The following is a 135,943-nucleotide window of genomic DNA, read 5'->3' on the forward strand; positions in this document are numbered from 1 at the left end:
AGGTTAAGCAGCCAACTCTTGATTTCAGCTCAGGCCATGATCTCACAGTTGATGAATTCAAGCCCCACGTTGGGCTCTGCACTGACTGTGGAGCCTGCTTGGGATTCTCTGTCTCCCTTTCTCTTTGCTCCTCCTCTGCTCATGTTCTCTCCCTCTCTCTCCCTCTCTCTCCTCTCTCTCTGTCAAAAATAAATAAAACCTTAAAAAAAAACCTGTAGGATGTACAGACAAATGTTTACACATCAGTAAGCAAAGGAATAGGGAGAGTATAGGTGTGTTCATCAAATCCACATCAAATCCTGATCCTGAGTTTGGAGAGACTAGTTTTTAGGTAATTAACAAGCGAGCAATCAGGGATCTCTCAGTCACTCTCCACAATGGGCTTGTGCAATGGGGAATATAGAAATTTCACATGATGTAGTCTCTATTCTTAGAGATTTACTGGGGGAGAAAAGAACAGTGAGTGATAAATGATGGCACAAAGAGGCTAATATGTTTCTCAGAGTAAAAACTTGCCATTTGGGTTTAAAGGAGGAGGAAATCAATGGACTAGAGCTGAATTTGCAGAGACAGGGAAGGTGTGGAAGTTCGAGAAAAGAGGCTGTCCCAGGGAGAACTGTGAGTGGAACAGGTTTAAAGTGGGGATCAGCTCAGTGAGTGAGAATGAAGAGCAGAGGGGCAGGTGAGCAAGACTCAGGTGTGGGTTAAGACAGATGACAGAGAGCTTTGAAGGGGCAGGAAGAATTGAGATGTGAAGAACTGAAAACAGGGAGCCATTGAAGGTTTTTGAGGAGGGGAGTGGTGTTATTGAAACAAGGCTTAGGGCAGATGGGGCTGACAACAGTGTGCAGAGTGGGCAAGAAGAAGAGAGATCAGGGGGTTTGGACTACAGACTAAAATAGAGCAAAACCACCATTAACGAACTAATGAGAATGATAATCCTAAGAGATGGCCGGAGCACAAAATAACTTTTGAAGGATTTGGTTTTAAAGTTAAAATGTCAGATCCATAGTGTGTTGTTTCAGAAATCAGTCCCTTGGATTCACACCTTCAACATCCCCATCTGAACACAGAATTGTAAATGCTAAGTGTGTGTTCAAGATGATTATTTTGACCTCCATCTTCCTAAGTTCTGTGTCTCTCTCTCAACTGGTTCAGAACTTATAAGGGAAATAACAGGTTGTATATGTTAACCCAATTCTCCCCAGACCTCATCAGGAAGCATCATGCCCTTGACCATTTTGAGGGCCTGGGTCTGAAGCATCACTGGAAGCCCAATGTGGTCCCCAGTCTTGGGGGCCTTTGTCATGATGATGCCTCAAAGGCAGACAGGAGGGATGTCACATTGAAAGACTCTACAGACCTTCCATTTCATAGCTTCAAGCTATTAGCGGCAGTTACCTCAGTGCCTCAGCAGTAGATAGTACTATTATAATGTACTATAATGGCTATGCTGGGTACTAGGATCATGAAGGAAGGAAAGGAATTTGGTTAAGTGAAAATAACCAGCACCCATCACATTCTGCTCGAGAAAAACGGGTTGTGAAATAGGGTTTCCAGATAAAAATATAGGATACTCATTTAAATTGGAATTTCAGATAAACAATATATAAATGTTTGGAATGTCTCTCAAATATTTCATGTGACATACTTATACTAAAAAATATTCATCGAAATTAGAATTTAACTGGGTTTCCTGTATTTTATCTGGAAATCCTGGTTTGTGGTCAAAAGTCCTGGTTCTCAGAGCCAAACTTAGCACACACTGAGATGTATGGACTTGAACAACCAGGTAACTTCTTTAAGCCTGTTTTTGCAAAGACCATGTAGAAATAAAATCATCTTGTAGGTTTAAAGTTCTGTAAATGTACTTATTGTTGTCATGTTTTTGTTATTTGGCCCTTCTACTTTGCAAGCTTGGTAAGAAAGTCCATGCATTATTCAATTTTGACTCCTCAAAGCACCCCAGAAGGGCCTTGACCTATTGAAGGAAGTGTCACATATTTATCAAGACCGTAACAAAGTATTCTCACCTGAAGTCTATCACCTGGTGGAGTCTCACCCTAGATGCTCTAAAGACTCAGTCAGTCTATCTGGCAAAGCGAGATGGGGTGCTGTATGTTCCCAGGTAGCAAGACATTGGAAGTCATGATTACATGAACCCAGGGAAAAGCTGGGGGTAAGACTAGAAACAGTTGGAGACGGAGCTGCAGGTTTCAGACAGGGAGATCATGCAGAGGTGTCTTTTACACCAGCACTTCTCACACTTACCTGGTCATCAGACTCACCTGGGGATCGTGTTAAAATGCAGACTATGAGGGGCGCCTGGGTGGCTCGGTCGGTTAAGCAACTGACTTCGGCTCAGGTCATGATCTCGCGGTCCGTGAGTTCGAGCCCCGCGTCGGGCTCTGTGCTCACAGCTCAGAGCCTGGAGCCTGTTTCAGATTCTGTGTCTCCCTCTCTCTGACCATCCCCCGTTCATGATCTGTCTCTCTCTGTCTCAAAAATAAATAAACGTTAAAAAAATTAAAAAAAAATGCAGACTATGATTGCAAAGCCAATCACCACTCCTTCGGAAATGGAGGGTCTAACACAAAGAGACTGTGGCAACCAGTATGGGCTATTCATGGCAGTTTCTCTCGTTAAATGGATGACGACATTATTCACAGGAGAGCCAAAGCCAGTGATTCTCAGGAATGACTGCACGTTGGGAGTTATCTTGAAGCTTTGAAAATCCACCTGTGCTCAGGCTCATCCCCAATTTACTCAATCTCTGGGAGTGGGATCTGGGCACCCTTTTTTTTTTGCATTTGTTTTTATTTTTAAAACTCTCCCTTTTCTAAGCTGTTTATGGCAATGTTATCCCTTCTGAGGCATTGATTTGGACATAAGGTATGATTCCATTCTGGCCCATGAGACACAAAGAGCTGGGTGGTTTGGGGTAGTATTTTGGTGTTGACAACACAGGGGAGGAAAGACTGTTCTTCAGCTCAACATTGTCCCATCTGCTTTTGAGGCCATCTTGTAAACCCAAAAGGTAAGTCTCAATACAGTGGATGCAAAAGCCCAAAGATCCTGTGTCCTTGAGATTAACCTTTAGGACCACTCTTTTGTGAGACAATAAATGTCCTTGTGTTGGGTTTTCTGTTACTTGATAGCCAAAAACGGTTATCTGTCAAGCACTGGACTGGACACTTTGTACACATCATATAATTTAATCTTCACACTAGTCCTTCAAGATAAGTACTATTATCTCCATTTCACAGCAAGGAAATGGAGACCCAGAGAGGACTGAGCTGTAAGCATATCTCAGAATTTAATTGGAATCATGGTCATGGAGAAGGCTTGGTGTTTTAGCAAGGATGCACCTTGGATATGTAGAGGAGCTGTTGGGTACGTGGAGCATTTTCCCTGCACCCCAAACTCTTCTCTCATCAGCCCGAGGAACCAGCACAAGCTGACCTGAAATCCTTTACCTGTGGCTTTGAACCCTGGGTGCACATTGACTCCCCTGGGATGTTTTTAAAAATCTCAGTTCCCAGGCTAGAATTTTTTTTCACTAATTCTATAAGTGCATCAATGACAATGATTTGTTTTAAAGAACCCGCTTTTTGTCTCATTAATTTTCTCTGTTTTTCTGTTTTCAATTCCATGATACCTATTCTTATCTTTATAATTTTCTTTCTGCTTGATTTGGGCTTATTTTTCTCTTCTTTTGCTATTTTTCTGTTTTCTTGAAGTAGAAACTTAAATTATTGATTTGAGGCCTTTTCTCTCTTCTAATCTGAATGTTCAGTGCTATAAATTTTCCTTTTAGCTTTGCTTAATTGCATCTCAGAAATTTTGATATGTTTTCATTGTCATTCAGTTCTATTTACTTTTTTTAAATCTCTTTTGAGACTTCCTCTTTGACCCATGATAATTCTTCTTTTTTTTTTTTTTTTTTAAGTAGGCTCCATGCCCAACATGGGGCCTCAGCTCACAACCCTGAGATTGAGAGTTGCATGCTCCACTATCCAAGCCCCACACATTGATGATTAAGAAGTGTTGAGGCTGGACCTGTTTTGAAAGCATGAACAGAACTATGGTTTTATTAGTTTGATTGTTAACTTAGCTCCATGTTCTGTTTAGCTCCCTACTTAATTATGCTCTTTGCACCTCTTAACATCATGCTTGACCAATCATTACCCCTATTCCTTACTTACCCAGTGATTGTAGAAACCTAATGGGGACAGGATGGCAAAATTTGTCTTGACATATCTGATTGTACCAGGTCCTAAATAGTGTCCCATTTTTCAAAAGAATGCTTACCTCCAGACTGTTTCAAGCCTCCCCATCCCTGGTTTCAAGAAACCCCTTACCTTCCTCTTATGTGGATAAGCTATCTGTAGGCTCAACAGAGCAAGGCTGCTTTTGAGAATGATTCTCTGCCTTCTCATTGGACTGCTCTTCTGACAATAAACTTTCTTTGCTTCAAAACCAATATTTCAGACATTGGCTTACTATGCATCAGGTGCACAGACAAGTTTGAATTTTGTAACCACGTGCTGCTAATTTTTCAAATGTTTGAAGATTTTTAAGTGTCGTTTTATTATTTATTTTTAGTTTGATTCCACTATGGACAGAATATACTCTATATGGTTTCACACTTTTAAAATTTGTTAAGATTTGTTTTATGATTCAGGATATGGTCAATATTGGTGAATATTCTATGGGGACTTTAAAAAGGTGTTTCAGGTTCTGCTACTAAGGAGCTCACTCTTGACTGATTGCTCCACCTGGGTCCTCCTTATGGAGTAGGAGCTGTGCGTACTGATAGTGGGAAGTGGGTGCTGGAAGGTGGTCCCATGCCAGGCTGCTGCCACTCCCAAGTTTGTCCCCAGTATGGATCTTCTGCAACACAGACCCAAAGAGGATGAGATCTGAAATTTCCTGGTTGCCAGAATAGGTCTTCATCCCTGGGGAAGAAGGGAACTGCCATTCATCTGCTGAGCCCACCACAGCATCTCTTCTGCGACACAGAGCTGTATTAGAGAGGCAGGTTCTATTCTTCAGTGGCTTCCTAATGAAGGATCTTCTCTATGTAGTAGAAGTTGTGAGGAAACGAATGCCACCTAACTGCTCCCACTTACTTGTTATAGGTCTTCTACAGCATAGAGATATGGAAAATGGAATCTGCTCATGTTCGCTGTCTGACAAAACCAGCAGGAATACCTGTTCCACCCCCAGAGATCTGGGAGAGACGTGAACTGCCACTTGGTTGCCAAGTTCACTGAAACAGTTCTTCCAGAAGGCAGAGCTGTGGGAAGATGGCTACAATCCCTGGCTTGAATATCATGGATTTCTACTCTTCTTGTTACGTGTCCACACATTTTGCAGGATTAAGGTTTCTCAATTTGTTGTAAACCCCTCAATCAATCTCCAGAGATTTTGAACAATTGACTTTATTAATTTTGACCAGTTTAATAAGGGTCTTTGTTGGGGAATGGTTGCCCTGAACACCTCAAACCACCATTCTGGGGGTCCTCCCTGGGGTCCTTCGTCATGCAGCAGTAACTAGCTAATACAATGGCCACAAAGGAGGCATACCAAATTAAGACAAGCCATCAGTTAGATGGAGAGCAGGGAAGGCATTTCAAGCAGGAAGAACAGAAAGTGCAAACGTGTAGAAGGTGGCAGTACTAAGAGTTACAGAAGTGGCTCTCAAATGTGGTCCCTGCACCAGCACCATCAGTATCTCCTGGGAACTTGTTAACGATGTGAATTCCTGGAGCCTACTGAAGCAGAATCTCCACAGTCTGGTGTTCAGCAAGACCTACAGGTGTTTCTGCAGCACATTAAAGTCTGAGGACCACTAGAGTATAGGAATTATTTTTCATTAGCCAGGATAGCTTGGCTCCTCATGTGTCCAAACTCTAAGTGGTTTTCCTTTTTTTTCTCTTTTTTTAAGAAGTGAGAGATAAGGAACTAATAAGCACTTTCTCTTAGTGAATGCTTTGGGCCTCATTAGAGATAAAGGTTCTCTGATACCAGTCACAAGAAGTTGGTCATGCTACAGCAAGCAGAGGCTGGCTCCACTTTTGCCAGGAAGAAGTCACTTCTGAGTTTTATTTTACTCCAATTGTTTTAATGAGGCATCCTGCAGTTGCCCTGCATATGGCCCCATTGAACTTGGCGGGGCCTCTGATCCCATGTGTGGTGGGTGGTCACGTTACCGTAGCAGAGGAAATGCAGACATATGACATTAGCATGATTTAAAAGAGAGTGTTTAAATGGGCAAAATCCAGTTATTTGAAAGAGTTAAAACTTATCCAGGCCTGAAAGAATGAAAGTAAGCTCAGATTGAAAGGGAGTAAAAGCAGCCCTGCTGTTCCCCAGGCTGGCAGAACAGACCCAGGTAAAGCCAAGAGCAAAGTCACAGAAAATCACATTTCTTCCAAAGTCTGGCTTGTGGTTATAAAATGCCAGAACAACCCCTGCTTTGAATGGCCACTGCTTTCTTACCAGTGATTCCCCTAGATCTGCTTTACTACACCCATCTTTTACTAGGAATATCCACAGGCAGAATCATCCCTGCTCCCAATGGTATGCAACCCCCGATTCATTGTAGTTTCTCCTCATTCTGCCTCAGAAACTTCAACCAGCCCAGAAATGACCCCCACTTCATTTTTTTCCTATTTATTTATTAAAATTTTTTTTTAATATTTATTTTTGAGAGAGACAGAGACAGAATGCGAGCAGGGGATGGGCAGAGAGAGAGACACAGAATCTGAAACAGGCTGTGGGCTCTGAGTTGTCAGCACAGAGCCTGGTGGGGGCTCAAACTCACAAACCACGAGATCACGCCCTGAGCCAAAGTCAGATGCTCAATGGATTGAGCCACCCAGGTGCCCCTGTTTATTTTTTTCTTTGAAGTTAACTCATTTTCAGAGAGAGGGAGAGAGAAAGAAAGAGAATGGGGGAGGGGCAGACAGAGAGAGATACAGAAAGCAGGCTCCAGGCTCTGAGCTGTCAGCACAGAGCCAGAAGGGGGGGGGCTCAAGCCTGCAAACCGCGGGATCGTGACCTGAGCTGAAGTCAGACGCTTAACTGACTGAGCCACCCAGGTGCTTTGATCCCCACTTCCTTTAGACTCTCCTCAGATCATTCTGCTGGAGCCTTGACTTTACAAACTTCCTCCCTCCTACTGAGCAGCACTTCACAGCTGCTTTGATGTCACTAAGCTCACATCAATAAATCTGATTTTGTTGGACTACAGTCTCGTCCCTGGAGGTCCTTGTCTGATGAAGCTTTAATAGGAGGAAAATGGTCCCTCGGCCCTGTATTTGGGTGAAGGGGTAGTAGTGATTTTTGTTTGTTTGTTTTTATTTGACTTCATTACCAGTTTTACATCCCAGAAAGGAAGCCAGAGGACTGAAATTTTCAATGATGACTTATCACATTTCAGATCAGACCCTATTTCTGCCTCCCCATATCATTAGGTATTTTCTTATAATAGCCCTACACAAAGATCTGAAATTATCAGTCATGAATCAAGTATGGCAATCTTTCATTTAATCAAATCACTAAAGTTATTAATACGAGCATTCTCCACCTAAGGAACTTGCACTGATAATTACAACAAACCAAAGCTAAGAGCTTTGTGACTTGATTAATGCAGTGTCTCTGAATTATAAATCTAGTATATTACTTCTGTATCTCAAATATGGGCTAGGCACTTATCTTTGACATGTTCATTCTTCCATTCATGCAAACATTTTTTGAGAACCTTCTGTAAGCTGAATACTGTCCTAGGTCTCAGATCTTAAAAGGAATTAAACAGAGCCTCTGCTCTTAGGAAGCTTGCTAAGCTAAGGTTGGGGAGAGAACCAGAGGGCAGCTGAAGTGAAAAGATGAGAAGTTCTGTGGATGAGGTCAAGAAATCCAAGTCCTGATGTCCACAGGGGCTGTGAGGCCAATCCAGATGACACAGGACATGAGATACAGATGGAGATCATGAACAAATTACTATATCCCTCAAGGGAAGAGAAAAGTACAGTCAGGATGTCTGTAGATGACAGAACTGAAGCGGGGATAGAATGGCTTAGCTGGAAGAAATGAGCTGCCCAGAAGTGCAGAGCTTTAGGGAAGGGTAGAGTACAATTGGTCTGGAATTCTTAAGGTGGTGGGAGGACCCCTCCCCTGAAGGCATTCTGGAATACCTGGTACTGGACACTGAGCATCTTCTCCCACCCCACCCCCTTCCCAGAAAGAGAAAGGAAATGGAGGTACAGATTTCAGGAAGAGATTGTGGATAAAGAAGGCTTTTCATCCTGGTGCAAAGGTTCAGAGAGCCCAGATAGAGGAGTGGCCCTGGAGGACAGGGAGGCAATGGGAGGATGGCTGGGAGATAATTCTGGGGCAGAGTGATGCTTATCTCTTCTTTTGTGGGGGCTGTAGCAGCCAGCAGCATATGCTGTGACCATGGGTGTGGGGAGTAAATGGGTCCATTGGGTTGGGCTGCTTTGAGGAATCCTGAGGCACTGGGCTGAGCAGTCATGAGCAGCTATCAGGGACTGGCCTGGGTGGGTGCTCAAGCCCCCCATCTAAGGTCCTAAGGTTGATGCAAGCAGATGCCAGAGGTGGCTCTGAATCCCTGGGAGGGATCCCAACTGCATTAGATTGCAGTCCCTCCATTTGCATTGTCACAAGCCTTTCCCCTGTTTGGCAGCAAGCCATAGGGCCTGGAAGAAATTCAATTCAGTTATTAATTGAGCACCTACTATGTGCTGAGCATGTGTTAGAAACTGTATGTATAGCATATACCTAGACAGCTGGGGTCCATGCCCTCAGGCCCTCGTGCCCTTTTGGTGTTTTAATATCTGGGCAGGAAGACATATTAAATCAGAAATTATGAGTAAGGAGTGGTTCAGGGGTGAAGCACAGCTCCCTAGAGGAGAATGTCAAGGAAAATCTTCCATGTGTGGGCCAACAGAGTCCCTGTGGAGAACCTTCTCACTAAGTTAGACCAGAGAAGCACTATGCTCCTTGCACCCCTGCCACAGTAGAAGAGAGTGGAACAGTCCATTCCTAAACAAGTCACTCATGATCCAGAAGGATTTCATACAGTGTTTTTACTTCAGGTTCCAGTCACGCCTTCTCATCCTTTGAGAGAATATTCACAGGAATGTTCAGGAACAGAGTCTCCTTACTATTCAATTTACCTTCTCTCACCCAGTAACTCTTCAAAAGACACAGCCTTCACTTCACTTCTGGGGCAGCTCCTCCTAGCCAGCCCTTCTTGCAGCCACTGGGTCACCAACCCCTCCCTCGCTCTTTCCTCTTCTGGGTGGTCTGGTCCACAGAATCCTACCTCCTCTCAGCCTTCAATTTCAGTAGACAGCCATTAAGTTCATCAAAGTCCACTCAGATGAGGAGGACAAGGGGGCACATTGGGTCCCACTGGTAGAGCATCTACTAGCCCCTGACAGGCTCTTGCACTGTTGATATCCTCTTCCCCCTCACATTTCATAGCATTAGTACTTTGCTAAAAGAATCCCTTCCCTGAAAACTTCCGGACTCATTCTATGAAGCCAGCATTACTTTGATTCCCAAACCAGACAGACACCCCATAAAAAAGGAGAACTACAGGCCAATATCCCTGACGAACATGGATGAAAAAATTCTCAACCAGATACTAGCAAATCGAATTCAACAGCATATAAAAAGAATTATTCACCATGATCAAGTGGAATTCATTCCTGAGCTGCAGGGCTGGTTCAGTATTCGCAAATCAATCAATGTGATACATCACATTAATAAAAGAAAGGATAAGAACCATACGATCCTGTCAATAGATACAGAAAAAGCATTTGACAAAATACAACATCCTTTCTTAATAAAAACCCTCAAGAAAGTCGGGATAGAAGGAAACATACTTAAACATCATAAAAGCCATATATGAAAAGCCCACAGCTAATATCATCCTCAATGAGGAAAAACTGAGAGATTTCCCCCTGAGATCAGGAACATGACAGGGATGTCCACTCTCACCACTTTTTTTTTTTTAATTTTTAATGTTTATTTTTGAGAGAGAGAGAGAGAGCAGCACCAGAGCATGAGCGGGGGAGGGGCAGAGAGAGAGAGGGAGACACAGGATCTGAAGCAGGCTCCAGGCTCTGAGCTGTCAGGACACAGCCCGATGTAGGGCTCAAACCCACAAACCGTGAGAACACGACCTGAGCCAAAGTCGAATGCTTAACCAACTGAGCCACCTAGGTGCCCCTCACCACTGTGGTTTAACACACTGGAAGTCCTAGCATCAGCAATCAGACAACAAAATGAAATAAAAGGCATCAAAATAGGCAAAGAAGAAGTCAAACTTTAACTTCTCGCAGACAACATGATACTCTACATAGAAAATCCAAGAGATTCCACCAAAAGATTCCTAGAACTGATACATGAATCCAGCAAAGTCACAGGGTACAAAATCAATGTACAGAAATCAGTTGCATTTTTATACACCAATAATGAAGCAACAGAAAGAGGAATAAAGAAACGGATCCCATTTACAATTACAACAAGAACCATAAAATACCTAGGAATAAACCCAACCAAAGATATAAAAAGATCTGTATGCTGAAAACTATAGAAAGCTTATGAAGGAAATTGAAAAAGACACAAAGAAATGGAAAAACATTCCTTGCTCACGGATTGGAAGAATAAATATTGTTAAAATGTCAATACTACCCAAAGCAATCTACACATTCAATGCAATCCCAATCAAAATTGCACTGGCATTCTTCCTAAGCTAGAACAAACAATCCTAAAATTTTTATGGAACCACAAAAGACCCCGAATAGCCAAAGCAATCTTGGAAAAGAAAACCAAAGTGGGAGGCATCACAATCCCAGACTTTAGCCTCTACTACAAAGCTGTAATCATCAAGATAGTCTGGTATTGGCACAAAAACAGACACATAGACCAATGGAATAGAATAGAGAACCCAGAATTGGACCCACACATGTAGGGCCAACTAATCTTTGACAAAGCAGGAAAGAGTATCCAATGGAAAAAAGACAGTCTCTTTAACAAATGGTGCTGGGAGAACTGGACAGCAACACGCAGAAGAATGAAACTAGATCATTTTCTTACACCATTCACAAAAATAAACTCAAAATGGATGAAAGACCTAAATGTGAGACAGGAAACCACCAAAACCCTAGACGAGAAAGCAGGAAAAAACCTCTCTGACCTCAGCTGCAGCAATTTCTTACTTGACACATCTCCAAAGGCAAGAGAATTAAAAGCCAAAATGAACTATTGGGACCTCATCAAGATAAAAAGCTTCTGCACTGCAAAGGAAACAATCAACAAAACTAAAAGGTAACGGACAGAATGGGAAAAGATATTTGCAAATGACATATTGGATAAAGGGCTAGTATCCAAAATCTATAAAGAATTTTCCAAATCCCACACCCGAAAAACAAATAATTCAGTGAAGAAATGGCAGAAGACATGAATAGACACTTTTCCAAAGAAGACATCCAGATGGCCAACAGACACATGAAAAGATGCTTAATGTTACTCATCATCAGGGAAATACAAATCAAAGCCATGCTGAGATACCATCCCACCCCAGTCAGAGTGGCTAAAATGAACAAATCAGGAAACTACAGATGATGGTAAGGATGTGGAGAAATGGGAACCCTCTTGCACTGCTGGTAGGAATGCAAACTGGTGCAGCTGCTCTGGAAAACAGTGTGGAGGTTCCTCAAAAAATTAAAAATAGATCTACCCTATGACCCAGCAATAGCACTGCTAAGAATTTACCCAAGGGATACAGGAGTGCTGATGGATGGGGGCACATGTACCCCAATGTTTATAGCAGCACTTTCAACAATAGCCAAATTATGGAAAGAGCCTAAATGTCCATCAACTGATGAATGGATAAAGAAGAGGTGGTTTATATATACAATGGAATACTACTTGGCAGTGGGAAAGAATGAAATATGGCCTTCTGTACCAACACAGATGGAAGTGGAGAGTGTTATGCTAAGTGAAATAAGTCAGTCAGAGGAGGACAGATATCATATGTTTTCACTCATATGTGGATCTTGAGAAACTTAACATAAGCCCATAGGGGAAGGGAAGGGGGGAAAATAGTTACCAACAGAGAGGGAGGGAAGCAAACCACAAGAGACTCTTAAATACAGAGAACAAACTGAGGGTGGATGGGGGGTGAGGGAGAGGGGAAAATGGGTGATGGGCATTGAGGAGGGCAGTCATTGGAATGAGCACTGAGTGTTGTATGTAAGTCAATCTGACAATAAATTATATTAATAATAATAAAAAAAAGAATCCCTTCCCCTTCCTTGACATTGAATCCTGTGTTGCCCACTAGGCACCCTTCTCTTCTTCTAAATCTAAGGCAGCAGGGTTTAGTGGTACATGGCCACCCCAGGTACAGACTACATCCCCTGAGTGTGGCCTTGTTGCTGATTTCTCTCCAAGGGAGGGAAGCAATGTTTGCCATTTCCAAGCCCAGGCCTTAACACACAGTGTGTGCACCTCATCAAGCTGGAGCATAGACTGGTGGAAACTCAGCATTGACAGCGCAGGGTATAGTGGGGCAGCGATTTTCAGGGTCCTGTATCTCTGAACGGCTCAAGGAACAGAGCTGCTCCATTGATCTGGGTCATCCACATTAGAACTGTAAGCTAGAGAGAAAAACTTACTTGTTCTTCAAATCACAATATTGTTGGGTCTCTCACTCTAAGTAAAACAAGTCTCATTACCCAGAGGTCTCTTTGTTTTCTAGTTCAGTGGGAGTAGATCCTATCCCCTGATAAAAAGGTACATTTTACAGTGCTGTCCATCACTCAAGTGCCAATCAAGCATAAAATAACTCTCCCACAAATGTTCCTCATGCTTCTTCCACTGTTTGAGGTCAGGATGAGTTTTCCCTGGGAAATGGTGACAAGTGGTAACTCTTCCCTTGGCCACCTCTCTTTCTGAGTGTGCAGCCACATAGTCTACTGCCCACTGCCCGGTGCTCCAGTGTCCCTATAGCTGCTATGCGGTGAAAGCCTCTTGTCCTGGGCTCTGCTTTATTACAGCAATTTCCTAAGTTCCATTTCACCAATGTCTGGAAGACAAAGACTGAGAGTATAAATAATGTAAGTCCTATTATCTTCTCCTTCAGGGTTTCTATTGATCGTGACTTAATCTCTTGAGGCAAATTGATGGGTTTTAATATTAAACTGAAATGCTAGGAGTCAGCAAAGAGATCAGACAATCGAACAAAAAATAAAATTGCCCAGAGGTGGAACTTTTCCAACCCTCTGAAGGGGTTTGTTTGGGCCAGGCACATCTATTTCTTTCAGAGATTGAGATATATAGGAAAAATATCTTTATAAATACTAAGAAAGCCAAAGTGTCTAAACATGTTGAATTGGAAAAGAATTTGAGAGCCCAAGCAGAGGTGGGGGAGGTCCCTACTCAACCTCCCCTAATTTACCCAGAACCCTCTCTTGACCCCTAAATAAGAAGTGGTCCTGGCATTACTCAGCTGCAGCAAATTCTTGCTTCACTCTGTTCTTGTACTAGGTACATCATCTCTACCTAGCCAAGTCCAGGACTGAGGTGGCAGGCATTATAGCTTCGTAACTTCCTGTAGAACTCAACCCTCCACCCTCATCCCATCCCACTCCTGCACACAGCCAAGGGCTAATTCTGTGTCCCTGAGAGACAGCTGGCAATGGTGAATTATCAGCTATAGATATTAGAGCCAGTTACACCTGGGTTTGAATTCTGACTCTGCCATTTACTGAAAGATCTTGGACAAGAATTTAATACCTATGAGTGTCAGTTTTCTCATGACCTAGAGATAATACTTTTACTACAGTAGAAACTAACCAGCTGTTCACCAAATCTGCCTCTCCTTCTTCTAGGCTCTCACAAATAGTGAGAGGCAGAGGTGGAATTTGAACCCCTGGCAGTCTGGCTGCCAAGTCATGCACACTGTCCATATATCTCAACTATGGGTGGTCATAGCACCTCAACATGGGCCATAGCTTCATCTCCAAGTTACTTGAATCTAGCCTCACCCCAGTTTCAACAAGTGTTATCTAGCCCAGCAGGAAGGTTGTGCATGTGTGTGGGGGCTGGGGTGGGAAAGCAGGAGGAAACCACCCTGCAACGCACCCTGCCCTCTGGTCAGACTAGGCTACTTGTAGTCAGTCTTTTGAACATGCCCTGAATCTTCCCACTTTCCCGCCTTTGTTATTCTGTCAGGGATGCTCTTTTCCATTGCCATCTATAGAAATCTTACAGATACTTCAAGAATCAATTCAAGGGGTGCCTGGGTAGTTCAGTCTGTTAAGCATCTGACTTCAGCTCAGGTCATGATTTCATGGTTCACGGGTTCAAGCTCTGCATCGGGCTCTGTGCCAACAGCTCAGAACCTGGAGCCTGCTTCAGATTCTGTGTCTCCCTCTCTCTCTGCCCCTCCCCTGCTCACATGCTGTCTCTCAAAAATAAATAAACATTTAAAAAAAAGAATCAATTCAAGAACCACCTCTCTCTTTGATCTTCCTGGACACAATCTCTGTGCTTCCACATAAATTCATTTGTAAATTATTATTTTTTTACACAATTAACACCCACTGTAAAAATTACCAATATAGTTGAAGCCCTGCTGTGGCTCCCTGGTTTGTGTCAATTTTCCTACCTCAGGAATCACTGCTCTCCTAAATTTGGTATTTGTTCTCACAATAGTATTCAACTTATATCTTTCCATAAAAATCATCTTGCTTGTTTCACTCAACATCATGATTTTAAGACTCTTCTAACATCATGCAAATGTTCATTTATATGAATATTATATTTATTTCTTCTCTTCTCATGGACATCTTGGTTCTTTCCAACTCTTTTGCTCTAAGAAACTATGTGAACACTCTTGTATCTGTGTTCTCATGGATTTGCAAGAATTTCCTCTGGTAAATTGGTATCATGAAGGATAACTCGGCAGTTAAGACTTATAAGGCCATAATATGATTAAGATGTAAACCCAGAAAGGTAAAATAAACCTTTGGGGCTAGTATATTTCTTATAGGAATATCTGAAGGTCTCAGGAAGGCAGCTGTGAGACTGAAAAACTGGGCAGCAATCTTTGTCACCCTCTAGGACCAGGGGGCAAGAACTGGAGTGTAGGGTGTGCAATGGAGGAACCCATGAAAAACTCTCAACTATTTCATTAAGGCCCCCAAAGAACTATACTGTAAGAATAAGGGTAAGTAATAAAAAACCAAGACAAATAGCAATCGTGAAACATACATAAAGGGAAGCTAGATTATTTACTTATCAGAAAGACTCTAAAAATATCTATTCTTAATAGGTTAAAGGAGAAAAATGACAAGATTGAGAATCTCACCAGAGAGCTAGAAAATATGAAATTAGCAAATAGAAATTCTGGCACTGAAATATATAATAACCCTAATTAAGAACTCAACAGGTGGCTTTTTAAAAGTTTTTTAAGGTTTTTTTTTTTTTGAGATAGAATGCATGGGAGGGGCAGGGGGGGGGAACCCCAAGCAGGCTCCACACAGTCATAGTGTGGAGCCCAATGTGGGGCTCAAACTCACTAACCATGAGATCTTGACCTGAGCTAAAATCAAGAGTCAGAAGCTTAGCTGACTGAGCCACCCTGGCACCCCTCAGCAGGTGGCTTTAATAACATAAGAGACACAGCTGAAAAGAGATTTAGTGAACTGGAAGACAGACTAAAAGATAATATCCATAATGAATATCAGAGAGACAAAACAATATGGGAGATATATAGACTGCAGTCAAAAGAACTAATATGGGGCCCCTGGGTGGCCATCAGTTAAGTATTTGACTCTCGATTTCGGGTCAGGTCATGATCTCATGGTTTGTGAGCTTGAGCCCTGCATTGGGCTCCATGTGCACTCTTTCTCTCTTTCAAAATACATAAACAATTAAAAAAAGAACTAATATAAATGCGATTGGAGAAAAAAGAGTGAGAAAGTATGTGTCACTATTATTTAAAGAGTAAGAGATCTTCTGCATCACCTACTCCTTCAAATGATCTTGGGAGGCCTGGAAGTCACATCCTGTTTACAGAGGAGGTGCCTAAGAAGGTAAGGGGCCCAAGACTCATGGAATTGTTAGACATTAACTTAGTGCTATAACCTCAAGGCCCTGGTCAGCCATAGAGAAGCAGCTCTCATAAGGGCAAGTTGCTCTGGTACCATTTGTGTCATGAAAATCATCTTTGATTTCATCTTTGAAGTGTAATTAGAGCCAATGCTTACTGAACGCTATGTACCACTATGCTAAGCCCCTTACTAAAACAGGTGGTCTCCCCAGTCATCACAAAAATTATGTGAAGGTACTATCATTACCAACTACACTTTACCATGGAGGAGAATGAGGCATAGAGAAGTGACCAGCCCATAGTCCTCCAGCTCAAAGGGGGAAGGGTCAGAATATGAAGCCAGACAGTCCTCTCAATTCTCAGTAATAACAAGATAGCTGAGGCACGTGAAGACAATACCAAAACCAACACATTTAAAAAATATATATCCTGTTATTTTAAAAATACATCTTATCCCTCCCCCAAGACTTCCCAACAAGAAATGAAAATGTTATGCCTATGCTACTTTATTTTTTACACAACTGAATATTCTGGAGAATACAGAGCAAGAGAATTATCTTTAAGTATTGTTCACAGAAAGAAATTTGACATTTGTTCAAAATAATTGCTCGATTTCCTTATCTGATCCAGTTTCTCTTTGCCACTGAATTCTGCAAAAGAAGAGAAAAATGTACCACTTGCAACAAATCATTATCAGAATCAAGACGAGACCGGTGGGTATGTTATTATATAACATATTTTAAAATTATGCCTCATTGGACAAGTCATAAATGCCCCAAAACGGTACTTATTTATCTTTGCTGTATCTAATTAGGCCATTCGGTCTGTGTGAGTGCTATAGCCTCTGTGAACATCTTCCCCCACCTTCACCTGGAGAGCTCTGATTCCCAGCATCTGGACAGCTTTCTCAGGCACCTAGGCCTGCCCAGGCTTTAGCTGCTGCCAGCAGGTCAGGATCAGGCTCTAGGAAGGAAACTGTGACACCTCCGAAGGACAGCCACCTGATGCCCCTGGGACCACACAAGAGACAGAGGAGGCCCAGAGTTGCCCTCATATGTGGACTTCACTTCCACAGGCTTGGAGGCCAACGAATCTCCCCAGATTTAAACTGGGTCTCAGAACACTGCTGAATGGACAGAGTAGCCTTGCCTGGCTGTACTCAGAGATGTGCCCACTATAAGGTACCCCCCCTCCCCTGCCAAGCCTTCCAGGGTGGCTTTTCCCTCATCAGAAGAGTCAGGTGAGAAGTCCTGGGGATCAGCTGGGCCGTGTGGGGTTCTCTCTCCCTCACAGCTACTGCTGGAGCCAACACACCTGCAAAGAGCTGGCAGGCAGCAAAGCCTGCATTGTGTGCTTGGGACAGCCTATCAGGCTGCAGTGGAGGTCTCTGCAGTGTGGAGAGCAGGGAAGGGAGGGGGTGGGGGGCCCTCAGAGCCTCCATGTGGCCCGCCTCTTCTTGAACTACCACCGCTCTGGTTGCCTCTCACTCCCCTTCAGTCAGACACAACATTTGCTAGGAGGAGAAGACTGCAATGGGGCTGACCTTGGACTATCCTACTGGGTGTTGGCTTCAGTATTTCTTCCTTTCCTTGGCTGGAAAAAAAAAAAAAAAAATGGAGCAGCTTACAGATACTGAGACAAAACTGCCTAGAACCTGTTTCTGGGCTTCAGATCCTTCCTCAACTGGGCCTTATGGCCTTGTTCTCCTAACTGGGATGTCAGCAGCCCCCTTGGGAGCTCACCTGGTAATCCCTAGCCCAGGGCTGGTAGTAGGTCACCTGTGGCAGTGCTCCAGGACCTTTGCTGATCCTACAGCCCACTGTCCCCGCCCCACCATTCCACCACCCCCAGCCTCTATTTATGTGGTGGGATGGTCTTCAAACCATTTATCACAGGACTTCTCACCCTAAAGACATCATAGAGACCCACTGTTTCTCAAAGCACTTTCTGGAGAATAACCACTAATAGGTCATGCAGGCAGCATGGAGGTGGAAGAACTTCCTTGATCAAACAAGTTGGGAACTACAGGTTGTTTCCTGAAGGACACGCCTGTGTACACCGTAAACCTTTGAGAGTGTTGGGTGCCATGTTTTCCAATCTTGTCTGATCTTTGCAGAGTTACCTCTTGGTGAACCTCTTAGTGACCCACAGAAGGCAGTTTGAGGGCCATGGGTCTAGTCTGATTCATAGTCTGATTTTTTTGATGCAAACAATTGAGGATCTAAGGGATGAAGCATAGCTAGCCAGTGGAGGATCACAAACACAGTTTCTGACTCTGTGACCTTTGCAAGAGGCTCAGAGATCCCAGGGCAGGAGGAGAGGATGGAGATTATACTACTTCCAGTGCATTTGGGGGCCACGTATCCTGACCTTCGTGCTCAGGGTCACAGACTCCAATTCTGGTTGCCCCCATGTCTGTCCATCAGCAGTACTCTCGCCTCCCACCCACGGTCCCAGAGCCCTGGTTTCTCAGCCTGGGTCCTTCTGGACTCTTTCCTCTATAAACATAAAGCATCTAGGAGGAGACTTTGAGAGTTACCCCTAAGTAAAGGATGAGATAGTCCCCATAATTATTCACCAGCTTGCTGGGCTATGCTTATTCTGCAGGAACTCATAATTGGGTGACAGGGGGGAACTGGGGTTAAAAACAGAGAAAAAGAAATGTGTTATACCCTGAAAAGGAAAAATGGTCGTCCCAAGGTGGCAGTGTGATCCTGCAACATAAAAACACAAACCATTATGTAACCACTTTGTGCCAAAGGTCTTCTGAAGATGTCTATGACAGCAGTTTTCAAAGTGTGGTCCCCAGACCAGAAGCATCAACAACACCTGAGAATTCTTTAGAAATGTCTATTCTCAGGTCCCTACTGAATTTTAACAAAGTCCCAAGGTATCTACGATTCATGGTCAACCTCGAGAAGCGCTGGTTTGTGCCGTCTGCAATACCTCTCCCCCAGTTTATACAACTGGTATGTGAGCCCCTGAGCCACATAAAGCAAATCCTCAGGAACAGATGGCTCTAGGTGACTCATCTGCAAGAATGGAGATGAAATATAAACAGCCAGAAGCATTGCCCCATGATTCCTATCTGCCTCAGGACAAGCTCAGGAAAACCTGAAATTAAATGCTCAGCCTCAGAGATGATTTTCAGGGGCATACTGTGAGACCAGTTCTTTCAGAAGAGATCTGAAGGGGCTATAAGACTGCCTAGCTCCAAGCACTTCCTGTCCTTCCCTTGTAGGTCTTTGGGAGTTTTGTTCTCCACGGGGGCTTACCTTCCTTCTTGGTGAAATCTCCTGCATCAGTCCTCGAATCCTGTGAAGGAGGGAGGCACAGGTTACTTTAACAGGAACCACATCTCCCAGGCTTGCCGTTGTTCTGCTGTGACCCTGAACCTCCCTGGCTCCATCCTCACTAATCTTTAGGTAGCCAGAAATCAGGTGCAAAAAAGCAGTTCAGGGGAAGGGCTAACCATGGGTAGCCAATTGTAACTTCCTGTTCAGGAAGGCAAGCATGTTTTCTTGAGGTAACATTTGTGTCCAGGACACAATGTTAAGTTGGCTTGCTCTTCCCAATAGCCTCAACTTGAAACTGACCCTCGGTTTGGGCAAATTTTCAAGGTTAAGCCATGGCAGCTTGGTCAGCTGTCTCTACTTGTGGGTCTGGCATAACAAGGATCAGGCTCAGTCTGGAAGGTTGCAGTCAGCAGTGGATCAGACAAGACAAACTGTTGCCTGTGCATAAGATGACCAACCAATTTTCCAGGACCTGAGCAGCTTCCTGGGGATCTTGGGATTTTCAAAGCTAATACCAGGAAGGTCCTGGGCAAACTGGGATGAGTTTCAGCATTCAAAAGAAATGTTCTCGGGGAACCTGGCTGGCTCAGTCTGGCCAGTATGCGACCCTTGATGTTGGATCTCTGAGTTTGAGCCCCACCTTGGGGGTAGAGATTGCTTAAAAAAAAATATTTTTAAAAAAGAAATTTTCTTCCTTTCTTTTCTTTTTTTTGCAGGGTGGGCTACCACGCAACAAAATCTTGATTAGCATTTTGAACAATTATAGCTATTACTGAAACTGGTAATTTCTAAATTATAAAAAACGATTTTTAAAGAAACAAAATTCTGAGATACGGATAAAAGGGCAGGTGGGGGCAACAACGGAAAGCAAGGGGATCACCAAGGCAAACTGTTCCCGTCAAGAGAAGAGGAAAGGTCAGGGAAAGTAAAAACAACATGGAAACTAAAAGGAAACATAGGGATGGCAAGAGCAGAAGAGAACTTTGTACTAGCCCCCCACCGACCCACCCCCAGGGGGCTCTGCAGCCACTGGGTCGGGTTCCAGGGTTGGAGACTGAGGCACAAGGTGGGCCAGCTCTCCTTCCCAAGGTGGAGGCTTAGATCCAAAGACAGCATGCAAGCGCGTGCCTCCCCACCCCCACTCCCCCAGCGACCACATGCATCTGCCATGGTTAAGTGAACTTTGGGTGGCCTAAAAGAGAAAAACACCTACGCGCTGCTGCTGAAATCTTTTCATCCTTCGGTTGGCGAGCTGCGCGGCCAGGCGCATTAACGGGCGCACAGGCGGAAACTGCAACAGAGGGCTCAGGGAGGGTAGGACACGGCCCTCTCCATTGCCCGCCTTACAGATAGTTTAATTTCCAGAATAAAGTCCATGTCAGAGCCTAAGCTTAAATTTTATGTTTTCAATAAAGAATTGCTTGCCTTTATAGCAGTCCACAATTCCAACACATCACTTACAAATATTCCCTGAGGGTAAATCAGACTTGTATCTGCCTTAACGCCAAGCGTTCTGCCCTAGTATGGCGTGCAGTGTCCCAAAGAAGCAACCCAGTGCCAATGTCTTTTCGCTCCAGGTGTGCGCTCCTAGTCTACGGAAGGAGGAGGAAGGGCAGCGTCCATAACCCTCTCCCTAATGCCTTTGATTTTCCTGCACTTCTTGTCTATGACCTTTCGGCACACACTCAGACATACATACCCGTGTCTTATATCTAGTTGTTGGGAATCCTCCCTGAACACTTTGGCTCGGAGTCAAGGTTCATTTGTCTCACAGAGTTTTCTTCTTCCGGTGTCCTTTCTCCCTTTGCAGTGCTCATGGCCCTTACTGAGAATATCCCCATCCTCACCTGATCCTCATTCCTAACCTATACTACAGCTGAGTCTTCACCTCTTGGGGAAACAACACTTTGCTGTTTTGTTTGTTGTTGTTGTTTTTTTTTTTTTTAATTTTTTTTTCAACGTTTTTATTTATTTTTGGGACAGAGAGAGACAGAGCATGAACGGGGGAGGGGCAGAGAGAGAGGGAGACACAGAATCGGAAACAGGCTCCAGGCTCCGAGCCATCAGCCCAGAGCCTGACGCGGGGCTCGAACTCATGGACCGCGAGATCGTGACCTGGCTGAAGTCGGACGCTCAACCGACTGCGCCACCCAGGCGCCCCTGTTTGTTGTTGTTTTTTAAGGGTGTTCTTGAAGACTTGGAAAGCCTTGACTATATAAATAAGTGACTTTCTAATGGTAGAATTTCAGTTACTATGACAGAGCACCTGAATTAAGAATTTTATTCTATGACCTTCCTAATATTCCTCAAATCATACCCTGCAGAAATTCACTTACACAGCCTGCTTTTCAGGGTAACTCAAGTTTATAATAACAAAGTTAGAGGTAGTGCATGTTATTCCCATAGCACATACACATGGTGATGGTTATAGAAAGTGCAGCTCCATGGATCACTACTGGGGATATGGCACTTTACACTTCTCAAAGCATTTTTTTTTAATTAAAAAAATAAGGCAGTATGATAAATGCAAATAGAGGTTAAGTATTTATGGGGCCTTTTAAAAACATTTATTGTAAGTGCATAATAAAAAGTTATTCCTCACTTATTTTTCCTTTTTGGTAACATATTCTCTAACTTTTCTGATGTGTCAGCCTCACATCACTTCCAGCCCAGACAGGGAGAGAGATAATATGCCGGAAGCCCCAGGAAAAAGCTCTTTGAGAGCTATTATACAGACAGTGTCTGTAAGCCCCCTGCTTTTCTACTTATCTGCACATATTAGGTAGGGATAAAAGGCAAGCAGAGGAGAGTGACTTTTATAGAAAGAGGAGTATGGTAAAATACTGACCCCACTTTTAACTGGATGTGTTGGCTCCTGAGTTCTGGAGTAGTGAAATTAAAAAAAAACTGAATAAGACAGGTTTTAGTCTTATTTTAGTAAGTTGATTTTAGTACGAGTTGATTTTAGTACAAGTGTCACTTGCTATCAATGTGAAAGTTACATGCCTGTGTTGCCAGGCTGGGCAGTACTCACCCTTTTGTATATGTCTTGATTATCCTAGAAAGAGAATTGTGAGGGTAAGTTACATGGCATTTTACAGGGGCAGGCAATTGACAAGGTTTTCAGTATAAGTTACACCAGGGACCTTATTGAATTTATCTGAATATTACAAAATAAACTGGCAATCTAAAAGGAAATCAATTAGACAAACTCAGTAAGACTAGAGTTGATGCAGGGCCTACAAAAAAGCAAGTTGTCAGCAATACATCATTATTTTAAAACTAAATCTTATTTCACCTTTCTTTGGGAGAAAAACATGGTCTGTAGTACACACAAGCAATCCCCTAATCATGTGCCAGATAACCATCGAAGAGTTGAAATAAAATTAATGATTGCAATTTTTAATTTGTTGCTGGGTGTACCCTGGAATTCAGCTTTTTTAGGGTTGGTTCAAATCAACCAAACTCTTCCTCACCCCCACCTCCCCAAATGCTTTCTACATGAACTTCCAGTCTCTTGGAGGAAAGCCCAACTTTTCATTTCTAAGTCCTTGTTAGAGCACCACCTTGCCCTTGTTGGCGTGGATGACAGACAGGGATGGTTGCACAGGCAGCACACGCTACTCCAGGATACTGCTGTGAAGAAGACATCTTACAAAACAATAAATCAGGTTTCCATGCCCGCATTTTGTAAAATTGATTGAGGATTACTGTCAATGATATTGCAAATATGCTGCTCTGGATAATATTGATCATTCACATCTCAATCACACTGAAATCTTCTTGAATCAACTCAAACTTCAATCCAGACAGAAATGAAAGTTGTTACTAATACTTCTAACTTGTTGCTGTTGATAAAATTACATCTTTCTGCAAACTGTGGAGAGTTTCTACATGGGAAGCAGCTGATACTTATGTATTCTACACACACACACACACACACACACACACACACACACCCATCATGTATGTGTGAGTGTATGTGTGTTTTCTGGACACTTATTGGGCAAACAATCGTTTTTTGTGCCATATTCATCAGCTTTATACTGTTATGTTTCAGGCCAAAAAATAACAAGGAACATGAAGATGCTTTTCCAGGTGCTAGAACTCCACTCTCAACATTTCATATGCACCTTCCTTGTTTTAATTTTGTCTTTTTACATAAAAAAAATTTCAAAATGTACTTACCTAATTTATGATTTTTTCCTTAACTAGAACTTGTTTTTTTTTTTAATTTTTTTTAACGTTTATTTATTTTTGAGACAGAGAGAGACAGAGCATGAACAGGGGAGGGGCAGAGAGAGAGGGAGACACAGAATCGGAAGCAGGCTCCAGGCTCTGAGCCATCAGCCCAGAGCCTGATGCGGGGCTTGAACTCACAGACCGTGAGATCGTGACCTGAGCTGAAGTCGGACGCTTAACCGACTGAGCCACCCAGGTGCCCCTAGAACTTAAGTTTCATGAGAGCAGGTAGTTTTGTTTATTTTGGCCACTACTGCACCTTTAGCACCTAACATATGGCATGCTTCCAATGAATGTATTCTTCTGAATGGATGAACGGTAGAGCTGTGTTCATAAGAATCTATTGCCACCCTCCCATCTAATCTTCTGATCCCACCAGAAACACGAAACAGGAAGACTTTCCACAGGTGTCATTATTTGCAGAACATAACTCTGCTTTCTGAATTGCTTAAAGATAGAAGTCCCCTAGAGACACACACCTGGCTTTTTTGGAGAGCAGGACTGGAAGTGGACTTAGAGCCCAGGTAGCTCATCCAGACATGGGATAGTTGAGGGAACCAGAGCCCTAGGAAAGGAAGTGACATGCCACAGGTCATATTTTAATGCAGGAGCAAGACCAGGAAGAGCCACAATCTCTCTATCCATAGATTTAAAAATATTGATAGTTCTGTTCACTGAACAAGCCCTTGCTCTTCTACAACTGGTGATGACGAACAGGATCAGCTTTGGGAAGATGGAGAAAGTGGAAGGAAATTCATTCCATGTGGCACCTTGCACTTGGGGAAACCTATAACCCAATTTAATACTGTAACTAGCACATGTGACTGCCACACTTCCACTTTTTCTGCTTATGTAGGGGACATCCTTGCAGCCTTCATTTGAGGGGTAGGGAAGCCCATTTGGTGTGAAGTGAACAGGCAGTGGCAAGGAGATGGAAAACTGAGTTTTCACCCTAAATTTTTGCTCTGGATATCAAGGCTATAAGATTAGTTTTGAAGATAAGAGAGGACAGTTGTCTTCAAACATATGCATAGGGATAAACTGAAAATAAGAAGAAATAGGCATGATATACTTATGAAGTGTAAGCGAGAAAGTGATGTTTGAATCTTGAAGGATGGCCATTAGTGGCATCAGAGATAATGGTAACAGCTGGCACTGAAGTGCTGTCATTTACTGTGTTACTGCTGTAAACACTTCACAAATATTAAAGCCCTCAATCTTCACAATAACATGAGGTTTATTCCCATATTACAGATGGGAAAACTGAGACACAGATTAACAAACTTGCCAAAGTTAAGTAGATCTGGGTGTTAAACCCAGGTACTTTGGTTTTAGAGTCTGAGCTGCGAACACAGCCTGCAAAGGCATTTTGGCTAAGGAAAAGCCTGTGCAAACAAACATATAAAGGCCTGGTGCACTTGGGGAATAGTGAGCAGCTCAATGTGGCCAGGATATGGTATGCTGTGGCTTGGGGGAAGTGAGGAAGAAAAGATGTGCCTCAAGGTGAAAATATTCAGTGTATGCTAAGAGTCATGCACTCCACCCTAATACCACCCTCTTGTACTTTCCACTGAATCAAAAGTGGTTCTGTTGTGGTTCCTATCGCTGTTAGGTTCTTTACATGAGATCTATTTACTTTGTATCCACTGAAACATTACTGTTGTGGTTCCTATCACTGTTAGGTCATTTACATGAGATGATTGTTTTGAAGAACTATTATATCACAGTATATCAATTTGTAACATATACCATGATATGTCACAATATACATAATATAATTATATATGTATGTATTATAATAATTATAAGAATATACATGAACTACCAATATTTTATGGTATTTTATATATGACAGATTCACTTGTTATTTCCTAAAACTACATTCTTACACATGTATTTAGACATACACACAGATTTCTCCTGTAGGTACCAAAAAACTGTGCTTCTTACAGATATCAATTATGATATAAACATGTGAATTGTTATAACTTAAAGAATAATTATATGCATATAACTGTTTTACCTTAGTTTGCCAAGAAAGAGTTGCCCCATATGCCAGCCACTAAAGAAAAATATGAAAAATGAATCAAAGATAAGTCTAAATTTGAATCAAAGATAAGTCTAAATTCCTTAGTCAATAGAAATCTATTACAGCACATATAAAACTCTAAAACTGTCCCATTTATGAACCTTGCATTACCTTCTCGCACAGTGGCAGTGAATTTCAACACAACTCTCAGGATGCCTTAAATGAGGCTATGAAAATGGCAATATGAGTTCCTGCTGCAGCCAAGAATCTGATCTTAAAATAGTTTTAAGTGAACATTATCCACATGATATTTTCAAGGCCAAGATGAAATAAAAATCGCACATTACTGAATAGCAGCATACCTCAAGCTGCATGATATCCAAGTCATCTGGAGGATCAGCTAGAGGTCGAGGAAATCCTATTATGAGAAATCACAAAAATATTAATTAGAGAAAAAAGTTCATAGCATTAACTTTTAAATCTTTACGTTGAAAAACATACAGAGATTCTAGAAATACAATATTTTAAAAAGGATTTACAAAGAAAACACATTTCTACCTACAACAGTAAATGTGAGATTTGTACTAAAATTAATTAAACACAATTCCTTTTTTAATTTACCAGGAGTTACCAACATAAGAGTTAGTAACTCAAGAGGGAAAAACTTAATTTGTATTTTTATGGAATTTATGGAGATAGCATATTAGGAGATGGTGTCAAGAAAGTGTGTGCATCAGAGTCAGTCTAGGGACTTTTAAGAAGTACAGATACTTGTTCTTCTGCTTCACCAGACTTTTCAGGGGTAGGTCTGGGCAAGGGTGTTACCAGCACACAGCTGCACCCTATGCCAGTCAGCCTTTACCTGGCCTAAATGAAGTCTCCATCTCATTTGTACACGATGCAATACTTGGGGGAATAGCTAATACAGAAATTGGAGGAATCGGTTGGAGAGGTGAAATTAATGGGATAAATGTAAAACCCTGAACTTAGATTTTTTTAAAATGTGGGACAGGGAATATTTGGTTCAAGAGTATATACATAATAACTCAGGCTAATGGTTACAAGTTACACGTGATCAGATTTCAGTTTAGTGTAAAGAAATTTTTGATGGTTGGAGCCATTCAAAAATGCAAAGTAATTTGAACCAATCCTATAAGGATTTATTAACAGGTTCTGTGTTAACAGTACAAATGATAAAGACCATAGGAACCTTATCCTCGGGAAACAAAAAAATTTAAATAGGAAAAAGGGGGAGGTGGATATAAATATATAGATAGATAAGTAAAAGGTAATAACAAATTCCCCAAAGTGTAATATAAACAAGATTCTATTGGACCCAAGAAGAGGCAGTTACTGGCTCTCTTAGGCTGGTAGTGAGTTGGGTGTCACTGAAAGTAATCAAACAGGGAAATCATAGATCCCTGCTTGCCATGAAAGGTTAAATTAGATGACCTCCAAGGTTCCTTGCAATGTCTAGGTTTTGTGATTATACTGTAAGACACAGCAAAACAAACATACTGTTTGAAATATATTTTCTGTTTGAATATATTTTCAAAACTTTTCTACACCCCTAAATCAAAATTCTAATGGAAAAGTCTGAAATTTTGAAATAGTCCACATTTCCAATTGGAGCTGCCACCACATGCCTCCCTGTATCATTTGGTGAATTACCTTGAAATTGGTAATGCATTCCGACTACTGATCCCATATCCCACCCTTGGTTCCCTGTAAAGGTACTGGTTTCTCAGAAGCTGGTGAAGCAATAGCCTTGTCCAGTCAGATCCTCGGACAGCGCCCAAGCCCACTAAGACTTGGGGCCTCCGCAGCTCTGTCTGGGATCCTGCCTCCAGGGAGCCCACAGAAAGGCCATGAAAATATTCCTTTTTCCTGTTTGCATTCCTTTCCCGCCCCTCTCCAACTGTCCCTCAATCCCCAGTCCTCATGTCTGTAAACTCAATTTTACTGTATTCTCTCTTCAGAATTCCAGGAACACAGATGGCTAAGACATCGGGGTCTCCAACTCATATCCCTCACAGTTTTAGCAGCTCATCTTTGGGACAGCCCTAAGTCAGGAGCTGTTTAACGACAGTTCCACAAGGGAGTCATGTCCTTCGGTAAAAGGCTGCAGCATCTAGTTCTGTCCACCCTCTCTTAAAGGTTAGGGACAAATGGGAAGCCATTTCAAAAGGGTGGAAATGGAGGTAGGTGAGGGGATTATGTTGGACTCCTTCCAGGACCCAGAACCACCCTGAAGGATCAAGGGTTAGAGCTCAGCCCAGCTGGGGGTCTGATGAAGGGATCTCCTTACCTGAGGAGGGAATCTGTAGCATGCAGAAGCAATAGATGGCCAAGATGGAAATGAATTGAGGAGGAAGTTGTTTCATTTTCAAAGCCAGGTTCCTCTTTGCTGGCCACAGATGTGTGCTGCCCAGATAGGAGTTGAGCATTTCCTGAAGTTCCAAAGGCAGAGGCAATACTCTGCCCTGCATCTGATAGGTCCCAGTGGAGAAGGTGCCTTTGTTTGCAACGCCCGGGAGCCCGTTGGCTGAGAACCAATCAATTTTGCACAGGAGGACCCTGGCTTTCTCATAAATGTCACGCTGGGCCCTTATTTGTGGAATAATTCCTCCTGGGGTAGGCATTGTAGAGAATCATCTTTTTCAATCCAGCAATAAAAATAAAAAGTGGAGAGTCATAATTGTTATTCTATAGTGGTTTGAGAAACATTTCTGACTGTAGAAAGGCGTTTTCTCTTTTTTTAATCAAAGAACTGGATATAAATCTATACACTCTTGTGTGACGAAGTCTTATTTCCTAAGAAGCTGTTTATTTTCCACCATTAACAAAGGATGTTTTATAGTCTTTGGTGCATCTGAGAACAAAATTTGGAGTCCTGGATATAATATTACAAGAAACTCAAAAGTTCAAGTAGATATTTTAAAAAGCATAGTTAGAAATTAGACTCCTTAAGGTTTGTCCAGACTCCTTTCTACGAATAAGTTAAATATTTCAAATAAAACCAGCATATAAGAAAACATAAGTGTTTAATTACAATAATAATAACAACAATAATAACATGTCACCTACTGAGCTTCTATTTAGGATTTCACTTAGGTTATTTTATGTAGTTCTCACAGAAGATCCGTAAGGAGTGTATGATTATCCTAATTTTATGAATGGGAAAATTGAGGCTGAGAGAGAATAAGGAACTTGCCAAGGTTACCAAACCATAATGAATGCAGAGCAGGGATTTGGACTCAAGGATATCTGAATCCAGTCATGTCTGTAAAAGTGTGGGATTTTAGTCAACGTGTTCACTTTTTTCTAAAAAGACCTTCCTTGATAGGGAATATATTCAATCTGCAGATTGCTTTGCCTAGTATAGGCATCTTATAATAGGGTATTATGCTAAGTGATATAAGACGAAGACAAATACCATATGATTTCACTTACATGTGAAATCTTAAAAAATAAAACAACCACCACAAAACCTAGAAACAGATAGACTTATAAATACAGAAAACAAACTGGTAGTTGCCAGAAAGGAAGAGGGTAAAAGAGTGGGAGAAATAGGGGAAGGGAATTAAGAGGTACAAACCTCCAGTTACAATATAAATAAGTCATAGGATGAAAAGTATAGCAGAAGGAATATAATGAATAATATTATACTAATGTCATATGGTGACAGACGGTACCGTGGGGAACACTGTGTAAGGTATAGAGTTGTCAAGTCACTACGTTGTACACCTGAAATTAATATAATATTGTGTGTTAACTATATTTCAATAATAAAAAAAATTTAACAGCCTCTTTGAGATTGGATATGGAATAGAAAGGAGAAAGAATGAAGTCTGCAGTCTTGCAAACAGCACAACCTGTATAAGGCATATATCACATAAATATCTTTTTTTCATTATGCATATCTTTAATTTTTGCTCTTTTAAGGATTAGGAGGCAACTAACAATTGTTGAATGTTTACAATGTATTTAAAACATGTTAATACTTTACCTAAGTCATCTTATATCATTTTTTTCAGTTAATGAAAGTTTTAAGAATAATTTTGTGTGGGAGTCACTCAGAATAAACACATAAACTGTTTAATTATGACTTAAAATGTGGTATTTTGCCAAAAAATTCTAATTCATAAGAGAGTGGGAATTATAAACTACTGTATAGCAATAATATTTTGCCTACTTCCTTAAGCCAGCAAGAAAATAGAGATTTCTATTTATTACAGTATTTACCACTTTAGTTCAAGGAGAATAAACTAAGGTCTTCAAACACCAGGAAGAGATGATATCTTTGTATTGAAATACACCCACTTCCCAACTGCAAGTCTTTACTGAACGAATGGGAAAAGAATGATTGCTTTTTGAACATAAACCACTTATCTATATGATATTAAAACACAATTACTTATGGACATTTTAGACACAACACACACATACTAGCAAAGGTTTGTGGCAGTTCTACTATCAATCAATAAGTATTGTTTAAATATTTGGTCTATCTCTACCATGAACTAAGTGCTCTATGCACAAACATACATTTTTCAAATAAACCTATGTGATAACTCTGGTTTATATCAAATTAATTTTATTTTGTACATTTTTCACACATTATTTCTCAGATATTTAGAATAAAAAATAGAAATATTTTTAACTCATTATTTTTAAAAAGATTTTATTTCTAAGTAATCTCTACACCCAACATGGGGCTGGAACTCAAAACCCTGAGATCAAGAGTCACATGCTTCACCAACTGAGCCAGCCAGGTGCCCCTAAAAACATTATTTTTAATGCTAATTCAGAAATTGGATTATGCTGATATCCCAGAAATGGAATATGTTGAAGCCCTGATCCCCAGTGTGGCTATATTTGGAGATCGGGCCTTTAAGGAGATAATTAAGGCCAAATGAAGCATAAAGATAGGGCTCTAATCTGATAGGACTGGTATCTTTATTTTTTATTCAAAAAAAAATTTTTTTTTAATCTTTTATTTTTGAGAAAGAGAGATACAGAGTGCGAGTAGGGGAGGGGGAGCCTCCAGGCTCTGAGCTGTCAGCACAGAGCCCAATGTGGGGCTCAAACTCACGAACTGCGAGATCATGACCCAAGCCAAAGTCGAATGTTTAACTGACTGAGCCACCCAGGTGCCCCAGGACTGGTGTCTTTATAAGAGGAGGGAGACACCAGAATCCTTTCTCTGAGAGCACACAAAGAAAGGGCTAGGAGAAGACACAGTGAGAAGGGACTGTCTGCAACCTGAGGAGTGAGGTCTCATCCGAAACATTTTGCTAGCACTTCATCCTGGACTTCCAGACTCCAGACTGTGAGAAAATAAATTTCTGGTGTTTAAGCTACCCAGACTGTAGTCTTCAGAATGGTAGCCTGAGCAGACTAATACAAACACATGGGGGAGTGGGAGGGTTAGTAAGTTCAGGAGCCCTCCAAAAGTAAAATAATGAAATGAAAACTGTAATGAAAGTTAGAAACTCTCAGTTTCAAATGATACGATTATCTACCCAGAAAATCCAAAAGAATCAACTGGCAAATTAGTAGAATGAATGAGTTTACCAAAATGGCCTAATTAACAAAACAAAACAAAACAAAACAAAACAAAACAAAACAAAACTATTTTCAGGAATAATTTTCTTGAACATAAACAAAAATAAATTTTAAAATGTATTAGGTGGGGCGCCAGAGTGGCTCAGTTGGTTAAGCGTCCAATTCTTGATCTCCACTCAGGTCATGATCTCGTGGTTTGTGAGTTCCAGCTCTGCATTGGGCTCCGTACTTACAGTGTGCAGACTGCTTGAGATTCTCCCTCTCTCTCTGCCCCTCCCACGTGCACTCACTCACACGTGCTCTCTGCCTCTCTAAATAAACTTAAAAAAATAAAAACACATTTAAAAATTTATTAGGAAATGTAAATAGCCTTAAAAACTATGCAATTCTGAGGACTAAGCCAAAGAATAAGTATGCAATATAATAAAAAAGAAAACTACAAAACTTTACTGAAGGACGTAAGGAAATATGTGAATAAAGAAAAGACATATCATGATCGTTGAGGACAAGAGTCAATGTTGTTAAAAGTTCAACTGATGGCAAATTAATCTATAAAGTTAGTGTAATCCTTATTAAAATTCCAAAACTCCTTTTTCATGGAATTTTATTTTTTTTTATTTTTTTAAATTTTTTTTTTCAACGTTTATTTATTTTTGGGACAGAGAGAGACAGAGCATGAACGGGGGAGGGGCAGAGAGAGAGGGAGACACAGAATCGGAAACAGGCTCCAGGCTCCGAGCCATCAGCCCAGAGCCTGACGCGGGGCTCGAACTCACGGACCGCGAGATCGTGACCTGGCTGAAGTCGGACGCTTAACCGACTGCGCCACCCAGGCGCCCCTTTCATGGAATTTTAAAACTGACTCTCAAATCATTTCCAGAGAGAAAATATTCAACTATACTTTGCCAAAAAGATACTCTGCCAATGTCAAAATGTACTATAAAGCGGTAGTAATTGTTATATTGTTGTAGTCATTTTGTTATTGATCTGGTAACAGACAATAACAAATAGATAAATGGACTGGAACAGAGTCTTGAAGCAGATCATTTAAATACAAAGTAAAAGTGGTTATTTCAAATCAGTGCAAAATGACGAACTATGCTAAATGGTGTTTAGAACAACTGGCCATCCACGTGGCACCTGGTGGAGCATGTGATTCTTGATCTCAGGGTTGTAAGTTCGGGCTCTACATTGTATGCAGAGATTACTTAAAAATAAAATCTTTAAAAAAAACAATTAGCAATCTAGTTGGCAAAAAAAAAATCCCTATTTCACACTATAAATTTAAATAAATTTCAGAGGATTAATGGATTAAGCCTAATATACCCATAAATACACAGGGGCGCTTATATAAAATTCTGTATTAGAAAGAAATAGAGTATATATTTGATTGGAACACTGTTCTTGAGCAAAATTTAGAATAGAGAAGCCATTAAGGAAAAGATTGATAAATTTTATTATATTTTAAAAATATCTATATGAAAAAGATAACCAATATTATCAAAGAAAAGACAGAGTGGGGTAACTATACAACAACTATACAGATATAATACAGAAAAAGAAAGGGGAGGGAGAGAAAGGAGGCAGGCAGGCACAACTTAAATGTCTAACATAGAGAAAATATTAAACTGTAGAATATCCATTATATGGAAATGTATGCAACTCTTAAAAAGAATAAGATGGATCTATCTGTATTGACAAGTCAAACTCTTTGTAACATAGTGAGTAAAGAAAAACAGTTATAGAACTACAATAGAACTATCTAGTATCAGTCTTCCTCAACCAATAACAGCCCAGTCTCCAAACTTAGTTGTTTAAAACAATTTATTTAGCTCAAAATTATGCAGGTCAGTAATTTGGGCTGCATTCAACTGGGCAATTCTTATGGTTTGGGCTGGGTCAACTAATCTCAGCTGGGCTCACTCAGACATTTGCATTCATCTGGTAAGCAGACTGGGTGTCTGGGACCCCTTTCCATGTGGTCTCTCTATCTCCAGATGGCTAGCCCAGGTTTTTTTTCCCATACTGGTTTCAGAGTTCCAAGGCAGTGAGTGTAGAAGCTACAGTCTTCTAGTTTGGAACCGGCACAACATCACTGGATTCACGGGGTGGGAAAATAAACTCCACTTCTCAATGAAAGGGGCTGAAAAGTATACAGCCAATTTTGTAATCGACTAACCTACACTTACATACAAGTTTTCTCAAAATGGCTCCTGCAGTCCCATGAGTGCGTATGTAGGTAACACAAAGAGAATGGGTAGGATTCCACACAAACACACAAAGAGCAGTGATTCTAGACAAATGGGATTATGAGGGAATCATAAAAGCTGTTCCATTATCTGTACTTTTGAATGATCACATTGGCTATTTATGAATTACTTGTATAACTAAAACTAAATTTTAAAACTTTATTCAACTCCAAACACTATTATGAGTATGTGGGTTCACATTTAAACATCTGAACTTACATACATGAAAACGCAGCTTCTTTCTTTATCTTATTACATTTATTTTTCCGAAGTGTTTCTTTTGTTAGGCATTACTGAAAAGACTGTAACCTTTGTGGATTTGTCAGTGTCAAGTGAATTTAATGAAATATCATTTTTTTTAAATACATGAACTCACAAGTGGAGCTCCCACACCATTTGAAACAGAAGTGAATGCTGAAAATTACACTAAAAATTCCTCCTCCTTTCCACATTAAATTAGCTCCCACTTTGTAAATGGTTATTATGAAAAAACTCAGCAGGCTTTTAAGGAACTGAACTTTAATCTGTAGGATATAAAAAATGTAATTTCAAAATTGATTATAAGTTTCTGTGTTCAAAGCACAGCTTTCTGAGATCTTCAGTGGCACCTAGTGTCCTTCAAGAACCTCTGAGTCTAAAGCAAATTAAGACGCAGGTATGAGAATTAATGTTTGAGGGCTTCTATCTCTCTAGCAGGGTTTCACAGAAAGTAATGACAGGTTTATTTCAGAGGCTGGCTGTTAAAGCCCCCAAAAAGCTGTTTGGTGGTAGAAAAGGCCAGCCTTTCCAATCTGCTAGCACTGTCCCCACTCACCTGAATACACTCTTTCTTTGCCTCCCACCTTCTATGCCTATATCCTGTGCTTTTCTCGTGGCCTTTACATCTGCTCTTATAGTGGGCTATTTAGTGGAGGCAGGGGATGGGAGTGCCATGTAATCTCAGGAGAACCAGGAAGTGCTAAGAGACAAGATCCACAAAAGTAAGAACCATGGCTTTACTCATTTTATATTTTCCTCTGCCAAGAGTAATATATCAGACAGTTGGGTGAGTTACTTGTCCATTGGCCTTCAGCTCCTTAAGTGCCTTTCCTTATTCCCCTCTGATCAGGGAGAGCTAGAAACCTGCAAAATAAACTTTCTTCCCAGCTAGCTTCCCCTTAGTTTCTATCATTGGTAGAAAAGGATGGGAGGAATTTGAAAGACAGAAGGGAGAGCCATTTTTTTTTTCTGCTTTAGGTGATGCCTCCTGCAGATGCAACTCTCCTAGACTCCATGAGCACTCCACAAGCAGCAGCATTTATACATAACTTCATACTCCCCAGGTCCTGTGGTGTAATGAGAGTGTGTGCTCCTGGATTCCTGGAGAGAAGTAGAGGTGGTAATTGAAACAGTAGCTCTTGTGGAGACCCCATTAGTCTTAGTGGTCAAGGAACACAGGCTCTGTGAACATCATTTTTCCTTATGATTCTCCAACCCTAGGGGTAGATGGGAGCTTTCTTCAGTTGCTAATCTCTGGGTAATGTCACCATTTACCATTTTTCAATTTTTCAATTTTTCAATTCCAGACTCCTTTCAACTCCTTTACAGTTTTGTTGAGATATACCACATGTATTTATAATCTGATAAATTTTAACATAAGTATATACTGTGATATCATCATCACAATAAAAATAACAAATGTGATTTCTCATGCTACAAAAGTTTGTCATGTTCTTTTGTAATCTCTCCCTCTTCTTCCCTCACCACAGATCTGCTTCTTGTCATCATAGCTTGCATTTTCTAGAATTTTACATAAATGGAATCATACAATATTTTCTTCTTTAAAATCTGAGTTCTTTCACTCAGCACAATTAAAATGACCTATGTTACATATTTTAATCTTTTATTCCTTTTTTGTTGCTACATAGTATTCTATTGTTTATATGTATCACAGTTTGTTTTTCATTCACCTTTTGGCAGACATTTGTTTCTAGTGTTAAGCTATTACAAATAAAGCTGCTATGATCATTTGTGTACAAGTTTTTGTATGGGTATCTTCTTTCATTTCTCTTGGGTAAATACTTAAGCTTGGAATGACTGGATTATATGGTAGTTGTATATCTCACTCTTTAAGAAACAGCAAAGTAATTTTCCATAGTTGTATTATTTTACATTCCTACCAGCAGTACATGGGAATTCCAGTTGCTCCACATTCTTATCAACACTTGATATGTAATGTCTTTTTAAAAAAAATTTTTTTAATATTTATTTTTGACAGAGAGAGAGAGAGAGAGAGAGAGCGAGCATGAGTGGGGGAGGGGCAGAGAGAGAGGGAGACACAGAATCTGAAGCAGGCTCCAGGCTCTGAGCTGTCAGCATGAAGCCCGACGTGGGGCTGGAACTCACGGACACGAGATCATGACCTGAGCCGAAGTCGGATGCTCAACCAATTGAGTCACCCAGGCGCCCCAATACATCATGTTTTTAGCTTTACCCACTCTACTCCTTCCAACACTTTTGTAAACAATTCCCTAAATTAAATTCCTCTGTTTAAGATACCTAGAGTTATTTCTTTTTCTTTTTTCCTAGTTGTATGCTGAGTCAATACAAAAATTAAGTAACTCAATACTCAATCTGTATTAGGCGAATGAATGAATAATTTATTGAAAGGAAAGCTCTCAGGGCTATGAAAGTATGAAAAATCAAGAATCCTGTCTAGGCAGGCAGAGACTATGATGAAATGAGAATATAAAGCCTCTATTGAAGTGTAGGCACAGGAGAGAAGCAAGAAAGAATCTCTAGGAAACACATAGGGGAAAGTTCAGAGGTATTAGATAGGAAACATTTAAAAGAGTAAATTGCTAGTGTTTGGAAATAGAGACTATATAATGGGAGAGTATAGATGAGAATCAGTATCTTTCCTAATTACTAAATCAGTAATTTAGTAAATAGGAATGGCAATCAATAGAAAAGATAATGGCTTGCATCCAGTGGATTTCTTTTTTTTTTAATTAAAAAAATTTTCTTTAATGTTTATTTATTTTTGGAGGAGAGAGAGACGGAACAAGAGGGTGGAGGGGCAGAGAGCAAGAGGGAGACACAGAATCTGAAATGGGCTCCAGGCTCTGAGCTGTCAGCACAGAACCCAATGTGGGACTCTTAACTCATGAGCCATAAGATCATGACCTGAGCCAAAGTCGGATGCATCCACTGAGCCACTCAGGCGCCCCTCAGTGGGTTTCTACATAAGGGTAAATTTGAATAAGAAGGAGGGGTTTCATGAAGCCCAATTAGAATAAGAACTTAACTGAGACAAGAAAACATAAACAAGCAACTCACATGCCCCAGGTCAGCCTGTTTGAGATGAGAACAGCCTATGTCTTCTAGACAGGTTACTGGGGTGTGTGGGTGGGATAAGTCAATTTGCTGTGGAGTCTTTCTAGCCTGATGATTCAGAAGCTGGAGAAGGAGGAAAAGAGGAATGGGGATGACTCTTGCTTGGAATGTGAAGCTGTTACGGAACCAGGCTGGAACACTGGCAGAAAAACCAAGCAGCACTCGGAGATCTTGGTGGATTGGAGATTTATGTAACACCGGCGGGCTCAGAGGAGACTGTTTCTCCAAAGATCTGAGCCCCGAATGCGAGTGGGAAGGGTAATTTATAGTTATCAGCCTCCATATTTGTGGGGGGGGGGGGCGGTTCATGCATGCAGCAAACAAAGGAAGAACCCAGAGGAGGGGTCTCTAAGCTAGAGACCAGAGTTTATTTTAGCCCCATTAACCATCTTTGGTGTACTTTATCCACTTCTCCAGCAAAGCAACCTGAAACATTGCCTCCTCCTCTCAACAACACCATTTGCTAGTTGATTCTACTGCCCTGTCTGCCTTAAGGAGTTCCCCACATATTCACTTTGCATCATCTACTATTTTTAACCCTCAGAAGGATGGGGGCTCTGTGTTCCAGTCCTATTGCTCTGCCATGGCACTTGGAACAATGATAGTCTTTCACTCATTCATTCATTTCTTTATACATTTATTGAGCTCCAACTATCTGCCAGGCACCAGGGATAGGAAGATTAATAAGAAATAATCTCTGATCTCAAGGAGGTCATAGTGTAACAGGAAAAGCAAACACATCAGTAATTCCTTATGAGGGCATGAGAGCAGTATGTCCTTTATGGGGAAAGCAGGGAAGATTCTACAGTGGAGGTGGCTTCAACAGGGGGTTTGAAGACCAATTGAGTTTGCCCAGCAGAGCAGGCAGAGGAGGGGGAGTAGCCATATGAAAGGTACATAGATGGGAAAACATCAGAGAAAAGTGAAGTTTGGTGCTTCCAGAGGCGGGGGCAGAAGCATGGCTGATAGCTGGAGTAGGAGGAGAGAGAGTTGTGGCATCTTTTGGGAGATTCTTATGACTATGACAAAGATGTTAAGAGAAACAGAATGAAGGGGTAAAATGGAAGCAGGTTGTCAGGTTGCAGACTTTTAGAGACAGTGGGAAATGAGTGGTATCATTTTTATAAGCTTACTCTTGCCATCTGCAGATGGAGTGCTTGCCACCAGCTGGGTACCTCTGATACTCTGATATTAGAACTTGGCCTTACTTCTGATAGAGAAGGGTAGTGAGAGGGAAAGAATCATAGTGGTTAGAGACATGGAATGCTATCCTAAAGAGCCAATATGCCATTTCAGGAGTAGGATGTATTGTGTATTAGGAAGTCATCAAAGGTATTGGGGCCTGCCCACAGCTGTAGCTACAGAGAGCTTATGTGAGAAGTGAGACCTAAAATGGAAATCTATCAGAAAACATCTGCACGTGAAAAACAGTGAGGGCTAGACCCAAGGTAGCGTCAGCAGGAAGGGAAAGTGGGGGTGGACTGAGACATTTTAACCAGAGAATTGGCAAGAACTGGGGATGACTATCGGGAGGCTGAAGGAAAGGAAGGAGCTGGAAAGGACTCCAAGGAGTCAGGCCTGTGATGCAGAGCAGAGAGTGGCCTTCTTCACAGAGACCGGGAATGGAGAGAAAACAGTGGGTTGATGTGTGGTATAAGCGCCCATGGAGGATGCAAATGGAGGTGTCCAGGATGTAGCTGGAGATGAGTGCCTCATGCTTAAGAAAGAGACTGAAGTCATGTGTGTAGACTTAATCATCAGGAGTATGTGTGCGGCAGCTGAAGTCACTAGAGAAATTGAGAACGCTTTGGGAGAATGAAGGGAGTGAAGGAGCATGAGACCCTGGTGAATATCAGTGCTCAAGGGCAGGGGAGGAACAGAAGCCAAGAAGCAATAGTCAGGGAAAATGCCCTGCAGGAGAGGAGTGGATTTAGCAGTTAGGGTCTCACTGGTGAGCAGTATCAGTAGGGTCTGGGGTGAGGGTGTGCAGAAGAGGCAGATACAGCCTTTCAGGAAGGATGGAAGGTGAAGGGCCAGGGAACCAGGGGAGCTTTAAAATAAATGAAGGGTGAGGGAGACACAAACATGTAGATAGGCAGAAGAGAGGAAACGGGGGAGGCAGAGAAATGAATGGAAATTGAGGAGCCAAAGTCATGGAGTAATCAAAAGGGATATAATCATAAGCCAAGAAGAAGGATAAGTCCTCTATTCCTGAAACAGGAGGGAGGGAGGTAAAGACATACTCAGATCTGGAGGTGGTAGGAAGGAATCTGAGCAAGTCACATGATGGGGAACCTCTACCTTCTATGTAAAGAAGAGGCTGAGTTACCTAGTTGGAGGCTGGTGGGAAGAAGCAGGGAGTTAGAGAGGGCAATCAAGCCACTCCTCACACTCACGCTCCGTACCCAATTTCTTAAATTCTCTTCCTACTTTTTTCCTACTCTAAATTTTAAGATTTTTAAGGATGTTAATACAGAGGTGTGCATTATTTCTCACCGTGCTAAGTCAAGGAAATCAAAATCCTGAAATAACAGACCCTCTACTTAGAGGTGAGAGAAATCTCAGCTAGTTAAGAAAATATATCTTCTTCTAACTGAAACAAAACAAAATGAAAACACAAAGAAATATTCTTCTACATCTTTAACTATGCCTGTCAATGTTATTTCTAACTCAGGAGTAATAAAACATCTGAATTTCAGAGATTGTTGCTATAGCTTGTGGATATAACTATAACTTCCATGAAGGTGGTAATCCTCATTGGTCTTGTTTTAAAACGTGTTACTCTGGTAATATTCCCTACGAGATTTTTTTTTTTTTTCTGAAAAGCATACGTATTGTGAGTCTTCTAAGTCAGAAGAGGGTTATGGACACTTCTCTCATCTCATTTGTGCAAAGGTAATATTAATAATAATAATAAAACTAAATTCTATGACTCTTTTATCTTGCTTAAACAGTTTGAAAAAATAATTCATGGAAATTAACAATAATAAATGCTTGAGAAGTTATGTGGTAAATGAAAAAAATGGCTAAGGGCAAAGTTAAGGTTAGCATGCTCAATGGGGATGCCCTTACACTGTAACTCCAGGCTGTTCTTCAGTTTTACACAGCCTGAGGGACAGGAGAGGAAGGTTCTGGAAGCTCAAGGCACTGTGGGGGCTCTGGAACTGAAGCCAGAGGACTAGAAAGACCTCCTTCTAATCAGACCTTTGACTCTGAGGGTCCTTTCCCAGGCACTGACTGAGGAGAAGCAGCCCCTGGGGGAGCTCCATGCCCCTCTGGCTATCTTTGGAAGCCATTAGCAAGGCTTTCTAGTGCACAAAACAGCACTGCTATCTTTGTTTGCAGAGACAAGCTACCTATCCATCTCAGTAGGATGTCCCTTTGTGTTACTTTCCCAATACTGACAACTGAGTCACAGGGACCCAGACATTGTCTCCGACCAGAGCCTTCCTAGGGCCAAGAATGTTCATATTTGTGTGAGATGCTGGATGGATATGGGGCAGTCATTTGGAAGAGAAGTTAAACACCTGTGGCAATAGAGATCCAATCATTCGCTTTGTGGAGATTACATGCTATCATGGTTTGTAACTTCTGAGGGACATGGATCCTTCAAAGTATGTGAGGAAACGTATGGACTTTTTTTCTTTCCTTCTTTTTTGTTAATAAAGTTTGTTTATTTATTTTGATAGAGAGCGCGCGAGCGCGCACACACACATGAGGAGGGGCAGAGAGAGGACAGAGAGAATCCCCAAGCAGGCTCCATGCTATCAATACAGAGCTGGACATGTGGATCAATCTCATGACCCTGAAATCATAACCTGAGCCTAAATCAAGAGTTGGCTGCTTAACTGACTGAGCTACCCTGGTGCCCCTAGATTTTTATCTCTGAAAAATGTGATGAGGTTTTTGGGGTGATAGTGGGGTTTGTGAGGCCCAGAGCCAATGGCCAAGAAAGAATTGTTGAAGACGTCTTTGGTGTAAAAAGGTAGATTCTACTGAAGCACGGGGACAAGACCCTTGGGCAGGAAGAGCTGCCCTGGAACCATGAGGAGAGACTGGTTTTATACTATGGAGTTGTGGGGAGGTAAAGTCCAGGGGAAATCTTTAGCAAGATTTTCATAAACTAAAGACTCACAGGATACTGGAGGTCTAGCTATTGTCAAGCTAAGTTTGTTTTTTCCTCTAGCAAAGCATTAGCATTAAGACAGTAGGGAGTTCAGGGAGAAAGATTTCACTCTGTCAGCCTCAAGTATTTGTCAATGGGATGCAGGTGATAAAGAAATTTAATTCTGTCATTTCCTTCTGTCTTTGTTTCCCACATCACTATGGAGGGGTGATGGAGACTTAGGTCCTATAGAACTGTGATCTCTATCAGTTAACCATTTGTTTTCCACTTTGCTTTGTTCTTGGGCAGCCAGGAGTACCTGAGGAGTATCACACATATCCCATCTGGGTGTGGGGGGTATGGAGGGTGTTTGTGGCCTGTCAGCTTGCCTTATGCTCCCTCATCAAATGCACAGGCATGTCTGGATGTGCAATTTGTCATACTATGTTGGGGGTTCAGGTGCATGGTTCCTTTCCATAGTCCTTTTTCATGAACCCCCAACACATACAACTACTCACCAGCAGTAGAGGATTTCCTCTGAATATAGTTCCTAGACCACATACTTCAGAAACACCTCGGATGTGCACATTTGTGGGTCCATTCCAGACTTTGTGAATCTGAATTGGGGGTGAATCTGCATTGTAAACAAACTTCCCAGGGGATTCTGCAGACATCTAAGTTTGAGAACCCTAAGTTCAGACCCTAGGTTGAAAATCTCAGTTCAGCAGACTTAAGCATTTTCTCTTATTTGCTCAACAGCTCACTCTCAGCCCTTTTGGGCTCTTTCTGCCTTCTGTCTCTAGCCAGCATGATCCTGGATTCTCCTCTCTACATCACCTTAGAGATACTCAGGACATGCAAAGGTTATTGGTGTATATTAATTCTGGAAAAACACTCACAAAGATAAATCTTATGCCCCAAATAAATAATAGAGGACTCCCAAGAAGCCACATGGAATGTCTTGGGTGATCCGTGCCACAGTGGGGACCCATCACAGCTGCTGGCGTCTATATGATCCGCGCACAGCCATCTGTAAAAATATCACTTGCATACTAGCCTAAGCAACCCTGGTGAATGGAAAGTTTTGAGAAGGCTTTGATGATTACAGTTTGTCACTTAGAGAAGCAGTGTGCAAACAACACCCGAGTATTGCTGGCTGCTCTGCTCAATGTGCATCCTGGCCTTTTCATTGACCACTATGAATAATTCTCACTATGCTCCATCTCCCTATTAGTCAGATGTCATAAGCTCATTTTTTCATCCCAGAGCCATATTTTAATACCATTTAGCAATGGTCTTCTTCAGGATTCTGTGTTGTTGTTGTTGTTGTTTTTATTTTTTTTTAATGTTTATTTCTGAGACAGAGAGAAACAGAGGATGAGTGGGGGAGGGGCAGAGAGAGAGGGAGACACAGAAGGATTCTGTGTTTTTATTATCCATCATAATACCATAGGAGCATGCTTCCCCAAAGGCACTGAGACACACATATTGACCACTACCAAGGAAGCAATCAGTTCACAGGAAATTAAACTGGACTATAACCACACATTTATTCCTCCACTTCTCACATTAGTAATTTCCTTTGGAGAATTTGCTGACCAATTCACAGACTGACTTAGTTTCCTACTGTGAGAAGGCTACAGAATTATTGCAATTATAATCACCTGCTATGATATCTCACACCACCATATTTATCAGAAGGCACAAATCCAAGTCCTGAGCCCATGTCATACAATTAGGCATCAGTATAAAAAGGCTCTGGATTGTGTTATGAATCTTTAAAAACTAGAATGTGTCATCAAAAGGAAAATAATGATTTAGTTTTCTTTCACTTCAACTCTGAAGCATTTGAACTTTGGACATTTAGAATCCACAAACCAAAATCAAGATGGCCAACATTTGAAGTTGTCTGTTTTTTTTTTAAGCTTTTTTTAATGTTTATTTATTTTTGAGAGAGAGACAGAGACAGAACATGAGAGAGGAAGGGGCAGAGAGAAAGGGAGACACAGAATCCGAAGCAGGCTCCAGGCTCCAAGCTATTAGCACAGAGCCTAATGTAGGACTTGAACCCACAGACCTTGAAATCATGACCTAAGGCAAAGTCATACGGTTAACCAACTGCGCCATGCAGGTGCCCCTGAAATTGTCTGTTTTACATAAATGATTATATTAGCTATTGTATTCATAGACAGACATTGGTTTTTGCAGGTCTCTGGTGTGGGACATGTTACCAATCATGGGGAGAACTGGTCAATAAATGGAGTTGGGACAACTGTGTCACCTCACATCTCACAGCATGAAAAAATCAAGGAGGCCCAATTAGAAATGGAATAGAAAGTATGCATTGTACCAACACCTTTAAGAGATCACAGGGTCATCCTTAAGTGTTGATGTAACACTACACACCAAAACCCTCTTAAACTCCAAGATGATATAAAAGGCGGGTTGTCTTGATTCTGTAGCCTCTGGCACTTTTCTCTCCCAGGCTGCTAAGACCCCCAAGTATTTAGGGGCATTTCCACAGTGACAAAGAAATTTGGGAGAGCTGTTTCCTCGAAAGCATGCTTTTACCCTCCTATGATCTTTTGCCCTGGTTGTTGACTGGGTCACTATTAAACAACCAAGAAAGTAACCCAAGCTAAGTGAGGTCACCATTCTCAACAGACTTCTTACCTATACTAGCACTTGTGGTCTGACCTAGCTCAGCTTTCTATATGAAAAAAAAAAAAAATAGATATGTACTTCCTCATATCATATAAAAATAAACTCCAGGTAGATTAAATATCTAAATGTGAAATTCAAAATTTTAAAACTGGAAGAGAGGCGCCTGGGTAGCTCAGTCGGTTAAACATCCGACTTTGGCTCAGGTCATGACCTCACGGTCTGTGAGTTCGAGCCTTGCATCTGGCTCTGTGCTGACAGCTCAGAGCATACAGCCTGCTTCAGATTGTCTCTCTCTCTCTCTGCTCCTCTACCACTCACGCTCTGTCTCTCTCTCTCAAAAATAAACGTTAAAAAGAATTTAAAACAACTGGAAGAAGGTATGTCATAATGTTTTATTGTTTGAGGGAAAGATGAGTTCTTTATAAAGATAGAAATCATTAAAGTACTGATATATTATTATAAAAATGTTAAACTCCTATATGATAAAATATGTTATAAATTAAGTTTAAAGACAAGCCACTGTCAGGGAGAACATATTTATAACAGAGCAAATGGGAATTTATATCCAAATACCAATTAACATATGTGCTATGAATTAATAATAGTTAATATACATGAATACACTTTATCCTAAAAATTACTCTACATTTATACAGTAATCCTTTATATGTATTTCTTTCTACAGATAAGGGAACTTAGATGCAAAGGATTTAAATAACTTGTTCAATTTTATACAGCTGGTAATGGCCTGGGCCAGGACTCAGCAAAGGATATAAATAAGCCATTCAGAGATGAAGTAACCTAACGATCAGTAGACTAGTATTAGATAAATATAAGTTAAAACAATTAAATACTATTTCACACACATTGGATTGGCAAAAATGCTTATCTTGCACAGTTAGTGAGAAAATTAGATATTATGTATTAAAAGCCATTTGGCCAGGACATGACACATAGCAGCGACTCGACACATGACAATGGGTAGTATTTAGGCTCAGTGGGCAGTATTATTATAAAAGACAGTCTGCTTGCTATATATTTGCAGCTTGATGGAAGAGAGAATAGTGAGTTATTGTTTTAGTACATAATTAAGAGACATACTATCATTGTTTCCCATTGGGGAGAAAACCTCAAAGTATTCATTTGCTTGTTAGGAAGACTGACATACCTTATGGGTTACTGTTGGCTTATATATACGTTTTTCTATCAAATCTTCATATTTAATGTGTTTTGATAGTCGGCTTGACAGAAAGCAGCATTTCCAGAGGAAGGCCTATGTCACAGAACAATAAACATAAAACAACTTAAAATGATGATACAGAACTAATCCTAACATTCACCCAATAATTTTACAAATCTAGTCTTTCTCATCTTTACCCCATACATACAAAACAAAAAGTGGCTAGTGCTGTTTTTTTAATTATCTTGGAGAGGTTTGGGGAGCCATAGAGGATAGGCAACTTGTCCGTGGTCCTCCCATGGGTTAGTAGCAAATAAAGGCCATGGTAGCTTGTACTGTATCAACTTAGTCAAGCTGTATGGCTAGAATTCCTTCTCCTGTGTGGCCACAAGACAGTCTTATGTGGGGCTTGAAAGGAAACAGAAGCCATGTTTATTTATACTCAGAAATATACTTCTACTCCATTTGGTTGTACGAGTTGACCCTTGAACAACACGGGTTAGGGACACCAACACCCCCACTCCCCACACAGTCAAAAATCCACATATAATTTTTTTAAGTTTATTTATTGAGAGAGAAAGAGAGAGAGAGAGAGAGTGTGAGCAAGTGGGGGAGGGGCAGAGAAAGAGGGAGAGAGAGAATCCCAAGCAGGCTCCGTGCTGTCAGCACAGAGCCTGATCTGGGGCTTGAACTCACAAATTATGAGATCACGACCTGAGCCAAAATCAAGAGCCAGACACTTAACTGACTGAGCCATCCAGCACTCCTATAATTTTTGACTCCCCCCAAACTTAACTACTAATAGCTTACTGTTGACCAGAAGCATTACAGATAATATAAACCGTCGATTAACATGCATTTTGCATGTTATGTGTTATTATATATACTGTATTCTTACAATTAAAGTAAGCTAGAGAAAAGAAAATGTTATTAAGAAAATCATAAGGGAGAGAGAATACATTTACAGTACTTTACTGTAAAATACCCAGGTATAAGTGGCCCCTCTGTTCAAGGGTCAACTGTGTATTTCTACCTGGTTTGTGGAGAGTCAGGTGTGGTTGCAGACCATGACTGATACCACAGATCTGCCTCCCACCTTGGTGTGAGACAGCAGCCAGACCCACAGCTCTTCTAGTTCCTGCTGGATTCCTCCTTGGACTTCTGGGCTTTCTACCTCCTACCAGGTACACATTAGCTTTGTGACAACAGGCACAAGTATCTTCTTCAAGTTATCATTGAAGTCAGAGCAGTGAAGTCGGTGAGAAACTGATGTGGCTTTTAGTTCATCCTTGCAGATTCCAGCTTGTCTCTGCTCTCTCTCATTTCATGCCCTTTCTTTCCTGACTGCCTTCCCTACTGACATCAGGCCCAGCTCCGGATGCGGAGATAACCTCCGTGTATAAGCTATTTAACTAGCTCCCACAATTTTGTAAGGCCAAATCCCTGTAATACATCCCATTCCTACTGGTAGGCTTCTCTGATTGAACTCAAGAAGGAAATACTCAGACTCTTCCATATTCAATAACCATAATCATGGTTAATATTCTGTTGAATACCTTCCTATCTATGCTGCAGATGAGGTGATTCAAAAACAATTAAACAGTTTTTTAAATGTCATCCAAGTCAGATAGCTGGAAATTCTCACAGCAAGGGTCCATATTCACTCATCTTTCAATTGCTCTAGTGCAATTTATAAAGCAATAGCTTCTATTTTTCAGTATTACAAACAAAAAGCATAGACTTTTTTTTAAGAAGTTGTTTTAAACTGCAGATAAGCCAAAAAATATAATCACCTATAATCCCCACTCCAAGAGATAACAACCATCAACATCTGGTATTTATCCCTTCTGGTATTTTATCAAAGCATACAGTATATAATATACCATGTGCCCTTTAAAAAAATTGAATTACATCACATATAATATTTGTATCTTTAAAATATAGTAGGGGTGCCTGGGTGGCTCAGTTGATTAAGTGTCCGACTTCAGCTCACGTCATGATCTTGCATGAAATCTTTGTGAGTTCGAACCTCATGTTGGGCTCTGTGCTGACAGCTCAGAGCCTGGAGCCTGCTTTGGATTCTGTGTCTTCCTCTCTCTCCCCCTTCCCTGCTCATGCTCTGTCTCTCCCTCTCTCGAAAATAAATAAACATTAAAAAATCAAATTAAAATATAGTAGGAATGTTTTCTATAGAATGAAATATTCATTAGAAGCATCATTTTTGGCCTTATCATATTCCAATATAATAAACTTACATTACCTAATTGAGAATATTTAGGCTTTTTGTAGTTTTTATAGAACTCTAAGCAATATTATGATAGACATCCTTATAATTAAAGCTTCACAAATATAAATAGTTATTTCCTTAGAGCAAATCCCTAGATATGGAAATGCTGAATCAAAGGACTGCAAAATGATGTCTTCTGAAGCAAATTTTCTGACTTCCAACAACCAAGACCATGTCCTGCTCCTTCCTAAAAATTTGGTACTGCAATTAACTAGGCCAGTTTTTATCCCACTGTGTGCCATGAATCAAGCAATATCTACATCAGGAGGTTAAATTACTCTTTATAGGACATTTCATATGTGATAAAATGACTCAGAATTAGAGAGGCAAAACTACCCAGCTCCACATTCCATTTGTCAATAATTCTATTCTGCCCTCTTTTCATATTATAAATTTTGAGTCTCCAGGGCTTGGCTTTTTTCTTAGTGCTAATGCAATTCTAGTGCTGAGCCTTGAGAATGTAGGCCCTTCTAGCAGTGGGTGAGAGACATCCCATCCCAAAAAGAAAAGAGGAAAGCATCTTTGTTATCTCCATGCCTCTGGGAAAACAGATTATTTGGCATAATAAAGCTATTCTTACAGATGTAACTGGACTGCAGAAACTTTTATTTTTTTTTTTAATTTTATTTATTTATTTTGAGAGAGAGTCAGTGTGAGTGGGGGAGGGGTGGGGTGGGGGGAATCCCAAGCAGGCTCTTTGCTGCCAGCTGTGGAGCCCTATGTGGGGCTCAAACCCATGAACTGTGAGATGATGACCTGAGCTGAAACCAAGAGTCAGAAGCTTAACCAACTGAGCCACCCAGGTGCCCTGAAAGTAAACTTTTATATCAAAAGTACATAATTCTAATTGGTTGTCTTAATGTTTTGCCATGATTATAATAGCATTTCAATTTTCTGGAAAGTTTTAATATATTGAGTTTTATTAAGACAAAAGAGGTTCATTGTCATGTCCTTATTTGCCCACAGACATTATGAATAAGCAACACTTAATAGCTCATATCTTACAAGAAGGATTCGAGATGCCATTTCATAGTTCTTATAGAAGCAGGGAAGAATCAAAATGTGCTTCCACAAGGCTGCTTTTAGGCAATAGGCTTGAGCAATGGAAAACCGAGGAAAGTAAAAGGACCCACAAGCGACCACCAGGCTGAATGCAAACAGGCTTATTAAGTGATTCACTTCAGTATAGCCATAGGCCCCAGTTGACAAATGGGCTACTTACAACAGGGCATAAGTTACCAAAAAAGGAAAATTCCATATGTTCCCATACTTCCCCACTCCCTCCCATAACTATAGAAACCACCTCTCCCCCCCCCCCCCCCCAACACTGCCTCCTGGCAGACTTTCCTTTGTTGTCCTGCCCACTACTCCCTTACAATGTATTCAATACACTGCTATCTCCTTTGTTCTGCCTTGGGCAAATTCTTTCACTGCCTGCATGGCCGCCTCCACCTGTTGGGGTCGCACCACAGTCTCCTGGTAAAAGCTATTTCATAAGATAATGCCAAAAGATGTTTTGTTAGATATATTTTAAATAAGAAATGATTTGGGAAATTGTGACTATTGTTCTGATAGTCACAAAATTATGCTGCCATACTCCTCAAGCTGAAAGAAATTAAATAGAACAAATCAAACAGAACCATTGAATTACTGACACCAGCAGGCCAGACCCAGATGGGGTCCTGCAGGAAGAGGGTCCTTGACTTTGTGAAGGATGGAAATCAAATGCAAACCAGCAGGAAGTGAAAGCAGAGTTTATTGAACATACAGAGAGAACAGATACAGATGAAGCATCTGGGAGACATGGAAAGGAGCACATATGTGTCTGATCTTTGTTCAGGGTCTGGGGGTTTTTATTGAGGATTGTGATCCAGTGAATTTGTCCTTTCAGGCATCCAAGAACAAGTTAGAACATAGTCAAGGGCCCAAGTGTTATTCCTTGGAGGCAGGGGGCCATGGTGCTGAGCCCTCTAGTATCTGTGGTCTGGAATATGCATATGACAGCTTCCTCTGATCATTCTCACCTGGCCCTTCCTTAGATGTTATCTATTCCAGAGAAATCATTAACTCCTGTCCCTTACAAGGAGGACATATGCTATTTGTATTACAAGGCATGTATAAAGTGGGGGTGCAGGTCCTAGTAAGGAATAGAAGCAGGAAAAGGAGGAAAATGTAGGTTTTTATGGAGTCTTAAAACCTTGACAGGTAAGTATTCTGTCAAAATTTATAGAAAGTAGCCAAAGTTGTACTTACAGGGATATTTACAGCTTTAAATGTAAATATCAGAAAAGCTGAAAATAAATGATTTAAGCTTCTATCTTTAAAAGAACAGCACCTCGGGTGCCTGGGTGGCTTAGTTGGTTAAGCATCTGACTCATGATTTCGGCTCAGGTCATGATCTCACAGTTCATGAGTTCAAGCCCTGAATCAGGCTCTGTGCTGATGGCATGGAGCCTGCCTCAGATTCTCTCTCTCCCTCTCTCTCTGCCCCTCCCCTGTTTGCTCTCTATCTCTCTCTCAAAATAAATAAAAATAAACTTTAAAAAAAAGAACAGAAAATAATAAAAAGGAAGAAAAAGGATAAAGGCAGAAATCAATAAAATAGAGAGCAGACATGCAACAGAAGAAATAAGATCAACAAATCAAAATTTTTTAAAAATAATAACAATAAAGTATAAACATTAGCAAGATTGGGCAGGAAAAAAAGAAAGAAAACACAAATGACCAGTATGAAATGAAAAGGGAGATGTTAATGTAGATTCCACAAATATTAAAAAAAGATGAGATACTATGAATAACTTTATGCAAATAAATTTGAAAAGTCAGATGAAATGGAAAATTTCCCCCCAAAACACAACTAACCAAAAGATAACTAACCAACTTATATAAAAAAAATTAAAATTCTAAATAGCCTTATATCTGTTAAAAAATTGAATCTGTAATTAACCCATTTTAATGCTTCTAGTAATAGTGTTCCAGATCAGTGACTTTAAAACTGTTTTGACCAGGGGTGCCTAAATGGCTCAGTCAGTTAAGTGTCCAACTTCAGCTCAGGTCACGATCTCCAGTTTGTGAGTTTGAGCCCCGTGTTGGGCTCTGTGCTGGCTGCTCAGAGCCTGGAGCCTGCTTCAGATTCTGGGTCTCCCTCTCTCTCTGTCCCTCCCCTGCTTGCACTCTTTCTCTCTCTCTCAAAAATAAAATAAACATTTTTTTAAACCATTTTGACCAAAACAATAAGAAATAAATTTTATATTGTGACCCACTGGACATAGATGTATGAGTATAGGTGTGTATGAAATAAAAGTTTTATGGAACAATTCTTACTGTTGTTGAAAATTTCCTATGCCCTTCAAGGCCCTTCTACCAGGTCTAAGATCAAGTTGACTAGACACAGATTAATAGGAAAAAGTCAAATTTAATAGCACACACACAGGGAATCCACACAGACATGGAAATTCCAAAGACAATGAGGCAACATGACACTTACATGAGCTAAGGAGATGGGTAGGACTCTGAGGATACAAAAGGGAGAAAGAACATTAGCAGGAAGGTATAAGGAGATGTTTGGAAAACACAGGTACCCTATTATGCAGACAAATTTCTTGGGTAAAGAAGAATCTCTATTAATAGCTCTCTTCCTTGTACTACCAGACAGTTAATGGAGAGATAAAGAGCCTTTTCCTGAATCTGCTGGGTTTTGATTGTTTTAACTCAAAATAATGTCCATGCCAAAATGGCCTAATCTTAATACGAGGGAACCACTCTGTTACTTCATTTCTCTTCATTTTTCAAATGATGGTTGTGAAGCACTAAATTGATTCTTGTGACCCACTAAAAGGTTGCTGTGTGCAGTATGAAGAACGTTGCTTACATATAGTATTCATTATATAAACGTTTGCTATATATATTACTATTATTATTCATCTATGGATCTCCAGCACTTGCATAATACTTGGCATGTAGTAAGCATTTGATAAATGTCTGTAGAATTAATCTCGTTATCAATGGCCTTTAAGAGAGTGGTCTCAATAGAAAGTTGTGAGTAGTATCCCCTCTTAAAACATTCTTTTCTTTAACTTCTACTAGGAACTAGGGTATCACCTACATCCATGTCTGTCTCTTATAATCAATAGCAAAAGAAATTTGCCAGCCACCAGAATGAAGAGAAGGCTGTCACGTAGTTGTCATTGGCTACACATGTATAAACTCACTCATTCAGGCAAGGCATCTGTTCACTCCACTGTCATCTCAGTTAAGCAAATTACTTTGGTGGCCCCAAACGTGGTTGAATTTTAACTTGAATTTGGATTACCAACTTTCATAAACAAAGAAAAGGCATACCACCACGATGCAGTATTGAAACTGGGTCTTTGGTATACAAAGCAAGTCAATTCAAGGCAGAGGAAGTTATCAAACCTCTCAAATCACAGAATTTCCAAAGGTAGGTAAGGTTTTTGCAACCAGTGCATACACTGGAATAGTCTATTCCAGTGCATTGAACTACTGTCTGTCAAAAACCCCTGGCCAACATTGAAGAAGAGCTTTTGAACAACCAGTCACAAGTGATTCAATTAAGGCAAGGGAAAACAAAACAGATTTTGACCAAATGGAAAATACAAATAAAACACTAGTATTCTTCGGTGTGTTTCAAATCACTCAATCCTAAGACTTTTCAAGTAATCAAGATCAAGAGCATAGGTTAATAATGGCAGCCCATTTGCCAGAGACTCTTGAGACTCTGGAAACAAAGGGGGGTTAGGCCAAAACTTTGAATGTGGTGCTGAAAAAGAAAGCGTATGTAATCAATCATACGGATGCATGATTACTATTTTCACTTTGTAAAAAGAGTTTTAGTACAATTAATGTAGCATTTCTCTGTCCTGTCCACAAAAGTAAATATAAATTAACATAGTGTAACTGGGGCACAGGGATACAACAGCATCTGGCTCCCAAACAGACCAGGTTCGGCCCACTCATTCCTGCTGACAAAATCCAAAGCCAGAGACATGAGTGGCAGTGAAACAAGAAAGGAATTTATTTCAGTAACACTAACAACGCTGAGAAGACATCAGACTAACATCTCAAAGACCATCTCCAAAGTGCTGAAAATATTTCTAGGTTTACATAAGGGAAATGTGGGACAAAGGTCGGTAGGTTCATGCAGCTTGGCAGTAAAGGTCAGGTCTAATATGTGGGGTCTTGCTGGCATCAGGGGGGTCTCTATTGCTCGAGGGAATAGTGTCAGTTCCCATCACAGGATGCTGTACCCACACAGTCTTTTGCCTGAGTTAAGAGATAAGCTGAAAAGAACTTAATCAATTAGAAGGTACAGACTGAAGTCAGAATGGAGGGGGTTGAAGTCCTCTCTCAATAGCATTTTTCAGTCAGTGGCACTTAAGCACTAAGGCTATCCAGTAATTCAGGGCCTTAATTAGACAAGTATTCCCAAACTTGGCTGCTCACTGGAATCATCTGAGGAGATTTTAAATATTAGGGTCCAGGCTTTACCTAGTGAATGAGAATCTCTAGGGGACAGAGCCACTGATGTGAATTATCTTTACACTGATCCCTGATGATCAGCCAGGTTTGAGAGTCAACAGTAGCTGGGAACCAAATAGTGCTCTCGTGGTTTGAAGAATCAATGCACCTCCCTAACTTATTACTAGCGGAAGATTTGGATGGTAAATAAAATAGAGCATATGCATGGTGAATTTCCAACCTTCCACCTGATGTGAGAGCTTTTCTGATAACGATCCTAAAACAATCTTTAGTATAAGACATCAGGAGTTTGTTAATTCTTGATACTTACAGTCAATTCATGCTTTTTATTAACACATCTTGTCTAACCAAGATACATTTTTCCCATGCTTTATGAACTCAATACCAGAAGTGCAGGCCAATTTTTCAAAGTGCCACTCTAGCACTATGTTGCATTCTGAGTAGCATTGTATGAAAAAAGATAATAGTAACTTTAATTGGCAGTTTCCTTATCATAAGAGATGTAAAAGTAGGTCCCATCTTGCCATGATTGGAAAGAAAATAATAATTGTGTTTTCAACCAACTGGATGGGTAATTACCTAACCGTATGTCACATAGACAAAAAAATTTGTCTTTTTTTTTCTCCTTATGTCTCCATATTATTTTCTTCTTAGATGAATGCTTCTGACATTTTTCCTTCCACACTTTGCTATTTTCATTACAGGACTTAAACCCAGATATAAATGTACATCCCCCACAACAACTCTTTACAGATTCAGACCTAGCTTCCATAGAATAATTGGCTATTAAAGCTGGAAGGGAACACAGCAGTTATTCAAAATAACATATTGGTTTCATGTTAGAAAACTGGGGCTCAGAAGTTGATTTACCAGACTCTACATGAAAGCCAGATTGGAAATCACATCTCCTATTAGCTGAGCATTTTTCCATCTACTATTCTGTTCAACAGATACATACAACAAGGTGAACTGCAATATAAGTGAGGGTATTTTTCTAAATCACTACACATTCACATTTTTAATTAACCTTTTTATTGAGATATAATTCACATACCCTAAAACTCATCCACTTAAAGTTCAATGGCTTTTAGTATGTTCACAGAGTTGTTGAGCAATCACCACAATCTAATTCTAGAATATTTTCATCGCCCCCAAAAAGAAACCCTGTATCTAATAGTCACTCCCAATTCCTGACCTTCACTCCAGCCCCAGGCAACCACTATTCCACTTTCTGTCACTACAGATTTGCCTATTTCAGACATTTCATTTAAATGGAGTCATACAACATGTTGTCCTTTGTATCTGGCTTCTTTCAATTTAACATGTTTTCAAGGTTCATCCATGTCATTCCTTCTTCTTTTTTTTTTTTTTCCCAAGTCATATTCCACTGTATGGATATACCACATTTTGTTAATTCATTCATCATTTGATGGAGATGTTTCTACTCTTAGGCTATTATAAATAGTGATGTGAACATTTATGTACAAGTTTTTCTGTAGGCTTGTTTTCATTTCACTTGGGTACACACTCAGGAGTGAAATTGCTGGGTTATATGGGAACCCTATGTTTAACATTTGAGGAACCGCCAACTGGTTTCTGATGCAACAGCACCATTTTATATTCTTACCAGTAATGTATGAGTGTTGCATTTCTCCACAACTCATCAGCACTTGTTATTGTCTTTTCTGATTGTAGCCATTCCAGTTGGTGTTAAGTGGTATCTCCTTGTGATTTTGATTCTAAGTTCCCTACTGATTAGTGATGTTGAGCATCTTTTCATGCACTTATTGGTCATTTGCATATCTTCTTTGGAGAAATGTCTATTCAGATCCTTTGTGCATTTTTATTGAGTTTTTTTTTTGTCTTTTTATTATGGAATTGTAGGAGTTCTGTACATATTCCAGACACTAGTCCCTTAACAGGTATATATGACTTGCAACAATTTTCTCCCATTATATGGACTGTCTTTTCATGTTCTTGATAGTGTTCTTTAAAGCACAACATTTTTAAAATTTTAATGAAAAAAATTCTTTTTTTGACCTTGTGCTCTTGGTGTCATATCTAAGAAACTATTGTCTAATTCAAGGTTACAAAGATTTATGCCTATTTTTCTGCTAGCTTTTTTTTTTTAAGTTTTAACTCTTGCAGTTATATCTATGGTCCATTTTGAGTGAAGTTTTGAATACGTTATGACAGAGGTGTTTAAATCCATTCTTCTTCATGTGGATATCCAGTCATCTGACACCATTTGTAGAAAATACAATTCTGTTTCCATTAACTGTCTTAGCAACCTTGTCATAAATCTATTGACTATAAATGTGAGGGTTTACTTCTGGACTCTCAATTCTACTCCATTGATCTATATGTCTATTCTAATGCCTGTACCACATTCTCTTGATTACTATAGCTTTGTAGTAAGTTTTAAGATTGGGAAATGTGATTCCTCTCACTTTGATCTTATTTTTCAAGATTGTTTTGGCTACTCTGAGTTTCTTGAATATCCATGCAAACTTGAGGGTCACATTGGCAATTTTTGCAAAGAAGTCGTCTGAAATTTTGATGAGGACTGCAATGAATCTGCAGGTCATTTGGAGAGTACTACCATCTTAACAATATTAAATTTCCTGATACATGAACATGGGATGTCTCTGCACTTATTTAGGTGTTCTTTAATTCCTTTCAAAAATGTTTATAGTTTTCAGAGTATAAGTATTATACCTCTTTTGTTAAATATATCCCCAAGAATTGTATTCCTTTAGATGCTATTATAAACAGAATTGTTTTCTTAATTTCATTTTTGGATTGTTCATTGCTAGTCTATAAAAATACAGATGATTTTTGTAGGTTGGTCTCATATATTGTAACTTTGTTCAATTCATTTATTAGTTCTAATAGTTTAGTGGAGTCCTTAGGATTTTCTGTATGCAAGATCATGTCATCTAAAACAGAAATAGTTTTATTTATCCCTTTCCAGTATGGATACTATTTTTTTTTTCTTGCCTAACTGTCCTACCTGGAACCTCCAATAAAATGTTGAGTAGAAATAATAAAAGCAGACATCTTGTCTAGTTTCTGATCTTGGGGGAAAGCTTTCAGTCTTTCACTATTTTAAGTACGATGCTATCTGTGGGGTTTTGTAAATGCCACTTACCAAGTTAAGTAAGTTCCCTTCTATTCCAGTGTGTTGCATGCATTTCTCATAAAAGGGAGTTGCATTTTGTCAAATGCTTTTTCTGCTTCTATTTAGTCATGTGACTTGTCTTTATTCTATTGACATGGTATATTACATTAATTGATTTTCAGATGCTAAAGCAATCTTGTATTCCTGAGATATATCCCACTTGGGCATGGGGTATAATCCTTTATATATGTTGCTGGATTCAATTTGTATGTTTTTGAGGATTTTTGTGTTTGTAGTCATAAGAATATTGGTCTGTAGTTTTCTTGTGATGCCTATTTCTAGTTTTGGTTTCAGGGTAATACTGGCCTCACAGAATGAGTTGAGGTGTATTCCATCCTCTTCTATTTTTTCGAAGAAGCTGTGAAGGATTGGTATTAATTCTTCTTTAAATGTAGAATTCAACAGTAAAATTACCTGGCTTAGACTTTTCCTTGTTGGAAGTTTTAAAACCATTAATTTAATCTCTTACTTGCTATTGGTCCATTCAGATTTTCTTCTTGAGTCAACTTTAGATAGTTTGTGTCTCTCTAGGAATTTGTCCATTATGTAAGGTTATATAATTGGTTGGCATACAAATGTTCAAGTATTCACTTATAATCCTTTTGATTTCTCCAACGATTATAGTCTTGGTAGTAATGTCTCCCCTCTCATTCCTGATTTTAGTAATTTTATTCCTCTCTCTTTTTTTTCTTGGTCAGTCTAGAAAAAGGTGTATCAATTCGGTTGATCTTTTCAAAGAACGAATTTTTTGTTATTCTCTCCATTGTTTTTCAATTTTATCTTTCATTTATTTCCACTTCAATATTTGTTACTTCCTTCCTTTTTCTTGATTTGGGTTTAGCTGGCTATTCTTTTGCTAGTTTCATAGAGTAAAAGGTTAGGTTAAATTTGAGATCTTTTTCTTTTGTAACGTTCCCATTTATAGCTATACATTTCTGAGTTCTGCTTTCAGTATATTCCATAAGTTCAGGTATGCTGTACTTTTGTTTCCATTCATTTGAAAGTATTTTCTAATGTCTTGTGATTTCTTCTTTGACCCATTGGTTATTGTGTTGTTCAATTTAATTTGTATATTTCTCAAATTTCCTCATGTTACTGACTTCTAAGTCCCATTATCGTTAGAGAATTTTCTTTGCATAATTTCAACCCTTTTAAATCTATTGAGGCTTGTTTTACAGCTTAGCATATAGGATATATATCCTGAAGAATGTTCCATGTATCCTTGAGACAAATGTGTATTCTGCTGTTAGTGGGTGGAATGTTCCAGAGATGTCTATGAGGTCTGATGTTTATAAATGAGAAAAATGAGATACCTTTGGGATTGGTGGATTACTCAGTGTTGCATATCACTTGGTCACAGAAGTGTAACTATAAGGGTGAATCATGTAAAACTGACATTCTTGAACATCAAAAACTAATGATTATCAGCAATTTCTTATAGTTCAACTTCACAGAACCTAAGTCTCCTGACTTTCAGTCCAGTGTGCTTATCACTTAACTAGAATATTATATTAGGATAGGCTGTGCTTAATAAGGCACATACCATGAACTATTCTTGGCTTACCACAATGAATACTGATTTCATGTTTGTCTTATTCTATGCAGGTACTGTAATATTCCTCCAAATGGTGACTTAGCAATCACAGCTGCTTCTATTCTGTGTGTTGCCTTCTAGGACATGTGTCAGGGGAAGAAAACTTCAGGATCATATGGCATGTTCCCAATGGTGAGCCCTATGGGTGGCTTAGATTACTTTTGTGTATATTCATTGGCTTAGTCATATGGCTCAATCTTACTCTGTGTGGTCACCTTACTTCCAATACAATTTTCTATCCCTAGGCAATTACATTGAGAATATAGTCTAACCTGACAGTAGGATGTGTCTTCCCATCTCAACAGCTCAGCACCTCTTTGGTTTTTCTCATTTTAATAATATTTAAAATGTGTTTTCAACAATTCAAAATGTAGGTCTTAAAGAGGTCTCAGAATTAAAATATGAGGGGCACCTGGGTGGCTCAGTCGGTTAAGTGTCCAACTCTTTTGATTTCAGCTCAGGTCATGATCTAACAGTTCCCGTGTCTGACTGTGCACTGACAGTGTGGAGCCTGCTTGGAATTTTCTCCCTCTGCTTCTTCTCTCTCTCTCTCTCTCTCTCTCTCTCTCTCTCTCTCTCTCAATAAATAAACTTAAAAAAAGAATTAAAATATGAAAAAAATCTTCTGGTGACTTTTTCCTAATGTGAAGCTCTATCATATTTTACCTAGTTTAGGAGAAGCTATTAACAAGAAAAAACAACCCCCCCATAAAGACCATAATAAACTCATTAGAGGTTTTCTGAGGGCCACAGCATAAAAGACAGGCTATTTCCCTCCACCATCTGCTGGTAAACAAACAAACAAACAAACAAACAACTTTTGAATTACATGGCCCTCTATAAATTGGAAAGGGCCATCAACTTGGCGGGTCTGTATAATCCCTATCTCTACACATCTCCTAAGAGCCCTCTTAGTAACCGAACAATTTCACAGTTCTAGAACTCCTTAGAGATGCCTGGTTGTGGCCACTACAGCTCTCCTAAAGCCTTAACCTGGGAAAAATCTCATTTCAACTCTGTTTAAGTATCTCCTCATACACCCACCAAGGGAGTCAAGTGCAACTTTTCAGTAGGCTCGGGAAAAGGAACTTGGATGTGTGCTCTCTATATGCAATTTTCCATTGCCTTTAAATTCCAGGATGGCTGAGAAATAATTTCCAAACACATTCTTTTAAAGAAAACCCAAGGAGGTCTGTGAGTGGCTGATGTCAACTGTGAACACTGAGATGAGAACACAGGAAGGGGCTAGCCAGTATTGTGGGAACTGTCTCTGGCCAGGGCCCTGCCGTGGAAAAAGCAGGAGCCTCTCTGTGGTTTAGTGAGGAGCTCGGGAAGTCCAAAGAAGGAAAACAATTTCAGTTTCTAGGATCTGACACTAACGAACCCCAAGTCCATTTTGTGCTTAACCCAAAATGAAGTATTGACAGAAATTTATAAAATCTTAGTACCACAGAATGGTCAGAGGAACTGGCAAATTTTTACTCTCATAGGAGAATGGTTTTTCATGTAACCCATAACCCCATAAGAGGTATCTAAGTTTCTCTAGATGCATCTATTTGTTTATTCCACTGGTTTGGTTCCAACAGGGGGCAATATTTTGGGCCAGTGGTTAACTTCTGTTATTCCCTAGTCTCACCTCTGGCCTTGACTTTAAAGATATACATTTTACGGTTGTGGAAGGTGAAAGAATCTGGTATATTTTTCTTTTATCATTAAGGACTTGAATTTCTTTTAAACAGCAGTTCTCAAACATTTTGATCTGAGGATTCATTTACACTCTTAAAAATGATCAAGGAACCCCAAAGAGCTTTTGTTAATCTGGATTATGACTATCCAAGTTTACGGTATTAGTAATAAAAACTGAGAAATTTAAAACATTTATTAATTCATTTGAAGATAATAATATTCCCATGTTATAGGGTACCATAAATAACAACCTTAAAGAAAAACAGCTATATTTTCCAAAACAAAAATTTAGCTTTTTTTTTTGCAAATCTCTTTAATGTCTCAGTTAGAAGATAGTTGGATTCATATACACTGTCCTTTCTACATTCAATCTGCTGCAATGTTATTTTGGTGAAAGAATATAAAGAAAATCCTTCCTCATGCAGAAAAGTAGACAAGGAAGAAGTATTTTCATAATCTTTTCAGATTATTTTGCGTGTTTTTCTTTAACACTAAACCCAAACTCAGCTAGTGGTAGTTTCTTAAAGTTTAATGCAGTGTGGAATCTAAGACCCTATCAATGAACTTCTCATACTCTGTGACATTAAAATTCATCAGCCTGGATGTTCTCCAACATCAAAAATCAATTCTCTGATTCTCCAGACACTAACTGAATATCTTACAATTTAACTTTATTTTGACACTCCTTGGAGTTAGTGGCAAACTCCACAGGATTAAGGGCTCAGTCCTACAAGGACATTCCCACTTTATTTATTTATTTTTAAATGTTTATTTATTTTTGAATGAGAGCGAGAGAGACCAAGTGCGAGTTGGGGAGGGGCAGACAGAGGGAGACAGAATCTGAAGCAGGCTCCATGCTCTGAGCTGTCAGCCCACAGCCTGATGAGGGGCTCAATCCTATGAACTGTGAGATCATGACCTGAGCCGGTCAGACCCTTAACCAACTGACTGCGTCACCCAGGCGCCCCAGGACATTCCCACTTTAGATGCCAGTCACAAATATTGGGTCTCCAAGTTACCTGTATCTCTTTCTGACTTGGCTACAAACCGGAGGTTCCCATGACCCCCACTCCCACCCTCAGTTTTGATTATACTATGATGGCTCACAAAACTCAGGGCAACAGTTTACTTATTAGTGATTTATTATAAAGGATACAACTCAGGAACAGCCAAATGGAAGAGATTCCTAGGTCAAGGCTGTCTGTGTGCACAGAGCTTCCATGCCATCTCCACATGGCCACCCTTCCAGCACCTCGATAGCTTACCCACATGGAAGCTCTCCAAACCCTATGATTTAAGTGTTTTTATGGAGGCTTCATCACATAGGCAGGATGATTAAGTCATTCTCCAGCCCCACACCTCCCCCCAGAGGTTGGGGGAGGTGGGGCTGAAAGTCCCAGGTTTCTAATCAAGGTTTGGTCTTTGTGGTGACCAATCCCCATCTGAAGCTAGCTAGAGTTGACTGATTAGAACAAAAAATACTATCACCCAGGAAATTCCAAAAGATTTAGGAGCTTTGTGTCAGGAGCCAGGAACAAAGGCTAAATATTAGAACAAAAGATGTTCCTGTCACCCCTATCTTTGTGGAAATTACAAAGTTTTAGGAGCTCTGTGTCAAGAAATCAGGGAAAAGGCCAAATATATAATATACAGATATTTCTTATTCAGCCACAATCTATCAATATTCAATATACCAAGAAAGAAAAAAGAGAGAAAGAAAGAAAGAAAGAAAGAAAGAAAGAAAGAAAGAAAGAAAGAAAGAAAGAAAAGGTTTTAGCATCACCACTGGTTTCATCAGAAAAAAATCTTTAAATATTGGGATACTGTCAAACTCCTAGTGGCAGATACAGGTTTTCCAAAAGCTTGAATTTTCACTTGAAAGCCTGAATTTTATCACTGGCAATAGATAGCATCAGTTGTTTTCCTGAAGTGACAGGCTCATTTCATTCATTTTGGAGAAAATGTCTGCCAAATACCCAAGTCTGTGTAACCACAGTTTGTCTGTCAGTTCTTCTTTCAAGTAAAAATGGTGTTCCATGAAAAAAAAAGTATCACAAACCATCATGAAGAGCTTCGCCTGCAGACAAGCACCAATCTCATTTTATTCCACTGCCAAGGTTCATGCTAAGTGGCATCAATTTTACCCACCATTACTTTTGTGTCATCAGAAAAAATGTCTAAATAGTGAAGACAACTAATGTCTTAGCATTAATGGGGAAACAGTCTTAGGCATTACAGACCCAGGGGTCCAAGAATCACACTTTGAGAACCACTGCATTAGAAACTATCCTTCTGTTATAGAGACTAAATAATGCTTTCCTGAAGTTCATTTATAGAAACAAAAAGAACTAGAATTACTTGCAAATACCCTAAGAAAAATACTCAGTCATTTTTGTCACCAATGTGTAAATCCCTAGAAAGAACTGTATCTTTTAATATTTGAACAGCACACTGGGAATGCAATAAATAATAACAATGAAAGTAGTTTATGTTTATTGTAATATTTACCACTGGGAGAGAATTGTGCTATGTATTTTAAATGCATTATCTCCAATATTGTATAGTACCATATCCTCACTTTATAGATGAGGAACATGGGACACATATGGGAAAAGAACTTGACAGGGTCACAAGCTGTATGTGGTACAGTAAAGATCTGAACACACAAGGCCTAATTCCTAGAGCTTGGTTGGACCCATAAACCCCGGATTATGTTCTATGTCTCATCTAAACTCCAAATTTCTTATTGTGTATCTCCCACGTATGTATGTCCATTTAAGTCTTCAAGGAGAAAGCACATGTCTCATGTCAACCACAGTGCCTAAAGTAAGGGCTTAATAAATACTGGGATGAGTGACCAAAGGACCAAGTAAACCACCTTGCTATCTTTAAGCCACGATGGTTGGTAATCATGTAAAAAGTGAAATTCTGATGTGGTAGGGTCCCCTTCCTAAGGAGAGACAAAAAGAGAGAAAAGGGGGAAAAAAAACCCAAAAAACTTCAAGGTAAGCTGGCTATGCACCTAAGTGACAACATCCCTCATGACCTTGTAAACTGAGATTACTTAATCAGACTGTTACCAAAGAAATACAAAGTGTATTTAAAAACTATGCCACTGGACGTTGGGGGGCTCAGTTCTTTGGGTACACACCCAACTGAGCGGTGCCAGCAGGAATAAAGTTGCTTCCTGGAAAGAAATGCCTCGTTGTCACTGCTCTGTGTGAGAATCCCGCTACACTGAAATGGTGAGCTCCATCCATATTCTATTTAACTCATTAGGAAGGGCACCCACCGGGTAGGCCAAAAGAGGCTGGCTCCTTAAAAGCTTGATAAATTTTATGTGTTCATGTGCGTGCGGGTGTGTGCACACATAATCTCTATTACCCCATTTGCTAAAAAGATACACATATAGTTAAGACAGTTAACAAACAGGTAAGTTAGACCAAAACAAAACTAGTTTATCTTTTCCAGGGCAATAAAACCCCCAACAGCTTTGGGGTTGACTTCTAGACCAGGCTCTAAACCCTAAAGTCCTATCCATTTCTGCAGATTAATAAGTCACAGTGCTCTAGGGCTGTACACTGTTCTGGCCTTTATCAGTTGCGTATTAATCAACTACACCTAGACAACAAAATTACATCCCCCAGACTATCAGCAGAGTGAGGTCCGCGAAGAACTAAAGGTCAAGCTTTTACAAAGTAGACTGATCAGAAAATGCTGGGAAGTACCCCAAACTCAAGCAGTTTTGTCTTTTTCCAAGTTTGGCCTTTCTTCGTTTTCCCAGGTTTGGGATTTTTTTCGTTCTCAAATATTATACCTGTTTTCTGGAGGTCGGCCGCACGTTTCTCTAATTTCCTGGGATGGAATTTCTTTCCGGGGGAGGACGGGAGGCGCAAGAGCTGGGCGCAGGATCCGGCGGCGGAGATGCGCAGGGGCTGACGGGGTCCCGAGGCCCCTCCGCCGCCCCGTGCCGTCCCGCGCCTCCCCGCGCGGCCCCAGGCGGCGCGCGCGGCCGGGGACGGAGGCGGGGGCGCGCACAGCGGGCTAGGCGGCGCGCGCGGGCGGGCGCCGCGTGGGGCGGCGGCGAACTCGCCCCCAGGAGAGGGCCTCGGGCTCCCGGCTTCCTCCTTCCGGCGCGCCGCCTCATCCCGGGCCGGGCGGGCCGCGGCACGGAGGCCGCCGGTGGCGGCGCCGAGGCCTCCGGGCGGGGTGGGCCTCCCGCGCTCCCGGGACGCTGGGAACCCCGCGCGCTTCGCCCCCAGGCCCGCGAGGCCCGGGCAGAGCTTCGCCGCCAGCGCCGCGGAAGGGCCCGAGGACCCCGGCGAGCTCCGGATCCGCGGAGGGTGAGCTCGGGGACCGGCGGGGTGTGGGTGTCGTAGACCCCGGGGCTCCGACCCCCACCCCGTCCCGGGTGGACAGGAAAACGGGGTGAACCGGTCTTTCTTTGTGAGCACCATCCCAGTGTGTTTTGGTGACTTGAAGACCTCTCTAGTTGGTGGGATTAATGAGAGGAACCTTCATCACGGTAATTATGCAATAAGGCGGCGTCCTTGTTGCGGGATGGTGTGACCGGTGGAATGATTGATATTGGTGATCTATAATTTACTTCTTTCATCTTTGGCTGAGAATTTGCATTTGTGATTGGGTGGAAAGAGAAAGAAAATGTTTCACTTGAGTGCAAGGAGCATGCAAAGAGAGTGAGAGAGAGCAGGGAAGAAGGAACATGTGCACCGTTTCCTAAGTGCACGATTAAGCACGGTTTTGGTGGGTGAGAGGGGAAAGGATGGTTGGAAACGCATCTTTCCTGCCAAATAGGCTCCAGAATGCTCTCAGCCCTGATTTTGACAATGAAGGACTGGTCAGAAGTTGGAGGTTGAGGTATAAATTTCTGCACTTCTGGCTAGGGAGATGAACCAGGTTTTCCAAAAGCTGTCGTTTTTGTTTTCCAAGTCTCTAAAGGCAGGAAAGGGCCGGTCAGTGAATGAATAGAAGGCAGTGCAGCCAGGTTCTGTCTGGTTAGCTAAGCGGGAGGACTGTCATAAAGAGTTTTTTTGTCTGAAGCACCCAGAGGCTGGGGCTTTGGGCCATAAAGAGTTGGGTATTGGTCAGTTTTAACTGCCAGAGTGAGAAATGTCTCAGACATTCTTAAAATTAGACAGCTCAATTTAGCTCGGGCTTGCTGATCTCCAGTACCTACTTATTCACTTTGAAATTTTCAGTGACTGGGTTAAAAAGAAAAGACACAAAGAGAAACTAACCTCCCCCCCACTCCCATTTTGAGCCCATCTTGGCTCAAAATTGGAATTTCCATCTTTGCTCTTGACCCTGAAAGAATAGAATCTCAAAGAAATACCTGAGAGGAAAATTCTTTCCTTACCCAAAGTGAAAACCAGAGTGCTTGCAAAACTGAACAAAGAAAGAAAAGAATCAGGAAATATCCCAGGCAATTTGCAGTTATATTCAGATCATTTTTCAAATGCTTGAAGTTGTACAATAAAAGGGTGGGAGAAAGCTAGAAATAGAAATGGGGGAGAGGTGAATTCAGGACCTTTGAGATTGCAGGAATGAAGAGTCTTTTTTCTTCTGATATAGGTCTGGAAGAATCTGGATGTGAGTACGTAAAGCTTCATCTTTCCATCTGCATAACGTGAAATTGCTTTCAATTAACATTGAACTCTTAAGAGTAAAAGGAAACACAGCTAGACTGTGCTACATGCATCCCAGGCAGTTGGGGCTGTATTATATGTTAAATGAGTTGTATGTTTATTTTGTCAGCCAACTCTATTAAATCTGTAATCTCTAATTCCACGCGTTTGGCTTGTTTCCAGTTACTCATTCATGATGTGTCATTTGGCTAGAAATTGCCAGGATGTTAAAGCCTAAAGAAATACAAAACCCAGAGAACATCTTGCATTGGAAGATTTCATCATCCCATCATCGTCTACAGGAATTCTTTACCCAAAGAATTCTTTATGACATTCTTTATGTCAAACATAAAATAGATATAACAGGATTTAATTATTTTTTGCAACAGAACTTATTTCATTTTTTGTATGAATTTACATGAGTTTTTTAAACAGGTACTTCTTTTGGTACACTTAGAATATTTATTCATTTGTCAAAAATTCCATATACAACCCACCTCTGTAAGAAACCTGTTGTGCAAACTGTACTTGAATAATCAAAGTGGTTGACTGTTTCCAAAATATAAACCAAGTTGTGTTACATAAGGTCTTATCATTTTTAATGGTGCTTATTGTTTGTTTGTTTTTTAATTATCCTATACGGTGACAGGAGGAACCAAGAACCTCAGGCAGAGCAAATACTTCAAGGAAATGTGGACCCCAGGCTTCAGAAGGTGCGTGAAGGAGAATGTGATCTCACTAGTTATTTGAGATTCCTGTCATTTAGTATTCTTACTGCCTCTTTACTTGCTTGTATGGAAATTTTGGGAAATTTAAAAGCCTTAAGTAGGAGTATGTACACTTCTACTTAGAAATGTTTCCTGAAATATAATAATAGAAGCAACCTCTTCAGCCTGGGATTAAGTGAGTTTGGTACTGGCTGAGAGCAGTGCCTGAAGTGTAGATAGCCCCAGGCAGGCGTTTACTGTTTGTTATTGTTATTCATGAGAATCTGTCTTAATCTCAGACACATTCTTCAGCTGGACAGAGTAAGGGGTATGTTTCCATCCTGGTAACTAAGGCTGATCAGTCGTTCTGAGACTGTAAATTTTAGTAATGATTAATGGCCCAGTAGACAAAGGAAATTTCTGAACTTAGATTGAGAGAAGCCCTATGAATTTAGAAGTCACAGCGACTGTCATGGCACTTTATATATATTATAAATTCATACACAATATTTTATCTTACTACCTTGTCATTTTTAGTGATTTTATTGATTAGGTAATGACATTTTAGGTCCAAATACAAAGATATGGAATAGTTGATTGTTGAATGTCCCCAGTTCCTCCAGCCCTCAGCTACCTAATCTCCCTTCTTCCTATCAATCCCCCAAAGGCTACCAGTTCCTTGTGCATTACCAGGCTTTTTTGTTGAAGTTTCCCTTAGTGCCTGGTTATGTTTTGAATTACTGTTTTAAAAACTCAACACCAGACTCGTGATCCTTTCCCTGGGGTATGTATGTGGTGGGGGTGGGGACTCAGGAGTTGCCAGCTCAGTAAAGGACCCTTGACAGGATGCTTTATCTGGGCCACTTCCTAGCCCTTTAGCTCACTCAGCATGAGGGACACTGTCTCCTTGCTGCTTTGGGGACACTGGGACACCGACCAAGCTGTTGGCTCAGGTGCTACATGATTTCCCTCACTCTATTCCATCTCTTCTCAACATTCCCCTTACCCTTCTCTCAATCGTGGCACTTAGCACTTGATGTGATTATATATATTAATAGCTCTATTTGTTTATGGCCTATCTGCCTCTGTAGAAGCACCATGAGAGCAGGGAGTATATGTTGTCATATTCCCGAGGCCTAGAACAGCTCCTGGCTCAAAGTGGGCACTTTGTCAATATTGCTGAATGAATAAATGAGATTTGGGAAAAAAGCTATTGTAAACAGAGTTAAATGGGCTTATTTACCACAGGACTTTTTCAGAACCTTCAATAAGCAAGCATGCATAGAAAAAGTAGAACAAGGCAGGTGGGAGTCAAGCTCTTCAGCACAAACCCAGAAAGGTTTTGTGTTTTTGGATGGCAGCTCAAACACAGGGAAAAGCCACTGGCAGGAATATTATTGGCAGCTGACCAAATGGATTTACAAGCATCTTTTTGCAAATGCAGGGGAGAGAGAATTTGCACCAGAAGATGGCAATAGAACCAAACCCATTGTTAGTCATTGCAAACATGTACAATGTGCACTTTTAGTTTAGAGAGAGGGGAAAAAAAAAAAAGACTGGGATTTCTGGTAGGTTCAGCTGTGTTCTTGCTTAGCTCACCCTGCTTTCCACATAAGAGGAGAAACCACCTTATCCACTAGTTCTGACTTGTGGGTTTTCCGAGTCCAGCCCTCTGGCTAGGTTTCAGAACCTGATATCTTGAAGTGAAACTCTCATTTAATGACTGGAAATCAGAAAGCTCTGAAGATGGGTATGCTGACTCCTGGGGGCCCAGGGGCCCGTTCGGGGCAGCACACCATGACCACAGGGGGCCTGGGGCACGCTCAGGTTTGCCACCATTAGCTGCAAGAGGCAACTTGGGAGTTGTCTTGGCTCCTTGAACAAAGGAGAGTTAATTACAGAAAATGTCAGGCTTTTTAAAGGCCATTTGTCACCCGGCAGCAGGGAGAGCTGTGGCCCTTGGCAGAGCCATGGAGGAAAGACTGTTCATTTTAAGCCCCAGTCTCTGCACACAGAAATAGTGAGTCTTGAGGGTGTCATCGTTGGACAGGAGGTAAACCCCATGGAGAATTTGTATATTCAGGGGAAGCAGTGCAGGTAGTGGTGTGGGCTTGGAGGAGTTGGGCCTAAGGGAATTTGGAATCCCTTTCTTTTTTGTTTAAACAAATGGGGTGAATTACTGTAATTTTTCCAAGGTCAGACCAAATCCAAATTCTACAGAGGCTACTTACCTCTAGGCAGGAGGGCTGGAAAAGAAGAACAAATGGGAACAGTGATAGAGGTCTATGATTCTAATTAAGCCTTGTTAAGCTGTTTTTTCAGGGTACATGTAATTCAGAGCATCAATAGATGCTAGTTGACAGATAATCTTTTGCTACTAGTTTTCATTCTTACAATGGAAAGAAGTGGTGGGAGAATGGCTATTATGTCAGAATGCCTAGAATCTGCATTTTAAAAAGATCCCCAGGGATTCATGTGGGCATTAGAAGTTGAGGAGGGCTGGGGGCTTGGACCAGCAGTTCTCAGCCCTGGCTGCTCATTAGAATCCTGTGTGGAGCTTACAAAACAACCCCTGGATCCATCTCCAGAGATTTGTGTTGTTTGGGCTCCAGTGTTCTTGGGGCCCAAGACATTGCTATATTATTTAAAAGCTCCCCAGGTGATACTAAAGTACAGCCATGGCTGGAACACTGCCCTAAACCTAAAGCCAAACACCATTAGGTAGATACCTAGATTGAGAATGCATGTAGTCTCAAAGCAGAAGCATGCTATGGCTAACTGGAACCCCTAGTCTGTAGGATTTCTAAAAATCCAACCCGTCAGATACTGTGGATCTTACTAGTTGTGTGCTAGTTTTTAGAGACCTCAACTATGATGATGGTAAGCTAGTTTTTAGAGACCTTGACAACGATGACAATGATGATGGTGGTGGTGGTGGTGGTGGTGGTCTAGGACGGTAGGTCTAGGTGGTGATGTGAACCGCTTAGCTGGGTTAGAACACTCCTGCTCCACTTAGGGAAATGATGTTGAGCCTGCGGAATGGCCAGGTAGATGGTGCTTTACATTTTTGACTCTGTGCCTGAGAAACAGCTTCAAAATTTAAATCAGATCATGACACTACTACCTTTCTTCTCATGGAGAGCTCTCTTCAGTGGCTTTGCATTGCTCGCAAGGTGAAACTAAATTCCATAACTGCTATTTTAAGATACAGTGTTGTGTGACCATATCTGCTTTTGCTCGTCTCTAACTGTGCTCTGGAAACTCCAGCCACAGGGGCTTCCTTTGTTTACTCAGGGGCCCCTGGCTTACTCCTGTGTACCCCCGAGCCACTATTCCTTGCTGGCCACCTGGTCTGGAACCTGTGCCTTTACCGCCTTACGAAACTGCTATCTCTCATCTCTGCCTAGGTTCTGTCCCGTTGTATTTTCCTCTCACAGCATCATGTCTTTCTATCTCATACCACTTAGGGGATAGACTCTTTGATGCATGTGGGTGTCTCCATTAGACTATAGGCTCCATAAGGACATAAACTGTGTATATGTGTTTGGTTTGGGACTCATTGTTGTATCCCTGGCATTTATTTTTTTGGATGGATGAATATACGTTTTCATGATGAATTTGGCAAATAAGTATTTTTTAGGTTATTGTGTCCTTAAAACTATATGCAGATATACATCTACTCCTGTTTGTGTGTTATATGTTGTAAACTGTAGAGATACCAGCCCTGAGGGGAAGGGTATTTTGAGAGGGACCAGGCTTTTGTCTTACTGGTTCTGGTTGGTGCACATAGCACATGACTTGGAGAACAAGTCCTGGTTTATCTAAATTTTTGCCATGACAGCTTTTTCTCTTAAGTCTATGTGTGATTTGTGAACTGCCTCACTGTAGATGATGAAAAAGGTAAGTGCTTAAAAATAGTGCATCTCTCCACCTCAGGCTTTCTCCCCACAGCAGGAGCCTCCCTAGAAAGCATTTGCATATAATGTAGTGTTTCCTTGCAGGCCCTGGGTGAACAAGCCTTCCCATCTTCTGCAGGAGGCCCTGCCTTTCTCTGTGCAGGGAAGACCACCCTCCCTAACCCCTGCTGCTGCTTCTGTCAGAGGAGTTGAGTCTTACAAAGTGTAACACCCCGATGGAGGAGTAGGTCTGGAGGAGTAGGTCTGGGGTACAGCGTGATTAGAGCCAGGCAGGGTCATAGGGGGCCTCCCGCCTTATTTGTAACACTTTCTTTCCTTTACAAACACTCAAGTAAGTACAGCAAAACTATTAGAGCCCAGAATCTGTTTTTGTTACTTTATTCTTTGTACTTTATGTTTTAAATATTAAATTATTTTTAAAAGCTAAACGAAAACTAGTGAAGACAGATATATTTACTAAATATTCAGACACATGTTGAATTTGTCACTTAACCACATTTTCTCCTGGCTGGAAAAGTGTTTACCATCCATTTCCAAGTGGTAAGGAAACTGCAGTTAGTAGAAGTCAGGTAGGAAAAATAAATAAAAACACCAGGGTGCATGTATGTGAGTGGCATTATTTGTATTTTGTCAGCTTTTATTATAAAATGGATACATGCTTGCTGCAAAAGTTTTTCTTTAATGTATAGATGTACAAAGCAAAAAATAACTGCTCTCATCCTCTCAAGATTGTATTGTATACATTACATGTATATATGTGTTTATATGGGTCTATAATCACATACTTTCATGTATGTAATTTTTTTACAGATAGGGTCACACATTCAGCTTTGCAACTTGCCCTTTCTGTTTACATATAAATTGACATTTTGAATCTATGTTATTGGCTTGCCCTTCAGCACAGAGTTTTATTTAAAATTAAAAAAAATTTTTGGACTTCAGGGACATTTATTAATCCCCCCTGGTCAGTATGTTTAAGTTGTATGTCTGTTCAAATGCATGTAATGCTGTGATTTATAAAATGTGATTTTATTTGCAAGTAATACTGAAGTCCTAGTAGCTTTTAATTGTTTTCTAGACTCAGGTAATAGATATTAAATATATAACTTCTCTCACGTGGATATTGGAGAAATATTTTGAGGTTGAAATTGGGGGCCTCAATCCTTTAAAGAGTTTGGAAACTCTCAGATAAAGGGTTGGGCAAGGTGCCTTCAAAAGTACCTTTCAGCTCTCCAGAGTTTTCCTGGTAAGTTTCTAGGTGGATGTAGTCATTCAACAAATAATGGTGGTTGACTTCCTGAGTGCCCGGCACTATTCTAGTCGTTGGTGTACTTAGGGGCGCTTACATTCCACTTTGGGGGCACATAGTGAATGACTGAAACGTTCAGGCTATAGTGGGTGCAGTGAGGGAAATGAAACAAGGCAGGATGATGGAGAGAGGCTTTTGGGGGGTTCCAACAGGGTGGGGGGTGAGGGAGAGCTGCCTTTTCCTCTGCTGTGCACTGGGAGGGGAGCAGGCCCTGCTTATTTCACATTTATAGAATCCCAGTGGCCAGTAGAGAGCGCTCCCTTTCACAGTGACTACCCTCAGGCTCTGTGGCCTCCAGGGAGGCCTGCAGCAGGGCAGAGGGTCGTTGGCAGGCTTCAGCCTGGTCTGGGCAGCTCTACTCAAGACATCGGTGAGGGCCTGTGGTTTTATACACCTCAAGAGAACAGTTTTTGGCAGAGGCTATGGTTTATGCACTCTTATGCAGAGGCTATGGTTTATGCACCACTTATGCAGAGGTTATGGTTTATGGTTTAAACTCTCCATATCTGCAGCCCCCAATCAGAGTCCCCAAGTGTCTTGGGCTATCCCTGCCATTTCATCCTGACAGGGATGAGAAGGAGGTGGGGGCCTTAAAACTTCCCTTCTCCTGACCTGATGCAGCAGCCAGGCTTTGGGTAGGAGAGGGCACTCTATGTCTCATTCAGTAGGAGTCTAGTTGAAGTCACTTTTGGAGTTGAGCGGGTTTGAAGTAAAATTGCCATCTGGAAGAAGACATTGGCCGATGTAAGTTGTAGAGGAGGTCTGTTGGCACGCTCTGTCTCAGAGGGGTCTCACAACACACTGGCAGGAATACAGTGGTGGTTTTATCCTGACAGATAAGAAACTTGGGTAGACTCTGGGAGAAGAGAATAGACCTATCCCCTACCCCCACCAACCCCAGGCCTGGGTGAAAGAGTAAAGCACTCCTGGCTTGAAATTAAAATCCAGGATTTAGGAAGGCAGGCACGGCATCAGGATAATGAGGTCTCACTATTCAGGTAGCCCAGATATAGAAATCTGAGCCACTTGGCTTCCTGGAGAGCAGGTGATATGACCCTTCATTTTCATGTAAGTCTTTATTCATTGTCTCCCTACTTTTATATAGAGGTGAGCTCAGTGGGCCAACTCAAATTAGATCCCTTCAGGTTAGTTCCCATTAGAAAGACTGAATTCTTAAGCCATAAAAACCTCCCAAGTGCTGGCTTGATGGCTGGGGAGGGTGCTCAGGGGCCAAAAGTATAGCTCTGATCAGAGTAGGACACCACGAGTGGGCAGTGCCAGGAAGTTCCCCTGCTCTGCAGAGCAAGCGTGTGTATGAGGGAGGTGGCCCCGGTGGTTCCTCTCCTCTGTATTCACTTGTCCACAGCACTTCTCTTAGCAAAACATGGGTTGCAAGCCCCAGGCCACTCAGCCCCGGGACCTATTCCTCAGCCTCCAAGACTTCATGAAAACTGGTGTAAGGGAGCAAATGCCTCTCTGTTCTGGTTGCTTACCTCCTCTCTGGTACTTGTCTCCTTTCTTTTTACTCCCTTCCCAGCCCACACTGGCTCCTCTGCCTCTCTGCCATTCTGGAGTGCTCCCACTGTGACCCATGGGGATGGACCCCTCCGAGCGTCACTGTCTTGGAGGGACAAGATCAGTGGACTCAGGACTGCAGTGCCCTATGCTGCTGGGCACAGTCTGTGCCTCACTTGTTCCCGGAAGAGAAGGATTAGGAGCTCGAGTCCTCTGGGATGAGAGTCTAACCTTTCTTTTCCTGTCTCCTTGAGGCAGGCCATGTTGTTGCTTTCATTTCTGGCCACTAAGAAGGCTGTTTGCAGATCGAATTGGAAAGTCACAGAGGGTCAATTTATGTTTATAGAGGGACTGTTATGGGCCACTTAATCCTCATGACCACTCTGGAAGGAGGAGGACCCTGTCTCAGAGGTGGGAAGTCAAGGCTCAGGGAGGTTAAGTGACTTGCTGAGTCACAGAGCTGATGAGTGGTGGAGCCACCTAGGGCTCTCTGCTTTGTACCATGCTGCCTCAGAAGAGAAGGACTAAAGGAGAAAGGAAGATTCAACCAAGGCAGGCCAGCTGGCTTTAGGTGATTAGAGAGGGGTTGGCATGCCCCATGTTGGGTAGTGTAGCCAAATAAAACACAGGACTGCCAGTGAAATTCAAAACTCAGGCAACAAATAGCTTCTCGAAGTATAAGAACATCCCATATAATATTTGGGACATATTTCTACTAAAACATTATTCACAGTAGTGCCCCCTTATCTGCAGTTTCACCTTCCGTGGTTTCAGCTACCCACGGTCAACTGCACTCTGAAAGCAGATGATCCTCCTTCTGACAAATGTTCAGAAGGTCAGTTAGTTGCCTACCGTTATGTCACTGTGCCTACATCATTCACCTCACTTCTTCTCCTCCTAGGCATTTTATCATCTCACATCATCACAAGAAGGGTGAATACAGCACAGTAAGATACTTTGAGAGAGAGTCCACATTCACATACTTTTGTTCTACTGTATTGTTATAATTCTTCCACTTTATTATTAGGTATTGTTGTTAATCTCTTACTGTGCCTAATTTATAAATTAAAGCTTCCTATAGGTATGTATGTGTAGGAGGAACCGTAGACTATCAAGGGTTCAGTACTATCTGTGGTTTCAGGCACCCACTGGGGGGCCTTGGAAAGTATCCCCCATGGATAAGGGGAGACTGCTGTATTCCTCATCTGAAATTCAGATATAACTGATTGTCCTCTATTTTTATTTATTTAATCCAGCAACCCTATTTGAAGATTCAGGAAACACACTGACAGGGTCTAATGTGTGATGAGCACCTGAGGTTGACAGAGGGTAGCTCCTGAGCCACCCTGTAAAGACATGGGCTTCATGGCAGATGGTCAGTTCCCCATTGCAGGATGTATTCAAGTATAGGCTGGATAACCACTTGGTAGAGGGAATTCAGGTTTCAGATGCCTGGTTCCAGTGAAATTCTGGGAGGTAAGTGTTGAGACAAGCAGGAGAGTTGATTACCTGGGTCCTCAGTGAGCTCTGTCCCAGCTGGCATTCAGAGGCTCTCTGAAATCGTATGTCATCAGCACCTTGTTGAGAGGACCTGTTCTCCCTGATGGCCTCAGTCAGCTAGTGAAAACCAACCCAGCCCACCATGGTTTCTTTAAGTGGTTTGGTTTGGCCTGAAGAAGCACTGTGTTGAAGGTGAAATGAAACACCCTTTTTTTGTCTCTCTTGCCAAGAATTGACTGTGACTTCCCTGTTCTTTATGTGTTCCCTGCAGCAGAGTGTGACTTCTGTGACCTGCTAAGGATTGACATGCCCTGCATCACTCCTCAGGCAGTGATAGCATGAAAAACACCCACCCCCAAGGTTCTGCGCAGACTCTTGCAGGCAAGTGAATGGAGAGAGAGAGAAGCTCCAGTGTTCATTTTTACTGTTTTAGACATTCTGTAGGTGTGGCTATGTTTATCTTGTCAGCATGTCTGGATTTTACACAAGGCCTGCTTGTAAGTGCCTTACTATGGCTTTTGCCCTCTGCAGATTATCACAGCAAAGGTCTGGCCCTTGGCAGACCTCCTTCTGCCCACCTGCTTCCAGGCCTTGGCTGTCACTGGGCACCAGGAACATGTTCTGATGTTAGCTTGGGCCAGAAAGGAATCAAGAGGCAAATCTGCAAAAGCTTATCATGTATTCCAAAATCAAACAGAAATGGCTCGTTTCCATTAGAGTGTTTTACATTTTTTTGAATTATCAAATCGATAAGTTCATATTATTAAGAGTAAAATTAAGTTAAATACTAAGTCAAAATACCCTTGTATCAATAGAAAAAGATTTTCAAATATTTGTATTGATGCTACTAACTAAAATCACCTGTTCTTTTTATTACCTTTTGTTTAATTGATTTATTTATAAGTGCCAGGTGCATTTCACTTTTGTTTTCCAGGAAGAATTACTGAATGGCTGACATTTGACAACATGCACCACCAGTGGCTTCTGTTGGCCGCATGCTTTTGGGTGATTTTCATGTTCATGGTTGCTAGCAAATTTATCACGTTGACCTTTAAAGACCCCGATGGTAGGTATGCTTCCTTGTGGGATAGATTTCAGCTAATCCACACAATGCTGTGGTACTGTTCCTGGGTACATGCACAGATGACCTTTGTCACAGAATCAAAAGAACTTTAATGCCAGAGGTGACCTTGGAGGTCACAGCATCCAATTCCTTCATGTTACAGAAGTGCAGGAGAGGAGGTGGAAATGGACGAAAGTCTCTTCCCCTGTATCTCCCCTGGGGCAGGTGGAGCATACTTTGTCTTTGGGCTTCCTTGGTGACCTCTTCCCAGCAATACCATTCTCCAGAGCATCTGGTAGGCTCCAGGCTTGGGACTTCCCCCTGCTTCGTGTCGTCATGAGATGCTACCATGACTGACCAGCATCTCTGTGTTCTAGTTGGTGCTGTGTGCTGGTAGCCATGCGTTTGAAAGTCACCTTCAGTGTACTAGAAGGAAGGTGATTTAAATGTGTGTTGGGTAGTCTTTTTTTTTCTTTTAATCTTTATTTATTTTTGAGAGAGAGAGAGCTGGGGAGGGGAAGGGGTGGGGGGGTACAGAGGATCCGAAGCAGGCTCTGTGCAGACAGCAAAGAGCCCTATGAGGGGCTTAACTCATAAACCGTAGGATCATGACCTGAGTTGAAGTTGGATGCTTTAACTGACTGAGCCACCCAGGTGCCCCTGTGCTGGGTAGCCTTTGAGGACTTTTTGATTCCCCTTACTTGACGTAGGTGTTCAGATGAAGACCTTAAGTGCACCAAATCCAGCCTCAGAAGAGCATATTTTAGTTTATGCCCTTGACCTTTGCTTACCTGGTCATCAGTGGTTTTTTTTCTACAAATTGGACATACTCTGGCGGCTCCAAGATTGACCTGAGTACAGTGAGGCTCTCTCTGTGATCTGTGAGGTTGCTGGGTGTATGTAAGGAGGTGCACTGATGGTCATCTTGAACCCCAAGGTGACTCCTTCCATGGCAAAGTGAGGCAAGACAAACGGGAGATGTTGAAAAGACTCATGAGCAGATTCAGGGTGGCCTGACAACATCTGCCTAACGGGGAGGATGCTTGTGCACATGGGTGTATAAGACATCTTCACTTTGCATATTCCTTTACACATCATCCTGCAGACAGCAGCCCTTAGGAAAGGGAGATCAGGAAAGTATCCGTTCCAGCTGTTTTCCCCACTTACTCCTGGTGGCTGCATGAACTGTGCCATCTGTGTGGCCAGCAGCTTACAGGGCCCTGCTCCAGCCCACAGAGCTCCCAGCTATGCTGAGGGCTGCCCAGCGCCCCCTGCCCCCCCATTCTCACTCACTTGCTCTCTCTCACTTGCTCTCGCTCTCTCACTCTGTCTGTAGGGGAACAAGGCTGGAGGCAGATGTGCAGGCCTAAGAGGATGGCCCTGAAATTGACCCTAAGAGGTGGTTCTCAGCTCCAGTGTTTGCACTCGGTAACTCAGCTCCTTCATGCTTGGGCCTGACAGGCTGTCATTACAGGTGCCACCTGCACCTTCCAGGACCTCTCGTGAGAAACTGAGAGGTTTTTCACAGCCTCGGGAAGGCTGTGTTAACTGCAGATATCTGAGGCGGCCAAGAGCATCACAGTGCATTGTGGATAATCACAGATAATCATGGTCCATACCGGGGACCTCTGTCAGAACAGCAGGTGCTGAATCTTGGGGCGTCATTGGAATCTGAGACAATGATCTCAGCTTGACCATTTGGATGTTTCTCCAGCTGCTCCGGTATAGTTAAATGTACCTGTGATGGAGAGCCCTCCTTCAGCATCAGAGGAGTGGTTCTCATCCTGTGGCACATTAGAACCATCTGTGGGACTTTGTAAACCTTTCTCTGCTGGCCCAACCAGAGACCAAGTCAGTTAGAGTCTCTAGGAGTGTGACCCAGGGGAGAACTGCAAATGTAGAAAGAGAGGCAGATGCTGAGGATGTGAGATCACTATGAAAACGGGTCCACAACTACACATTTTACTCCTGATCCCCTTAAATGTCACCTAGTAAGTTAGAAGGCACTTTCAAAGGCAAGTCAGGAGGTTAAATTGTTTATGGTTTATTTGTTTCAAAAAGTAGGAGTATAGGTAATATATTTTATGAGACACAAAAAATAAGTAAGTTGTGTGCCTCGAGTTGTAATATTCTCTGGTAGTATAGCCTCTGAAGGACATGTCATTCCTCAATGGTATCTGATAAGCGAGGTGTCATTCCACTAGGATGTGACAGGTTTCATGCTGAATGCTTTCAGAAAATTGTAGAAGCTCTAGAGGGTCTTGTGAAGTGGAGCAAATAGTCGAAGGGATAGAAGGTGAAACCTAGAGGGAAGGATGAAAGGCTTGAGGATTTTAAACCTGAAGGAAAAATCTGTTTGGTGCTGTTCACCAAGTATTTTTTGCACCCTTGGATGTTTGGTGTGGTTGCTGCTGACCACTTTTGGTGGGGACCTTAGAGGCAGTGCACACTTGGCCCCACTGCCCCTCCCCCTCCCCCCGGGAAGCCTGGCGGACTGCCTGGGAGGACAGTGTCAGCCCCACAGTGTGCAGGGAACATAAAGTGAGAACCCTTTGTTTTCAGGCCCCAAACATAACTCAGCCTTTCTTGAGCACACAGAACCTTACCTGATTGTCCCTAAATGCCTGGGTGGGGTCACAAAGACAGATGTTCACCGGCTTTCTGAATGAAGGAAAGGAGCTCCCATGCTGGGTGTCTTCCAGTCTGGGTGATTGGGCAGGGATGGAGCACCCACGAGAAGTCGAATATACGGCCTCTTGGAGGCTGTCGGCGAGGGCATCTCCTGCCACTCTAGGGTTCCCTGAGTACAGACAGAGCATTTGTCTGGGGAGGCATTTAAACCCCCTGGTGGATCTTGCGGCTGTATAGGAAACTGAATGAGGTTTGTGAACGTGTGACCCAAAGGGATTTTCTCATGTGCTGGAATTTGTTTCACTCATGTTCACAGTGTTGTGGCTTTTGAACCAAAAGCACAATGTGAAGTATCATCACAAAGAAATAACTGACAACACAGTGCTCTCCTATATGATGAGGTTCTATTTTCTGTAAAGCAGATGGCACATCCTTGGTGTCAGCGTTCAGGGAGCCGATTGTAACTCTGGTGTTCGTGGGGCTGCTCCTTCTGGCTCTGACCTCTGGGAAATGGGGCTCTGTTCCAGAATCTGCCAGGGGATGAGTGTGTTTTCTTTTTACTCTCCTGTTCTTAATGATTTCCCTGCCACTTAAACTGATAGGAAGAGTGGATTTGTCTTGAAACACTGTTTAAAGTCTCACTTACCTTTTCAAAAAAATAGTTTTATGGTCTTTCTTCAGCTCAGCAAGGAAGCCATGGAAATATTTGTGGAAATGACTCATCCTTGGTTAAAAAATTTCAGCGTCATACTGATCTAGGTTCAGGTGTTCTAACTGGACCGTACCACAAGAAATAAATCCCGTTCAGTGACGGGAATTTGATGGCATGGTACAGTGAGACTTGAAACAAAAAACAACATCTTTGTGAATCTGGTGTGTGTGTGTAGACACTGATTTTTCTTCTCACTTCAATTTGACTTCCTCTTCCAATCTTTTGCCTCCGCTCAGCCCTTCACCTTGGCTGTTAGTCGCTTAAGGGCAGGGTCCGTGACCTGAACATCTTTGCGTGTCTTCTGTCTGCGTGTGATGGACAGGTGACTGACGCTGGGTGGCTGATGCACAGTGTGGTCAGGGAGATGAGTGGATGTGATCACTTCTGGAAGAACAACGGGGTACATCACTTGGCATGTTTAAAGACATTTTATACAACATTGTAAATATAACGATGCCTGTAACAAAAGTGATCTGATGCTTTATGAGAACACTTGGCCTTACCTACAGGATCAGAATCCTTGATTCTGGAGCTAGAGGCTTGTTCCTAAAGGTCAGGGTGGAGAAGGAGACTGTCCCTTGATCTTAGTGGGGATAATAGCATCTGTGAAAACAAATGGTTGTTGACAGAGCAACAGAAATAAGACAAATCCAAATGTAAACTGTACTATCAGTTTTATTTGAAGCAAATATCAAGAAGTTTAAAATCATAAAAATGATAAAAATTGGTGGATGACTGACTGGTGTTTGTGGTATTGGAAGGCAAGATGTTCCACAGTTGCCAAAGCTCGTTCTGTATGCTTCCGAGTGTGTGGAACAGGTTGCTTCAGAGATTCATTGGCAAGTCAGCTGTTTAGAATTCAGGATGCATTGTCCCATCTGAAATGTTATTAAGGAAGCTTAGGATTCTGCAAAATCCATTCAACCTGTGGCAGAACTAAGCATTGCGGTGCTAGTCTTAGAAGACACTGTCAGAACACGAAGTGACCAGATAGGCATAGAATGTGAATTTTCTTGTCAGCGTGTCAGTGCCCAAAGATGACAGGTTGCAAAGGAGGAGGATGGATAGAGGCTGGTCTCTTGGAGTCCTTGGAGTGCATTCAGGAGCTTTGGGGGCTGAAGGCACATAGACAGGGCTCTTTGACCTTACTGCAGGTACAGACGAGCTCCTGCACACAGCTTTGGTTAGGATTGCGTTTTAAATCACATGTAGACAAGAAAAAAGATTTTAGTAGCGTTCCTAAAGGTATGTGGCAAAGAGGTTTTTATTGGAGTCCGATAACTCAAAGGCGTGTAACAGATGGGGAGAAGGGATTATTATTTTTGTCAGGTACTTGTAAGATGTTTTTGCCCTCCCTGGGTGAGGAGGATGTCAGCCCATGGTGCATACCAGCAGCAGTGCTTGCCAGGGGCCTGGAGGAGGTGTAACAGCCAGACCAGTGCAGGTGGGGAGCTGTAGTCCAGTGTGCACATGTTGCTATTAATGACCCAAGAGGAGTAGGTTTTGATTATTTTTTAAAAGTGAAATAAATGTCCCTTTGTTGATGCTGTGTTATGCTGATTTTTGTACTTTTTTGGTATCTACTTTTTCTCTCTAATTACGTTTTTAGGCTTTGCAAATTTTTTTTTAATGTTTACTTAGAGAGAAAGAGCATGCTTGCATGAACAGGGGAGAGGCAGAGAGAGGAATAGAGAGAATCCCAAGCAGGCCCCACACTCAGTGCAGAACCTGACTTGGAGGCTTGATCTCATGACCACGAGATCACGACCTGGGCTGTTACCAAGAGTTGGACACTTAATTGACTGAGCCACCCAGTGCCCCTAGACTTTGCGAAATTTTGGAAGCAAATGTTTCTTTGATTGTAAAGATCTGAAAATTATCTTCAAATTCTACTCAAAGGTTTCCCCCAAATCAGTTTTTTTGTAAATTATTACTCTGGACTAGCATTTTGTAAGATTCGTCTGGTCTAATCTCACTTTCCATGAATTTTTAAACTAATGTGTAAATACTGACTTGACTGCTAACTTGGTTTTTTTCTAATTACCCTTTAATTTTGAGATCACTGTAGAGTCATATGCAGTTGTAAGAATGCAGAGTTCTGTGTACCCTTTACTCAGTTTACCCCAGTGGTAACATTCCAGAACTACAGTGCAGAGTTACAGTCACAATGTTGACAGTGATACAGTCAAGATGCAGAACATCGCCATCACCACAAGGATCCCTGGGTTGCCATTTTATAGCCACACCTCCCTCCCTCTCCCTGTCTCCCATCCCTGGCCCCCACCCCCCCTTGAAAACCACTAATCTATTCTCCATAATTTAAGAATGTTATGTACAGTATGTGACCTTTTGGTTTTAGCTTTTTTTTATTCAACATAATTTTCTGGAGATTCATCCAACTTTAGTTGGGTGTATCAATACTTTGTTCCTTTTTATTGATGAGTTATATTCCATGGTATGGATGCACCACTGTTTGTTATCCATATACCTGTTGAAGGACATCTGGTTTTTTTTTCCATTTTGGGGCTTTACAAATGAAGTTTCTATAAACATTTGTATATAGGTTTTTGTGTGGATATAAATCTTCATTTCTCTGGTTTAAAAGTCCACGAATGCGATTGCTAGGTCACATGGTAGTTAAATGCCTAGGTTTTTTGTTTTTCTTTCTCTCTCTCTCTCTTTTTTTTTTTTTTTTTTTTTTGTTTTTTGTTTTAGGGGTAGGGAGGGGCAAAGGGAGAGAGAGAGTATTAAGCAGGCTCCATGCCCAGTGTGGAGTCTGACTTGGGGCTTGATCCCACAACCATGAAATCGTGACCTGAGCCGAAATCAAGAGTTGGATGCTCAACCAACTGAGTCACCCAAGCACCGTGCTTAGTTTCTAAAGAAACTGCCAAACTGTTTTCTAGAGTTCCTATGCCATTTTACATTCCCACCAGCCATGTAAATTAGTCAGTGTCTCTACGGCCTCATTATCATTTGGAGTTTTCACTGTTTTTTATTTTAGCCATTTTGATAGGTCTGTAGTGGTATCTCATTGTGGTTTTCATTTGTATTTGCCTGCTGGCTAATGACCTTGAGTAGCTCTTCATGTGTTTATTTGCCATTTGTAGATCCTCTTCAGTAAAATGCCAGTTCATGTCTTACCCATTTTCTAATTGGATTTTTTTTTTTTTTTGTCTGCAGAGTTTTGAGAATTCTTTACATATTTCAGATACTAGTCCATCGTCAGATATTTGATCTGCAAATATCTGCCCCCAGTATGTAGCTTGTCTTTCCATCCCCTTCATAGGGGTTTTGCAGAGCAAAAGTTTTTTCGGTGAGAGTCAGTTTATCAGGTTTTCCAAAGATTTTCTCCTATGTTTTCTTCAAAGTTTTATTACATTTAATTGCTGATCCATTTTGCATTCATTCTCGAGTAAAGTGTGAGGCTCAGGGAAAGGTTCATTTTTTTGGTCTATAGATGTCCAGTTGCCGGAGCATCGTTTGTTGAAAGGCCTCTCCTCCACCGAACTGATTTTGTACCTGTGTCCAATGTCAGTTGGCATATTTGTGGGGGCCTCTTTGTGGGGCCTCTGTTCTGTCTCGCTGATGTGTGTGTCTGTTCCTCCATAAGAATATGCTTTAACCTCTCTGTCTCCTAGCATACAGTGCGAAACAGGAATTTCTGTTGCTGACAGCCGTGCCAGATGTGGGGAAGTTACCTGGAGAGAAGCACTTTCCGGAGGAACTGAAGGTGGGCACAGCAAGGCAGAGGGCAATGAGGAGCAGAGCTGCTTCTCTCCAGTTTCACTGTGGTGTCTTCTTTCCACCTGCTGTGGCCCCATTGGGTCCCCCTGTCGCATGGGAACCAGCCTCCCCTCTGTGCTCATGTCAGCTGGTTTCCTCTAACCATCACTTTCTGCTTCATAGTTGTGACTTCTGTTTCTTCTGCACCTTTCTGCTCATCTTTTTTAGCTTCTCTTTGGAGGTGGCATGGTCACATCTATTTTTATGTTCCTCACAGTGCTTTGTACATCATGGATCCTCTGTAAATGTTGATTGTGTTGAATTCCTGACCAGCTGAGAAGGAGCCTTGGCAGGGGAATGGAGGATGTTGGGCAAGATCAGGAGAAAACCAAGACAATGGGAAAAGGTCTCTGACCCAGAATCCTGGAACTTTAAAGTTAGGAGGGGGTATTGGACCAAGGAGCAGCTAATCTCCCCTCCAAGCACTATGGATAAGAGAACCGAGTTTAGGGAAAAGGCTAATCATCCCGAATCATCTGGGCATTAGTGGCAGAGCCCAAGGCTGCTGACTTCTACTCAGCACTCTTCTTGCTTGACATTCTGTCTCCCAAGTCTTTCTCCTCAAGCTCCTTTTACACAAAACTTCCTAATCGTTCCCCAGCCAAGATGAGGAGCATACTCTTGAGATCCCCTCTTACTTCCTAACACCCATTCCGTGGTTTGGTTTGCAGTTATGCCAAAAGAAATGAAATGGGTAGACCAAGCTAGAAGACATTTATCAGCCCAGAATTTAACCATAGAGAAGGATACAGTTCCTGTCCTTGATTTGCACAAGAAGGACAACAGATTAGAACCTGACAAAGTGTAGAAAGTGTGCACCTGGTTAGAGTGAAGTACTTTTGGAGTTTACAGGTTGTAGGACACTGATTGATTCGTCCAGTCTGCAGAACTCCCTGAAGCAGACCTGGAATGTTGCTTTTAGGTTGAGGCATTTCCAGGGCAAGGGAAGAGAGTAGATGGACCACAGAGACAGGAAACCAGAGAAACCTGAAGGAAATAGGAGACTGGCCTTAATAGAAGGGGGTAAGGAAATAAATGTTTAGTTACTGACATCAGTAATGACACAGAGGTGGGGTAAGAGTTTCACAAGAGAAATGCAGTGCTCTGAGACCAGGGTGCTGGTAGGATGCTGTGACTTGAAAAAAACAAAAGTGACCATCCTGGGGGGTGGCACTCTTAGGGACAGAGGAACACACTTCCTGCAAAGGCTGTTGGCCTGCAGGACTAATTGTGGTTGGAAATACTGCACCAGAACATGCCTTGCAGTTCACAGAAGACTTTACTGAGTTTTAATCTTACCCGTCCTCAAAAACAGCCCTCTGAGCCGTAAGTATTTTTATTCTCATTTTGCATTTGGAAAGTGTGAGGCTCAAGGAAGAGAGCCAGTGTATCAGGGACAGCAGGTAGTGGGCGGGGACTTACAGCTACATGTCCCCTGTCCCCTGCACTTTCTCGCATCAAGGGGTGTGAGGGAGTGGGGAACAGTGGTCAGACTCAGTGCTCTGAGACCAAGAGTTATTATGTTAAACTCAGCAATGTCTTCCCAAAAGAAAGGTGACTTCTAAAGGTGATCAGGTTGTATAGCTCACCTTTAAAAGTTTATTTTGCACAGTTGTCGAGTGAATATTTTGTACACCTGAAACTAATACAATGTTGTATGTTGGTTATAGTTCCAATTTTTAAAAACTGCAAAAGAACGTTTATTTTGTGCTAAATATAGCTGAATATTTGAATGGAAAATAATGTCAGTCATTAAAATTGGTTTAGTATAGTTGCAAAGGAAGAAAACAGAAAACCATGCCAGTCCATAAGCACCATTGAATGAGCAGTTTTCTTCCTTTATATTTAATGCTTAAGCTTGAAGAAAAGCAAATTTGAAAAGGAGGAAGATTTTCTGCAGTTTCTTGAGAACTTGTTTGGAGGTGCTGCCCTGCGATGCATTGGTATTGAGTGTCATCCGTGATCCAGGTTAGATCTGAGGTTTAAAGCAATTGGAATAGAGTGAGGAGAGGAGACAGAGACTGTGTCAATAAGTAAGCAAGAGTTGGGGTCAGGGAGGGAATGAGGTTAAATTAGACTCCATTTATGAAAGCACGAAGGCAAAGGCCAGGGTGGTGGGCTCGTGCCCGTGCTCCCTAGGGAGAAAGACAGGTCCCTGGGAAGGATCAGAGCTGGGTAAGTCTGCAGGTGCCCGCTCTCACTTCTAGAATGTCTTGACCTCAAGAAGTAACCATTAGGAATTCCCAAGACACTCTTCCCTTCACCAGGGAAACCCAGGAAATTCAGTCAAACCTGTGAGAAGGGATGTCAGGGAGTTTGGTTATGGCAGATCCATGAGGGAAAGCAGAGAACTGGTGTGGTGGGGTGGAATCCTCTGTTACAGTCTTTCCAGTGTGTTCTCATGTGTTTTGGAAGGCTATATCTCTCTCCCCATTTTACACCTGACTTAGTCCCAGGGGAGGACTCGTTGTTACAGCAGCCTCATAAATGATTGCTTTGGAAACCTAGTTCATTTTAACAGATAAAAGGCCATTTTGGTCCATTCAATAAAGTTAATTTAGGGGACCATCTGATTTGAATTCTTGGAAGAAGTTCTGTGTAACTTAAAAGGAATGAATAGACAACAAACAGCAACAGAAACATTTCAAAATGCTGAGGAAAAGAGCCACAGTGGAGGTGGCCAAAGGAGTGGGGTTGGCAGAAACAGACTCTTTATTCAGAACTGCCTTTCAGAATGCTTCTTGGGAAGTCAGGAGATCTCTGTGGGCAGACATTCTACCGTGATGTGAACAGGGAGGGGGTAATAAGTCACTGAGGACAGGGTGTCACTGAACTGCTGGCATATTCCCTCTGCCTGCTCTGTCTTCCTCATCTCCTACCCCCCAACACACACTCAGGGCGTGTACACCCTCATGTACATGGACAGTGCCATATATTCTTACTCAGCTGAGGCTTTCCCCGTGTCTCCACAGAACACTGAAACCAGCCAAACACAGAGCAAAGACTTGATAAATACTCGTCAAACAGTTCACTCTCCTGAGTGACGGAGCAGTAGAATTTTGAATCGAGTGTTAACAAAAGCCATTTTCTGTTATAGATACTCTGTTAGGTTCTAAAGCGGTCCCCAAAAGTGTATGTCATAATTTGGAACTTGAGCTTTTTCATCTTTTTTGTTTTTTTAAGTCCACTTGCTCTTAAGAAGGAAAGTCAAATGAACCCATTTTGCGTCTGCTTTCCTTGCCAACCATACTGACTCATATCTGATTTATTGGGCAGTGGAAAGGCCCTGTGGCCAATTCAGGAAGTGTCTAGAAATAGTTGTTGTCATTCTGTAGAAAAGGGGAGGAAGGAAAGAAGAAAAGGGTTCATAGCTGGTAAGAAAGGGACAGGCCAGCCCTGGAAAGAAATTCAGGGGGATCTGGCAGAGTTGTGGCGTTTAGTTAGTGAAGATCATGCTGAAGAAAGACAAAAATGTGCTGTTTGCAGAGCTACCTTTGGATACATAAAGTAACCCAGATGTGGTAGAAACCCAACCACAGAGGACTTGGACCAGTTTTCTAGAACCTCTTAGAAGTCTTTATAGGTGCTTCCCCCACCAGGCAATAGTTTTAATTCATCTTTTTTATGAAGAAGTAAGTTATGTTCATTTTGTATTTTGAGGAAATAGCCAGCATTAAAAGGAAAAAGCATCAGCTACGGTCCATCACAATCCATGGCTCTCTTCAGTCACTACCAGAAGTTTTATTATATTTCCTTTTTAAAAAACATTCATTGAGGCATAACACCTGTATGGTGTAAAACTACATTTCCTGAATGACAAGCACATGGTTATGTGTCTTAACCTGCGTTGAAGGAGAGGGGGCGGGCTCTGCACCCTAGTGGTGTGAGTAGTGTGGGAAGTGTAGCCGCTGTGAGCAAATGATGGAGCACACGTCAGCACTAGTTTCTGCTCGAAGGAGTCCTCCCACCTGGTGGGAAGATCCATGTGAGCTGTGGGGCGAAGTCTGATCCCAAAACCCCTGCCCACCTCCTAACCTAGGCCTCCTAACCTAAAATGACTTTCTCCCTCTGTTGTACATGGGCCTAATCCCTGCCCCCGTGTCCTGAGGAAAAAAAGACATTTTCTGAACAGGATTACAGATGGCTCCCTGCCTTCCAGGCAAATCAGCCGCGAGACCCTCGCTGACCTATCATGGCAAAATTTGTAACGTGCTGGAACATGACAGAAAAAAAATCCTACAGGCACCCAGGTATTAAAAATGGGTTGCCTGCAAAGTGTGGCAGTCAGGTGGGCCGCACGTGCACCTCCCTGCAGCCGTCAGTGCCAGCCTGAGGTGTCATAGGGACGGTTTTCACCCTCAAGTCGCACTCTGTGTGTGAAGGCTACAGAGGAACTGTCCTAGCTACACACAGACTGGGAATGATACTGTTTCTGAGAGGAGAAACTACTGAGAGACCTACTCCAGATAACTCGGAGGTGAGCAAAACAAACGCTTCCGAATCCAGACGGCATACGATAAAAAAAAACAGCAGCCACAGCGTCCTGGTGCAGCTTGCACCCCAACCTCAGAGGCCCAGCCGGAGGCCGTGCCCGCAGCGGTTCCCGTGGTCCTGGGCTGGTCGTGGGCTGCCAGCGCGCCCACTTCCGCTTGCTCCCAGGCCCGCTTTCCCGGCAGCCGGGGGGATCTCTGGACCCATGCTCACGCGGATGTATTCACCGGGTGGGAGGACGTGCCCCGACACCTGCCCGCAGTGGCCACGCTTCGGGTACAGCTGACACCGCTACCGCGCAGAACTCATCCCCTTTGTTTAAACCACGGTACAGGGAAGCTTAACCGCGTGCTTGTCACGGAGGAGGTGGAGTAATGGCTTTTGCATTTTTAAAACACACTGAATGAGTTAATTTAGTTAATTTAATCATGAATTTTAATTAAACTTTTACCAGTATACCAGAGGGTCTTCAAAACAGCCAGCACGTGTGTTGATGACTGGTCCTTAGGTACAGTTCACATACGTACACTCAGAATTGAGTGGAAGGAAGTGCTAGGGAGCAGGAAGGGGGCAGAAACTGGCCTTCACTAAGATCTCTGAATGCAAAGTACCCTGCGTGTCCAAGAAGCTATGGGCCACAATGCCTGCCATCAGCTAAGTGTCAGCGGCTCACCCACTGCTGCCTCCTAAGTCTGTCCAAGCTGAGGAGGAAGAAGCATCTTCATGTCTCTGCTGAGCTTTGGTCTGGCACATCCACGTAGCCTGAATCCCGTGAAAGTGAATGGTGTCTACAGAGCTCTGCTCTTCCTATGAGGTCAGGGGGCAGGGCCTCCCCAGTGGCTTCTATTTTCTATTAACAAGGCCCTTGTGCCTCTTTTGCCTCCTTGTTACTTGCAGCCGACCGGGAAAGTGCTTTCAGATAGCCGGCTTGTTCAACCCCTGGTCTATATGGAGCGCCTGGAACTCATCAGAAATGTCTGCAGGGATGAAGCCCTGAAGAATCTCTCACACACTGCAGTATCCAAGTTTGTCCTGGACCGGATATTTGTCTGTGACAAGCACAAGATTCTTTTCTGCCAGACTCCTAAAGTGGGCAACACCCAGTGGAAGAAGGTGCTGATCGTGTTAAACGGTGCGTGCAGCGCCTGGTGGATGTGTGTGGTCAGTGGACAGCAGGGTTTGGCTGGGGAGGGGCACTGTGGCCTGGGCAGGGGAGACGGAGGAGGACTGCAGGAAGGAGCTAAGGGAAGGAACAGTTGTCCTGGAGGGGCTGGTAACCTTGTAGTCAGTTCTCTGTTGTTTTCCCTGTTGAAGTTGTACTTTAAAAGTTGGTGGTTTAAAAGTTTTAGATACTGAGGTTTTCAAAGGGCCCTGCCTACGGCCAGAATCTCCTCACTTTCCACAGCGGAATCCCTGTCTCAGGCAGCCTGCCTACCCCCAGGTTGACCCCTTTTCTTCTCTTCAGATACGTTGCCTTGCTTCTCAGCTGTTGCTAGTTCTGTCCTGGTAAGTCGAGGCTCCACACTCACTGCCCTCCCAGCTGTCCCTCTGTAGTGGGAGGGCCTGCATCCATGCCTGGGAGGGCTGCCCCCTTCACCCACACATGAGGTGTTCTGTGCCGCTTGGGTAGAAAGCAAGCATCTCCATTTTACACTGAGCTTCCATAGTCAGAGGATTCAATTGACTTGCTTCAGGAAATCGGATCTTTATTTGGAAACAAATCAGATCATTGAAAAGTGACCTCATACATTACAGGTTTTGATTACTCACTACTCTCTTCAGATATCATGTTTGCTTAAACTCCAATTACCTTGAGTAGGTCCAAGTAAATATGGGCTCTGTTAAATTCAGCTTCAAAAGGAAATCATTCCAGGACCAGGAATCAGCCCTCAGAGCACTGTGGGAGGTGGCCCTGGGGTCTCTGTCCTCTAGCCCACATCTCCTGCTGTCCTCAGAGTTGTTGGTCATTTGGCCTTTTCATGGTTGTTTGGGGGAGAAAAGGGAGACACTTGCTTCATTTTATAGTGTTTGATTAATGTGCTTCTTGAGTCGACAGAATGTTTGATTTTTGACATCAAAGACTGAGGTTACAAATCAAATTTAAAACAATAATTACACAAACGTCTCACAAATCTGCCAGCACAGTGCAAAGCATCAGACTCTAAAGAAGTAAACACCAATTTACAAGGGCAGGATAAAAATGGGGGCAGGTTTGCCAGGCCATAAGATAGAGGATGGTTCCGGTGGCTGTCTTCAGTGGTCCCTGGAGACACCTGCATGGGGACAAGTACTTGAGCAGGTCCCGGCACACATCCTCAGAGCTGGTTCTTTCATTGTCCCCTCAAGAGCAGATGTTCATCTTGCTCATTTTATGGTCATCCAAAGCACTTTGTGCAGAGTTCTGGACTGGCACTTACATATCTGGAGAAGGTATAAGTCAAACAGACAAGGCAGTGGCCACTGCCTAGATGGCCCGACAGATCCTTCCCTGCTGGACTCCAACACAAGAGGATTAACACAAATAAGGATGGAAGGTTTGCAGAGGCCTGGCTGGAACCTTCATGGATAATGACATTTTGTTTCCATTTGGCTAAATAGAGAAAAGAATGAAAAACCTACTCAGTCCACCAGGCTGAGGACCGAGTGTACCCAAGGTTCCTGCTCTGCCTTCTTAAACCCTCCTTGTCCTCCTTGTCCCTTGCTTCTGATATATCACACCGCTCCCACAACAGTGGCCAGGTTTTCCTAGCACCAGTCAGCTTTGCCACTTGCCAGTCTGGGACATGGTGAGGCTGCCTAGGAACCACTTTAGGCCTGGGGATGTGGGACTGGGAGAGCCAAGCCCGTTGGGAGTAATGGGCTCCCCCCCCCCCCCCGCCCCCGACAGGGCCTCAGGCACCAGTATGTTTCACAGTGCCACTCCTCTGGCTTTTCCCCCCAGTTTCAGAGTAGAATGAGTATTGCTTGTTTTAGGAATTCTGTATGCATACAGGGATCTTTTTTAAATGTCAGATTTAACCTAATTTAGGTGTGCTGCCAGAAGTAGGTATTGGCAGTGTCCCTCCCCTTATCCCCCCCACCCCCAACTCATCTGTTGGCTTATGGATTACCAGAAGCTTTTCTTCACTCTCCTCTTGGCACAGCAGTTGGAATTCAAAGACGTAAACTGAGATTTAGGGGATGGACTTGTGGGGAACATGGGGCCCAAGTTAAGAAACCAAGCATCCTCCTTTACAGGTAGCACTGAGGTGGCCAACCTGTACTCCCTTGTTTCCTTACCAGGGGCCTTTCCTTCCATTGAGGAGATCCCTGAAAATGTGGTTCATGACCACGAGAAGAATGGCCTCCCTCGTCTCTCTTCCTTCAGTGATGCAGAAATTCAGAAGCGGTAGGAGAGGTTCCTAAGGGGAGGGGGATTTTTGTAAAATCCAAGGCCCAGTTCCCTCCTTACCATGTGTATCAAACTGCTCTGAGGATTACTGGGGGCTTTTGGTTTACTTGGGTGAGAGGCCACTGAGCATATGCTCAGGGTTCAGTGCATTTAAAGTCACAAACCTTTATGAGAATTTCACAATGTTTTCTCCACTCTTACTTTCCTGCGGTCCATTAAAACAAAGGTTACACAATTTTCTTAGTAGAAATGAGTAGTTGTCTTTGTTCTGCTTCAGTCCTGTTAAATTTTATGGATTCCTTACTTTATAGAACCTTTATGTCACAGGAAAGGGATTTGCATTACAGGGGATTCCCACTTAGTTTTTCATTTTCTTCCAAAGGTATTACACCTGCTTCTGTCTTAGCTGCCCTAAGGAGAGGGGTGGGGGATGGACCTGACATAGGCAGAGAGAGACAGACCTCACTGACCACAGCAAGGATGGAGACTGGGCATTTTAAAAATCACTTAGCTAGTAAATTGAAAATTTGTTTTTAGGGGCACCTGGGTGGCTCCGTCAGTTAAACGTCCAACTTCAGCTCAGGTCATGATCTCATGGTTCGGGAGTTCGAGCCTGGAGCCTACTTTGGATGCTGTGTCTCCCTCTCTCTCTCTTTCTCTCCCCCCCACTTGTGCTTGCTCTCTCTCTCAAAAGTAAATAAACATTAAAAAAAATTTTTTTTTAAATTTCTTTTCAGTAGCCAAGAAATGACCCCATAAAACAAAGCTTAAAAGGAATCAGAATGCGTAAGCAGCAAATAAATGTCAGGGCACCAAATGAACTCTGACCTCCCTTACTTTTCAGCCACTTGATTTTCATTGCTTCTGGCATTGTTTGGTCTTCCCAGTTTGCACAAAACCTGTAGAATGCAGGTGTTAAATGCCAGATCAGAGAGCCTCCTGGGTAAGGGTGTCTTGCTATCCACCTAAGCACTGATCTCATGGGAGCTTTTGTGAGAAAAGAGGAGTTCAAGTGTGCAGAGCACTGAGCGCAGTTTCCGGCATGGAGTAAGCACTGTAATTACATCAGTGGCCGATGTTGTCATTGTTCCATCAGCACCATTACAGGCCCATCATGCTGCCACCACTGCACCACCCCCGTCACTATTGGCAGCTCCCCTGGGCCGCCTTCCTGCCAGCTGGAGCCTGCAGCCGTGTTCCCCACTTCTCTTACCTGTCCCCTGCTCTGGCTGTCCTTCCCCTGGCAGTTGTGAATTGACTCTATACAGACAGACCCTAAAGTAACTTTCTCTGGCCTCCGCTATTCCTATCTCACTCAGGGTTCCTGGCCTTGTCAGTTCTCTGCCCAACAAGACTTTTAAATGTCCTTGAAGTTTTGGAATATTCAAATATCTATTCAGATAAATAGATGTCTTCACAGTGACCTTCTCAGGTGAGGAGTCCTGTGGCCTGGGACAGTTATGGTTTCTGAGCCCCCACTTCCTCACTGTAAGATGGGTCAGTAGCAAGATCTGCTTCCAAAGGTGGCTGAGTGGATTCAGAAATGCATGTCACTTGCTCCTCACAGGAGTGCGTTCTAGACATGGTGGCAGCGGCTGCAGCAGGGACCCTCCCCTTTCCCACCTCGCCCCGGTTACCATCAACAGCATTGGCCTAACTGCTTGTTTATCTTCATTTCCTTCCTTAGCTTGAAAACATACTTCAAGTTTTTTATCGTAAGAGATCCCTTCGAAAGGCTGATTTCTGCATTTAAGGATAAGTTTGTTCATAATCCCCGCTTTGAGCCTTGGTACAGGCATGAGATTGCCCCTGGCATCATTAGGAAATATAGGAGGAACCGGACAGAGACCAGGGGCATCCAGTTTGAAGATTTTGTACGTTACCTGGGTGATCCAAACCACAGATGGCTGGACCTTCAGTTTGGGGACCACATCATTCACTGGGTGACGTACGTTGAACTGTGTGCACCCTGTGAGATAAAGTACAGTGTGATCGGTCACCACGAGACCCTGGAGGATGATGCCCCATACATCTTAAAAGAAGCCGGCATAGACCACCTGGTATCTTACCCCACCATCCCTCCGGGCATTACCGTGTATAACAGAACCAAGGTGGAGCGCTACTTTCTGGGCATCAGCAAACGAGACATCCGGCGCCTGTATGCACGTTTTGAAGGGGACTTTAAGCTCTTTGGGTATCAGAAACCAGACTTTTTGCTAAACTAATGTGTAGAACTGTGAATTCACATCTTTGTTAGACCAGAGGCTAACCAGGTGGGAGATGTGGGCACAGAAATGACACGTCCTCCATTCCATTCCTACTGGAGACGCCGCAGTCCCCCATGGACCTGTGCATGCCTCGGCCAATGAAGCTGGACCCTGACCATTATGACTTAGTTTGGACATAAGGTGCACTGAGGGCCCTGGCAGCTTCCCCCTCGGTCCTCTCCCCTGTCAATGCCATAAGGCCTTCGCTCTCCCCAGAAGGGGAAAGCCATTTGTAGTCTGACAGTCTGGGAAGAAAAATTACATGGTGTAGGAGTCATTTCCATTTCCTTCAGTTGTGGAAGAGGTAGATACACAGCTCCCTGAAGGATGGGGTCCCGCCTGTCACTGGAGGGTTGCAAGACTAGCACCCAGCACTTTTAGGAGAGAGGGAGAAGCTAATGGTCCGCAAAAGTCACATGGGGCTGATACAGGATCAAATCTGAGTAATAAAATTACACCTCTGGCTTTCGTCCTAGTGCTGCTATAATCACAGGCAAACCATTTTTCCATGACTCTCTTGTTCCTGTGAAATTCAGAGGTGACCCAAAGGTACTTTTCAGCAGTTCATCTTTCCAAGATCTGTGCCTATGTACTTCTAGTCCATATTTCTGAACTGCCTGCCAAACACTTGTCTCAGCCCAAGAGATACAACTTTGGAAAGTGAGGGGACTATACATTCTTTCCATCTGAGAAAGGGAACATCTCTGGGGGCCTTATAGGGCACATAGCATGGGGGAAGGGAGAGCTGCTTAGGTTTTGGCACTCCAGCTGCTGTGGATTTGAGCATGTCCATCCTCTTTGTCCCATCCCGATGGACAACACCCATCTCTAGGGCCCCCCTCCGGGATCAGAGGCAAGTGTGGGAAACTTGCCAGCACTGCAGAATCAGTGCAGTTTACACATTGCTGTTTCCTTCCATCTCTGCAAAATGCTCACCACTGGACCCATTTCTGATAATGCCATCATCCTGAACTGTAAGTTGGATACTCAAGTTCACCAGCAATAAAATCCTGGGCCAAGGCAGCCTCCAGTAACGCATCTTCCAGGCACGGAGGAGCAAGCCACAGCTACTATTTCAGATGTCAACTGACAATGAGGGCTCTTGAGATTCAGGATAGTTTCCCTGTGAAAAGTCCTAAGTGCCCGACTCTGCACAGTGCCCATGAACCCTGCTTTTCTTCCAGGCAGCCTCAACCTTCCCTCTCTCAAAATGGCTTCCTGAGTTTGTAAATGTGAAAGTAAAAGAAAATAAAAAATATGTGCCAAATCTAACATGTGCTGCAGTTCCAGGGGAGGTGCTCCATGGCCACACATGGTCCTTGAGACCTGGTGACAGTGATAGGCAGCTCAGGCCTGCTTAGATGGCTGCTAGGGACAGGACTGTGGAAGGGAAGCATGGCTAAAGTGTGACCATTGGCAACATTGATGACAGGCAGTGTGGTAGCCTTTCATCCTCAACTGAAACACAAAGGGTGTAACAGGAGTTATTTTTCTGTAAAGTTTTAGCAAAGTCTTGTTAAAGTCATTTGATACCTAATGAGCTGATTACCTCTTTTCTATTTGAAACGTTATAGTGTGAATAGTATGTGAATTTAAGGCCTTAAAGTTAGTCCTAATTTAAAAAGATAACGTTTTCTTTCTTAAAAGGTTGGACACCTGGGTGCCATCCCCCACTTCTGGCATTTAGATTTAGGTCATTTTTCTCTAGCATTTGGTTCATTTTCCTAACATATTTTGCCAAACAGGTGGAGACCATTACCACAGCATCTCCTGGGCATTTCACAGTATGTCCAAAACCTGCATTCCCACAACCATCCCTACCCTCCGGGGCTACTGACCCTGCAGGCCTCACTCTCCCGCCCCACTGAGGCCATCTGACTTCCTCTCACCTCCAGAGCCCACTGCCTCCCCTTCCAGGCCTAGAGCAGGTGCCCATGCCCCTGTCTCCTGAAGCAGTTTTTCCCTACACTGCTGCTCAGAGAGGGCTTTACAGAAGCATCCTGGGGCAAACCTGGTTGCGTCTTTCCCGGCAGCGCCCAGCTCTTGCTCGGGACCTCCTTCCTCAGAAGTCCCAATCAGCCAGGTCCTCTTCCGCCAGTCACTACTGCCGCGGGCGGGGCGGGGTCAGTTGCCCATGTGGGGCAGGGCTGGGCAGGCCTGGATGCTTGTAGGGTGGGGCCATGGGCGGGGCCAGGCCGGAGGGGTGCCACCACCGCCCTGGGAGCGGGGGGGGGGGGGGGCAGAAGCCAGCCCCTGGGAAACGTCTAGGTGAGAACACAGCAGTAACATTAAGCCTGGAGTTAAACAAGAAGCCACTGTGCCTCCCAGAAGTGGTCTTAAAACAGGGAGGGCAATTCCTAAATTTAAAAATTTAATCATAGTAGGTTGACTTAATAGGCTTTTATCTTCAATTACTTTCTCTTATTGGATTTCTCTCCTCACACTTTGTAGTTTTATTGGTCTTAGCCCTGAAAACCATTATAGTGATGTGTCTAGAGTCGAGATGAAATTTGATTTTCATGGTGGCTAACTGCACAGAAATCTGGCAGATTACCACATGCAACTCAGAGGTTCCTCAGAGGAAGAGCCTCAGACCAGGGAGGGGTCCCAGCAGGTTCCCGGGGATGTTGGTCTCCCATCCCCCACATTTGACACCTCACCCTAACCACACCCTGCTTCCCCCCTCTAAACCCCAGCAAGGCCTGTTCAGCCGGAATCCTCAGAAGCAGGACACAGCAGAAACCTGGATTAGAACAGGGGAATAACAAGATGGCAGCCGCGTGAGAGGAAGCAAGCCTTGCCACCTATTGGATGAAGTTTAAGTTGTTCAAGGTATATTTTCCAAGCCCTGCACCAGGATTATGGGGTTCCAGAACTGAACCTGGTATAGTAGGCTCTCAAAAGAGCAGAGGTGTGGGAAGTTCTGGAACAGGGCTGCACAGGCCCCCCAGGTAAGTGGGGACAGTCTGGTGGAAGTGGCAGGTACATGGGGAGGATCAGGGAAGGTATAGAGAGCAGGAATTATATCTTTGCTTCCTTGCCCCCAAGACAATCTCCCTGTCAGAAGTTATCCTAAAACCATTTTAAACAAGGCTTGGATAACAATATCACATCCATAATCTTTATTTTCCTCAAGGCTGAGTCCCTTTGTTTACCTGACAAATCTTAATGGTCCTTTGTTTCAGGTCTTTGACAGTCTTATTTCTTATTGTCTCGAATCTGTAAACACTCAATTTTTGTGACAGAACAGTCTCTGTTTTCTCTATGTCATCCATATCACAGGTGCCAGTTTTACTCATTACTGCACCACAGCATGACCCTAGTCTCAATCCTTCCAGTCTTTTTTTTTTTTTTTTTTTTTTTTTTTTTTTTTGCCACGCAGTCCCTAAACTATTCTCATGTATTTTAGGTTTATGTAACTGTAGCCTCAATATCAAGGTATCAATTTCTTTATTATATAGGATAACATTAGCTGTTATAACAAATACCAAGATTTCAGTGACGTAAGACAATAAAATGATTTTTCTTGCACACATAACAACCCAACAAGTCTGTTCCCTGTAGGCAGAGATTTTTCCATCTTATGGTTCCTTCATTTCCAGGGTCTTGTCCTCTGCTTCTAGGAGAAGGATAAAAAAACATGGAGGAGCACTGGGGACATTATTATGGACCAGTTGTGGAATTGGGACACGTCCCCCCCTACTTCATTGTTTTGGCACAGGGCAATTTCAAAGGGAGCTAGGAAATGTTATTCCTGGCTTAATAGATATTTCCTAGTGACAGCTCCACAAATTTGTGGTGGATGTTGGCAAATTGGTATTAATAACCCCTATGTAACTATAGTGCTTTACCATTTATAAAGCATTTTAATGTAAATAATGACACAAAGTAGGCCTAAAAGGTTTGTTGTCTCCATGTCATACAGGGAGAAATGGCCTCAGAGAAGCTAACCTGTGCAAGATCATAAAACTAGACTTCTGGGCAGATCCAATGTGTAAAGAGCTTGGAAGTTATCACTCCTGTCCTTACAACAAAACAAACAAAACAAAAAAATTAGAAAAAAAAAAAAAAAACCAAACCCTGAAAAGTAATGCCTTTTCTTGTACTCATCAGAGAATTGAGATTGCAAGACAAACTGTGTGCTGAAATCTGGAGACAAGGGTGAATACAGAGATTCCCAGCTAAGATCTGCTTACCTAGAGTGGAAGCTGCTGAAGCCATAAACTGGTGGGATCACTCAGATGGTAATTTTGACAAATATTGGGTGCTGAGTGTAGGCTGGCTTGAGAATAAGAAACTCCTGGAGGCTGCGTGCACAGGGGTTTTTCTAGATTTTCAAGGGTTTTACCTCCAGGAACCCCACCAGTTTCTTATGGTGAAGAGTCAAGAAACATCTCCTGCTGGTTCTGGCAGGGGGAAGAGAAAGGTGATCATTTTGAGCTATGCCCAGACATTCTCCATAAGAAAGGACTACTTTGTAGGGGAAAGACTGTACCAGAGGCTTGTCCCACATGGGAGAGGAACATTTACCCAGTTCCTGCCCTCCACCCCCATGCCTTCCTATCTTTACTCCAGGGGCAACAAAAATAATAAAAATGCTAAGAATCCCCTGTGAAGGTCACACCCGAGAGACACAAGTCCAGTAAAAGACTGGGATTTAATAATTAAAATTATAGAATGCTTCAGGGCACCTGGGTGGCTCAGTCGGTTAAGTGTCTGACTTTGGCTCAGGTCATGATCTCACAGTTCATGGGTTTGAGCCCCATGTCCGGCTCTGTGCTGACAGCTAAGAGCGTGGAGCCTGCTGCAGATTCTGTGTCTCCCTCTCTCTCTGCCCCTCCCCCGCTCGTACTCTGTCTCTCTCTCTCAAAAATGAATAAACATTAAAAATTAAATGATAGAATACTTCCCCACACACACTTTGCCACCACATCAACAGGTATTAAATATAATTGAGTTACAGTTGAAAGAGCAGAAAGAGCAAGGCACACACTCTGTTTGAGGAGGACTTCTTAGGGAAGCCCCAAAACAGTAGAGGACGCAGAAGCAAGGACATTAGAGGGAGCTGAAGCCTCTGGCCCCTACAGTTACAAAAAAACATTAAATGCCGTCCAACACCTAGCCAGATTAACATAAATCCTCACTCACACCAAAAGCTTTTACCTCAGGTCCAATTACCTGATAACATTATGTCTGGAATTTTAACAAAAAATTGCAAGTCATGCTAAAAGACAAGAAAAAAACCCACAATCTGAAGAACATCAGAACCAGATTCAGATATGACACAAATGTTGGAATTATCAAACAAGGAATTTAAAATGACTGATTAATATGTTGAGTGCTCTATTAAAAAAGTAGACACCATGACAAGCAGATGGATAATGTAAGTGAAGAGATAGAGACTCTAAGAAAAATCCAAAGAAAATGCTGGAAATCCACAACAATGAAACCAACTAAGAATGCTTTTGGAGAGCTAATCAGTAGACTGGGCACTACATCTGAAGCAGTCTGGTGCTTTCTGAAGGTTAATTAAAAAAAAAAAGTGGATTTAGATTAGTTGTGCATGTATATGCAAATTCGAGGGCAACTGCTAAACAATATAAAATGTAATTGATAATCTAAGAGAAGAGATAAAATGGAATCATATAAAATGTTCAAAACAAGAGAAAGCAAACAAAAGAAAAAGAACAAGTACAGTGAAAGGAAAGTTATAAACATGACATTAACCCAATTACATCAATAATAACTTTAAATGTGAATGGTCAAAATCCATGAATTAAAAGAGATTGACAGAGTGGATAAAACTGTATGTGTTATACAACAATACACTTAGAATATAAAGATCGTACAAATAGTAGCAGAACCAAGAAAATCCTCACTCCTTAACTTCAATGCATTTCTCCTCTCTTCACAGTGCACACTATCAATTAATTACAGAGCCAAGTACAGTGTCTAGGAAAAACAGCTTTATCACACCTCTAACATGTCAAGTTGGATAAACTAGGCCATCATTCTCCTGCTAGTCTTTGAGGGCTTGCAGTGATTGCCAACAAAATATTGGATTAAATAAAGCTAAATCCTGATCATCCTGTAAGGAAGCATTAGGTTATCTGTTATTGTAAAGAACTTTTTTTTTTTTTTTAAGATTTTAGTATTCTCTACACCCAACATAGGGCTTGAATTTACAACCCCAAGATGGAGTCATCACATGTTCCCTTGACTGAGCCAGCCAGGCACTCCAGAAAGAATTTTTTAAATAGATACACCTCCTTACATTTTCTACTCTCCTTTACCCCACCTCCCCTGCCCCAACCAAGACCATGTGATGTGACCTTCAAGGGCAGGCAGGGACTTTTTTTTTTTTTAAGAGAGAGAAAGTACAAACAGGGGAGAGGGGCAGACAGAAAGAGAGAGAAAGAGAGAGAATTTTGAACAGGCTCCACACTCAGTGCAGAGGCTGATGTGGGGCTCCATCCCACGACTCTGGGATCATGACCTGAGCTGAAGCCAAGAGTCAGTAGAGACTGAAGCCATCTCTACACCCTCATTGCAAAGACCCATGAGCATCTTTTCTACTTCCCACCTGCCCTGACCCATAGCTTGAAGGCAGGGATGCTAAATGAAAGCACATACACATACAAACAAAGTTGCCAATTTCTAAATGTATGTCGAGTTCAAATCCTGCATTGGGTGAGCTCCAATGCCACCCCGGGTAAGCTTGAAACCCTCTTTGGGTAAACATGAGGCCCGCTTAGGGTGAGCCCCGCTTCTTTCCTTCTCTCTCTCTCCCTTTCTCTCTCTGCCCCTTGCTCATTTGCACCTTTTCTCTCTCTATCCCCCTGTGCCCCCCCCCCCCCAAAATAACATGAGAGAATCTTGTCTGGAGCCAGGTAAGTTGGCTCTGCTCCACCTTAAGATCTAGAGGCCCATCTAAAGGCCCAGATAAGCTCCTTTATGGCCAGAAGCTTTAAGAAAGAGAGGTGGATAACACCTCCAAGATGAACCTGAGAGTGCTGAGTACAGGCAGAAGGAAGGAATTAGGGCCTCCTGTCCCAACATTGTTCCTGGTAATAACATCTGGCTGTATCACAGAGGTTACAATGGTGTTTTTTGGCTGGATGAGAATACTTATTAAAAAATCACTGTTGCTTCGAGGTCTTCACAAAAAACTGAAAATCCAGGTGGTAAGGAAAGAGTATTTCTTTTGCTTTCTTTCTATAATCCCTTATATGAGAAATACATTTGAAGCTTCTTGTTCACAAATCCTTTGGTTTGTATCAATACAAGAGCTACATTTTCTAAATTCATAATTATGAGCCATGTCCCTCCATGAATAAGTACATTTACTTATATCCCAATAACAGACTATAATGTTGACACTGGGATACAAAGTCAACATAAGCCTAGAATCCCCCTAATTTCTTGCTGTTCCAGCCAGGACTCCTGCAGCTCTGTGCTGACCCCCTAACTTCATGTTGCTCAGACCCTGACCTGGGCTCTGAACCCTGCATTTTTCAGAACGCCAAACCCAAAGATTTATTCTCAACCTCCATACCTGGGTTACAGATGGGAATAATGAAGTAGCATTAGCCACCTTTCCTGGGTCCCAGCCTTCTTCCACTCTAGACCTTGCTGCTTTCCATGGGGCTCTGTAGTACCTGCCATTCTCAACTTGCACCCCTCACCTCCATTTAGGCAGAATCCTAGCTGATGTACCCTAAACAATGGTGTTCTTTTGCCACCTAAATTTTGGCATGAATGACTTATGCTAGCATGCCAAAAATAAATTCCTAAGGTCAATAACTCAATAGCCATGAAGTTTAATTATCAGAATATTTTTTTTAAGGATACAGTCTTCATGAAGCTAGAGATGATGTTTTCTTTTTTAATTTGGGGTTTTTGTATTTCAGCATGAGTTATAATTTACAAGCCATCAACTTTGCCTATTTAAAAAAAAAATTTTTTTTAATGTTTATTTATTTTTGAGACAGAGAGAGACACAGCATGAGCAGGGCAAGGGGCAGAGAGAGAGGGAGACACAGAATGTGAAGCAGGCTCCAGGCTCTGAGCTGTCAGCACAGAGCCCGATGCGGGGCTCGAACTCACGAACTGTGAGATCATGACCTGAGCCGAAGTCGGACGCTTAACTGACTGAGCCACTCAGGCACCCCAACTTTTCCTATTTTAAGTCCACAGTTTGATGATTTTTAATAAATGAAAGTAGTTATGCAACTATTACAATCTAGTTTTAGAACACATCCATCACCCAAAAAAATCCTGCATGCCTATTTGAGATCAATCACTCTGCCCACCTTCAGCCCCAAGCAACCACTGATCTTTGTCTCTATAGTTTTGCCCTTACCAGAAATTTTCCATAAATGGAATCATATGATACATAAACTCTTGAGTATGGCTTCTTTCCTTTAGCATAGCCTTTCAGTTTCATCCATATTGTCACATGTCTCAATATTTAGTCCCTTTTTACTGCTGAATGGTATCCCTTCCTATGGAAATACCACATTTTGTTTATTTACCATTTCATTGATATTTGGATTGTTTAAAGCATTTAGCTCTTATAAATGAGGATTTAAAATGTTAATATGAACATTTGCATACAAGACTTTGTGTAGATATGTTTTAATTTCTCTTGGGTATATTCCTAACCATGGAATTGCTGGCTGTAGATAGTTTCCATTGGTCAGTTGGTTGGGGTTTTTTTTTGTTTGTTTGTTTTTTGTTTTTTTGGTTTTTTTTTTTTTTTTTTTTTTGGTAAAAAAAAAAAACCCCAAAAACAAAAGAAACCAATGTTATGACTTTAGGGAAGTATTTAAAGGGCAAAAATAATAATAATAATACCAACCCCTATGTTACATAGAGAATAAAACTAAAGAATTAGCCATAAGCATATTGCTCAGAGAAACTATGTGGAAACCAGAAGGATAATAATAAAAATAGCGGTGGTGTATCCTTTAGTCTCCAGTGAGTCGGTAGATATTAGACAATTGTGACCAAAACCAGTGGACTTCTAGGCCAGGGACCACCCCATAGAAAGGCATGGTCACCTCTGCCTAAGCCAGGGAGTCTGGGAAACCCCAGGACCTCTAATCTCTATAACAGAAAGAAGTGACAGCCCATTTCCTTCTTCCCCAATATATATGCATGAAACTCCATGATTAATCAATTTCCTCATGTTTCACAATTTTCCCATTGATGGTATCTCTTACTGATTTTGAAAATAGCCAGATATAGGAACACATAAAGTTTTGGATAAATCGAAAGTGGTTCCTTTAGGAGGAAAATGTCAAGGACCTCTGATCTTCATGGTATTATATACACTTTCAAGTATAAGAAGATGAACAGGAAAATTGATGTGAGAATACCCATTTCACAGTTGGGAACATCAAAGAAGAGCTGCACAAATTAGGGGAGCTTTAGGGCCACCCCTTATTCACTGGTTGTCTTGTACTGGCAGTTTTTCTTCCAGCTTTGTTTCACCGTCTTCCTCCAGGGGGCACTGTTTCCTATTCTAATACCTGCTAAACCTAGGTTCTCTTCATGTAAGCAGGGAAGTTCACTAAGATACTCTAAGTAGCTACAGTGGTGACAGTACAAAACACTAATGTACAGAAATTAGGCCCAGGATATACATGGGTGGATTTTCTCTGCTAAAGAGCATGTAGAGAATAGGAGATCAAACCAAGTCTACAGAGGGATCACTGAAAATCTCTGAGCCATGGAAATAGAAATCCTGTCTTTTTCATTAAATGGTAAGCTCTAAAAACAAACAGTGGAAAGCTTCCCTTCTGGGGAGGTAATTCCTAGCACAAGATGCTAAAGCATGCAGAGATTTTGTTGTTGTTGTTGTTGTTGGGATGGTGGTACTGGTTAGTTTTAAATCTGGAACCCCTTGTTTTGGTCTTCATATGATTTCACCATGGTTTTCCCCTGCTTGTCCCACTTATAGTTGGGGCAAATCAAGCTAACTCTATGTCTTATTCTGAAAGGAATGAGGACATACCGTGGGCCCAGAGCAGTCGTTCTGCTTGTGAAGGACTGTCTTCACCTGCAGCAAAGAAATTGACTGTCTGCAGTAGAGACCTCAGCCTGCCTCTGCCTGAACTCTCAAGGCTTTGGTGTGAGTTTCAGAAAAAGAAATCTTTCCCCATGCCTGTCAGGAATTGCACACTCATTAACATCTACAAAACCCAGGTAACTAAAACCAAACAACGGTTAGGCATGTGGCATTTGTGAGCCGTTTTTCTATTCTATTCAACAAGTGCTCAAACTTGCAGGTAAATTAATTATTCTACAGAAACGCTTTCCTGCTTAGCAAGAGCCCAGCAAACAGTAAAATTAAGACATGCAGTAAAAGCTTTCTCTGTATGTGGTTTTGTATGTATGTGCACGTGTGCCTATCTATACCCATCTATACATATATATCCATATCTATGTGTAATTTAGGTTCATTTCAGTAAGCCTACAGCTTCAATTCTTGGCAAACAGATATGAAATGTATACTTTACTTTCATGTGTTCACTGAGGTTTTCCTTCTTTAAAAGCTTTGTGCTCCATACATTGACTGGTGTTTTGCTTCCCCTGTTAGCATGTACACATTTTATTGACAACCTTCGACCTTTATCACCTAAGATCATTATCTTCTGTGCAGGGATGCCACAACATCCTGTTGATTTTGCCTTCCCAGTTTTAATGGAAGGTGGCTTTAAAAAATGTAGGTGGGAACCCTCATGTGCATACAGTCACCTGGGGAGTCCTTGGTGGTTACAGTCCTTTAATGCCTTGAGTAAAGAGCAGGGGGGTGTATAGTGAGGGAATCCAAGAAGTGGATACAGGGCCCTTTCAGAAACAGCTGTGAATGAAGACAATGCAGAATAGGTATGATTGTGTTATGTCTTTAATTTCTTCTTAGCCTACTTGCTTGCTTTTTTTACCACATAATCTGGAGAATGGAAACCAATTGCTAGGTGTATATGAAACAGTTAGATATTTAAGGATGACTTTGTGAAGAAGATTTACCGGGACATTGTGGAAAGGATTTGTGGAGAAAAATGTCTATTGTAATGCTGTGCATGCTGAGGCTCAGGAAGTTTCCAAAGAAGAAAAGACCACAGAGCTTTTGTCTGATCAATAGCCTCATTAACTCTCAGCCAATAACTCTATTATCACTAAGAGCTGGTTTCCACTTTTGGCAACAAGTTCCAAGCTTGAAGAATGACTAATGGTCACTTTCTACAGAAATCCACACCATCTCCTGCTCACTGTGCATCTGTGTCACAGATGGTTGGGATGTTTCCCATAGTTTATTTTTATACTCTATGAATCCTATAAAGTCTGTGCCTGATTTTAAAAAAACCCATCCACCAAGGGCCAGTATATCAGTGATGGGTGATGTTAACTATGTTGACCGTATCACCATCATATAGGAATTCCTCATCCATCATTCAGCTTTAATACATAGAGAGTTTTACTCATTTAGGCATCAGCATGTTTTCTCAGTATAATTGTAGTGTAAGTACAGTGTAAGTAAGTATAGTTGCTCACAGAGCACTAAAGAGCTCACAGTTCTTACTGAGATTCCAACATTTATCTTGAACAAATGCATCCTGGATTGCTGAAAAACCTTTCCAAAGTTCTAAAGAAAAGTTGATTTTTAACAATTTTTGCCAGTTTTCTCATTGCTTTTATGGAGGAGATAATTTTGTAGGTCCTTACTCTGATATTTCCCCTCATATCACCCTCTAATTAGCTGTTTAGTGGCTGTAGGATCTGTAGTGATAATCCCTATTTAATTTCTGATGATAATATGCGTCTTCCTTCTTTTTATTGGTATCATTCTTGCTAAAGCTTTACTAATGTTAATGGCTTTTTTCAAAGAAACATCTTTTTGTTTCACTGATTTTTCTCCTGTTTTCCTATTTTCAATTTCATCATCATCTGCTCTGATCTTTATTTTTGTCTTCCTTATACTTTTTTTTGGAGTTATTTTTCTTTTCTTTTTTTGTCTTTGGTTTTGTTTTGAGATAAGAACTCAAATAATTTATGAGCCATTACTCTTTTCTAATGTAACCGTTTAGTACTATGAGATTTCTTCTCAGAACTGCTTTCAATGCATCCCACATATTTTTATATATTTTTAATTTATATTCAGTTCTGTGTACTTATTTTAAATTTTCTTTGAGACTTTCTCTTTGACCTATGGATATTTAGAAGGGTATTATTATTTCCTCATGTTTATAAATTTTTTCTGTTGTTTTTCTGTTACTAATTTGTAGTTTGATTCCATTATGGTCAGAAAATATACTGTTTATGATTCAATTTACTTTAAATTTGTTGAAAAAATTTTTATGACCCAGATTATGGTCTATCTTTGTGAATGTTCGTGGGTTTTTGGTGGTGGGTGGGGATGTGTATTCCGCTGTTATTGGGTGGAGTACTCAATATATAACAATTATATTCCATTGGTTGATTGTGTTATTCAGATCTTCTATATCCCTGCTAATTTTTAGTCTGGTAGTTCTATCAGTTGCTGAAGGAGGGTGTTGAAGTTTCCAACTATAACTGTGAATTTGTCAGTTTCTTTTCTTTTTTCTTCTTCTTTTTTTTTTTTTTTGCACATTAAGTTTTTGTTTCATATATTTTAAGGCTCTTAGGATAATTATGTCTTTTGGTGACTTCTTTTATCATTATGTAATGCCTCTTTATGTTCTAGTAATTTTCTTTGCCCTAAGTCTACTTTATCACATATTAATAAAGTCTGCTGACTAAAAAATTAAAATTCTGAATTAAAAATAAACAAATGTTAATCATTTTAACTTAATATCAAGAATGAAATAGGTGATATCACTATAAATATTTTTAAAATAACTTTAACTATTACATTTTTAATTTTTAAATGAATGTTTTCATGGTATATCTATTTGCATCCTTTTTCTGTTAACCTGCCTAATGTCATTGAAATTGAAGTGAATTTCTTTTAGACAGCATATAATTGGTCTTTTTTGCATACATTCTGCCAATTTCTGTCCTTTGCTGCTAGGTCTGCTAGTGACAAATTCCTTTAGTTTTCCTTCACCTGAGATCTTTATATCCCCTTTATTCCTCAGGAATAGTCTCACTGGATATCGAATTTGCAGTTGACTTTTTTTTTTCTTTCAGCACTTGAAAAATATGTGCACTTTCTTCTGTTCTCCATGGTGGCAGATGAGACCCACTGTCATTTTATTTTTTTTAATTTTTTTTCAACGTTTTTATTTATTTTTGGGACAGAGAGAGACAGAGCATGAACGGGGGAGGGGCAGAGAGAGAGGGAGACACAGAATCGGAAACAGGCTCCAGGCTCCGAGCCATCCGCCCAGAGCCCGACGCGGGGCTCGAACTCACGGACCGCGAGATCGTGACCTGGCTGAAGTCGGACGCTTAACCGACTGCGCCACCCAGGCGCCCCATCCCACTGTCATTTTAATTGATGTTCCCCTATAGGGACTGTATGTCAGTTAGACATATATTTTATTTTATTTTATTTTATTTTATTTTATTTTATTTTATTTTATTTTATTTTATTTTATTTTATTTTTTATTATTATTATATTTTTATTGGAGTTGTTTTTGTTTATGCTTGATAATATTTTTTTCAATATATGAAATTTATTGTCAAAATGGTTTCCATACAACATCCAGTGCTCATCAAAAGGTGCCCTCCTCAATACACATCACCCACCCTCCCCTCCCTCCCACCCCCCATCAACCCTCAGTTTGTTCTCAGTTTTTAAGAGTCTCTTATGCTTTGGCTCTCTCCCAGTCTAACCTCTTTTTTTTTTCCTTCCCCTCCCCCATGGGTTTCTGTTAAGTTTCTCAGGATCCACATAAGAGTGAAACTATATGGTATCTGTCTTTCTCTGTATGGCTTATTTCACTTAGCATCACACTCTCCAGTTCCATCCACGTTGCTACAAAGGGCCATATTTTGTTCTTTCTCATTGCCCTGTAGTACTCCATTGTGTATATAAACCACAATTTCTTTATCCATTCATCAGTTGATGGACATTTAGGCTCTTTCCATAATTTGGCTATTGTTGAGAGTGTTGCTATAAACACTGGGGTACAAGTGCCCCTATGCATCAGTACTCCTGTATCCCCTGGGTAAATTCCTAGCAGTGCTATTGCTGGGTCATAGGGTAGGTCTATTTTTAATTTTGTGAGGAACCTCCACACTGCTTTCCAGAGTGGCCACACCAATTTGCATTCCCACCAACAGTGCAAGAGGGTTCCGTTTCTCCACATCCTCTCCAGCATCTATAGTCTCCTGATTTGTTCATTTTGACGACTCTGGTGTGAGGTGATATCTGAGTGTGGTTTTGATTTGTATTTCCCTGATAAGGAGCGACATTGAGCATCTTTTCACGTGTGTGTTGGCCATCCGGATGTCTTCTTTAGAGAAGTGTCTATTCATGTTTTCTGCCCATTTCTTCACTGGGTTATTTGTTTTTTGGGTGTGGAGTTTGGTGAGCTCTTTATAGATTTTGGATACTAGCCCTTTGTCCGATATGTCATTTGCAAATATCTTTTCCCATTCCGTTGGTTGCCTTTTAGTTTTGTTGGTTGTTTCCTTTGCTGTGCAGAAGCTTTTTATCTTCATAAGGTCCCAGTAGTTCATTTTTGCTTTTAATTCCCTTGCCTTTGGGGATGTGTTGAGTAAGAGATTGCTACAACTGAGGTCAGAGAGGTCTTTTCTTGCTTTCGCCTCTAGGGTTTTGATGGTTTCCTGTCTCACATTCAGGTCCTTTATCCATTTTGAATTTATTTTTGTGAATGGTGTGAGAAAGTGGTCTAGTTTCAACCTTCTGCATGTTGCTGTCCAGTTCTCCCAGCACCATTTGTTAAAGAGACTGTCTTTTTTCCATTGGATGTTCTTTCCTGCTTTGTCAAAGATTAGTTGGCCATACGTTTGTGGGTGTACTTCTGGGGTTTCTATTCTATTTCATTGGTCTATGTGTGTGTTTTTGTGCCGATACCATGCTGTCTTGATGATGACAGCTTTGTAGTAGAGGCTAAGGTCTGGGATTGTGATGCCTCCTGCTTTGGTCTTCTTCTTCAAAATTACTTTGGCTATTTGGGGCCTTTTGTGGTTCCATATGAATTTTAGGATTGCTTGTTCTAGCTTCGAGAAGAATGCTGGTGCAATTGTGATTGGGATTGCATTGAATGTGTAGATAGCTTTGGGTAGTATTGACATTTTGACAATATTTATTCTTCCAATCCATGAGCAGGGAATGTCTTTCCATTTCTTTATATCTTCTTCAATTACCTTCATAAGCTTTCTATAATTTTCAGCCTACAGATCTTTTACATCTTTGGTTAGGTTTATTCCTAGGTATTTTATGCTTCTTGGTGCAATTGTGAATGGGATCAGTTTCTTTATTTGTCTTTCTGTTGCTTCATTGTTAGTGTATAAGAATGCAACTGATTTCTGTACATTGATTTTGTATCCTGTGACTTTGCTAAATTCATGTATCACTTCTAGCAGACTTTTGGTGGAGTCTATCGGATTTTCCATGTATAGTATCATGTCATCTGCAAAAAGTGAAAGCTTGACTTCATCTTTGCCAATTTGGATGCCTTTGATTTCCTTTTGTTGTCTGATTGCTGATGCTAGAACTTCCAACACTATGTTAAACAACAGCGGTGAGAGTGGGCATCCCTGTCGTGTTCCTGATCTCAGGGAAAAAGCTCTCAGTTTTTCCCCATTGAGGATGATGTTAGCTGTGGGCTTTTCATAAATGGCTTTTATGATCTTTAAGTATGTTCCTTCTATCCCGACTTTCTCAAGGGTTTTTATTAAGAAAAGGTGCTGAATTTTGTCAAATGCTTTTTCTGCATCGATTGACAGGATCATATGGTTCTTATCTTTTCTTTTATTAATGTGATGTATCACGTTGATTGATTTGTGAATGTTGAGCCAGCCCTGCAGCCCAGGAATGAATCCCACTTGATCATGGTGAATAATTCTTTTCATATGCTGTTGAATTCGATTTGCTAGTATCTTATTGAGAATTTTTGCATCCATATTCATCAGGGATATTGGCCTGTAGTTCTCTTTTTTTACTGGGTCTCTGTCTGGTTTGGGAATCAAAGTAATACTGGCTTCATAGAATGAGTCTGGGAGTTTTCCTTCCCTTTCTATTTTTTGGAATAGCTTGAGAAGGCTAGGTATTATCTCTGCTTTAAACGTCTGGTAGAACTCTCCTGGGAAGCCATCTGGTCCTGGACTCTTATTTGTTGGGAGATTTTTGATAACCCATTCAATTTCTTTGCTGGTTATGGGTCTGTTCAAGCTTTCTATTTCCTCCTGATTCAGTTTGGGAAGAGTGTGCGTGTTTAGGAATTTGTCCATTTCTTCCAGGTTGTCCAGTTTGTTGGCATATAATTTTTCATAGTATTCCCTGATAATGTTTGTATCTCTGAGGGATTGGTTGTATTAATTCCATTTTCATTCATGATTTTATCTATTTGGGTCACCTCCCTTTTCTTTTTGAGAAGCCTGGCTAGAGGTTTATCAATTTTGTTTATTTTTTCAAAAAACCAACTCTTGGTTTTGTTGATCTGCTCTACAGTTTTTTTAGATTCTATATTGTTTATTTCTGCTCTGATCTTTGTTATTTCTCTTCTTCTGCTGGGTTTAGGCTGCCTTTGTTGTTCTGCTTCTATTTCCTTTAGGTGTGCTGCTAGATTTTGTATTTGGGATTTTTCTTGTTTCTTGAGATAGGCCTGGATTGCAATGTATTTTCCTCTCAGGACTGCCTTCGCTGCATCCCAAAGCGTTTGGATTGTTGTATTTTCATTTTCGTTTGTTTCCATATATTTTTTGATTTCTTCTCTAATTGCCTGGTTGACCCACTCATTCGTTAGTAGGGTGTTCTTTAACCTCCATGCTTTTGGAGGTTTTCCAGACTTTTTCCTGTGGTTGATTTCAAGCTTCATAGCATTGTGGTCTGAAAGTATGCATGGTATAATTTCAATTCTTGTAAACTTATGAAGGGCTGTTTTGTGACCCAGTATATGATCTATCTTGGAGAATGTTCCATGTGCACTCGAGAAGAAAGTATATTCTGTTGCTTTGGGATGCAGAGTTCTAAATATATCTGTCAAGTCCATCTGATCCAATGTCTCATTCAGGGCCCTTGTTTCTTTATTGACTGTGTGTCTAGATGATCTATCCATTTCTGTAAGTGGGGTGTTAAAGTCCCCAGCAATTACCACATTCTTATCAATAAGGTTGCTTCTGTTTATGAGTAATTGTTTTATATATTTGGGGCTCCCGTATTCAGCGCATAGACATTTATAACTGTTAGCTCTTCCTGATGGATAGACCCTGTAATTATTATATAATGCCCTTCTTCATCTCTTGTTACAGCCTTTAATTTAAAGTCTAGTTTGTCTGATATAAGTATGGCTACTCCACCTTTCTTTTGGCTTCCAGTAGCATGATAAATAGTTCTCCATCCCCTCACTCTCAATCAAAGGTGTCCTCAGGTCTAAAATGAGTCTCTTGTAGACAGCAAATAGATGGGTCTTGTTTTTTTATCCATTCTGATACCCTATGTCTTTTGGTTGGCGCATTTAGTCCATTTACATTCAGTGTTATTATAGAAAGATACGGGTTTAGAGTCATTGTGATGTCTGTATGTTTTATGCTTGTAGCGATGTCTCTGGTAATTTGTCTCACAGGATTCCCCTTAGGATCTCTTGTAGGGCTGGTTTAGTGGTGACGAATTCCTTCAGTTTTTGTTTGTTTGGGAAGACCTTTATCTCTCCTTCTATTCTAAATGACAGATTTGCTGGATAAAGGATTCTCGGCTGCATATTTTTTCTGTTCATCCCATTGAAGATCTCCTGCCATGACTTTCTGGCCTGCCAAGTTTCAAAAGAGAGATCAGTCACGAGTCTTATAGGTCTCCCTTTATATGTGAGGGCACGTTTATCCCTTGCTGCTTTCAGAATTTTCTCTTTATCCTTGTATTTTGCCAGTTTCACTATGATATGTCGTGCAGAAGATCGATTCAAGTTCCGTCTGAAGGGAGTTCTCTGTGCCTCTTGGATTTCAATGCCTTTTTCCTTCCCCAGTTCAGGGAAGTTCTCAGCTATTATTTCTTCAAGTATACCTTCAGCACCTTTCCCTCACTGTTCCTCCTCTGGGATACCAATTATGCATATATTATTTCTTTTTAGTGTATCACTTAGTTCTCTAATTTTCCCCTCATACTCCTGGATTTTTTTCTCTCTCTTTTTCTCAGCTTCCTCTTTTTCCATAATTTTATCTTCTAGTTCACCTATTCTCTCCTCTGTCTCTTCAATCCGAGCCGTGGACGTTTCCATTTTATTTTACATCTCGTTTAAAGCGGTTTTCAGCTCCTCCTGACTGTTCCTTAGTCCCTTGATCTCTGTAGCAAGAGATTCTCTGCTGTCCTCTATACTGTTTTCAAGCCCAGCGATTAATTTTATGACTATTATTCTAAATTCACTTTCTGTTATATCATTTAAATCCTTTTTGATGAGTTCATTAGCTGTTGTTATTTCCTGGAGATTCTTTTGAGGGGAATTCTTCCGTTTGGTCATTTTGAATAGTCCCTGGAGTGGTGCGGACCTGCAGGACACTTCCCCTGTGCTGTGGTGTATAACTGGAGTTGGTGGGTGGGGCCGCAGTCCGACCTGATGTCTGCCCCCAGCCCACCGCTGGGGCCACAGTCAGACTGGTGTATGCCTTCTCTTCCCCTCTCCTAGGGGCGGGATTCACTGTGGGGTGGCGTGGCCCGTCTGGGCTACTTGCACACTGCCAGGCTTGTGGTGCTGGGGATCTTTAGTATTAGCTGGGGTGGGTAGGCGAGGTGCATGGGGGCAGGAGGGGCGCTTCTCCTTAGGTGATCCACTTCAGGAGGGGCCCTGTGGCAGCGGGAGGGAGTCAGACCCGCTGCCAGAGAGGTGGCTCCGCAGAAGCACAGCGTTGGGTGTTTGAGCGGAGCGAGCAAGTTCCCTGGCAGGAACTGGTTCCCTTTGGGATTTTGGCTGGGGGATGGGCGAGGGAGATGGCGCTGGTGAGCACCTTTGTTCCCCTCCAAACTGAGCTCTGTCCTCCCGGGGCTCAGCAACTCTCTCTCCCTTTGTCCTCCAGCCTTCCCGCTTTCCGAGCAGAGCTGTTAACTTATGACCTCCCAGATGCTAAGTCGCGCTTGCTGTCGGAACACACTCTGTCAGGCCCCTCCGCTTTTGCCAGCCAGACTCGGGGCTCTGCTTGGCCGGTGGGCCGCCCCTCCACCCCGGCTCCCTCCCGCCAGTCCGTGGAGCGTGCACCGCCTCTCCACCCTTCCTACCCTCTTCTGTGGGGCTCTCGTCTGCGCTTGGCTCCGGAGACTCTGTTCTGCTAATGCTCTGGCGGTTTTCTGGGTTATTTAGGCAGGTGTAGGTGGAATCTAAGTGATCAGCAGGACGCGTGGTGAGCCCAGCGTCCTCCTATGCCGCCATCTTCCTAGTAATTCTCCTAGACATATATTTTAAACTACCCAAGATATTTTTTTAATGTTTATTTTTGAGAGAGAGAGGGAGAGAGCCAGCACAAGCAGGGGAGGGGCAGAGAGAGGGAGACACAGAATCCAAAGCAGGTTTCAAGCTCCGAGTGTCAGCAAGAGCCTGACACGGAGCTTGAACCCACGATCTGTGAGATCATGACCTGAGCTGAAGTCAGACGCTTAACTGACTGAGCCACCCAGTGCCCCAAACCTACACAAGATATTTATTATTTCAGTTGTCATATTATTTTAGGCTCTATTTTTATTCATAGGTCTTTATATAGAATTAAATCACAATTCTTTTTTTGTTGCTGATAATGTTTAAATAAGGAGCATTTTCCTGTACTTTAGGAAGAGTCCAGTGTACAAGGTGATGGTTTGTTGCATCCACACGACTCCTGAAACAGAATGCTACGGGCACCAGTGACAGTCACAACAAAGTTTATTACAATGAGAGGCAAGGCCGACCGATCGGGACCAACACTCTTGATAAGAGTGCGGCCCGGAACAGCCGGGGTACAGAGTTTTTATAACCGATCACATCGTTTTATCATCACCTGGGAACAGAACAAAGAAACAGTTTCCAGATGAGTTAGAAACAGTTGCCTAATGAGGTGTTTACTTTAGACTTTCTGCCTCTAAGTTGCAACCAGTGGATCTCCTTGACCCTGCCTCTGATGCTCTTTTCTTTGAACTTTTGTTTCCTTAATTGGTGAAGCCTAATTTACAAGAGTATGAGGCAGTAGTTTACCAGAGCAAAGCAAGGCTGTTATCTCTTAACCTTCAGTGTCAACACAAAGCTGTTATTTTTCAAGCTAAGTATTAGCCCTACACTACAATTTAACCCTTACAGGTTCAGGGTAGTTTTCCTAGCTTCGTTGCTCAAAGCCTTTTTCCTTTGTTGTTACCAGGAAGCAACAAAAAATGGCCTCTTGAGATCTGGCTTTTTTGCCTTTTTTCATATTTCAGTATCAGCGCCCTAGTTCTGACTCTGCCAATCTGACTTACTACTAGCAGTTGCTTCCTTGCACTTCTGGAAGGGAGATTTTCTCAAAGGTATGGGGCACTCTCTGATCTTCCCACTGCTGCTCAGCAGATTCCCATGGCCTTCTGCACTCACACCCAAACAGGAACCTGCAGAGATTACTTCCATTTTGCCAGTTGTTTTCAGAAGCACTTGCAGAGGTTTCCAGGCAAGTGGGGTTCCTCCTTGTGCTCTTCCCTCCCCTCTGCAAGCTGCACATCTCTTGCGGGACCTGCAAAGGTCTTTTTGTTGGCAGATGCTTTGTCCTACTTATACATATTTTAGGTCTTGTGGGATATCTTGTCACTTAGTCTTATTAAAGATGTGATCCATGGGTTTTCTTTTGCTGGCCTGATTTTCCTGTCCATTTTAGGAGGGAATTTAAAGGAGAGAGAAAATTAGGATGACACCAGGATTTTGCTTCAAAAAGAATTCCGCCCTCTTATTTATTTTTTTCAAACTGTATTACTCTGACCTTAAGTCTTGAGTTGGAATTTTTGACTCTGAGATCCAAACCTTAATTCTAGCTCAGACATGGCATTTATGTTGGCCTTTCCAGAGCCTGAATGTGGCCTTTTCAGGTAGATAGACTTGATTTAACCCTCGTTCTGGATACTTCACTTGGTCATGGAATCCAGCAGTGACAGTGGCCATCCTGTCCCAACACAGCTGTGCTCCCAGGTTCCCTCAGAGCCTCATGGAAGAGATTATTTTGTTTGTCCTCGTTGTTTTATAGATGAGGAAATTTAGGCTTAAATAAATTAGAAAAAATATCCAGATTCCCAGAGCTTTTTCATAGCAATATGAATGAACTTACTGGTTTATCTAATATGCACCAGTAATCTCTGGCAGAAATCAGTGCTGTACTACTTCCCACTGAGTCTTAACAGAACCATAGAATCTTTGTTAACACAATGTGCACGGCAGTCATTTCTAGTAACTCCTAGTTCCAGTCCAATGCTCTTTCTAAAACACACTGTATTCTTGTTCTTAGCCACAACAGCAAATACACTAACTTTTATCTAAGTACACTGTAATGCTGCCTTAATTTGTGTGTGTGTGTGTGTGTGTGTGTGTGTGTGTGTGTGTGGTTCACTATGATCCCTAGATCCTTTTCTTTTGTTATCTCAAATAGAAAGAAATTCCCAATTGTATTTTTTATAGATTCTCTCTCCTCCATTCCTCCCTCTTTTTTGTGTTTTTTTTTTAATGTTTATTTATTTTTGAGAGAGAGAGAAAGACAGAGCACAAGCAGGGGAGGGACACAGAGAGAGAGGGAGACACAGAATCTGAAGCAGGCTGCAGGCTCTGAGCTGTCAGCACAGAGCCCAATGCAGAGCTCGAACTCACGAATGGTGAAATCATGACCTGAGCCAAAGTTGGACACTTAACCGACTGAGCCACCCAGGCACCCCACTTTTGTGTGCTTTTTGTTTGGAGAATTTCTCCCCCAACCCCCCCCCTTTTATTAAACAACAAAGTGAAAGATTTAGAAGAGGAAAACTAATGTAGAACTATAAATGTGCACAAAATTGCCTACCAACATCCATGAGTAGATTGCCCTATTTTTTTCCCCAAGGCATTTCATAAAATCTTTTACAATATCTTCACGAGTTACACGGGTTTGAGTGTTTTTTCCACCCCACTTGTTTAGCCATACTATTTATGAAATTGCACATCTTTATGCTTCAGCACATCTTGTACTGACTATCCAGTGAGAAGAGACTCTTAATGTTTCATTAATGCCTCATTCATTTGTGGCCTGTACCTTCCTTGCTCTCATGCAAGGTGTGCTGATGTGCTGCATGTTGCATGATGTGCTGCATGGCTGAATATTTATTTGGCTCAGCCTTTAGGTATATAAAATCTGCTACCTAAGTCTTATTTTATAATCAAAACTTCTCTCAATGATTTTGTTCACCTCTTTTCTTCTAGTTTTTCTCCTTTCTACTTCACTTAAGACTAAAAATAATTAATACATATAAATTTTCTATCTACCTGATATACTTGATATTTTTTCTTCTCTTTTCTGATTTTCTGCTGAGACTTGCTATATATCAGGATACCCTGAATTCCATTTATATGATCAGGTTGGCTTAAAATATAATTGAAAGGAGTATTTCTAGGTCTCTTTGGGCTAAGACAAAGGAAGTTCTCCATATTAAGCAAAACTGTAGAAAAAATATAAATAAATACCTGGAGAAGACTGAGGGAGTTTCATGTTTTTCAAAATTGGCTAGGAGAGATGAATCTCACTTTTGTGTTGCATCTTTCTGGCCAGTGCAAAGGCTGGAATGGGTTCCTAATCTTGGGCACATGAACCAGAACTCCACTCAAAGACCTGAAAATTACTCCTTTATTAAAGAGAATGTTTGACATTACAAGAGGGAGGAGTTTGCCCTGAAGCCTCCCATGACCAGAAGTGCAGCCAACCTCAGGCCCTGCCAAGAGCAACATCATCTTGGGTTGAGGAATGGAGGGATGAATAAAACACTGCGTAATGACACAGGTGCCAGGCGAGGTAGGTGTTTTCCAGCCATCCTAGCTGATTCCCACAACACCCCCTTGACACTTGTATTATGAGCCTTTTATCAAAGATTGTCAACAAAGTTTAAGGTTTGACACTACTAAGTTTTAAGGTGGAAACAAAATTCAAATCCAGGTCTTCCAATTCCTTATCTCAACCTCTTTCCATGATTCCTCTGTGGTGCCATCTTCTTGTCTGTTCTCCCTGGTACCAAACAGGGCAAACACTTAACAGAATAGTGTGTAAGTGTCATTTATTTCAATGTATTCATGTCCGAAATGTTGGGTTTGTTTTGTTTTGTTTTTGGCTTTTTCGTATAAATCCTTGCTTCATTCTATACTCTTGTTCATTTTGATTTTGTTTAAGTATGTTAGATGAATGTTGCTGTTTTGAAATTAGATTTATTCAGAGATAAGAGTTTATTAATATATTTCTTTTAAATTTTTTTAAGCTTTATTTATTTTTGAGACAGAGAGAGAGAGCATGAGTGGGGGAGGAACAGAGAGAGAGGGCGACACAGAATCCAAAGCAGACTCCAGGCTCTGAGCTGTCAGCACAGCCCAACGTGGGGCGCGAACCCATGAACTGCAAGATCATGAGCTGAAGTCGGACACTTAACCAACCGAGCCACCCAGGCGCCCCAAGCATTTATTCATATATTAATGTGTCTTTAGAGCTTACTTGGGCTCTTACTTGGGTGGGCTGCCCCACTCAAATTGTCACTTCCTCTATGCTGATAAGGCGAAATTTCCCAGTAAAGAGTCAGAATCCTCTGGTTCTCACCTTGAGAGCAATCCAATGCCTTCCCCTCCACACTGGTGGTAACAGACTTCCCCTTTATTCCTCCAATGTAGTCATTGTCCATTTCACACCATGGGAGATGCTGTCCCTGTATGCTTGCTGGTGCCTCTGGCAACTCCCCACTGCTCTCTGAGGCTTATGGCTTAGTCTAGAATAGTGCTTCTCAAACTCAAGTCACTTGCAGCTCTGGCTAAAATGAGCATTATGATTCAATGTATCTGAGGCAGGACCTGAGATCTTTCATTTCTAAGTAGCTCCAGGTGATGCCAGTCCTGCTGGTTGGAAGACCACCTTCTGAGCAGCAAAGTTTGAGAAGCTGCGCCCTTCCCTATGGCATAGGCTATTCCCAATTATCCAGATTACCAAGTGGAAGCCAATTTACAGATAGTCAAAAATCATGGTGAAAACAAGGCCATAGTCAGCTCTTGATTATCCAGGAACAAATTAACTGTGACAGCTACAGCAGGAACCTGGATCAGAGGGGCTGATCTCCCTAGCAGGTGCCTTAATTAGGTTGACAATTAAGCAACAGTTAATTAGAATTTCTGACTGCAACAGTCCAGAAGAATGCCAACTGGCTGGGTGGGCAGCCCAGGAATGGCACTTCTTAATGGGGGAGGGACAACAGGGAGAAGACCTGAAGTCCAGCCAGTGCAGAATGTTCTGAGAGGGAGGGAGCTGGGACTGGCCATGAGCACTAAACAGGAAGGACAGAGCTTGCAGCAGTAGTGAATCCACAAAAGGAGACCCTAAAACAACACAGAGATGATAACATTCAATAGAATGATATCTGAAGGTTGGCTTCTGGGGGTTCCCATCATGACAAAATAGGGGCTGCTGCAATCTGGCCGTGTGGTACTCACACACCACTCTGCTCAGACTCTATATGCATCTGAGGACTCTTATCAAGCCTACTGACCCCGTCATATTCATGATGTATAATCTGACTGGATTCTCCTAATTAGGAGCATTACTATGGATGCCTTAAATCATTCCAAACATAATGTAATCTTAATCATTCTGATAATGATCTGACCTTTCATACTTTAGAAGCACTTTCATGTATACTAGCTTGTTTGATCCTGAAAACAACTTGGGATTGGGCAAAGCACCAGTCATTGGCTCATTTATAGATAAGGGAATTGAAGCCCCAAATCACAGAGTAACAGTTATAACCAAAACCTGAATCCATGTTTCTTTATTCCCAGGCTAGTCAGCTTTCCATCATGTTGCCCGGGTTGTCAATTGCTCTTAACATCCATGGCAGTACACCAGAATAGTTTTAAATTAGTCTTACTGAATGAAGATCCTGAGGAAAACTTAAAATATCAGTCCCACCCCCCATTTTCTTCTGGAATGCCTGGGGGAAGAAATACTGTTGGCTTTAGTAGTTTTCTTCCATGAATTTACTTCATCTGTTCATCAGATTAAGCTTAAATTTATATAAACTTAGATCCTAAGATAGCAGAGGGACTGTTTTTGTTTCAGTAGTAAAGATTGTATATGTGGGATAGTCTATTCTCTATTATTCCATGCATGCAAAAATTATATATATTTACCCCCATGATACTCTATCCACTCCAGCTTTTTGTCTGGGTACACAGTTTGGATCATGGAGCAAGGTGGGGATCCCAGAGAACAGAATTCTCATCGAGTTTAGGAGACAGAGATAGGAATACAGGCAACTGGAAGCTATGGGGGCAGGGTACAAGAGAAAAGAAAAAACAGAATGAAAGAGACAATGAGCCACAGAAATTTGCATGGGTGTCTCCTTGAGTCTTTCCTAAATAATAAGATATGCGTGTACAGGATGGAACTCTGTGACGTAAGACAAACAAAGGTCAGACAGTAAATGAGCTGAATGGATCCCAGAATTTACAGTCCTAGAAATTAGGTAAGTTCACCATTAGCCAGAGTGAGGAGTCCTCCTGAATCATTCAAGACATTCAATAGAAACTTCAAAACGAGCCACATCTTAGAAGTGGGGTTATCCTATACCTAAAATAAAGGCAACTCCAGATGAATCATAACAAAAGTTAAAAGAAACATCAAAAGAAGCTGATAATAACTTAACCTGCTTCCAGAAAAATGCTCTGCACATTTAAGATCAAACAAAAATCCAGATACTTATCAGAATAAAATTTATAATTTATAGCATCCAATTAAGAATTACCAGACATGCCAGAAAACAAAAATGTGACCCATGACTAGGAGAAAAACTAGACAATAGAAATGATGGAGTTGACAGAAAAGTACATTAAAACAGTTATTATAATTCCTTTTAAGCTGATTAAAGGAAAATATCAATATAGGGAGGATAGAAGTGGAAAACATATAAAAGAAGCAAATGGAATTTCTAGAGATTAAAAACAATCTGTGAGGAGCGCCTGGGTGGCTCAGTCGGTTAAGCGTCCGACTTCGGCTCAGGTCATGATCTCATGGTCCATGAGTTCGAGCCTCGCATCGGGCTCTGTGCTGACAGCTCAGAGCCTGGGGCCTGTTTCGGATTCTGTGTCTCCCTCTCTCTCTGACCCTCCCCTGTTCATGCTCTGTCTCTCTCTGTCTCAAAAATAAATAAACTTAAAAAAAAAAAACAACAATCTGTGAGATTATTGAGGGTGAGAGACTGGGAAGGTCCTCCTTCCAGTAGGAGGACCCTAAACCCACCTCATCTCATAGATACAACTAGATAACATTCACATCAGCATAAATAACCCAGAAAATGATCTGAAAGGCTGACAGAACAAACTCCACAACTAAAGGTAGAGAAGAGGCCATATCAAAGAAGGTAGGAAGGGTGAAGACACAGTTGGGAATGAAATGGACCATGGCTGTCCATAGTTGGGAGGGAGCAGGTGGCACAGAAAAGGGCAAGAAAAACAGATTATCACACCAGGGAGCCTGCATGGGGAAAAGGAATCTGCATAACATTTGGCTTTGAAAATGAGAGGGTCCAAATCTCATGAGTTCTTACAACCAGCTGGACTTAAAGCCTGGAATTTTAAAAATTGGAGGGCTTGGCTCTGGGAGAACCTGGAAAGCATTAAGAAACTGAGACCCCACACTTAAAGAGACAGCATGACAAACAGCCAGCAGAGATACAGTAGGGAAGCAACATTTTGAAAAACACGATGGACAGATGGGAGGGAGAGTTATTTACTCATCTCAGAGCATGGCCCAGAGAGGCAGGGATCACACGGAGACCCCTCCAGGAGCAAAGGAGCTGGCAAGTGCCATTTCCCTCCCCTGTCCCCAATATAAACACACTACTACCTGCAGGAAACAGTGTGGCACCAATACTTGCTACCTAACTTGCTTACACCAAGTTCCACCCCCCACCACGTTTTAGCAGATCCACCCTTCCTAGTCATGCTTGCCTCAGTCCTGGTGCTGCAGGACACCCACCCCCACCCCCACCTCCCAGAAGACTAGCATAAACCTCACCATACCCTGTATCCTCACCTGTACCTTTTGCATGGCCTTGGTTCCAGGAGTGGTGGTAGCAGGTCTTATTTTGCAAGCAGGCCAGTGCACACCTTGTTAAAATGTACCCCATTTGGCCAGGAACCAAACACTGACCACAACAGGCAAAGAGAGCCTCTGAGGACGACCGGACTGAAGGGAAAAGAGGCTAGGACTGAAAAGAAGGGCATAGAAACACACATAGGAGTCACTCCCTGAAGTGCCAGGTCCTAGGAAAGAGGAGACACTGCACTCCAGGGCACTACAGGACATCTTCTTCATAAAGCTGTTACTTTCAAGAGCAAGAGACATAGCTGACTTTCCTAACACACAGAAAAAGACATAGAGTTAGACAAAATGGGGAGACAGAGGAATATCTCCCAAATTAAAGCACAGGACCAAACCATAACAAGAGACCAAAGTGAAAAGGATATAAGTAATGTGCCTGATAGAGATTTTAAAGTAATGATCATAAAGATACTCACTGGACTTGAGAAAAGAGTGGAGGACATCAGTGACCCCTTTACAAAGAGATAAAAAAGACCAATCACAGATGAATAACATAATAAATGAAATTAAAATATACTTGATGGAATAAATACCAGGCTAGATAAAGCAGAGAAAGGAATTAATGGCCTGGAAGAGAGAGTAATGGAAAGTAATCAAGCTGAGCAAATGAGAGGGGAAAAAATCATGCAAACTGAGAATAGTCTTAGGAACTCACAACTCCATCAAATGGAATAATATTCAAAAAGGGAGAAGAAAATTTATTTGAATGAATAATAGCTGAAAACTTCCCTAATCTGGAGGAAGAAACAGATATCCAGATCCTAGAGGCACAGAGATCCCTGCCCCCAAATTCAACAAAAGTAGGTCCACAACAAGACACATATTAATTAAAAGTAGTGATAAAGACAAATTCTTAAAGGTAATAAGAGAAAAGAAGACAATTACATACATGGGAAACCCAAAAGGCTATCAACAGATTTTTCAGTAGAAACTTTGAAAGCCAGAAGGGACAGGCACGATATATTCAAGGTTCTGAGAGGGAAAACTCTACAGCCAAGAATACTCTATCCAGCAATGCTATCATTCAGAAGAGAAGGAGAGATAAAGAGTTTCCCAGACAAACAGAAACTAAAGGAGTTTATGACCACTAAACCAGCCCTATAAGAAATACTAAAGGGGACTTATGAGTGGAATAAAAAGACCACAAGTGAGAGTTTAAAAAGCAAAAAATACAAAAGCAGTAAAAATAAATATTCTTGTAAAAATCAGTCAAGGGACTCATAAAGGATGTTTATTAGCTATGGCATCATATGCCTGAAACATGGGGTGAAGGGAGAGGAGTAAAGAATAGGTTAAAACTTAAGCGACCATCATCTTAATATAGACTGCTATATGCACAAGATGTTATATACAAACTTAATGGAAACCACAAATCAAAAACCAATAATAGATATGCAAAGAATAAAGAGAAAGGAATCTGAGTATATCACTAAAGAAAGCCAAGGTGCCTGGGTGTCTCAGTTGGTTGAGCATCTCTTATTCATGAGATTGAGCCCCATGTGGGGCTATGCACTGACAGCAGGGAGCCTACTTCAGATTCTCTCTCTCTCTTTCTCTCTCTCTGTCCCTCCCCCACTTATGCATTCATGCACTCTTTCAAAATGAATAAACTTAAAAGAAAGAAAGTCTATAAACCATGAAAGAAAGAGAAGATCAGAAAAAAAACCTATAAAACAACCACAAAACAAGTAACAAAATGGCAACAAATACATATTAATAATTACTTTGAATGTAAATGGACTAAATGCTCCAATCAAAAGACATAAGGCAACAGAGTAGATCAAAAAAATAAGACACATCTATATTCTGCCTACAAGAGACTCATTTCAGACCTGCAAGTTGAAAACAAGGAGATGGAGATACATTTAACATGCAAATGGATGTCAAAAGAAAGCTGGGGTATCAACACTTATATTGGACAAAAAGACTCTAAAACAAAGACTGTAACAAGAGATAAAGAAAGACGCTATGTAATAATAAAGAGGAAAATCCAACAGCAAAACCTAACAATTGTAAATATATACTCAACATGAAGCACACAAATACATAAAGCAGTTAATAACAAACATAAAGGAGCTAATAGATAGTAATACAACAATAGTAGGGGACTTTAATACCCCCCTCGCATTGATGGACAGATCATCCAAACAGAAAATCAATAAGGAAACAGTGGCTTTGAATGACACATTGGACCAGATGGACCTAACATATATTCAGAACATTCCATCCTTAAACAGCAGAATACACATTCTTTTCAAGTGCATGTGGAACATTATCTAGAATACATCACATGTTAGGCCACAAAACAAGTCTCAACAAATTTAAAAAGATCAAGGTCATACCATGCTTTGATACATACTTTTTTGACAAAAATACTATGGAACTAGAAATCAACCACAAGAAAAAAACCTGGAAAGAGCACAAATACATGGAGGTTAAATAGCATACCACTAAACAATGAACGGATCAACTAAGAAATCAAAGAAGAAATCAAACGTTACATGGAAACAAATGAAAATGAAAACACAATGGTGCAAAATCTTTGGGATGTAGCAAAATTTGTTCTAAAAAGGAAGTTTATAGCAATACAGGCCTACCTCAAGAAGCAAGAAAAATCACAAATAGCAACCTAACCTTACATCTAAAAAACAAACAAAACCCCAAACCAGCATAAGGAAGGAAATAATAAACATAGAGCAGAAATAAATGATACAGAAACTAAAAAAATAAGAAGAGGAAGAACAGATCAATGAAACCAGGAGCTGGTTCCTTGAAAAGATCAACAAAATTAATACACCTCTAGCCAGACTCACCCAAATAAACAAAATCAGAAATCAAAGAGGAGAAATAGCAATAGACATCACAGAAATGTATGAAAAGAGAATATTATGAAAAACTACATGCCCACAAATTGGACAACATAGAAGAAATGTGTAAATTCCTAGAAACATCACCTACCAAAACTGAAGCAGAAAGAGATAGAAAATTTGAACAGACTGATTACCAGCAATGAAATTGATTCAGTAATCAAAAAACTCCCAACAAACAAAAGTCCAGGACCAGATGGCTTCACAGGTGAATTCTACCAAACGTTTAAGTTAATTATTATTATTATTCTCCAACTATTCCAAAAACTAGAGGAAGAAAAACTTCCAAATTCATTCTTTGAGGCCAGCATCACCCTGATACCAAAACCAGAAGGACACCACACAAAAAAGAACTACAGGACAATATCTCTGCTGAACAAAGATGCAAAAATCCTCAACAAAATACTAGCAAGCCAAATCCAGCAATACATGAAAAAAAATCATTCACCATGATCAAGTGGGATTTATTCCCAGGATACAAAGGTGGCTTAATATTTGCAAATCAATGTGCTACATCATATCAATAAAAGAATAAAAACCTATTATCATTCAATAGACACAGAAAAAGCATTTGACAAAGCACAACATCTATTCATGATAAAAACCCTCCACAAAGTAGGTTTAGAGGGAACATGCCTCAACATAGTAAAGGCCTTATATGAGAAATCCACAGCTAGCATCATACTCAATGGGAAAAACTAAAAGCTGTTCCTCTAAGGTCAGCAATATGATGTTAACTCTGACCACTTTTATTCAACATAGCCATGGCAATTAGACAACAAAAAGAAAAGGCACCCAAACTGGTAAAGAAGAAGTAAAATTTTTACTATTTGCAGATGGCATGATACTATATACAGAAAACCCTAAAGACTCTAACAGAAAACTAGTAGAACTGATCAATGAATTCAGTAAAGTCGCAGGATACAGAATCAATGTACAAAAATCTGTTGCATTCCTATACACTAATAATGAAGCACCAGAAAGTGAAATTAAGATAACATTCCCATTTACAATTGCACCAAAAAGGATAAAACATCTAGGAATAAACTTAACCAAAGAGGTGAAAGATCTGTACTCTGAAAATTATAAAATGCCAATGAAAGAAACTGGGAAACAACACAAAGAAATGGAAAGACATTCCATGCTTGTGGATTTGAAGAATAAATATTGTTAAAACGTCCATACTACCCCAATCTACAGACTTAATGCAATCCCTATCAAACATCAACATCATTTTTCACAGAACTAGAACAAATAATCCTAAAATTTGTATAGAACCACAAAAGACCTCAAATAGCCAAAGCAATTTTGAAAAGAAAAACAAAACTGACGGTATCAAAATTCTAGACTTCAAGTGATATTATAAATCCGTAGTAATCAAAACAACATGATACTGGCATGAAAATAGACATATAGATCAATAGAATAGAAAACCTAGAAATATACCCACAATCACATGGTTAATTAATCTTTGACAAAGCAGGAAAGAATATCCAATGGGAAAAAGACAGTCTCTTCAACAAATGGTGTTGGAAAAACTGGACCACTTTCTTATACCATACACAAAAATAAACTCAAAACAGATTAAAGACCTAAATGTGAGGGGCACCTGGGTGGCTCAGTCGGTTAAGCATTCGACTTCAGCTAAGGTCATGATCTCATGGTTTGTGGGTTTGTGCCCCGTATCGGGTTCTGTGTTGATGGCTCAGAGCCTGGAGCCTGCTTCGGATTCTGTGTCTCCCTCTCTGTCTTCCCCTCCCCCACTCATGCTCTCTCTCTCTCTCTCTCTCAAAAATAAATAAACACTAAAAAAAAATTTTTTTAAAGACCTAAATGTGAGACTTGAAATCATAAAAATTTTAGAAAAGAGCACAGACAGTAATTTCTCTAACATCAGCTATAGCAACATTTTAGATATGTCTCCTGAGGCAGTGGAAATGAAAGTAAAAATAAACTATTGGGACTACATAAAAATTAAGTTTCTGCACAGTGAAGGGAATACCAAAAGGCAACCTACTGAATGAGAGAAGATATTTGCAAATGACATATCTGATACAGGGTTAGTATCCAAAATATATAAAGAGTTTATGAAACTTAACACCCAAGAAACAAATAATCCAATTAAAAAATGGGCAGAAGACATGAACAAACATTTCTCCAAAAGACATCCAGATGGTCAACAGACACATGAAAAGATGCTCACATCACTCATCATCAGGGAATGCAAACAAAACTACAATGAGAAGTGACCTCACACCTGTCAGAATAGCTAAAATTAACAACACAAGAAACAACCAGTATTGGCAAACAAGGATGTGGAGAAAAAGGAACCCTCATGCACTGTTGGTGGCAATGCAAACTGGTGCAGCCACTGTGGAAAACAGAATGGAGGTTCCTGAAACAGTTAAAAATAGAACTATCCTATGATCCAGTAATTGCATTACTGGGCATTTACCCCCAAAATACAAAAACATCAATTCAAAGAGATACATTCATCCCTATGTTTACTGCAGCATTATTTACGATAGCCAAACTATGGAAACAGCCCAAGTGTTCATCAATAGATGAATGGATAAAGAAAAGGTGGTATATATATACAATTGGATATCATTCAGCCATAAAAAAGAAGGAAATCTTGGATGGAGCCATAGGGTATAATGTTAAGAAAAATAAGTCAGAGAAAGATAAATATTATAGATTTCACTTATATGTGGAATTTAAGAAAGAAAACAAATGAGCAAAGAAAAAGGAGAGAGAGAGAAAGAGAGAGAAACCTAGAAACCAACAGTTAACTAAAGAGAACAAATGGATTGTTACCAGAGGAGAGGTGTGTGAGGGGATGGGTGAAATAGGTGATGGGGATTAAAAAGTATACTTATCATAATAAGCATTCGTCTTTATCCGTTAATCCATGGATGGACATTTGGGCTCTTTCCATACTTTGGCTATTGTTGATAGTGCTGCTATAAACATTGGGGTGCATGTGTCCCTTCAAAACAGCATATAGCTGTATCCCTTGGATAAATACCTAGTAGTGCAATTGCTGGGCCATAGGGTAGTTCTATTTTTAATTTTTTGAGGAACCTCCATACTGTTTTCCAGAGTGGCTGCACCAGCTTGCATTCCCACCAGCAGCGCAAAAGAGATCCTCTTTCTTCACATCCTCGCCAACATCTGTTGTTGCCTGAGTTGTTAATGTTAGCCATTCTGACAGGTGTGAGGTGGTATCTCATTGTGGTTTGATTTGTATTTCCCTAATGATGAGTGAGTGATGTTGAGCATTTTTTCATGTGTCAGTTGGCCATCTGGATGTCTTCTTTGGAGAAGTGTCTATTTATGTCTTTTGCTCATTTCTTCACTGGATTATTTGGTTTTTTGGGTATTGAGTTTGATAAGTTCTTTATAGATTTTGGATACTAACCCTTTATCTGATATGTCATTTGCAAATATCTTCTCCCATTCTGTTGGCTGCCTTTTAGTTCTGCTGATTGTTCCCTTCGCTGTGCAGAAGCTTTTTATTTTGATGAGGTCCTAGTAGTTCATTTTTGGTTTTGTTTCCCTTGCCTCTGGAATCGTGTTGAGTAAAAACTTGCTGTGGCCAAGATCAAAGAGGTTTTTGCCTGCTTTCTCCTCGAGGATTTTGATGGCTTCCTGTTTTACATTGAGGTCTTTCATCCACTTTGAGTTTATTTTTATGTATGGTGTAGGAAAGTGGTCTAGGTTCATTCTTCTGCATATCGCTATCCAGTTTTCCCAGCACCGCTTGATGAAGAGACTGTCTTTATTCCATTGGATATTCTTTCCTGCTTTGTCAAAGATTAGTTGGCCATACGTTTGTGGGTCCGTTTCTGAGTTCTCTATTCTGTTTCATTGAGTGTCTGTTTTTGTGCCATATAATAATGCCTTCTTGATGTCCATTTATGTTGTCAGAATCAACTTTTCATCCATAAAGCACTGTACACAAAAAAGATCATCTTAAAAGGAGCACACAGTTCAAAGCTTCTTTTAAAGTTCTGCACTACTTTTTAAAAAAGGATTGTCATTCTTACTTTGAGCCCAATATAATGCTCTCTGTAGAAGTTTTGGAAGAGAGCATAAAGAGATTCAAGAAACGGTTTAAGTACTCATATGATCCTGTCTCCTGGAAGCAACACACAATTTTATCCTGGCCATTTTCCTATGTATTGTATTGTATTGTATTGTATTGTATTGTATTGTATTGTATTGTAATTTATTGTATTTATTATTTTTTTTAGAAAGAGAGCAAGAGCAGGGGAGGGGGCAGAGGAAGAGAGAATATTAAGCAGGTTCCACGCTCAGCATGAACTCGATGCAGGGGCTTGGTCCCACAACCCTAGGATCATGACCTGAGCCAAAATCAAAAGTGGATGCACAACCAACTGAGCCACCCAGGTGCCCTCTATGCTTTTCAAATTTTGAGATCATACTGTATAATTTTGTTTTATTTTTTTAATTTGTGCTTTTAATGAATATATTTTATTGTGCATCATCTCATACACATCTGTCTATATCATAAAAAATCATTTGTAAGCCTCATTTCTAATAAATGCATAACATTCCTCTAAGGTGAAAAAAACAATCTCTAAAAAAAAATCCACTGGATAGGGAAAAAAATGTAAAGATTAGATTCTGCAAAAGAAAAGTTTAGTGAACTTGTAGACATAGCAATATATAGTAATAGAAACTATCCAAAATGAACCATGGAGATACAAAGGACTGAAAATAAATAAATAGGTCCTCAGTGACCCATGGAACAATATCAAGTAGTCTAGGATACATGTAATTGAACAACCAAAAGGAGAAAAGGAGGGACAGAAACATGTATTTGATGGAATAATGGCTCCTAAATTTGATCTAAACTGTATTCATTGTATCTAAGAAGCTCAATGAAACCACGAAGTGAAAACAAAACAAAACAAACTCATAAGATACATTAAATTCCTGAAAACAGAGTGTTAACAGAAAACCTTAACAGCAATCAGAAGAAAAAAGACATATTAATTACCTAAAGAACAACAAAGAATAATCATAGACTTCTTATCAGAAACTCTGCAAGCCAGAGCAATAGAATGACGTCTTTAAAGTGCTGAAAGAAAGTAACTTTCAACTTAGAATTCTGTGATCACTAAAAATAATTTTCAAAATTAAATCAAAATTAAGAATTTTTTCAGAAAAAAATCTAGAACAAAGTAGCACAAAAGGTAAGGCAGAGAGTGGACATATAATATTCTAAGTTTCTTGCATTATTATTGACGTTTTGTAATAACCAACTATAGGTTAATACAGCAACCAGTGTGAACATTTTCAAATGTAAGTCAAATCATGTCATCCCTCTGCTTAAAACCCTCCCATAGCATCTCACTTCATTCAAAGTAAAAGCCAAGGTCTACAACTTCCTGTGAGATTGGGTATAATCTGAATCCATCCCTAATTTCCACTACCACCGTGACCTCAATTAATAACACTTAGCAGAAATTCATTTTTGTGAGTCTTCTTTCTTTTATAAAATTTCATAATGAATTCTTTTCAATGGAAATTATAAAATGTACTTTTTAAGATATAAAGCTCATGCCAAATAATGTCAACCTCTTTTTTCCTTGTTTATAATTCACTCTAATGTAACGAAGAATTTCTTGCAAATTCACGTCACTCCCACTTTGCCAAATAGTCCTTCCTCCTAGAATTGAGGTCACAGAAGAAGTTCCTGCTTGTTGCCTTAATTTTCAAAATGATTTTTAAATTTTTTTTTAACGTTTATTTATTTTTGAGACAGAGAGAGACAGAGCATGAACGGGGGAGGGGCAGAGAGAGAGGGAGACACAGAATCGGAAGCAGGCTCCAGGCTCTGAGCCATCAGCCCAGACAGAGCCCGACGCGAGGCTCAAACTCACGGACCATGATCGTTACCTGAGCTGAAGTCGGACGCTTAACCGACTGAGCCACCCAGGCGCCCCTCAAAATGATTTTTAAAAATAGAAACAAAATACCTTCAAATCAATCATATTCTACTTAAGCAGACTTCCACCAGCTGCCAAGATATTGAACCTGTGACAATTTTGAGTTGCCCTAACTTTATAATCTGTATTGGGGAACTATAATATATATAAAGAAACCAGAAAACAATAATGTAGAAATATAAGTATGCCTAGGCTTGGTATGTGGTAAGAAGTTTTTGATCAAAACAGGGCTTATTCTCTACCCAACCTCTTTTTTAAACTGTGTTTATTCAGAAACTCTCGAAACAAATCAAGTGTTTATGAATGATCAAGAAATGTCTGTAACATTCATGGAGTTGTTACTGATTCCTTAATCCCCATCAAGCTATTATTAAATAGTATCAATTAATGTATGGGTTGGTAAAAGTTATTTAGCAGATAGACTTTCTATCTTGTTTGGAATATATTTAAGTTGTGGTTTAAGAAATCTTGTAACTGGGAAGGAAATAGGGTTGCTTGATTTTGAGTATGGTATAACAACACAAGGGTTAGCACTAGCTATTCATGGAGGCAGATTATGGGGAAGACTGAAAACTCCCTTAATCTGAAGGAGTATAAAATGGAGCAGGCAAGAGGGAAGAGAGCACAGCAGGAGCCTTATAGAAGAGGCTGATATTTAGACAAACCACCTGGCCCTGCCCTTTGGGGAAGGCAGTTTAGAGATAAGATAAATCCTTTGCAAGTCAGGTAAACCTGTCTTGTCCTTTAGGCCAGATTGCCAAATAAAGCCATGGAGTTATTCCTTCCCTTTGTTCAATAACTAATATAACCACTGATTATATATAGAGTTGGAATATATTAAAACATAAAAGAAATCCAATTAAATCCAGTTAAATCCAATTAAGTTTTAAACTATTCCTCCATATTAATATTTCATTACTATGGTTAATATTCAGGTAGAATTTAAAAAATTTATCCTCATCATTTGCCAGATTTACGATGAACACTATCTTGCCTCTTGAGGTTTATTATGACCTCTGTAAACTTTCCTGAAAGCCAGAAAGTAATAATACAGAATTCTGCTTTAGAGATTCTTATATTTCCAGGGAAAAAATATATCTTAATTATTCCAGAAAACAATTGAAAATAAATCTATTTGAATAAAACCCACATTGGCCTATCTAAGGTGAAGGACCTAAGGACAGAGACTACTTGACACATTTATGACTTAAACTCTCATCCCCATGTAACTGAAACTGTTCCCTTTGACACTCCCTAGTCAATTTGCTCAAGTGAAGAGTGACTATAAAAACAACACCCACTATTTCCAGATAGTCTGGGGTTTTCCTCTCCTCCTGAGCCTTGTGTTTTCTTTCTCTCTTATTCCTATTTTTGTTCAATGAAACAGTTGAGTGATTCTCTCCTTTATGCATGTCTCTGATCTATCTATCTGTTTATCCATTACATGTTCCATTTTTTTAAATGTTTGTTTGTTTGTTTGTTTGTTTGTTTGTTTGTTTGTTTAGAGCTTGTGAGCAGGACAGGAGCAGAAAGAGAGAATCCCAAGCAGGCTGTGCACTATCAGCGCAGAGCCCAACATAAGGCTTGATCTCATGAACTGTGAGATTATGAGTTGAGCCAAAATCAAGAATTGGATGCTCAACCTACTGAGCCACACAGGCTCCCCACATGTTCAATTTTTATTGAGTGAACGCACCCATAAACCAAGCACCCATATTAAGAAACAGAGCATTTCTGGGGCGCCTGGGTGGCGCAGTCGGTTAAGCGTCCGACTTCAGCCAGGTCACGATCTCGCGGTCCGGGAGTTCGAGCCCCGCGTCAGGCTCTGGGCTGATGGCTCAGAGCCTGGAGCCTGTTTCCGATTCTGTGTCTCCCTCTCTCTCTGCCCCTCCCCCGTTCATGCTCTGTCTCTCTCTGTCCCAAAAATAAATAAACGTTCAAAAAAAAAAAAGAAAATTAAAAAAAAAAAAAGAAACAGAGCATTTCTGACATCTGAGAAGCTACCCTCATTTCTACTTCCAGATGCTATACTCTGACTTCTAAGAGATCAGTTTTACTTGGTTTTGATCTGTTTACAAACAGCATTATACTGCATGTATTTATTTGCGTATGGCCTTATTTTTTTTCAATAGTATGTTTTCCAAGATTTGTCTATGTTGCCCTGTATGGTTGCAGATGTTTCTTTAGATTGCTCTATGGTATTCCACTGATTGAATATAACAAATGTATTCCATTTGGATCATTTCCAAGGTTTTGGCGTTTTTCCTATTAGAAATAGCGCCATTTATGAACACTTTTGAACATGTCACATGATGAACATGCACGTGCATGCTTGGTGGGTGTATGGCTAGGAATAGAATTGCTTGACCACAGAGTTCACCTCAAGTCAATACTGACAAGCAGTTTTCCAAAGTGGCTGTACAAAGTTTTACTCCCAATTAACATGTAGACCTCTTGTAATATTACTAAATTCTGTGGGGTTTTTTTACTTTTTATGGAAGTATGACATAGGTGCAGAGCACTAATTTAATTAAAGCTATCTTCTTCAAGGTATGTTCATTCTGCTACATAGTAAACTAAATCTCCCCTTTCTGTGGCCATTTCCAGAGGGATGCTGGTTTTAAAGAAGGTGAAATTCTAAGTATGCTATGTCAGCAGAATCCTGGGGTAGTCAGGCAGTATGATATATAGAAGGAACATAGGGTCTAGCACTAAAAACCCCATGTTCCTCTCTTAACTCTGGACTGCTCACATCATTCAGCCTATTTGCTCAGTTTCCTCATCCATATAAAGGGAACTAAAGAAAAACTTTATAGAACTAAGTTTTTGTGAGGCTTCTCTGAATCACTTTTGACAATTTATGAATGCATGGAGTTAATTAAAACCTTGAATCTCTAGGAACAATTTAAAATTTGTTTGTAATGTAGCAAACTAAACATATTTCTTTCAGGGGAGCCTGTGTGGCTCAGACAGTTGAGCTCCTGACCTGGTTCAGGTCATGATCTTGCAGTTCACGGGTTCAAGCCCCGTGTTGGGCTCTATGCTGACAGCTCAGAGCCTGGAGCCTGTTTTGGATTCTGTGTCTACTTCTCTCTCTGCCCCTCCCCTGCTCATGCTCTGTCTTTCTCTGTCTCAAAAATAAACAATCATTGGGGCGCCTGGGTGGCGCAGTCGGTTAAGCGTCCGACTTCAGCCAGGTCACGATCTCGCGATCCGTGAGTTCGAGCCCCGCGTCGGGCTCTGGGCTGATGGCTCAGAGCCTGGAGCCTGTTTCCAATTCTGTGTCTCCCTCTCTCTCTGCCCCTCCCCCGTTCATGCTCTGTCTCTCTCTGTCCCAAAAATAAATAAACGTTGAAAAAAAATTAAAAAAAAATAAAATAAACAATCATTAAAATAAAATTTATAAATGTGTTTCTTGCAGGCTTCAGAGGGTACCACAATTCTAACATTCCAGGCGGTAGTAATTAATTAATAGATACCCTTTATTTCTACATAAATTTATACACATTGAACCGACTGACTTTTATGACTCATTTTATATTTCAGCAGAAAACTCTTATACCTAGTCAGAACACTTAAAAAAGCTGCTAAATTTTATAATAACTAATGTAATTCCCAGTATTATTTGAAAATATTCCAATGTAATATTTCTTTTTTTGATATGAAATTTATTGTCAAATTGGTTTCCATACAACACCCAGTGCTCATCCCAAAAGGTGCCCTCCTCAATACCCATCACCCACCCCCCATCAACCCTCAGTTTTTTCTCAGATTTTTAAGAGTCTCTTATGCTTTGGCTCTCTCCCTCTCTTACCTCGTTTTTTTTTTTTTTTTCCTTCCCCTCCCCCATGGTCTTCTGTTAAATTTCTCAGGACCCACATAAGAGTGAAAATATATGGTATCTGTCTTTCTCTGTATGACTTATTTCACTTAGCATAACACTCTCCAGTTCCATCCATGTTGCTACAAAAGGCCATATTTCATTCTTTCTCATTGCCCTGTAGTACTCCATTGTGTATATAAACCACAATTTCTTTATTCGTCAGTTGATGGACATTTAGGCTCTTTCCATAATTTGGCTATTGTTGAGAGTGCTGCTATGAACATTGGGGTACAAGTGCCCCTATGCATCAGTACTCCTGTATCCCTTGGGTAAATTCCTAGCAGTGCTACTGCTGGGTCATAGGGTAGGTCTATTTTTAATTTTGTGAGGAACCTCCACACTGTTTTCCAGAGCAGCTGCACCAGTTTGCATTCCCACCAACAGTGCAAGAGGGTTCCTCTCCAGCATCTATAGTCTCCTGATTTGTTCATTTTGGTCACTCTGACTGGTGTGAGGTGATATCTGAGTGTGGTTTTGATTTGTATTTCCCTGATGAGGGGCGACGTTGAGCATCTTTTCATGTGCCTGTTGGCCATCTGGATGTCTTCTTTAGAGAAGACATGTCTATTCATGTTTTCTGCCCATTTCTTCACTGGGTTATTTGTTTTTCGGGTGTGGAGTTTGGTGAGCTCTTTATAGATTTTGGATACTAGCCCGTTGTCTGATATATCATTTGCAAATATCTTTCCCCATTCCATTGGTTGCCTTTTAGATTTGTTAGTTGTTTCCTTTGCTGTGCAGAAGCTTTTTATCTTCATGAGGTCCCAATAGTTCATTTTTCCTTTTAATTTCCTTGCCTTTGGGGATGTGTCAAGTAAGAAATTGCTACCACTGAGGTCAGAGAGGTCTTTTCCTGCTTTCTCCTCTAGGGTTTTGATGGTTTCCTGTCTCACATTCAGGTCCTTTATCCATTTTGAATTTATTTTTGTGAATGGTGTGAGAAAGTGGTCTAGTTTCATTCTTCTGCATGTTGCTGTCCAGTTCTCCCAGCACCATTTGTTAAAGAGACTGTCTTTTTTCCATTGGATGTTCTTTCCTGCTTTGTCAAAGATTAGTTGGCCATACGTTTGTGGGTGTACTTCTGGGGTTTCTATTCTATTTCATTGGTCTATGTGTGTGTTTTTGTGCCGATACCATGCTGTCTTGATGATGACAGCTTTGTAGTAGAGGCTAAGGTCTGGGATTGTGATGCCTCCTGCTTTGGTCTTCTTCTTCAAAATTACTTTGGCTATTCGGGGCCTTTTGTGGTTCCATATGAATTTTAGGATTGCTTGTTCTAGCTTCGAGAAGAATGCTGGTGCAATTTTGATTGGGATTGCATTGAATGTGTAGATAGCTTTGGGTAGTATTGACATTTTGACAATATTTATTCTTCCAATCCATGAGCAGGGAATGTCTTTCCATTTCTTTATATCTTCTTCAATTACCTTCATAAGCTTTCTATAATTTTCAGCCTACAGATCTTTTACATCATTGGTTAGGTTTATTCCTAGGTATTTTATGCTTCTTGGTGCCATTGTGAATGGGATCAGTTTCTTTATTTGTCTTTCTGTTGCTTCATTGTTAGTGTATAAGAATGCAACTGATTTCTGTACATTGATTTTGTATTCTGCGACTTTGCTGAATTCATGTATCAGTTCTAGCAGACTTTTGGTGGAGTCTATCAGATTTTCCATGTATAGTATCATGTCATCTGCAAAAAGTGAAAGCTTGACTTCATCTTTGCCAATTTGGATGCCTTTGATTTCCTTTTGTTGTCTGATTGCTGATGCTAGCACTTCCAACACTATGTTAAACAACAGCGGCGAGAGTGAACATCCCTCTCATGTTCCTGATCTCAGGGAGAAAGCTCTCAGTTTTTCCCCATTGAAGATGATATTAGCTGTGGGCTTTTCATAAATGGCTTTTATGATGTTTAAGTATGTTCCTTCTATCCCGACTTTCTCAAGGGTTTTTATTAAGAAAAGGTGCTGAATTTTGTCAAAGGCCTTTTCTGCATCGATTGACAGGATCCTAAGGTTCTTATCTTTTCTTTTATTAATGTGATGTATCACATTGATTGATTTGCGAATGTTGAACCAGCCCTGCAGCCCAGGAATGAATCCCACTTGATCATGGTGAATAATTCTTTTTATATGCTGTTGAATTTGATATGCTAGTATCTTATTGAGAATTTTTGCATCCATATTCATCAGGGATATTGGCCTGTAGTTCTCTTTTTTTACTGGGTTTTTGTCTGGTTTAGGAATCAAAGTAGTGCTCGCTTCATAGAATGAGTCTGGAAGTTTTCCTTCCCTTTCTATTTTTTGGAATAGCTTGAGAAGGCTAGGTATTATCTCTGCTTTAAATGTCTGGTAGAATTACCCTGGGGAGCCATCTGGTCCTGGACTCTTATTTTTTGGGAGATTTTTGATAGCTGATTCAATTTCTTCGCTGGTTATGGGTTGTTCAAACTTTCTATTTCTTCCTGGTTGAGTTTGGGAAGAGTGTGGGTGTTTAGGAATTTGTCCATTTCTTCCAGGTTGTCCAGTTTGTTGGCCTATAATTTTTCAGAGTATTCCCTGATAATTGCTTGTATTTCTGAGGGATTGGTTGTAATAATTCCATTTTTATTCATGATTTTATCTATTTGGGTCATCTCCCTTTTATTTTTGAGAAGCCTAGCTAGAGGTTTATCAATTTTGTTTATTTTTTCAAAAAACCAACTCTTGGTTTCATTGATCTGCTCTACAGTGTTTTTAGATTCTATATTGTTTATTTCTGCTCTGATCTTTGTTATTTCTCTTCTTCTGCTGGGTTTGGGGTGTCTTTGCTGTTCTGTTTCTATTCCTTTAGGTGTGCTGTTATATTTGGTATTTGGAATTTTTCTTGTTTCCTGAGATAGGCCTGGATTGCAATGTATTTTCCTCTCAGGACTGCCTTCGCTGCATCCCAAAGCATTTGGATTGTTGTATTTTCATTTTCATTTGTTTCCATATATTTTTAAATTTCTTCTCTAATTCATTCTTTAGTAGGGTGTTTTTTAACCTCCATGCTTTTGGAGGTTTCCAGACTTTTTCCTGTGGTTGATTTCAAGCTTCATAGCATTGTGGTCTGAAAGTATGCATGGCATGATCTCAATTCTTGTATACTTATGAAGGGCTGTTTTGTGTCCCAGTATGTGATCTATCTTGGAGAAGGTTCCATGTGCACTCGAGAAGAAAGTATATTCTGTTGCTTTGGGATGCAGAGTTCTAAATATTATCTGTCAAGTCCATCCGATCCAATGTATCATTCAGGGCCCTTGTTTCTTTATTGATCTTGTGTCTAGATGATCTATCCATTGTTGTAAGTGGAGTATTAAAGTCCCCTGCAATTACCACATTCTTATCAATAACGTTGCTTATGTTTGTGAGTAATTGTTTTGTATATTTGGGGGCTCCCGTATATGGCACATAGACATTTATAATTGTTAGCTCTTCCTGATGGATAGACCCTGTAATTATTATGTAATGCCCTTCTTTGTCTCTTGTTACAACCTTTAATTTAAAGTCTAGTTTGTCTGATATAAGTATGGCTACTCCAGCTTTCTTGTGACTTCCAGTAGGATGATAGTTCTCCATCCCCTCACTTTCAATCTGAAGGTGTCCTCAGGTCTAAAATGAGTCTCTTCTAGATAGCAAATAGATGGGTCTTGTTTTTTTTAATCCATTCTGATACCCTATAAATTT

At 41.2% G+C, this 135,943-nt stretch overlaps 2 protein-coding genes across 4 annotated transcripts; one reads left to right on the forward strand and one right to left on the reverse strand.

The window, feature by feature from the left end:
* Nucleotides 1–16,592: 16,592 nt before the first annotated feature.
* NMS (neuromedin S) lies at nt 16,593–63,083 on the reverse strand. Of its 2 annotated transcripts, XM_032592619.1 has the most exons (10): nt 62,929–63,083; nt 44,853–44,957; nt 28,032–28,378; nt 26,086–26,141; nt 25,718–25,756; nt 22,487–22,510; nt 19,432–19,471; nt 18,829–18,870; nt 17,700–17,749; nt 16,732–16,806 (listed from the first exon to the last, which is right to left on the reverse strand). In XM_032592619.1, the coding sequence occupies exons 3-9, from the start codon at nt 28,363–28,365 to the stop codon at nt 17,727–17,729; spliced, it is 558 nt and encodes a 185-aa protein (XP_032448510.1). In that variant the 5' UTR covers nt 28,366–28,378; nt 44,853–44,957; nt 62,929–63,083; the 3' UTR covers nt 16,732–16,806; nt 17,700–17,726. The 2 variants fall into 2 exon arrangements, with proteins under 2 accessions (XP_032448509.1, XP_032448510.1); XM_032592618.1 differs by lacking the exon at nt 17,700–17,749 and having other exon boundaries at nt 16,593–16,806.
* Nucleotides 63,084–63,313: 230 nt separating this feature from the next.
* Nucleotides 63,314–93,582, forward strand: CHST10 (carbohydrate sulfotransferase 10). Of its 2 annotated transcripts, XM_030310393.1 has the most exons (8): nt 63,314–63,454; nt 65,406–65,469; nt 73,976–74,085; nt 74,639–74,770; nt 81,752–81,843; nt 87,285–87,519; nt 89,670–89,775; nt 91,466–93,582. In XM_030310393.1, the coding sequence occupies exons 3-8, from the start codon at nt 74,043–74,045 to the stop codon at nt 92,001–92,003; spliced, it is 1,146 nt and encodes a 381-aa protein (XP_030166253.1). In that variant the 5' UTR covers nt 63,314–63,454; nt 65,406–65,469; nt 73,976–74,042; the 3' UTR covers nt 92,004–93,582. The 2 variants fall into 2 exon arrangements, with proteins under 2 accessions (XP_030166253.1, XP_030166254.1); XM_030310394.1 differs by lacking the exons at nt 63,314–63,454; nt 65,406–65,469; nt 73,976–74,085 and adding exons at nt 76,104–76,195; nt 82,114–82,242 and having other exon boundaries at nt 74,683–74,770.
* The last annotated feature ends 42,361 nt before the right edge of the window (nt 93,583–135,943 follow it).

Source organism: Lynx canadensis, chromosome A3 (assembly GCF_007474595.2).
Source record: "Lynx canadensis isolate LIC74 chromosome A3, mLynCan4.pri.v2, whole genome shotgun sequence".
Classification (NCBI taxonomy): domain Eukaryota; kingdom Metazoa; phylum Chordata; class Mammalia; order Carnivora; family Felidae; genus Lynx; species Lynx canadensis.

Bases quoted from the DNA above. Each gene is read 5' to 3' on its own strand.
- NMS (XM_032592618.1), bottom strand. From the start codon at position 28,365: ATGCCTACCCCAGGAGGAATTATTCCACAAATAAGGGCCCAGCGTGAC. The intron at 22,511-25,717 runs GTAAAACAGTTA...TTCTCTTTCTAG, and splicing joins CTCTTTCTTGGCAAACTAAG to GATAATCAAGACATATACAA. The intron at 19,472-22,486 runs GTGAGTACTGCC...CCTCCTTCACAG, and splicing joins ATCAAGACATATACAAAAGG to GATTCGAGGACTGATGCAGG.
- CHST10 (XM_030310393.1), top strand. From the start codon at position 74,043: ATGAAAAACACCCACCCCCAAGGTTCTGCGCAGACTCTTGCAG. The intron at 74,086-74,638 runs GCAAGTGAATGG...TTTGTTTTCCAG, and splicing joins TTCTGCGCAGACTCTTGCAG to GAAGAATTACTGAATGGCTG. The intron at 87,520-89,669 runs GTGCGTGCAGCG...TTTCCTTACCAG, and splicing joins GGTGCTGATCGTGTTAAACG to GGGCCTTTCCTTCCATTGAG.